The 143,794-nt window shown below is 43.2% G+C and overlaps 2 protein-coding genes and 1 pseudogene across 16 annotated transcripts, besides 8 other annotated features; 1 reads left to right on the top strand and 2 right to left on the bottom strand.

The window, feature by feature from the left end:
- Positions 8,935-9,054: a silencer, noted in NCBI's record as "silent region_16636". NCBI's record gives its function as "represses an Ori minimal core promoter by ATAC-STARR-seq in GM12878 lymphoblastoid cells {active_cell/tissue: GM12878}" and the evidence as "EXISTENCE:reporter gene assay evidence [ECO:0000049][PMID:35858748]".
- BNIP1 (BCL2 interacting protein 1) lies at positions 32,310-52,166 on the bottom strand. Of its 8 annotated transcripts, none has more exons than XM_011534638.2 (8): positions 52,068-52,166; positions 49,739-49,831; positions 45,003-45,131; positions 42,284-42,375; positions 37,852-37,953; positions 36,646-36,764; positions 34,552-34,624; positions 32,310-32,972 (listed from the first exon to the last, which is right to left on the bottom strand). In XM_011534638.2, exons 1-8 carry the CDS (start codon positions 52,149-52,151, stop codon positions 32,939-32,941), a joined length of 726 nt encoding a protein of 241 aa, XP_011532940.1. In that variant the 5' UTR covers positions 52,152-52,166; the 3' UTR covers positions 32,310-32,938. The 8 variants fall into 8 exon arrangements, with proteins under 8 accessions (XP_011532940.1, NP_053582.2, XP_047273579.1 ...); XM_011534639.2 differs by lacking the exon at positions 32,310-32,972 and adding an exon at positions 34,358-34,385; NM_013979.3 differs by lacking the exon at positions 34,552-34,624.
- Positions 51,434-51,503: an enhancer, noted in NCBI's record as "active region_23651". NCBI's record gives its function as "activates an Ori minimal core promoter by ATAC-STARR-seq in GM12878 lymphoblastoid cells {active_cell/tissue: GM12878}" and the evidence as "EXISTENCE:reporter gene assay evidence [ECO:0000049][PMID:35858748]".
- Positions 51,434-51,973: a biological region, named in NCBI's record as "H3K27ac hESC enhancer GRCh37_chr5:172571727-172572255".
- Positions 51,445-51,973: an enhancer, noted in NCBI's record as "H3K27ac hESC enhancer chr5:172571727-172572255 (GRCh37/hg19 assembly coordinates)". NCBI's record gives its function as "activates a minimal SCP1, AML or CMV promoter by ChIP-STARR-seq in naive H9 embryonic stem cells {active_cell/tissue: H9 hESC(naive)}" and the evidence as "EXISTENCE:reporter gene assay evidence [ECO:0000049][PMID:30033119]".
- Positions 52,167-57,412: 5,246 nt separating the features above from the next.
- CREBRF (CREB3 regulatory factor) lies at positions 57,413-140,345 on the bottom strand. Of its 8 annotated transcripts, none has more exons than XM_047416801.1 (10): positions 139,014-139,316; positions 136,189-136,284; positions 115,913-116,112; positions 110,071-110,196; positions 105,296-106,382; positions 87,879-88,073; positions 85,986-86,175; positions 84,318-84,391; positions 73,495-73,617; positions 57,413-63,067 (listed from the first exon to the last, which is right to left on the bottom strand). In XM_047416801.1, the coding sequence occupies exons 3-10, from the start codon at positions 115,919-115,921 to the stop codon at positions 62,952-62,954; spliced, it is 1,920 nt and encodes a 639-aa protein (XP_047272757.1). In that variant the 5' UTR covers positions 115,922-116,112; positions 136,189-136,284; positions 139,014-139,316; the 3' UTR covers positions 57,413-62,951. The 8 variants fall into 8 exon arrangements, with proteins under 8 accessions (XP_047272757.1, XP_047272758.1, XP_005265878.1 ...); XM_047416802.1 differs by lacking the exon at positions 136,189-136,284 and adding an exon at positions 118,005-118,117; XM_005265821.4 differs by lacking the exons at positions 136,189-136,284; positions 139,014-139,316 and adding an exon at positions 140,218-140,345 and having other exon boundaries at positions 115,899-116,112.
- Positions 67,416-67,916: an enhancer, noted in NCBI's record as "H3K4me1 hESC enhancer chr5:172555784-172556284 (GRCh37/hg19 assembly coordinates)". NCBI's record gives its function as "activates a minimal SCP1, AML or CMV promoter by ChIP-STARR-seq in naive H9 embryonic stem cells {active_cell/tissue: H9 hESC(naive)}" and the evidence as "EXISTENCE:reporter gene assay evidence [ECO:0000049][PMID:30033119]".
- Positions 110,409-110,981, top strand: CDC42P5 (CDC42 pseudogene 5; annotated as a pseudogene).
- Positions 115,082-115,321: a silencer, noted in NCBI's record as "fragment chr5:172508379-172508618 (GRCh37/hg19 assembly coordinates)". NCBI's record gives its function as "represses an EF-1alpha promoter that drives an FKBP-Casp9 reporter gene in an ReSE screen in HepG2 liver carcinoma cells {active_cell/tissue: HepG2}" and the evidence as "EXISTENCE:reporter gene assay evidence [ECO:0000049][PMID:32094911]".
- Positions 139,365-139,934: a silencer, noted in NCBI's record as "silent region_16635". NCBI's record gives its function as "represses an Ori minimal core promoter by ATAC-STARR-seq in GM12878 lymphoblastoid cells {active_cell/tissue: GM12878}" and the evidence as "EXISTENCE:reporter gene assay evidence [ECO:0000049][PMID:35858748]".
- Positions 140,085-140,594: a silencer, noted in NCBI's record as "silent region_16634". NCBI's record gives its function as "represses an Ori minimal core promoter by ATAC-STARR-seq in GM12878 lymphoblastoid cells {active_cell/tissue: GM12878}" and the evidence as "EXISTENCE:reporter gene assay evidence [ECO:0000049][PMID:35858748]".

Genomic DNA, 143,794 nt, shown 5'->3' with positions numbered 1-143,794 from the left:
GAGTGGAGCTGCTGTGAGCGGTGGCCGCTGGGACACAGAAGCACCCACTGAATGGGAGTTGGTAAAGGATTTGGAAGTCATTGAATGGGTTTGCATAACGTGGTTTCAACAGAAAGATATGACATGTCTGCTGTGTGCGCCCCTCCTTGCAAGGGGGCTTGCCAAGGGCATACGACACTCTGCTATCACCGTCCCTGGGTGCCGGGAAGGAAAGGTGCAGTGGCGAGGTGGCCCTGGACAGGGGCGGGTCAACAAACCTTGCTCTGTTGGATTCACCCACCACACAGCTGGAAAGGAGGGGCTGGGCCAGCGCTGCCTGCTTTCATGTTGTTCTATATTTACCACCCGTCGGTCTGTCTGTCGGGCGGGTGTGCGTTGATCCCTGCCCAGCGCCTCCCTGGCTCCGAGGGGCGCTGTTATCACTGGACATGAACGCTTTATCTCCCTGCAAGGCCCAGGCGGCATTTTGCTTTCAGGTTGAAACCTCCACCAGTCAAATTTCAAAAGCTTTCTACGTGACAGCCGGTGGCTGCAGCCACCTTCCTGGTCTCATTGACTTTGGTCTCTGCCTCTCTACAGTGGCTCAAAGGGAGCTTTCTGAAACCTTTCTCCCTCTGACAACTCACTCTTCATTCACTCATGTACTCAGTGTTTATTGGGACATTGTGCTGGGTGCTGGGGATATAGGACCTAATGAGATACATAAGGTTCCCACCCTTCCTAGAGATGACAGTGAAAAAAATAGTGACCTGTGGTCGTGAGTGCCACCATGTGAAAAGAGATGCAAAGGAACAATTAAAGGGGGGTGGCACTTTTAAATGAGGCAATAAACTTACGGTATAGCTGGCACACTGGGGACTCCCACAAGCCCCCCATGTGGGGCAGGGTAGGAGCTCCACTGGTAACCTGGGGAACTCCCCCAGGCTCAGTTCTCACCCTTGTCCCATTGACTGGGAAGTCTTTTGATCAGCAACCTGGGGGCAGATGCTTGTCTTAGGGGGACTTGTGTTATCCAAGCTCAGTTATGAGTTGAATTGTGTTCCCCGTAAAGATATGTTAAGGTCCTAACCCCTAGATGAGGTCATTAGGGTGGGTCCTAAACAATATGACTGGTCTCCTTTTAAAAAGTGTAAATTGGGCCAGGAGCAGTGGCTCACGCCTGTAATCCCAGCACTTTGGGAAGCGAGGCAGGTGGATCACCTGAGGTCAGGAGTTCGAGACCAGCCTGGCCAACATGGTAAAACCCCGTCTCTACTAAAAATACAAAATTTAGCTGGGCGTGGTGGCAGGTGCCTGTAATTTCAGCTACTTGGGAGGCTGAGGCACGAGAATCGCTTGAACCCAGGAGGCAGAGGTTGCAGTGAGCGAGATCGTACCACTGCACTCCAGCCTGGGTGACAGAGCGAGACTTGGTCTCAAAAAAATAAAAATAAAAAAGTGTACGTTTGGACACAATGACAGACTCACACAGAGGCAAGACGACGTGAAGACAGAGAGGGAGAAGACAGCCACGTGACGACGGGGGCAGAGATTAGAGTGATGCAGCTTCAAGCCAAGGAACACCAAAGATTGCTACAGCACCAGGAGCCGGGAAAGGCCGGGAGGGAATTCTCCCCGGAACCTTCGGAGGAAGCGTGGCCTCTTCCAACACCTTCATTTCAGACTTCCAGGCTCCAGAAACAATAACCTCCCTTGTTTTAAGCCACTTAGTTTTCGGTACTTTGTTACGTGTAGCTCTAGGAAACTAACACAAAAGCTCACAGGCTGATGTGGAAAACCTGATGTGACTTATTGCTTGGTTGTGGAAAACGCATCACCCCATGAACCAGATCTCTCAGCATCAGATCAGTAAATTCTCTCCCTGAACAGGAGCCCCATGGGAAGCCAATTCATAGCCACTCATTCATGCACCATGGACTCACTGAGCAACTACCACTCCCAAGGTATGTGCTAGGTGCTGGGAACACATCTGGAGGCTAGGAGGCCAGAAGGTAGGCTGGTGCAGGCCTGGGACAGAGGTAGCAGGACCAGGGCACTGTGTGCTGTGTGCTCCTGGAGAGGTGTTTGTGGAGGAAACGGGGCCAGGGGCAGAGATGGAGAGGACCCACTCCTTCCTGGTGGACAGAGCTGGGGGACTCAGTGGAGCCTCTGGGCAGCCCTTTCTAATCCTCCCAGGTGGACTGATCCACAGCTTGCTTCTCTAGATGGGCCCAACACGATGGCTGAGGTTTCTGCTTCACAAACTCCAGGCCTATTGCAATAGCTGGGCCTCACCGAGATTGTCCCAGGTGAAGTTGGTTGAAGTTGGAGGTGTCCCCAGAACTCTTCATTCACATTTAGCAAGGTGTTACTGCTGTAATCCAGGTGTCACAAAGGGCTCACCCTAGGGCCATCAGGTGGGTCTCCTGTGTGCATGGTGCAGTGCTTTTGCCCCAGATCCCTCCACTCCCTCACATTTTTACTGCCTGCCTTACCCAGATGAAAGCATCAGTGATCTCTGGCTTCCTCGAGTAATTGATGATTTTCCATTTATCTATTGCTGTGTGACCAACCACCCCAAATATAGTGGCATGCATCAACCACCATTTTCATCTTTTGTAGGTCAAATAGTCAGATGAAGCACAATGTGGATGGCTTGGGTTTCTATTCCATGAGTCTGCAGCCTCATCTGGGAAGACTGGAACGACTGGGGGCTGGAAGTGTCTGGAGCCTGGGCCGAAATGACTCAGAGACTGGACTCAGTTGGAACTGTCAACAGGAACAACTTCATGCGGCCTCTCCACCTGGCTTGGGCTTCCTCACAGCATGGTGGCCTCAAGGATAGTTGGACTTCTTACATGACAGCACAATTCTCAAAGGCAAGAGTTACAGCAAACCAGGCTGAAGCTGGATAGCCTTTTATGAGCTAATCTTGGAAGTCATATAGCATCACCTCCATTGCACCCTGTTGGTCAGAGCAGCCCAAGCCCTTCTAGATTCAGGGGGAAGGACTTAGAGTCATGGACACAGACGTAGACCTGCACTCCATAGGAGGAATGTCAAAGGATTTGCAGCCACGTTTTAAAACCACCACAGTGAGTTACATCCACTAATAGGAAACCAGATTTCCCTTAGATCTAGTTTTGGGAATACACTTCACTTGACTGTCAACACTCGGCGCTTCCATCAAGTACAGGATGAGGTCCAAATCCCTTGGCATGAAAACCAAAGTCCTTCCTAGCCTGGTTCCAGCCTGCATTCCAGCATCCATCCTTGGTTGTCTGCATTCCCGCAAGTTGGCTAAATGCGCTCACACAAGCATGCCACTGTGGTTCTGAGGACTGTGGCCCTCAGGGGGACACACTTTTGTTTCCTTTCTTTTCTTTTTTTGTTCTTTTTTTTTTGAGACAGGGTCTCGCCCTGTCGTCCAAGCTAGAGTGCAGTGGCACAACCAGGGCTCACTGCAGCCTCGACTTCCTGGGCTCAAGTGAGCCTCCCATCTCAGCCTCCCAAGTAGCTGGGACTATAGGCACATGCCACCATATCCAGCTAAGTTTTAAATATTTTGTGGAGATGGGGTCTTACTATGTTGCCCAGGCTGGTTTGAAACTCCTGGACTCAAGTGATCCTACCACTTCGGCCTCCCAAAGTGCTGAGATTACAGGTGTTAGCCACTGCACTGGACCCAGACAGCCTCTTCTTACTCACCAAAGTTGCCACTGAGGCTGGTGGCATCCCATATTCTTCTAGAAGCTCAGAGCTCCTGAAGGGGACACCACGAACCCATCTGGAGCTCTGGATTTCCAGCTGAAGGATGCTTTCCCCTTGTCCTCCGCTAATGACTCAGCCATCTGTCTTCCTTTCCTGAACTCTGCTCCACTGGAAGCTGCACAGAGGCCCCATCTGCGGCTTCAAAGCCAGTGGATTGAGTGGCCCTAAGCATAGGAATCGGAGCTGCCTGTGATTCTCTGAAGTTCCCACCCAAATTCATAACTACTCACAGAGCACAGACAGCTGAGCATTGTCTGCCCCCTTGAAAGGGCCGCCTTTGAAGCCGGCAGTGGGGCACTGAACAGGCGTTCTCTGGAAGGGCTGGAGAGACAGCCAGAGGGCCATGCTACTGCTGGCAGGGACCTGTGATCCCCACCAAAACAGATGAGCAGAGGGATGGGAGGTCCAGGAACAAAGCCCCTTCCCACTTCAGTCAGTTCTTCCCTTCCCCCTCCCTTCATTCATGCACTCATTCATTCAACTAGTATTCACAGAGAGCCCAACTTAGACAGGCTCTGCTGGGCCTGGCTCTGAAGGTTACCAGATGACCAGGACACATCCCCCTCTACCTCATCCTCATCTGAGGATCATCTGGGCCCTGCTACTCCCTAGTCTGAGTTCATCTGGGCCCTGCTACTCTCTAGCTGAATCTCCCTGGTATAGTGGGCCGAGTGGTGGCCGCCTAAAAGATAGGTCCTCATCAAATCCCTGGAACTTGTGAATATGCCCTTATTTGACAAAAAAAAAGGGGGGGCGGGTGGGGGGTCTTTGTAGATACAATTAAGTTAAGGATCCTGAGATGAGATCATCATGGATTAACCAGGAGAGCCCTGACTCCAATGACAAGCATCCCTTACAAGGGACACAGAGGGAGACTTGAGACGTACGAAGAAGACCATGTGAAGGCGAAGGCACAGAGTGGGTGATGTTGCCATGAGCCAAGGGACTCCTGGAGCCACCAGAAGCTGGAAGAGGCTTGAAGGACTCTTCCCTAGAGCCTTTGGAGGGAGCCCGGCCCTGCCCACACCTTGATGTCCTCCAGGTCTGTAGGAGAACACACTTGTGTCGTTTTAAGCCACCCAGTTTGTGGACAGTTGTTTCGGCAGCCACAGGAAATAAATACACTGGACCAGCCTCCTCACCTTTCCAAGGCGTGGCATGGGGGCCGCAGCGTGGCAGGGAGGAGGAAGCAGGCGAGCGTGCAAGGAGGCTCTTGGGGCCCAGCCTGGCAGGTGGCAGGAGCTTGGGAAAAGCTTGCTGTGGTTTGGCTCTGAAGACAGTCTCACCTCTAGTAAATTTCTAAGTGGGGCCCTGAAATGTGAAAACACAAAACTGGATTCTAATCCTGTTTAGAGGTTTTTAAAGAGGCTGCTTGTGCTAGCTGCCACCTTGTAACCACCCACATTCCATGGGATGTGGTTTTCAGATCTTTAGTCTCCCGGACAAGAATGAATTCTATGGGGATCGGCACATATAAAGTCAATAGCATGAGCCTGTGCTTAAGCTTATGCACCTAAAAGGTATTCAGTGCATCAAGCCTGGGTAAACTGATCCCAGGGTCCAGTTGTGAAGACTTCTTTTTTTAGTTATATTCATCTGCAGGAGCCCCTAATGTGTAGGGTTTTTTAAAGACTTTTTATTTTGAAATAATTATAGATTCATAGGAAGTTGGAAAAATAGTACATAGGAGTCCGTGTACCCTTCACCCAGCTTCCCCCAGTGGTGATGTCTTACATAGTCCAACGTCAAAAGGAAATTGAGGCTAAGCGTGGTGGCTCAAGCCTGTAATCCCAACACTTTGGGAGGCCGAGGCAGTCAGATCATTTGAGATCAGGAGTTTGAGACCAGCCTGGCCAACATGGTGAAACCCTGTCTCTACTAAAAATACAAAAAATTAGCCTGGCTTGTTGGCACACACCCCAGCTACTCAGGAGGCTGAGGCAGGAGAATTGCTTGAATCTGGGAGGCAGAGATTGCAGTGAGCTGAGATTTCACCACTGCACTCCAGCCCGGGCAACAGAGTGAGATTCAGTCTCAAAGGAAAAAAAAAAAGAAAGAAATTGACATGGTTTTGATAATGTGAGCTGGACCACCCACCTGAATCCATTCCCTCCAGGTTTTTTACATGCATTCATATGTGTGAAATAGTGTGTCGGAGGGTCGTTCTATGTAATATTATTCTGTGGACTACGTTTGTGTAGCCACTACCACAATTAAGATCCAGACCAGGCTTGGGACGGTGGCTCTAAGCCTGTAATCTCAGCACTTTGGGAGGCCGAGGCAGGTGGATTGCCTGAGGTCAGGAGTTCGAGACCAGCCTGGCCAACATGGTGAAACCCTGTCTCTACTAAAAACACAAAAATATAGCTGGGCATGGTGGCCCATGCCTGTAATCCCAGCTACTCGGGAGGCTGAGGTAGGAGAATCACTTGCACTCAGCAGGTAGAGGTTGCGGTGAGCCGAAATCGTGCCGCTGCACTCCAGCCTGAGTGACAGAGCAAGACTCTGTCTCAAAAAAAAAAAAAAAAATCCAAACCAGTCCCATTCTTACACAGGAACTCTGTCAAGCTGCCTCTTTACACTCAGCCCTCTGCACCTCTGGTCCCCTGGCAGCCACTACTCCGTTCTTCATCTCAGTAGTTTTATCATTTCAAGAATGTTATAGATGGGTACACGTGACACAGAGATGGGAACAGTAAACACTGGGGATTCCAAAAGTGGGAGGGAAGAAGGGGGTAAGGGTTGGAAACCCACCTATCAGGTCCTATGTTCACCAGTTGGGCAGCGGGATCATTAGAAGCCCAAACCTCAGCATCACACAATATACCCATGTAACAAACCTGCACATGATGTACCTCCTGAATTTAGAGTTTTTGAAAAACGAAATATGATTCCAAGTGAAAGAAGCCAATCACGCAATATTGCATACTGTATAATTCCACTTATATGAAATGTCCAGAATAAGCAAAGCTACAGAGACGCAAAGTAGATTGTGATTGCCGAGGGATGGGGTGGTTGAGGGGGGAATTGAGGGATTAAAGGGTTTCATCTGGAGGCGATGAAAATGTTCTAAAATTGACTGTGGTGATCGTTATCCAACTCTGTGAAAATACTAAAAGCCACAGCATTGTACATGATAAATGGGTAAATCATATGTGAGTATATACATCAATAAAGCTGTTTCTCAAACAAGAATGTTATAGAGATGGTCTCTGATGGTATGTAACCACTTGAGATTGGCTTTTCTCACTCAGCATCATTCCGTCATAGTCCCTCTCAGCAGTTGCCCAGAGCAGTAGGTGGACCCTCCGCATTGCTCAGTAGTATTCCAGTGTACAGACATCCCAGAGTGTGTTTAACCATTCACCTGCTGGATATTTGAGTTGTGTCCCTTTTTTTTTGGCTATTAAAGCTGCTGTGAACATTTGTGTACAGATGTTTGTATGGACATACATTTTCATTTTGCCAAGATGAATACCGAAGTGAATGTTTCACTTTAAGTGTCTCTGTTATCCAGCACACCTCTGCTAAGAAATGACTATCTGCATCTGGGAGCAGTGGTTCATGCCTGTAATCCTAGCACCTTGGGAAGCTGAGGTGGGAAGATCGCTTGAGGCCAGGAGTTTGAGACCAGCCTGGGTAACATAGTTAGATCCTATCTCTACAAAAAATAAAAATGAAAAAATTAGCCAGTCATGGAAGTGTATGCCTGTGGTCCCAGCTACTCAGGAGGCTGAGGTAGGAGGATCGGTCGAGCCCAGGAGGTAAAGGCTGCATTGAGCTATAAGTGCACCACTGCACTCCAGCCTGGGATGGCAGAGAGATTCTGTCTCTATAAAATAAAAATAAAAGAAGTTACTCTCTGCAAACGCTTTAAATTTTGTGTTTTAAGGAACCATGTAGTTAGTCAATTTTCTAAATGGAAATCAGGCCAGGTATGGTGGCTCACGTCTGTAATCCCAGCACTTTGGGAAGCCGAGGCAGGTGGATCACCTGAGGTCAGGAGTTCGAGAACAGCCTGGCCAACATGGCAAAACCCCATCTCTACTACAAATTCAAAAATTAGCTGGACATGGTGACACATGTCTGTAGTCCCAGCTACTCAGGAGGCCAAGGTTGGAGGATCGCTTGAGCCCAGGAAAGTGAAGGCTGCAGGGACCGTGATCATGCCACTGCATTCCAGCGTGAGCAACAGAGCAAGACTCTGTCTCTAAAAAAAAGAAAAAAAATTACCACATTTTTAGATTATATAATTCTGATTCAAAGGTAAAATACAAAGAGGGGAAAATATATTTAACATAAAATTTGAATAAAATATTTTCCAAAATCTTAAGGAAGACTTACTTCCATAAAAATAATTTTTATGTCAGGCTTCAGGCTCAGTGGGCACCCGTGAGTCCTGATTTAATGAGACAAGCTTCAAATTCTAGGTTTTTTTTAAATGATTCTTCATCATTGATTGATTGATTGATTGATTGATTGATTGATTGATTTTTAAGAGACATGGTCTCATTCTGTTGCCCAGGCTGGAGTGCAATGGTGCAACCATGGCTCCCTGCAGCTTTGACCTCTGGCCCCAAACAATCCTCCCGCTTTGGCCTCCCAAAGTGCTGGAATTACAGGCATCAGCCACTGTGACCAGTTTCCTCTTCTTTCTGTTAAATGACATATCATCCCTTGAATGCAAGAGTTTCAGATTCTTAGTAATCATCATTGCCAAGAAATTTTGCTTTTACAAGTAAGTGACTTTTAAAAAGGTTTAAAAATTGTGTTTTTCTACCTTAAAATTTTTACAATGGTCAAAACTACACATAAAGGATCACCCTTTCTTTCCTTGGCAATTATGATATAGGAACTTCTTAGGATTTCTAATCCAGTCCAACTTTCTTTTTTTTCCTTTTTGAGACAGAGTCTCACTCTGTCGCCCAGGCTGGAGTGCGGTGGTGCAATCTCGGCTCACTGCAACCCCTGCCTCCCAGATTCAAGAGATTCTTGTGCCTCAGCCTCCCGAGTAGCTGGAGTTATAGGCATGCACCATCACTCCCGGGTAATTTTTTTTTTTTTTTTTGTATTTTTAGTAGAGACAGGATTTCATTATGTTGACCAGGCTGGTCTTGAACTCCTGACCTCAAGTCATCTGCCTGCCTTGGTCTCCCAAAGTGCTGGAATTATAGGCGTGAGCCAGTCCGATTTTTTCATACTGAGTATGTCACAATAATGCTGACACTCTAACTTGTAGAGCACACATGATTGACTGCAATGGTTGCCTGCAGGTGGCACAGTTACCCCTGTACCCCTACAGTCACCCAAACAGAAGCATCTGTGTGAAGACAGAGCAGGCAGCCCGGAGCTGGGCCTGCCCAGGCACCTGCCCTCATCCTTCCCTCCAACCCCTAGGGGGCCTCCCTTCAGTCTGTACCCGCTACTCCTGGGCACCTGCAATGCAAGCTCACCAGCCCCTGTGGCTCTTGCCCAAACCAGACAGCATAATGCCTGGCGGCTGGCTACTGTCCTCCACATCCAGGCAGCAAGCAGCTCTTTCTTGATGGCACTCAGGACCCCGCCTAGATCAGGGCATACCACCAAGGCTCACGGTGCTCCTGAGGCCGCTGGGGCACCACAGGGTGCTTCTCAGGTCCTGTCACTCAACTGGGCCTCCCCAAAGTGGGCTCACAGCCCAGGGGCTCCAGTTGCCCCAGGCTCTGCTAGGCTGCCCAGAGGACTCAAGGTGTGGATATCTCAGGCACACCTGAGTGTTGAGCTCAGCACACGTGTATGCTGGGCACGGCATGAGTGTAAGGAAGCGCTGGCATACAGAATAAAATCCCCTGGCTAGGAAGCAAGCTACTGCTGACTCCACCGAAGCCCCTGCACGCCCCTCCCAGTACCATCTCCCCTCGCCCCTGCAGAGGCAGACACCATCCTGACTTTGGTGTCTATTCTTTTCATTCGTTTCTTTCTATTTTACCACATGCGTATATATCCATTAAAATATGTAATTGTTTTTCATGTTTAAAACTTTATGCAAGGAATATTATTCAGTGTTAAAAAGGAAGGAAATTCTGACCTATGCTATAACATGAGTGAAGCTTGAGGACATCAGGCTAGGTGAAATAAGCCAGTCACAAAAAGATAAATACAGTATGATTCCACTTATCGGAGCCGAGTAGTCAAAATCATAGAGACAGGAAGTGAAATGCTGGTTGTCAGGGCCTGGGGGAAGGGGAGAGTGGGGAGTTGTATAATGGGGACAGAGCTTCACTTTCACAAGATAAACAGTTCTGAGGCCGGGTGCAGTGGCTCACGCCTGTAATCACAGCACTTTGGGAGGCCGAGGCAGGCAGATCACCTGAGGTCAGGAGTTTGAGACCAGCCTGGCCAACATGGCAAAACCCTGTCTCTACTACAAATATAAAAATAAAAAATAAAACTAACTGGGCATGGTGGTAGGCACCTGTAGTCCCAGCTACTTGGGAGGCTGAGGCAGGAGAATCGCTTAGAACCTGCGAGGCAGAGGTTGCAGTGAGCCAAGATCGTGCCACCACACGCCAGCCTGGGCAACAAGAGCGAAACTCTGTCTCAAAAGAAAAAAAGAGTTCTGGAGCTGGATGGTGCTGATGGTTGCGTAACATCATGAGTGTATTTAATACCACTGAAATAAATACACTTACAAATGGTTAAGATAGTCAATTGTATGTTATATGTATTTTACCACAACCAAAAAATGTAACTTTACACAAATAGTAGTCAACTATGAGAATCGTTCTGCGGCTGCTTTTTTTGATTGACATCGTGAGATTGATCCATGTTGATACACACAGATGCCAAACATTCCTTTTCCTGCTGCATTGTAGTCCACTGAAGAAATACACTCCAATTTCTTCATCCTTTAGATGTGCATTTCAGTTGTTTCAAATATTCGCTATTACAGACAATGCATTAATGTTCTTCCTGTGTAGACGTGCACTTACGAAGCTGCCCAAGAGAGGCTCTAAGCTATCAGTCCTCAAAGTGTGGTCGGAGGAACCCTAGGGAGTCCCTGAGACCCTTTCAGGGGCCTGTGAGAACCTCCCTTTTGTTTTTTTCTTTTATTTATTTTTTTTATTTCTGAGATTTTGGTGCACCTATCACCCGAGCAGTGTACGCTGCACCCAATTTGTAGTCTTTTATCCCTCACCCCACTTCACCCTTTCCCCCAACCCCCCAAAGTCCAATGTATCATTCTTATGCCTTTGCGTCCTCACAGCTTAGCTCCCACTTATGAGTGAGAACACACGATGTTTGATTTTCCATTCCTGAGTTACTTCACTTAGAATAATAGTCTCTGATTCCATCCAGGTTGCTGTGAATGCCATTATTTCATTCTTTTTTCGGCTGAGTTATAGTCCACGGTATATATACCATTTTCTTTATCCACTCGTTGATTGATGGGCATTTGGGTTGGTTCCACATTTTTGCAATTGCGAATTGTGCTGCTATAAACATCCGTGTGCAGGTATCTTTTTTGTATAATGACTTCTTTTCCTCTGGGTAGATACCTAGTAGTGGGATTGCTGGATCAAACAGTAGATCCACTTTTAATTCTTTAAGGAATCTCCACGGTTTTCCATAGTGGTTGTACGAGTTTACACTCCCACCAACAGTGTAAAAGTGTTCCCTTTTCACCACGTCCACACCAACATCTATTATTTTTTAATTTTTTTATTATGGCCATTCTTGCAGGAGTAAGTTGGTATCTCATTGTGGTTTTGGTTTGCGATGTTGAGCATTTTTCCATACGTTTGTTGGCCATTTGTATATCTTCTTTTGAGAACTGTCTATTCATGTCCTTAGCCCACTCTTTGATGGGATTGTTGGTTGTTTTCTTGCTGATTTGTTTGAGAGAATCTCCCTTTCTAACTACATATCTGTGTGAATAAAGCCAGATATGCTTTTGCGTATTTGCGTATTTTAACCAATACAGCTGCAGATGCATTAATGAGACTCCAGTGACTTCTACTGAATAAGATACTAAGGAGATTTCCAAAAATGCAAAACAGTGCCTTCTTCTCATTAATTTTTTCATTTTGAAAAAGCATGGTTATTTTTTACTAAAAAGATGTTATGTTACATTGTGATTGATTTAGCACTGTTGTTTAATTAGTAAATAAATACTTTTAATATTTCTCAGTTTTAATTTCTAATAGGGTAAATATTAATATCCAATAAACAAAAACTCTTTTGGAGTCCTCAGTAATTTTTAAGGGAATAAAGGATTACTGAGACCAAATTTTGAATACGCCTGCTCTCAGGTACCTACCTCGGTGTGGAAAGACCAAGGTATGGAGCAGACACAAATTCAGCCTTACTAGATATTGCCAAATTAGTCTCCCGAGTGATCATCCTGCACAAAGACAGCAGGTTTTGTGTGTTTGTTTTGGGGATTTTTTTTTTTGGCTTGTTTGTTTTCTGTTTTGTTTGTTTTTTTGTTTGCTTGTTTTTGTTTGTTTGGTTGGTTTTTTTTGGTTTTTGGTGTTTTTTTTTTGAGACAGAGTCTCGCTCTGTCACCCAGGCTGGAGTGCAGTGGCACGATCTCAGCTCACTGCAACCTCTGCCTCCCGGGTTCAGCTGATTCTCCTGCCTCAGCCTCCCGAGTAGCTGGGATTACAGGCGCCCGCACCACACCCGGCTTATTTTTTTTGTATTTGTAGTAGAGATGGGGTTTCACCATGTTGGTCAGGCTGGTCTAGAACTCCTGACCTCAGGTGATCCACCCGCCTCAGCCTCCCAAAGTGCTGGGATTACAAGCATAAGCCACTGTGCCTGGACTGTTTTTTGTTAATTAATGGCTAACACATAAAAATCAAGTGAATTACCCCCCAAAATTCAAGTATCTGGCTTTTCTAGAAAAATCTGAAAATGTGATGTCACTGGGCCCATGTCTCTGCTTGGCCTGAGGACATCTGTGTTGTGCCCTCGCCTCGGGCAGGGAGGCCACTGGAGAATTCTCAAGGAGGCCATGGCATGTGCCTCTGAAAGAGAGGGGCTGACGCAGGGCACCAACTTGAATGAGGAAAGTCCGGCTGCATTGGGCCCAGTCAGAAGCTGCCAGAATGACCCAAGCAAGGCACAGGGAGGCCCAAGGTAGGCAGAGGCCAAATGTACAAATGGGAGCCTTGGACATGACCCCCAGAAGAGAGAAAGATGAAGGAGACATGAAGAGGCTGAGTTTCTTTTGGGGAGCCCTAGGGGCCAGTAGCAAGAGTAGGAGAAGCTTCCACGTGGTCACTTGGTTGCAACCAAAATGGGGAATGCAGGTGGCAGAACTCACCTGGGGTTGGTAAAGGTTTTAACATCCAATTTCTTTTTTTTTTCTTTTTTTTTTTCTTTTTTTTTTTTTTTGAGACAGAGAGTCTCACTCTGTCACCCAGGCTGGAGTGCAGTGGCAGGATGTCGGCTCACTGCAACCTCCACCTCCCGGGCTCAAGCAATTCTCCTGCCTTAGCCTCCCAAGTAGCTGGGATTGCAGGCGCCGCAACCACGCCTGGCTAATTTTTGTAATTTTAGTAGAGATGGGGTTTCACCATATTGGTTGGGATGGTCTCAAACTCCTGACCTCAGGTGATCCAGCCGCCTTGGTCTCTCAAAGTGCTGGGATTACAGGCGTGACCCACCACGCCCGGCCAACATTCAGTTTCTTTATTCTTGATCACTGGCCTGACTCACGTAGGCATCCTTCACTTATCTACTATGCTCAGGCAGACCTGGTCTGGGTCAGTGCCTGCAGTTAAGCTGAGGAACAGGCTTGATGTCAAGGAGGGCCGAATCCAGCCAGGCACAGTGGCTCACACTTATAATCTCAACACTTTGGGAGGCCGAGGCTGGAGGATCCTTTGAGCCCAGGAGTTGGAGACCAGCCTAGGCAACATAGTGGGACTCTGTCTCTACAAAAAATTTAAAAATTAGCCAGGTATGGTGGTGGCATGCACCTGTAGTTCCAGCTACTCAGTAGACTGAGGTGGGAGGATCGCTTGAACCTAGAAGGTTGAGGCTGCAGTGAGCCATGATGGCACCACTGTGGGTGACAGAGCAAGATCCTGTCTCAAAAATAAATACATAAAAATTAAAAAGAAGGGCCAAATTCCAGATTTGGGGGCAATTTTTATTCCAGCTCTGGATTTTGAGCAATATTTATACCAGTTCACAGTCTATCAAAATGATGGTGGTAAAAGTAAGCCACAAAGGCCAATGCCTGGGCCCACTGCAGGAAGAGCTCCGGACAGACATGTTTATACTTTTGACCATACTGATGTGGAGGTCTCCTCTCTGGAAGCCTAACTGGGGGGATGGCTGGCCTGCCAGTTTCATCTCTCTTAATCTCTCCCTCTTCCAATAAGGCACACAGGGGTTATAGTACTAAGGACCCATTGGGTTGTAAGTGACAGAAACCCAAGTAAAAGAAATTAGTTTTTGGCTGACCTAAATAGGAAGACCAGAGATTTGATGGGTTTCAGGCATGGCTGGATCCAGAGGCTCAAATTATGTGAATAGGATGCTATCTCTCTGCCTCTCAGCTCGGCTCTCCTCTTAGACAGGCTCCCTTAAAGATGGTATCACCGTAGCTCCAGGATCCCTTCCTGGCAGCTTGGTGACCCTAGAGAAAGAGAATGCTGTTTTCCTCGGAATTCATGAGACAACCCAGGACTGATGCTCAGTTGCCTAGTTTGGTTATGTGAGCCAATCACTCTGACCCTGACCATCCAGGTCACCTCTTCAACCCTGGCATCAGGGGTTGTGTCAGCTCTGTCCCCATGTGGACTGAGTTGGGGAGTGATGGTTTCTCAAAAGAAAACTAGATGTTGATCCCAGATGAAAGGGAATGGGTGCTGGGCAGACAGATACAGTAGATGCCCACTGCAGGGCATTGGTCCCTCAACCCCTGGCTTCTGTACCCTGTGGGGAAAAGTAAGGGTCCTTCTCCCAGGCCATCCCTACCAGAACCAAATAATCTCATCTCTGCTTATCTAGGCCCACTTCCCTAAAGAAAGGAGGGAAGTACTTCTGATTAATCAGGGGGATCCACCTCAAACCCTGCCTCACACCTATTTTACCAGTTATGTCACTGCTACAAAATGGGGGAAGAAAGCAATTCCAAATGTACTAAAATATGCACAAGAAAAAATATTAACTTTGTGAGTGGCGTCTTTCAAGCCAGATGGAATTGGAAGTGTTTGTAGTTGCAGGGTTGATAAAATTCTGGATCATTAACATGATCTGCTCAACATTATCTCTGCTGTCCCCTTTCCAGGTTTTTGGTTTAGAAAATGGTAAATAATTTGGGTTCGGTTGTTGCATTTATCTGCCACATTCCTTATAGGTCCCGGGATCATACAACCACATTTGTTCCAGAGAGTAGCAGACGGCAGTGCCCGCACTTGCCGTCTAGGAGTGTTTGAAGTCAACATGATGCTGTGTAACGTGAGCGGCAAGGCTGAAAGATGGATGTAAACTTTATCACAGGAGCTTTCCTTCCTGTGTAAATCTATTCTCCAGAAGGAAAATGTTTGCAATCTCTTTCCTGACCCAGCGTGTCCTCTGGGGTGAATCAGTGCTCTAGGTAGGAAGAAGCTGGAGGCTCTGGAAAATGCTTCTCTGCCTGGGAAAGACTTAATGTTTGAGGTTCCGAACCTCAGGGTGGCTTGCCTGACTCTAATTCACTCTATTTCCCTTCTTCTCTCTTGCTTGACACAGTGAACTCCAGAAGTAAAGAATGGACCACTTCTTAACAATGTACACTACTCAGGTAAGGAGAGCACTAAAAGCCCAGATTTCACCATTACACAATATATCCATGTAACACAACTGCCCTTGTACCCCTAAATCCATAAAAATAAAAAATTACCTAAAAAAAAAGAATTGACCATTTTTATCTTCTAATGTGGCTACAAAAGAAAAAGGAAAGAATTTACCACTCTAAAACCTACAAACAACCTAAATGCCCAGCTGTGGGGAGGAGAGGGGGTCAACCCAAATACACTCCACCCATCAGGTTCCTTCACCTATTCTGTAAATATTGAGCACCTGTTGTGTGCCAGCGATTATCTCTGGGTATAGTGGTTTTCAGGCCATTTTTTTCCTTCTTCAGAATTTTTTCAGTTTTCCAAATTTTCTAAAATGAGCAAGTATCACTTTTATTATCAGAAAAAAAAACCTGATGTTCATTCAGTAAGGACAAAACCAACCAAAGAAACTGACTTTCTGAGAGTGGTATAGCAGCATGCTCCAGCTATCTAGTGCTGCCTAACAAATCACCCCAAACTTAGTGGCATCAAGGAACAACATCCATTCATCACAATTCTCTCTCCCACTTCTGGGGATTGGCTGGGCTCAGCAGGGTGCCTCTTCCTTGAGGTCTTTCCTGTGGTTGTAGTCAGATGGTAGCTGGTGCTGGAGTCAATGAGGAGCTTGCTCATGTGTCTGGCATTTGATGCTGGCTGCTGACTGGGAGCTCAGCCAAGCTACAACACCAGTAAGTGGTCTCCCCATGTGGCCCAGGCTTCCTTCCTCACAGCGTCGGTGGCTGGGTTCCAGGGGTGAGTGTCCCAAGAAAGAGAACCAGGGGGATTCTATATTGCCTTCTCTCCTGGTCCCAGATATCACACAGCATCACCTCCACCACAGCCTATTATTAGAAACAAGTCAACCATATTCAAGGTGAGAAAACTTAGACTCCACCTTTTGAGTGGACTGCTAATAAACTTGCAGACATCTTTTAAAAGGACTGCACAGTGCTTTCCTGAACCAAAGTTCCCAAGCACCCCAGTGGCACTCTAACACCAACCAGTCATCCTACCCATTGGCCCCTCAGTCCCCGTTTTCTGCATCTTCTCAGCACTGAACTCCACCTTAGACCCTCTGCTCTCAGCAGAAGACCTTGTCTCCTCATAAAAGGGAAGCCAAGACAGCAGATCTCCCCGACAGATGCCCTTGGTGCTGAACTTGAACCTCGTTTCCATGTTGAATCCTCCATTGAGTCGAGACACCTTGCCTCCTCCATGACCTCGCCCAACCTGTTCTCATCCTTCCTCTTCCCTTCCCTCACATTCTTGGAATGTGCTAGGTTTCTTCCTCTTAAGTAAACCCATCCCTTAAGCCTGGGGTAGGGAGATCACTCAGAAGGAGTCTGTAATAAGCCAGCCAAGGTCAGCAGGAAGCAAAAAGGAAGGGGAAGGCCAAAAGTAAACTCATTTTTGAAGTAGAAAGGTCATCCTCCAGAGGTGATGATATCGGAAATAAGGAGGTTTGAACACGACTTTGAGGTTCCAGCTTCTGTGTCCCATGAATCCTTGCCTGGGATCTTTCTTACTAGGTTTGGGAGACAGCTCCCTCTGTCCCCTTAATGGCCATGTATCCTGTTGGGAAGAGGCTGAGGAGAAGCTGCTTCTAGACATCCACAGAGATAGCAGGGCAGGAATGGAGGCCTGGGTCTGTGAGTCCCTGAGGCAGGACCTGGTCCCAGAGCTGCCCAGGATTCCGCCGCTCTCCCTTTAACCTGGAAGACCCTCCAGGATGTCCCCAAAATATCCCTTCCACTTAAAAAAAAAAATGCATTGCAGGCCCAGTGCGGTGTCTCGTTCCTGTAATCACAGCACTTTGGTAGGCCGAGGTGGGCGGATCACCTGAGGTCAGCCTGGCCAACATGGCGAAAACTTGTCTACTAAAAATATAAAAATTAGCCGGACATGGTGGTGCATGCCTGTAATCCCTGCTACTTCGGGGACTGAGGCAGGAGGATCACTTGAACCTGGGAGGCCTCCACCTCCACAGGGAGGCCCAGTGTAGTAAGCCGAGATTGCACCACTGCACTCCAGCCTGGGCAACAGAGCAAGACTCTGTCTCAAAAAAACAAGAAAAAAAAATGCATTGCAATAAAACATACACAACATAAAATAAAATTTACCTTTTTTTCTCAATAGAATTTAATATAGGGACTAGTTAAACAGAGCAGCAAATGGCCATGGCAAACAATCCAAAAGGCAAAACAAAAGTGAATATTGAGCTCACAGAAAGAGTTACTGCAGGGAGCAGCTGCCACTCCTGCAGGTGAATGGGCAGCGGGGAGAGGTCAGGGTCATCAGAACCCAGAAGCCTGGATCTGGGGAGGGGCTCTGCCTGGAGGCTGTTAGTGCCTCTGATCTGTTAGAGGCGGGTTCTGGGAGTGTGAGAAGTGAGAACAAATAAAATCAGAAGCAGCTGCAACTGTGAAATTGACGATGCTATTCATCTTCAAGTGTGCAGCTTAGCGGCATTCACGTCGCTGTGCAACCGTCACCACCACCCACCCAGAGCGCTTTTACCTTCCCGAACTGAAACTCTACCCATTAAACAATAACTCCCCACTCCCTTCTCCCCCGGCCTCCCGCTCACCTCTGTTCTACTTTCTGTTTCTATGACTTTGACTTTATAAGCGGAGTCATACAGTGTTTGTCCTTTGTGTCTGGCTTATTTCACTTTGTGTAACACCTTTAAGGTTCACCCATGTTGTAGGATGTATCAGAACTTCCTTCCTTTTGAAGGCTGAATGATATTCCACTGTGTGGATAGACCACACTTTGTTCATGCATTCCTTCCTCCGTTGATGGACATGTGGGTTTCTTCCAGCTTTTGGCGGCTGTGAATAATGCTGCTATGAACATGGGTGTGCAAACATGTGTTTGAGTCTCTGCTTGCAATGCTTTGGGGTATGTACCCAGGAGTGGAATTGCTGGACTGTGTGGTAATTCTATGTTTTTTGAGGAACCCCCATTCCGTCTTCCCTAGCAAATCCCCTTTTCTCGCTTTATTAAATGTGCTTCCTTTCTCAGCCTCCTCCTCACTCAGGCTCCCTTCTGCTCAACTCATGAGACTTTTTGACAGAACGGTCCACACTGACAGGCTTCACAGACACATGTCCCTTTTCGAGCTGTCCTCTGCCCTCCCCATGCACCGAAACTGCTCTGGGCACCCCAGAGGGCACCCCCAGAGATTGATAGCACAGCCTCTCCTCAGACCTCAGCCTCCTGGGCCTTCCCTCGCCCCTGACATCCAGACACTCCCCTCCTCCTCTCCGCTTGCCTGCAGGGCCACCTGGCTCCCCGCCCCCTCCAGGGTTCCTCTGCACCTTCCAGGGCCTTTTCTGCTAGTTCCTTTCGCCCACTGCCCTTCATCATCATGTACCCCGGAGTCAACCTCAGAGCCCTTTTCTCTTCCCACATGCACTCTGCAAGAACCTCATCCACCCCTTGGGCACTGAGCAGAGGTAGACGCCCCCCAGCTCTGTCCTTCCCGACCCCTGCCCACTTGATTCTGAGCTCTGCACCCTCAGCCACCAGTGGCCTTTCCACATGGACTTGCTGCAAATGACCAGTCTGGCTGAGGGCCCTGGGGGCCGGGACATGACACCCTTCTCTCAGCCCTCATCACAGTCTGTGAGGTAAGCACTTGCCTTCCATCTGTTTTGTTTTTGTTTTTGCTTACTTATTATTATTATTATTATTATTTTGAGACAGAGTCTTGCTCTGCCACCCAGGCTGGAGTGCAGTGGTGCTATCTCAGCTCACTGCAACCTCCACCTCCTGGATTCAAGCCATTCCCCTGCCTCAGCCTCCTGAGTAGCTGGGATTACAGGTGCCCATCACCACATCTGGCTAATTTTTGTATTTTTAGTAGAGATGGGGTTTCACCATGTTGGCTAGGCTAGTCTCGAACTCCTGACCTCAAGTGATCTGCCCGACTCAGCCTCCCAAAGTGCTGGGATTACAGGCGTGAGCTGCTGCACCTGGCCTGCTTACTTATTAATTGATTTATTTAAATGAAATAGCACATGAATCCATTATCATTGTAAAAAGTCATACGTTAGGCCTGTAGAGTTATAAAGAAAATCCTCCTTCTCCCACGCCCCCACCAGCTACTGTCTCCTTAGAGACAGCACCGCTAATGTCAAGTGGGTTATATTGTCCTATTGTCCATTTTACACATTTACACACGCATATACCCATATGAAAACATACTGCTTTGTTGTAAATGTGGATGATCTTACATGAATGGCTTCATTCTTAAAGTTGGGTTCTGGTGTCCTTTGTTCCCAGAGCGGTGTGTCCTGGAGGGCTCATCATGGCTGCACAGACGGTCTTCTCAGGCTTCCTCACTCTGCCTTGTACCCCACAGCATGGATGTCTCAGAAAGTACGGAGGGGGCCAGGCGCGGTGCCTCACGCCTGTAATCCCAGCACTTTGGGAGGCCGAGGCGGGTGGATCACGAGGTCAGGAGTTCAAGACCAGCCTGGCCAAGATGGTCAAACCCCGTCTCTACTAAAACTACAAAAAAAAATTAGCTGGGCATGATGGCAGGCATCTGTAATCCCAGCTACTCAGGAGGCTGAGGCAGGAGAATCGCTTGAACCCAGGAGACGGAGGTTGCGGTGAGCCGAGATCACGCTATTGCCCTCCAGCCTGGGACACAAGAGTGAAACTCCATCTCAAAAAAAAAAAAAGAAGAAGAAGTAGAACAGCTTCTGAAGAAAGTGTATCTCCTCAGGAACCTAGGAGAGAAGTTGAAAGTGACAAAGAGTAATAAATCAATACAAAACAAATATGGAAGAAAAATGTCATTTGTACTTATGACTATATGATATTAATTTTTGTTTGTTTGTTTTCATTTTTGTAGAGATGGGGTCTTGCAATGTTTCCCAGGCTGGTGTCAAACTCCTGGGCTCAAGCAATCCTCCCACCTCAGCCTCCCAAAGTGCTGAGATCATAGATAGGTGTGAGCCACCATGCCTGGGCAATATTGTATATTATTTTCACTGAACACAAACATACCATTTTATACATGAAACAGTTGTTCAAATGATTTATATTTTGTGGAGGTTTTTGATGAGTTGTGCATCTAGTTGTTTAAGACTGCATAGTGATATTTAGGGGAAATGGATTGGAATTTTTGGATGAAGAGGAAATTTATTTAAAACCCATTTAAATAAAGGATTGCATAGCCTCTGGCTCTCAGAAAATTCACTGTCCTGCAAGTTTCAGGATTTGGATAAGGAGGAATGCTTGTTCCCGTTTACCCACACCTTTGTCAACACTGAATAATTACCAGTCATTTTCATCGCTGCCACCCTGGTGGGCAAGAACTGCCCTCTCATTGTTTCAGTCTCCCGTTGGGGATTTTGAGTTGCCGTAGGGGATCCTTTCATCCTTCATTGACTGTTTCTATTTCCTGACTCCCAACAACTGGGTACCTTTGGGGCTTCCCAGTCAACAGATCATCCTGCCTTGAACAGAGTGAGACCCAGCCTCTGGTCTGTGCCCCAACTCCCAGTAATCCCTGCCCACCAGGGCTTCCCAGACCTCAACAGCCTCTCTGACAAGCACCTTGCAGAACTTGCCAAGGGCACAGGACCCATTAAGACGGGGGTCCCCAACCCCTGACCTCAAATCAGTACCAATTCATGGCCTGTTAGGAACTGGGTGGCCCTGCAGGAGGTCAGCCGCCAGCGAGCATTACCGCCTGAGCTCTACCCACTGTCGGATCAGCAGCGGCATGAGATTCTCATAGGAGCGAGAACCCTATTGTGAACTGCGCATGCGAGAGACCTAGGTTGTATGCTCTTTATGAGAATCTAACTAATGCCTGATGTTACATCCGGAAACTATCCCCACCCCCACTTCTGTCCATGGAAAAATTGTCTGCCAAAATGGTTGGGGACCACTGCATTAAGAGAAGCAGGCTGGTCTGCGCATCCTCTGGAAGAAGAGTCCAGCACAGAGGGTGATATTTAAAAGGCACAGTGGCGTTGAGGTGATGAAAATGTTGACTGTGGGGATGGTTGCCAATTCTGTGAATATACTAAAAACCATTGAATCGAACATCTTACATGGGTGAATTGTATGGTATGTGAATTTTATCTCCATAAAGCTGTTAATAAGAAAAAGAAAATTATGGCCAGGCGCGGTGGCTCATGCCTGTGATCCCAGCACTTTGGGAGGCCGAGGCAGGCAGATCACGAGGTCAGGAGATTGAGACCATCCTGGCTAACAGGGTGAAACCCTGTCAGTCTCTACTAAAAATACAAAAAATTAGCCGGGCGTGGTGGCGGGCACCTGTAGTCCCAGCTACTCGGGAGGCTGAGGCAGGAGAATGGCGTGAACCCAGGAGGCAGAGCTTGCAGTGAGCCAAGATCACGCAACTGCACTCCAGCCTGACCAATAGAGCGAGACTCTGTCTGAAGAAAAAGAAAGAAAGAAAGAAAGAGAAAAGAAAAGAAAAGAAAAGGAAAGGAAAAAAAAGAAAAGAAAAATAAAATGTCAACCCAAGACTTGCAATATGCTGCTGCTTTTTTTTTTTTTTTTTTTTTTTTTGGAGATGGAGTCTCGCTTTGTTGCCCAGGCTGGAGTGCTATGGCATGATCTTGGCTCACTACAACCTCCGCCTCCCAGATTCAAGCAATTCTCCTGCCTCAGTCTCCCAGGTAGCTGGGATTACTGGCACACGCTGCCAGGCCTGGCTAATTTTTTATGTATTTTAGTAGAGACGGGGTTTCACCGTGTTGCCCAGGCTGGTCTCGAACTCCTGAGCTCAGGCAATCTGCCCGCCTAGGCCTCCCAAAGTGCTGGGATTACAAGCGTGAGCCACCATGCCCAGCCGCAATATGCTTCTTTGATTACAACCCCACCTTCTCTTTCCACCATCCTGTGTAGCATCTCCAGAGTGTTTGCACAAATCATGAGATGCTGACCATGGACCACCAAGATGATGGACTGGATGTTGAATGTGCACTACAGTTAGCAAAGAGCCTGACTAAATAATCTAGGCTGGGAGAAAAAGTGTGTATATATAAAGATAGTAACCGAGCATTATTAAAGCAGTAGGAAAAAAAGTTAACTGAAATACCCTTTGAATTATGGCATTGGTTAAATTTATCATGGAGTATGACAGAATCATTAAAAAATGATGTTGTATTAGAAAAAAAATCTAAGTATCTGTGTGAGTCCGTTTTGCATTACTATAAAGGAATACGCGAGACTGGGTACTTTATAAAGAAACGAGTTTTATTTGGCTCACAGTTCGACCTGCTGTACAGGAAGCATGGAGCAGGCATTGCTTCTGATGAGGCCTCAGGAAGCTTCCACTCATAACAAAAGGTGAAGAGGAAACAGGTGTATCACATGGCAAGGAGGGGGCGGTGGAGCGGGTTCCAGATACTTTTTTTTTTTTTTTTTTTTGTGAGGCAGAGTCTTGCTCTGTCGCCCAGGCTGGAGTGCAGTGGTGTGATCTCAGCTCACTACAACCTCCGCCTCCCAGGTTCAAGCGATTCTTGTGCCTCAGCCTCCCAAGTAGCTGAGATTACAGGTGTGCACCACCATACCTGGCTAATTTTTGTATTTTTAGCAGAGACGGGGTTTCACCATGTTGGCCAGGCTGGTCTTGAACTCCTGCCCTGAGGGGATCTGCCTGCCTTGGCCTCCCAAAGTGGTGGGATTACAGGCATGAGCCACCGCGCCTGACCTCTCTTTTTAACCAGATCTCTCATGAACTCATCACCACAGGGAAGGCACCAAGTCATTCATGAGGGATCCACCCCCATGACCCAAACACCTCCCACTAGATCTCACCTCCAACACAGGAGATCACATTTCAACATGTGATTTGGAGGGGATGCACTGCCAAACCATATCAGTGTCCATCAACAGAGAACAGAGTAAATTATTATTAGTAGTAGTAGTAGTATTTTGAGATGGAGTTTTGCTATTGTTGCCCAGGCTGGAGTGCAATGGCATGATCCCAGCTCACTGCAACCTCTGCCTCCCAGGTTCAAGCAATTCTCCTGCCTCAGCTTCCCAAGTAGCTGAGATTACAGGCGCCTGCCTCCATGCCCTGCTAATTTCATATTTTTAATAGAGACGGGGTTTCACCATGTTAGTCAGGCTGGTCTCAAACTCCTGACCTCAGGTGATCCACCTGCCTTGGCCTCCCAAAGTGCTGGGATTACAGGCGTGCCCCCACGCCTGGCCAACAGAGTGAATTATTTACAGTGCGTCTCAGTGGGACACCATGTAGGCATTTGAAAGAATGTGGCAGCTCTGGCCGGGTGAGGTGGCTCACGCCTGTAATCCCAGCACTTTGGGAGGCAGAGGCGGGCGGATCACGAGGTCAGGAGATCGAGACCATCCTGGCTAACACAGTGAAACCCCGTCTTTTCAAAAAAAAAAAAAAAAAACTTAGCCGGGAGTGGTGGCAGGCACCTGTAATCCCAGCTACTCAGGAGGCTGAGGCAAGAGAATCACTTGAACCCGGGAGGCGGAGCTTGCAGTGAGTCGAGATCACACCACTGCACTCCAGCCTGGGTGACAGAGCAAGATTCCATCTCAAAAAAAAAAAAAAAAGAATGTGGCAGCTCTGTGGAAACTGAAATGGAGGATCACTAAGATACACTGATGACAGGGCAAGACTGTGTGCACAGGAATCTTCCATTTGGATAATTTTATGTTCACACATGTATACACATATATACATATAAACTCACAGATACTTGAATACGGGGGCAAAGTATTTAACAATTGGTAGAGAAGGGCGCCACCCGTTAGCACAGAGGCTGGCGGGTGTGCTGCATCCTACCCGAATGCTAAGCCGGAGCCTGCTTTTGTGGATATAAAAGAACATGTTTAGAAGGAGATATAAGAAGCTCGTGGCAGTGCTTGTGTATTAATTGAAAGCTTTTGATGGAAAAGGAGATTAGCTAACCCAACGAATACTCAACTCTTACAACTCAACAATAAGAAACCAAACAACCTGAGATACCATCTCACACCAGTTAGAATGGCGATCATTAACAAGTCAGATGCTGGAGAGGATGTGGAGAAATAGGAACACTTGTACACTGTTGGTGGGACTGTAAACTAGTTCAACCATTGTGGAAGACAGTGTGGCGATTCCTCAAGGATCTAGAACTAGCACCATTTGACCCAGCAATCCCATTACTGGGTATATGCCCAAAGGATTATAAATCACGTGCTATAAAGGCACATGCACACATATGTTTATTGTGGCATTGTTCACAATAGCAAAGACTTGGAACCAACCCAAATGTCCATCAATGATAGACTGGATTAAGAAAATGTGGCACATATACACCATGGAATACTATTCAGCCATAAAAAAGGATGAGTTCATGTCCTTTGTAGGGACATGGATGAAGCTGAAAACCATCATTCTCAGCAAACTATCGCAAGAACAAAAAACCAAACACTGCATGTTCTCACTCATAGGTGGGAATTGAACAATGAGAACACTTGGACACAGGAAGGGGAACATCACACACCGGGGCCTGTTGTGGGGTGGGGGAAGGGGGGAGGGAAAGCATTAGGAGCATGATGAGTTAATGGGTGCAGCACACCAACATGGCACATGTATACATATGTAACAAACCTGCATGTTGTGCACATGTACCCTAGAACTTAAAGTATAATAAAAATGAAAAAATAAAAAAAAATCAAACAACCTAATTAAAAAAATGGTCAAAATATTTGAAAAGGGCCGGGTGCATTGGCTCACACCTGTAATCCTAGCCCTTTGACAGGCCGAGGCAGGCGGATCACTTGAGGTCAGGAGTTCAAGATCAGCCTGGCCAACATGGCAAAACCCCGTCTCTACTGAAAATACAAAAATTAGCCTGGCGTGGTGGCACACACCTGTAATCCCAGCTACTCGGGAGGCTAAGGCAGGAGAGTGGCTTGAACCCAGGAGGTGGAGGTTGCAGTGAGCCGAAATAGCACCACTGCACTCCAGCCTAAGTGACAGAGCAAGACTCCATTTCAAAAAAAAAAAATTTGAAAAGACATATCTTAGTCCATTCAAGCTGAGATAACAAAATACCACAAACTGGGTGGCTTACAAACAACAGAAATATATTTCTCACAGTCCTGGAGGCTGGGATATCCAAGAGTGAGATACTGACAGATTCAGTGTCTGGCGAGGGCCAACTTCCTGGTTCCTAGATGACACCTTCTTGCTGTGTCCTTGCATGGTGGAAGGGGTCGGGGGTCTCCCTGGGGCCTCTTTGGGCCTCTTTTATAAGGGCACTAATCCCATTCATGAGGGCTCCACCCTCATGACCTAATCACCTCCCAAAGGCCCCACCTTCTACTACCCTCACCTTGGGGGTTAGGATCTCAACATATTAATTGGGGCAAGGAGAGGAAATCACAAACATTCAGACCATAGCAAGACACTTCCTCAAAGAAGATATGTGGCCAGTAAATAAGCACATAACATCATTATCATTAGGAAATGCAAACTAAAGCCACAATAAAGACTACAACACACCCACCAGAAGGACTAATTTTTTTTGAGACAGAGTCTCACTCAATTGCCTAGGATGGAGTGCAGTGGCATGATCTCGGCTCACTGCAACCTCTGTTTCCTGGGTTCAAACGATTCTCCTGCCTCAGCCTCCCGAGTAGCTGGGATCACAGGCATGTGCCACCACGCCCGGCTAACTTTTGTATTTTTAGTAGAGACGGTGTTTCACCATGTTAGCTAGGCTGGTCTCAAACTCCTGGCCTCAAATGATCTGCCTGCCTCGGCCTCCCAAATTGCTGGAATTACAGGCATGAGCCACCGTGCCCGGCCGCACTATGACTCCCTATTATCTTTTAGGGGAGGAATTTGTTTTGGTTAAACATATTTCTTAGTTTTTCCACAATGAACATATATTGCTTTTGTAAAACAAAAGGTATCTGAAACGGGTCTCAATCAATTTAAAGGTTTATTTTGCCAAAGTTAAGGACATATCTGGAAGATAAAAACACAGAATCACAGAAACAGTCCGTGGTCTGTGCCTTTCTCCGAGGATGATTTTAAGGGCTTCAATATTTAAAGAGGAAAAGCTGGCTGGAAGGGAAAGAGGGAGGGTGTATGGTCATCCACAGGTTGCAAGGGAGAAGGAGCAGGCAGGGGGATGGTCAACTATGAATTATCTGGTGCTCAGTAAATTAGCACTTTACATAAGGGTAAGGTGAACATAGAGTAGCCGCCTGTGGAGATATTTAACTTTTTATCTGTAGCTATCTGCTCAGGAACCAGAGGAAAGGCAATTTCTTGCACGACTCAAATTTCAGCTTAATTTTTTTTCTTTCGGCTTAGTGAATTGGAATTACAATTCACTATGGGGTCTCAATATACCCTCTCGTGTATCTGTCTGACTTCAGGTCAATCTCTGACAAGCTGTTGGCTCTGCAAGGCAGGCGGGATCTTACTCTTCTGTCCACAGGATGCAGCAGAGTGTAGCTTTAGCACACACTCAATAAGATATGGGAATGGATGGGAGGACGAGGTCCCTCAGGATGGCAGCAGGAGTCTGCAGAGTCTGACAGATCACACCCTCTTGGTCCTTTAATCCATTGCTTCTGAAGCCTGTTCAGGTGGCAATGGGGAATGCCACGGAAAAGCCATCTCTTGCAAACCAAGAATGACTTCCTTAAAAATTATGAAATTTCTGCCAGGAGCACTCTTGTTCTTCGTGCCATTCAGGGTATCAGATTAAAACAGATTCACCATTTGCTCCTTCTTCCATCACATTCATTTGGTATTCTATGGATTCATTTTATCTAGGGGTACTCTTTGCCAGCAAACAAGATTGCAGGGGAAGGAGGGGAAGAGCAAAGATTTAAGAATAAGAAAAAAGAACATTGCACATTAAGCTAATTCTACCCATTAACTTTTTTTTCCATGGATCGGGAAAGATGGCCACCTGCCCGGGCCTGTTCTGCCCCTCTCAGTCCTTTGCCATTTGGGAAACTGTGCTCCGTCCTTGGGTCCTGATTTCTCACCCACCCCAGCATCCTCTTCTTCTTAGCCTAAGCGCTGTTTTCCTAAAGTTAAGCCCCAGACAGAAAGGGGTAGTAGGCCGTTTTGCTTTTGTTTGGGAGAGAATGCGGCAGCCGCCAGGGTCACTGTGTGAGAGGTACTGAGTGAGCTCCTGGCGTGTGTCTTGTCGTTTGATCATCCCAGTACCGCTAAGAGGTCAGAACTGTTGTGGAGGAGGCGATCCATTGCTGAGGGCATATGGCCAAGAAGAGCACAACTAGAATTCAGGTCTCTGCCACCAAAGGCCACAGTTTTGACTGAGACACTGTGGCCCATTAAAGATGCAAGTTGACCAACACTACGAGCCCTGAGGTTTCTGGTGTGTAGCAGCCTGGGCCTGCTGTTGGGGACTGAAGGGACATTGGGGTGATAACACCCACCCCTCCCCTCACCCCCAGGCTGAGCCCTTCATTCCTGACAACAGGGCTGAGACTCCTGTCTGCTATCTCTTAGATTAGCCCACAGCTATTTTTATTCTGCTCTTGCTCAGGGAAGAAACACAGCTTGGGCAAACCCTCCAGCAGGGCCCCAGGGAAGACCACCATTAGCCAAGGAAGAACACAGAGCTTGCTTCACTATCTTTTCTCAGCCACCTACATACACTAACACAATGTATGGATGCCTTCTTTTCAGAACAAGGTTGACACGAATCTGTCAAAATAAAGCGAATGCTCATCTCCTGGTTTGGTGGGAAAGAGGTTTCAAAGAGATGGGCTGGATGAAGGGAAAAGAGACCCAAGAAGGAGAAAATAGGAAGCGTGCTAGGGAAGCCAGGAAGCCCGGGAAGGCCCAGGCTGTGGGGTGGGGAGCGATCAGGAACGTGGGGCGGATGAGGAGCACCAGCCACAGGGCGGTGGAGCTGATCAGGGTCTGGAGCTTGCCTGGGAGGCCTGCATTGCACATTTAACTTTTGAATTATGGCTGAGCATCCTGTAGATATGGTCAAAGTGTAGGAACATGGATGACCTTTCCTTTGATACAAAGGGAACAAGATCTGAAGCATTTAAGCCTGAATAGGAGAGGAGTTGCCAGAGAGGTAAGACGGAAGCCAAGAGAGCGTGGCACCACATAGCCGGGGAGCTTTCTGGAAGAACCAGTGCCCAACAGGGCCAAAGATTGTGAGAGGTAAGAAAAGGGTGGGTATGGGCGGGAGATGGGCTCCAGGTTGGCAGCCTGAGGTCACTGAGCCCCTACACTCACCTCTTGCCACGCAGCCTTGCTTGCCCTCCTCAGATGTGCCAGTGTGCCCCTGCCCGGCCTTTGCTCCAGCTGCTCCCTCTGTGCAGAACCCTCTCTCGACTGTCCCCAGGACGCACCTCCCCTGCCTCAAGTCTTTGCTCAAATCCTACCCCAGTGAGACCAACCTTGACCACTCTGCTTAACACTGCAAACCTGCTCCCACCTCTCCATCCAGATCGCCATCAATAAGCTCCACTCTTCCCAAACCACTCATTTCATGTATTAACTGTTTATCATCTGCCCAACATCCCCTACACACCAGAAGGTCCATGACAACAGAGAATCTTTGTTTTGTTCACTGTGTAGCTCTAACACAAGTACCTGGTACATAGTAGGTGCTCAGTAAATACTTCTTGAATGAAAGATCTCTTGATGACTGCTCTATACCTTTAACTCCTTGACTGTCAGCTAATCAAAATGTAACAGATGAGCCGGGCACAACGGCTCATTCCTGTAATCCCAGCACTTTGGGAGGCTGAGGTGGAAGGATTGCTTGAGCCCAGGAGTTTGAGACCAGCCTGGGCAACAAAGTGAGACTTCATCTCTACAAAAAATAAACAAAATTTAGCCAGGCGTGGTGGTGCACACCTGTAGTCCCAGCTACTCAGGAGGCTGAGGTGGGAGGATCGCTTGAGCCTAGGAGGCAGAGGTTGCAGTGAGCCATTGTCGCACCACTGCACTCCAGCCTGGGCAAAAGAGCAAGACCCTGTCTAAAAAAAAAAAAAAAAAAGGTAGCATCTGAGCTTGCATTACTATTTAACAGTGAAAATTATGGCCACTTAGGAAACATATCCAAAAACAAAATATAGGTAAGCTTCATACATTTATGTTTTAAAAAATCTGGCCAGGCGCGGTGGCTCACGCCTGTAATCCCAGCACTTTGGGAGGCCAAGGCAGGCGGGTCACGAGGTCAGGAGTTCAAGACCAGCCTGGCCAAGATGGTGAAACCCAGTCTCTACTAAAAATACAAAAAAAAAATTAGCCGGGCGTGGTGGCAGGTGCCTGTAATCCCAGCTACTCAGGAGGCTGAGGCAGAGAATTGCTTGAACCTGGGAGGCGGAGGTTGCAGCGAGCCAAGATTGCGCCACTGCACTCCAGCCTGAGTGACAGACCGAGACTCCGTCTCAAAAAAAAAAAAATCTGATACCTACATATAAATATATACTGCATATACACACGCAGTACATATATATATATATGCAGTGTGTGTGTGTGTGTGTGTATATATATATATATATATATATATATATATATATATATATATCCATAAGAGCATTTCAAATGGACCGATGAAGATTACCACACCCACTGCAAGAAGGCAGAGCAAATGTGGACACTGCCCTCTCATGGTTGAGCATGGAGAGGGCCGCATTCTGCTTTGGGGAAGGATTAACCCTGGTGGCTGGTGGAGGTTGCAAGATGTTGTTATCAATGACATTTCAAAATGGGTCACATTCAACTCTATTTTCAGGAGGAGGCAAGTAAAAGAGGAATAAAGTGTCAAAGGGAGCAATTTTAGGGCATACAGAGCCCACGCAATTCCATATTGTGAGGAGGATGTTGACAATTAGTGGGAAGCAGTAAAGAAAAATGTTAAGACAAGAAAATCTGAACTTGATAACATCCATCTGCTGCACTTACAGCTGGAATCTGAGTGGGAATTTCCCATCTGTGCTTTATTCTCAGCTTTAATTTGACTATAAATAAGACACATGTGTGCACAATCTGCACCGAGTGTCTTTTGGGGCCAGGAATTGTTTAAGGATGATATACAGCCTACAAAATTATGTGTGTGTGTGTGTGTGTGTGTGTGTGTGTGTACACAGTGTGGATCTATACTTAGATCCACACTTTAACTTGGAATCCACTCATTAAGCTGGTCTGAGATGTGCAGCTAGTTTTTTATAACTTGGTCCCATGATGATCTGCCACTTTATAACTGAGGCCTTAACTCTTGACATCCTCTGCTCAAACACCTCTAACAGAATGCTGGTGCCTGGCCCAGCTTTTCCTGAAGCACCGCTGCTGTCAGCTGCAGGAAACCTCAGTGCCCAGGGCCCAGGGGGTGGCAGCATTTGGAAAGGCCATGGCAGGCCTGGTCTGAAGACAGCTAGCTACACTTGCTGCTTTATATTCTCATTGGATTCTCAAGTTGACTCTATGAGGACCCATATGGATTATCACCTCCATTTTACAGATAGGAAAACTGAGGCTTAGCAACATAAAGTAACTTGCCAATGGTCCTGTGGTCCATTAGCAGTGGAGCCAAATCTCAAAACCAAGTGTTTGAGCCAAGGATCAAAGTCCATGTTCTTCCCACTTTCCCTTCAGCCTCCACACTGCCCTTCCCAGGTCCTCTGGGGCTATAAATAGTGGGGGAGGCTGGGATTTCAAGCTTGAGGTCAGCCAGGCCTGCAGCACAAAAGACACAGCACCTCTAGGACTGGCCTAGCCTGGGCCCTCTCCCTCTGGCCTGGACAGAACTCAGGCTCACACAGTCTCAGCTTCTCACTAGCTTCTCCCTCCTTGGTTATACTTAGCTCTGGACATCAGAGAGAAAGGCATGTGCCAGCCCGAATCACTGCACACCCCCAGGCCTGGCCAGGCTGCTGTGGTAGAGAATGGCATTGCAGCCTTTTCAGATGTTGGTGTGAGCCACTTCCAACAAGGGCTGTTTTCTGTTCTGTTTCTGTTTTTTTGTTTTTTTTTTTTAAATACAGACAGGGTCTTGCTATGTTGTCTAGCTGGTCTTGAACTCCTGGGCTCAAGTGATCATCCTGCCTCAGCCTCCCAAAATGCTGGGATTAGAGGTATCAGCCACCACACCTGGTTGAACAGGGGCTGTTGGACCCTCCTTCCTGATAGTCTGTGAGATTTTATTTCCGTGTCTCCTTCTGTTCCTCCTTGAGGGAGGAACCATGTCTGGTTCACCAATGTATTTGTCATGTTCAGCAGCGTCTATAACACCCTGTGTGTGGCAGCTGTTTAATAGTTCCTTGTTGTTGGGTGGGGACAGAAAGAAAATAACAATGCTAATTCGTTGTTGAATGAATGAATAAATAAATAATCTAGGTTCATGTCCTAAAAATCTGGACATCAAGAAAAGAGGGCTGGGCATGGTGGCTCACACCTGTAATCCCAGCACTTTGGGAGGCCAAGATGGGTGGATCACCTGAGGTCAGGTGTTCGACAGCAGCCTGGCCAACATGGAGAAACCCCATCTCTACTAAAAAAATACAAAAATTAGCTGGGTATGGTGGTGTGTGCCTGTAATCCTAGCTACTTGGGAGGCTGAGGCAAGAGAATCTTTTGAACCCAGGAGGCAGAGGCTGCAGTGAGCCAAGATTGCGCCATTGCACTCCTGCCTGGATGATAGAGCAAGTCTCCATCTCAAAAAAAAAGAAAAAAGAAAAGAGGAACACACATTCCCAGAGGGCTATCTTACAAAATCAAATACATTTTATTCTATTAAATAAAATCAAGTTTATTCAAGGAATGACCAGGAGTTTTCATCACCTTTCTTCCTACCTCTTCTCTCTTCCCTCCACCAGATCTGGCATTTAAGGGCACGATGGGAGCGGGAGACAGGAGGGGCATCCGGTCCTGGAGGCTGGACTTTAAGTGCTCCACGCAGCAGCGGCCTCCCATAGTGCACAATGGTGGAAGGAGGCGGTTCGTATGTCCCCAGGGCGGCATCCCAATGCCAGACCTTCCTCCCATGGCTCTGTTCACCCTTTACAAGCCAGCTACTTGCAGAAAAGTGGGGCACTGTGTTCCATCCAACCTGCAGGCAACTGGTGCAAACGGAGGGGTGTGTGGCTCAGCTTAGCAGCCTAGAGCTCAGGAACCAGGACAGATCCTGAAACAGGAGCTGAAAGGGCCAGAACTGGCACCTTTGGGATCTCACAAAAATGGAAAGAGCCGCTTTTTCACAATATAGAGGACCGTAGCAAGAAACAGGGCTAGCGCAAGGAAGATGAGAAGCTTGTCCGTCAGCTCCCGGCGATTGTATTTTGTGATAAGCTTCCGGCCCAGCTGGATGGTGCCCGACATGGACTTAAATTCTTCATTTGCATCCAGGATCGTTCGTGAAGAAGTGACTGAAACAAAAGAGGAAGGAGGCCCAACTCAGAGACTGCAGCTCAAGATCCAAAGACCTCACTCTGCTGGCTGGGGTGCTGATAAAAACCAGCATTCTCAAGTGAGTTCCTCTGAGCTGGAATCAAAGCATGTGGAGACCAGCCAAGGAGCTGACAAGGAAAGGCTCCTCCCCAGGTCCCATCAGCTCCAGAGAGTGAGGGGGGGTTTGTCTGGGAGTCCTTGAACATGAGCGTCACCAGGGAGAAGGGCAGAAGAGGCTTGCTCACCCAGCCACCTCCTCAGCTCTCTGAAGCAGATGGACGCTGCTCAGGGAAACCACCAGCCACAAAATCAACCCAGGGATCGTGGGCAGGCACTGTGAGGTCTGTGTTGGGGCAGCAGCCAAATGCACCAGAACCTTCCACCTATGAGGTGCGGCCTCCAGGACATCTGCTGGCCAGACCGGCACTTTGCAGGATCTCAAAAGGGCAAGGGTGTCCCGGGCTCTGCCGTAAGCCCTCACACATACCAGTCCCTCAGGCCAGGGATACTGGCTGTAGCTTTAAGGAGGTGACACCTAAGAAGAGGCCCACGTCCCTTAAGGAATCACTGTCCCCAGAGTCAGATGTATTTCTGAATATGGGTATCTGGGCCTGACGCTGAGGGTAGAAGGTGTACCTGGCGAGGTTCTCCCACAAAACATAGCAAGGCATCATCAGAACAGCCATTGAATAGAACACATTAAGTGAAAAGGGAAAGTATAAAGGAACGCCTGTGAAATGTTTCCATTTAGGTAAGAAACAGGGAGATAAATGGTATTTCATTTGCTTAAGTTACAAAAGCTTGGAGGATCACAAGATATTTTTTAAGACACTGGTTACAGAGGTTGCCTCTGGGAAGTGGACCAGAGGGCTGGCAGGTAGGGGTCAGCTGGAGGTCAGAACAGAGAGTGATCTTTTTTGTGTCCCTTTTGTACTCTCCAGAGCTGTGCTGACCAATATGGCAGCCCCTAGACATGCGAGGCTGCTGTGCATAGAAAAACGTGGCTAATGCAAATGGAGATGTCAGGAGATGTAAGTGTCAAACCCACACAATGTTTCTTTTCTTTTTTTTTTTGAGATGCAGTCTCACTCTGTCACCCAGGCTGGAGTGCAGTGGCGTGATCTTGGCTCATCACAACCTCCACCTCCCAGGTTCAAATGATTCTCCTGCCTCAGCCTCCCCAGTAGCTGGGACTACAGGCATGCACCACCACGCCCAGCTAATTTTCTTTTTGTATTTTTAGTAGAGACAGGGTTTCAACATGTTGGTCAGGCTGGTCTCGAACTCCTGACCTCAAGTGATCTGCCCGCCTTGGCCTCCCAAAGTGCTGGGATTACCGGCATGAGCCACCGCGCCTGGCCAAAATCCACACGATGTTTCAAAGACTTAATCTAAGAAAAAGGAATGTAAAATATCTCAATAGTTTTTAATATTAGTTTTACATTGAAATTATAATATTTTACATAATGGGTTAAATAAACATCTTACTAAAATTAATTTCTTATGTTTCTTTTTACTTTTTAACATGTGCCTACTGGAAAATTTAAAGTTACATACGTGGCTGCTGTTGCGTTTCTATGGCAGTCCTGGGCTAGAGTTTTCTTATCCTTCTCTATGCTGTATGTGTTACCTTTTTAAAAATTAAAAGCTAATAAGTAAATAGGATAAATTATCAGAGGAAACACAGCAGCGTTTTGAAAATGACAGATAAAAGGAGAAAAACAAACACTCACAGAACAGGAATCCCTCTCCGCCTGCTTTCTCCACGCCTGCCTGCTGCGATTTCAAAACCCTGAGATCTTGCTAAGTAAAAATCTAATAGGCCTTTCTTTTTAAACTTTATTATTACGGAGAATTTTGAACCATCACAGAGCAGACAGCATAATATCATGAAATGCCATGTGTCCACCACCCATAACCAAGAACCACCAACCTCTGAAATCCTGCTCCCCCTCCCCCCAACTGCAACTACTCCTGCAATTGTGGAGCAAATTCCAGACACCATATTCCTAATAAGCTTTTTGTTTTAAAATTATGGTCCTAGTAGGCTTTTAAATCAAGCTGAATTTGTGAGGCATAAGGAAAGGGTTAAGAACTGTATTCTTCTCTTTTCTTCAATAGTTATCGCTTGTACAAAATGGGCCCCAAGAACACCGGGACCCTCTCAACACCCCAGAAGCCACCAGCATTTGTGTTTCCTTCCCACTGTTAGCGGGGGGTATGCTGTCGCCACACCAGAGCATAAAAGCCCTGGGCTCAGAGGCCAAGTTGTCGCCTTGCTCCCTCTCTCTCCAAGGCCTCTCCCACAGCACACGCTGAGAGGAAGCCCCTGGCTGGTTCCGAGCCCAGATGTTCAGGTAAGCTGCAAACTCAAGGAGTGACCTTGGGGTCACCTGCTTGCTTTCCTTTTGCTTCTGCCTATTTGGTGCACTGAAAAAACAGTGGTCCAAAATTATAATTTCTAGGGGTGATCATGGTATTGTAGTTATGGGGTTGCTTCTGCTTTTTCCCCAAAGAGTCCCTTATCTTTTAGAGAGATGTACTGAGATATTTATGGATGATGTCTGGGATTTGCTTCAAAATAATCCAGATGGGGGATGGGCTGAGGGTAGAACTGAAACGAGACTGGCTGGGGTAATGGACTCAGGGCTCAGGGGATTCAGGATACCATGCTTTCTCCTTTTGTCCACGTGTGCAATTTTCCAAAAGCGTTTCAAGGAGTAAACGCCCTTTTTCTGTTGTCTTATACTGAAGGACCCTGGAGAGGGCTGATACTCTTCTCCATCACAGAGGAGACACTCTGGGAAAACTATTGGAGGAAACCAGATGGTCTCAAGCAGTCTCTCCTGTAGCCTCTGATTCACATCTTTTAAAAGGAACTCATAGGAAAAATAACGTTGGGGAGTATAATTGTAAACTGAGGTCCTAGCAGTCCTACCAGCAGCTGATTCGCCAAACATCTCTTGGAGCAACCATTCCCAAACTTGCCTGGCCATATGGGTCCCCAGAGCCCTCACTGAAAATCAGACTCCAGGCCCCTCACCCAGCCCTGCCGACACCCTCTCTAGGAGAGGGGCTGGGACCTCTGCCTTTCACATGAACACATGGGAATGCTCCCCCTGAGGAAACATCGATGGGGGTGTGGGGTCTTCTAGTAAACAGAAATACGGGCCGGGCGTGGCATCTCACGCCTATAATCCCAGCACTTTGGGAGGCTGAGGCAGGCGGATCACCTGAGGTTGGGAGTTCAAGACCAGCCTGACCAACATGGAGAAACCCCGTCTCTACTAAAAATACAAAATTAGCCGGGTGTGGTGGTGCAGGCCGGTAATCCCAGCTACTTGGGAGGCTAAGGCAGGAGAATCGCTTGAAACCAGGAGGCAGAGGTTGCGGTGAGCTGAGATCGCACCATTGCACTCCAACCTGGGCAACAAGAGCGAAACTCCATCTCAAAAAAAAAAAAGAGAAATAGGAGCAGCACATCCCACACTGGATAAGACCATGGTGTCAAGTCATCTCATGAGGGAGAAGCCACCCAAGTCAGTGAACATCGTGTGGGCTGTGGTGGAGGAGCCCAGAGTGGAGGTGCCAGGGCAAGGGCCCTAGAGCAGCGTCTCTGGGAGAAGCTTCCTACTCCAGGCCCAGCTTTACCTAGAGACTGCATGGCCTCCTCGCTCTGCTGGACCTGCTGGGCCATCATCCTGCTGATCCCCATGAGGCTCTCAGTGATGGTACTGGATGTCTGGGCCAGGCTCTCTTTGGTGGTTTTCCTAAAAGTTCAGAGGAAGAGAAAGGGGAGGAATGTCAACAAAAGCCTCCCTGCAAGAAGGCCCCACATCCAAATGAGATCTCATGTTTTACCTATCCAATTAGTATACATATTTTAAATGATCACATTCAATGCTGGAAAGGGTGTGCTGAGACCCACGCCCCTGTGGACTGCTAGTAGGAACATAAACCAGTGCTGCCTTCTGTAAAGCAATTTGCCAATTGAAGAGCCTTGGTAATGTTCATTCCTTTGACTCAATCATCTCATCCCTGGAAATCCCTCCAAAGGAAACATCCAAAATGTGGATAAAGCCTTATGTTCTAAGACATGCCCTGGTGTATTACTTACACTACTTAAACACTAGAAATGCAAACACACACAGGGAATTGTATTAACATACAATCTACATACTATGTACTGTTAGAATTAGGCTTAAAAAGCTTTTTTTTTTTTTTTAATGAACAACTTTTGTGCTGAAACAGCAGAATATGAAATTTTATGTATGGTACAATTTTGACTTTGTAAGAAATGTAGAAATAAAAATGAGGGAGAGAATATACCAAAATGTTCATGAGTAATAAGATTTGATATTTTCGGCCGGGCATGGTGGCTCACGCCTATAATCCTAGCACTTTGGGAGGCTGGGGTGGGTGGATCACCAGAAGTCAGGAGTTCAAGACCAGCCTGGCCAACGTGGTTAAACCCCGTCTCTACTAAAAATACAAAAAATTAGCTGGGTGCAGTGGCACGCAACTGTAATCCCAGATACTTTGGAGGCTGAGGCAGGAGAATCACTTGAACCCAGGAGGCGGAGGTTGCGGTGAGCCAAGAGGGCACCACTGCACTCCAGCCTGGGCTACAAGAGTGAGACTTCATCTCAGAAAAAAAAAAAAATTCAATATTTTAATTTTGTAATTCATACTTTATTTTACCAATTTACTACAAATAAGTATGCATTTTTTTCAAACTTAAAAAAATTACTTATGTAATTAAATTAAGCACCAAGCTGAAAACAAGAGGGGGTTTCCTACACCTTGCCAATTGTTATCTATTATTATCGGAGCCCAGAAAAATAAAAGAATAGGTACCTTTGCCTTAAGAGATCTCCTCCCTGAAGAAGTTCTGCTTTCTCTAGATTGTCGATTGCAATTTTGCAGGTGAGATTAGCTTTCCTCCATGAGGCCTGATTGCTGGAATTGGAAGGTTCACGTGTGAGTGTGTCCACTCCACCAAGCCATAAGTCAGTTCAATTCACAGCACTTCCCCCCAACAAAGGCACACGGGAGAAGGCCACCAGGCACGGCCTTCAGAGCCCATCCCACCTCCTGCCACTTCCGCCTCCTGGTTCCCCAGCAACTGTTCTTGCTCAGGTCCTGATACCCCTTGACCGGACCCTGGAGGTCGCCACGGGGAGGCTCTGTTGCTGTCACTCTGCCCCCGTCAGCCCAAGGGGCTGTGAACATGGCACTCCTCTGTGCACAGCTCCACAATGGCTGGACTTCAGGGAGGCATCCAAACTTCCCAGCTGGTCACACAAGGCCCCTCTTCAGTCCAGTTGCCTCTAAGGCTGTACTGCTATGGCCTGTGTATTAATTGGTACCATCCCCGGAGAACCATGACTTACTCATCTCCAGTATCTTGAACAACCATTTCTGGCCCTTCAGCTGCTGAGTTAATATACTTTGTAGGAAATAAAAAATCGTGGCCAGGCACAGTGGTTCACACCTGTAATCATAGCACTTTAGGAGGCCGAGGTGGGGGGATCACTTGAGCCCAGGAGTTCAAGACCAGCCTGGGCAACATGGAGAAACCCCGTCTCTACTAAAAATACAAAAAATTAGCCAGGCATGGTGGTGGCGCATGCCTGTGGTTCCAGCTACCCAGGAGGCGGAGGAGCGAAGATCACCTGAGCCTGGGAAGTGGAGGTTGCAGTGAGCCGTGATAGTACCACTATACTCCAGCCTGGGTGACAGAGTAAGACCTTCTCTCAAGAAAAAAAAAAAAAAACACACACACACACACAAAAAGCCAATCTTTCAAAATATTTCTTCAAGGTTTGTTGTTCTTTCCATACTACAGACCAATCATGAATGACACAAACATGATGGATTAGCAGAGCCCTGACTGACACGGCGGATCTACAGTCTTCACCTGCGCTAACTTGTGGGTGATAACGGAAAGTTGGTGAACAGCTTCCTGGAGTTAGAAATGTGACAGTTGACCGGGCGTGGTGGCTCACATCTGTAATCCCAACACTTTGAGAGGCCGAGGCGGGTGGGTCACTTGAGGTCAGGAGTTCGAGACCAGCCTGGCCAACATGTTAAAACCCTGTCTCTACTAAAAATACAAAAATTAGCTGGACATGATGGCGAGTGCCTGTAATCCCAGCTACTCGGGAGTCTGAGGCAGGAAAATCACTTGAATCTAGGAGGCAGAGGTTGCAGTGAGCCAAGATCACGCCACTGCACTCCAGCCTGGGCAATGAGAGTAAGACTCCGTCTCAAAAAAAAAAAGAAATGTTGACAGTTGTTGATAGACTATAAAAAAGCTAACTGCGTCTCTCTAAGAATCAAACTCATACTTCAGAACTCTTATGTAGCCAGCTCAAACCAATTGTGCTAATCTCTGGAAATACTCAAAAATCAAAACACAGAGTACATGAACTGACAGGGTGGTTTTCTAATAGCACCTTTATGCTGAAGGTCTTAATGAGCACCTGCTCCGCCATTTCACACCTGCCACTTTAAAGAATCCATTACATTTTGAAACAGTTTGCAAGGGGGTTCTGCAGGACCCTGGGATCCAGAGATGAATGAGGGGCAGTACTTCTCCTCAACCACCTCACATTCATTTGGGAAAAAGACAAGCAAACAGATACTCACTGTATGGTGTGACAAGCATGATGACCCAAGCAAGCACAACTACTGCTTCAACTGCCAAAGTTGGTTTTTTTTGTTTTTTTTGTTTTTTTTTTGAGACAGGGTCGGCTGGGCACGGTGCCTCACGCCTGTAATCCCAGCACTTTGGGAGGCTGAGACCGGCGGATCATGAGGGTCAGGTGATCGAGACCGTCCTGGCTAACACGGAGAAACCCCATCTCTACTAAAAATATAAAAAATGAGCCAGGCGTGGTGGCGGGTGCCTGTAGTCCCAGCTACTCGGAGAGGCTGAGGCAGGAGAATGGCGTGAACCCGGGAGGTGGAGCTTGCAGTGAGCCGAGATTGCGCCACTGCACTCCAGCCTGGGTGACAGAGTGAGACTCTGTCTCAAAAAAAAAAAAAAACAAAAGAAAAGAGGCAGGGTCTCGTTCTGTCTCCTAGGCCAGGTGCAGTCACATGATCACGGCTCACTGCAGCCTTGACCTCCCGAGCCCACTGCCCTCCTGCCTTGGCCTCCCAAGTAGTTGAGACTACAGGCACACATCAGCATGCCCCCAGCTAATTTTTTTTTTTTTTAATAGATGAGGTTTTGCTTTGTTGCCCAGGATGGTCTTAAACTCCTGGGCTCAAGCAGTCCTCCTGCCTCGGCCCCCGAAGTGCTGGGATTATAGGTGTGAGCTACTGCACATAGCCCCAAAGTATAAATTGACAGCTTTCTCTGCTCTGGCCTGTAATGCTACATTGTGGATGGCCATTCCCAGCTTTAAACCCATGCTAAGCTGAGTGTGTCTGGCATAACTTACCATACTTTATACAAGGGCTCCTCTGTACTCAGTGTTTATAATCTGAGTAGGCTTGGTGGCTCAGGAAAGCAAAAGCCATCATAACATAAAGTATTCGTGAAATAGCCAAGCCCTGGATCACTGCCCACCACTCATACAGCCCTCCCTGCTTACACTGGCCTCCCTGTGCCTGTGTTTTTGCCAGTCGGTGTCTTCCTGACAGCTGACTGTTACATACACAGCTGCTTGCAGGGAAGATGATGCTGGCAAATTGCTCAAATCAGAAGCAAAGCCACAAATACAGATCTGGCAGAGGCAGACCAGTGAACAAGAGACAAAGAGAAAACCCATGGGAATGACAACTTAGCAGGGGTTTCAAAAGAGAATGATTTAGCCAGGCACGGTGGAGTGTGCTGTAGTCCCAACTACTTGGGAAGCTGAGGTGAGAGGATCGCTTGAGCCCAGGAGTTCCTGAGGCTGCAGTAAGCTATGACTGTACTCCAGACTGGGCAACAGAGAAGGACCTCATTTCCAAAATTTTTTAATTTTTTAAAAATAAAAATATTTTTTTTTTGTTTTTAAGGTGGAGTCTCACTCTGTCACCCAGGCTGGAGTGCAGCAATCTCGGCTCACTGCAACCTCTGCCTCCCGGGCTCAAGCGATTCTCCTGCCTCAGCCTCCCGAGTAGCTGGGATTACAGGTGTGTGCCACCACACCCGGCTAATTTTTGTATTTTTAGTAGAGAGGGGTTTCACCATGTTGGTCAAGCTGGTCTCGAACTCCTGACCTCATGATCTGCCCACCTCGGCCTCCCAAAGCGCTGGGATTCCAGGCGTGAGCCGCCGCACTGGGCCAAAAATGTATTTTTAAAAAAGAGAGAGAATGATCTGAATACCTCAAATATGTTTGGAAAAACCCTCTTTATGATTGGTACAAAAGTCAAATGTGAAGGGAAAGATACTGTTTCATGTTGTCTGACAATTTCATTGGAAAAGTTAAACCTCTCCCAATTCAATAACAAGAAATGGCATATAACTGTAACTATATAATCAAGGATTAGCACACACCTGCAATTACAACCTCGATTTTGGTTTTAATTTTTGACCTCAATTTTGTTTAATTTACGGTTTTTCTTGCATTTTATTTTATTTTATTTTTAGACAGCATCCCACTCAAAACCTTCTAAATTTTGGTCCACCTTCAGCAGGTTTTCTTTCTGTAGATTTTTTCTGGTACCAATTATCCTTAGATAAAAAATGACCCTGTATTACAAAAGCAATCATATTTTTTGATTAAAAATATACAATACAGTATAATGTTAAATATGCTTTTGTAAACTATGTTCAGCTCCACCTGCTCAGATAGGCCCTATTTATCCCTTCCCCACTCGCCCCCACTTGACTATTGCTGACTGAGAGAGAACATTCCACCAGTGTGTAACTGATGCAATTGGCTGGGCGTGGTTGCTCACACCTGTAATCCCAGCACTTTGGGAAGCCAAGGTGGGTGAATCACATGAGGCCAGTGTTAGAGACCAGCCTGGCCAACACAGCGAAACTCTGTCTCTAGTAAAAATACAAAAATTAGCCAGGCGTGATGGTGGGCGCCTGTAATCCCAGCTACTCAGGAGGCTGAGGCAGAAGAATTGCTTGAACTCGGGAGGCAGAGGTCACAGTGAGCCAAGATCAGGCCACTGCACTCCAGCCTGGGCAATAGAGCGAGACACCGTCTCTCAAAAAAAAAAAAAAGACACCATTAAGTCAGCATTAAAGCAGATCCATCAGGCAAACACACGTGCAAGGCTCACAGGCAACAAGAAGAGCCAGCAGAAGCCGCTGGCGGGGGCAGGCCCTGCCTACCTGAGCATCTGCTTTTTGTGATTCTCCACTTCCTGGAGTAGAAGTTGTTTCTCTGATTCTTTGTCTTGCTCTTTAGCCAACTGCTCCAGGTCCTTTGAGGAAAAATAATTCCATGTTAAAATGATTTCAAAAGTCAACATGAAAGCAGAAGAGCATTTCTATTTCTGCCAAGGGCATACAATAGCACTTGAAGCACCCTTTTAAAACAGAACACCTAGGAATGCTAGGTAACATATAACACACATCCTTTTAAATCTATAGCTAAGTCCACAAGGAAGTAAGGAAAACCCCTATGGCCCAAAAGTGGGAAGGGAACAAGAGCTGGAATAGTCAGCCTGGGAGTGATGCACGGCTGTCCTGGCGTCAGAGCTGCTGCTCCTGTCACCTAGGGCAGGCCCGAAAGGAAAAGAAAAACAATGACGAAATACAAGCACACTGATCCCCCACTTAGATATCATTAAAATATCAAACTGCTGTTCATTTCCAGATACTCACAATTTCTGTGCCTATTTAATTAAAGACGAGTAATAGGCAGTTTGAGCGCTTGAAGGTTTGAGAGCTCGTGCAGGGACAGAAAAATGAAGCCCTGAGCCATCTGAGGCTGAGGTTGAGAAGCTGAACTGAGATCACCACAAATCTAAAACCCACGAAAGGTTACAGACACAGGAAAATGGTATAAAAAAATGTCCATCTACCAGCACAGAGGGAAAACATAGATGCTTGCCTTTTTTTGCTATGAGTTCCAAATAGAGGGGTTAAAAAAAAACTCCCCTGAGAATTTATAACCAACCAGGGAGCTGCTCCTTCCACTGATCTAGGGTTCAATTTATCTTCCCTGAGTGGTTCGTGAAACTCCATGAAGAGAAATGAACATAAACAGTGTTCTCGGCCGGGCGCAGTGGCTCACGCCTGTAATCCCAGCACTTTGGGAGGCCGAGGCGGGGAGATCACGAGGTCAGGAGATCGAGACCATCCTGGCTAACATGGTGAAACCCCATCTCAACTGAAAATACAAAAAATTAGCCGGGCGTGGTGGCGGGCACCTGTAGTCCCAGCTACTCAGGAGGCTGAGGCAGGAGAATGGCGTGAACCCGGGAGGCAGAGCTTGCAGCAAGCCAAGACTGCGCCACTGCACTCCAGCCTGGGCGACAGAGAGAGACTGTCTCAAAAAAAAAAAAAATGTTGTCAGACTTGTGATCATCTCAGGAGACCTGGCGGGAAGCTAATGCAAAAACCTCTGTAGAGACTTGGCCTCGACCCAGCTGCACAAAGTCCCTCAGATAAGGTCTGCTAAGATGAGCGCTCACAGTCCAAAATAACCTAACACCAAGGAAATAACCCACTATAAGTTAGGGTCAGCAGACATACCCAGAAGTATTAAACCCCAAGAACTTCAGATAAAAGAACCATCAAGAGGGACTATAATTAAAGATAGCATTATACCAATCACATTTTTTGGTTTACAAATTAAAACAGGTTCTAGCTTCAATCACGCTATTGATCTGAAACATCAATGTATTTGCTCATTTATATACTAATTTACTGATTTACGTATCAATTTGCACATACTGGTTTGGAACAAGTTTGTGTATCCACCATTTCAATAGCACAGAGATGACTTTCAATTTATGCCTCCAAATATTGCTGAGGTAGAGAATAAAAGAAATAATCAACTGTGAATTAGAAAAGTTTTGCAAATGTCATCAATTATTTTCATAATTATTTGTTTAAAATCTGTATTCCCTATTAGAATGTAAATTCTATGGGCTGGGCCTGGTGGTTCACGCCTATAATTCCAGCACCTTGGGAGGCCAGGGCAGGCAGATTACGAGGTCAGGAGATCAAGACCATCCTGGCTAACACGGTGAAACCCCGTCTCCACTAAAAATACAAAAAATTAGCCAGGCGTGGTGGCGGGCGCCTGTAATCCCAGGTACTCGGGAGGCTGAGGCAGGAGAATGGCGTGAACCCGGGAAGTGGAGATTGCAGTGAGCCGAGATCGTGCCACTGCACTCCAGCCTGGGCAACAGAGTGAGACTCCGTCTCAAAAAAAAAAAAAAGAATGTAAATTCTATGAATAAGCAGAGCTGTATCTCACATTATTCACTACATATATTCCTTGTGCCTGGCACATACTGGGCACTGAGTCACTGAATGGAAGAATGAACGCATGGGAAAAGCGGAGGGATTAAAAAGGGGGAGAAATGTACAATTTACTCATGAAAGATTGCCTGGAAGTTCTTTCAAAGAGAACCAGTGATAGTTCTGGAGAAAGGAATGGCGGGGGAGAGCAGTCCTCAAATTCCAGTTTGAGAGCTATATGTACAAAGACAAACACACAGATATTTATACACAGTCAGTGCCCAAGATTCACCATGTGCAGAACACCCAGTTTTGAGGATATGAGGCCAGTTCTCTAGTATCACATGATCTTGTTGGAAATACACAAAAAAGACATTCAAATAAAAGCTAAAAATGGCAAACAAACAGGAATCTTGTATTTATTTCCAGATACAAAAAGAGTATGTAAATACTTAAGAAACGCAGATTAAAACTGGGATGGGGTTATTCATTTACTGGCCATGTGCTTATTAGGTCCTTCCTAGGTGCCATAATAAATATGTAAATGTACACGTATTGGTGAGGTCATTTTAATGAGTGAAGGAAATAAACACTGGGTGGGCACCCAGATGTTTAAAAAGAACATACAAATACTCACACTGAAGGTAACAGGTGTAGTTGGAGAGTTGAAGTCATGCTGAGTTGAAGAAAAGTCTGTCAGGGAATAAGTTAGCTTAAAAAAAAATGTGGAAGCAGTCCAAATAAATGCCCTTTGATAGAGAACTGGCTAAAAAAAAAAAAAAAAATGACAGTTATTTAGAAAAGAATGAGAGACCAGGTGTGGTGGCTCCTGCCTGTAATCCCAACACTTTGGAAGGCTGAGGCAGGCAATCACTTGAGTCCAGGAGTTCAAGTCCAGCCTGAGCAACATGGCAAAACCCTGTCTCTATAAAAACTACAAAAATTTGCTGGGTGTGGTGGCGCACGCCTGTAGTCCCAACTATTTGGGGGACTGAGGCAGGAGGAAAATCGCTTGAGCCTGGGAAATCAAGGCTGTGGTGAGCTGAGATTGTGCCACTGCACTCTGGCCTGGGTGACAGCCCAAGACCCTGTCTCAAAAAAAGAAAAAAAAAGAAAAATGAGGACAGTCTCTGATTACTGAAATGGAAAAATTTCCAATATACGTATAATAAAATTATACTTAACAGTATAAGTTTTGACCGGGCGCGGTGGCTCACGCCTGTAATCCCAGCACTTTGGGAGGCTGAGGCAGGCTGATCACAAAGTCAGGAGATCGAGACCAGCCTGGCTAACACGGTGAAACTCCGTCTGTACTAAAAATACGAAAAATTAGCTGTGTGTGGTGGCACACACCTGTAATCCCAGCTACTTGGGAGGCTGAGGCAGGAGAATCGCTTGAACCCAGGAGGTGGAGGTTGCAGTGAGCAGAGATCACACCTGCACTCCAGCCTGGGAAACAGAGCCAGACTCCGTCTTAAAAAAAAACAAAAAAACAAAAGTATAAAGTTTTTAAAAGCTGTGTGTTAGTATGCTACTTTTTAGATGAGAAACAAGGAAGAAATTTTAAAAAAAAAGAAATTTGTCTTTTTAAATATTTGAGTAGAGAAACTCTGGAATGACATATCAGTAACAAAAGTGGTTACCTGTTTGGAAGAGTGGAACAAAAAACAAAACTGGGGCATAACTGAGACTTTTCACTGAATGTTGATACTTATAGACAGACACATACATAAAACATGTAAAAGGAACATCTTTTCAAAAATAAAAAATTAAGATGATTAAATCAGTACTGGAGATGAAGGCAGGAAGAGATCAGCTAGGTATGGTGACGCTGCTGAAAATCATATAGTTAACTCCAATAGCAAAAATTACACATTTTCAAAATTGCCCTTGAAAATCTCTGAGGTAGGCAAACACAGGACACAGACATACTGTTTCTCAGGGGTCCAACTGGCCAGCTTTTCTACCAGCTTTAGAACAGACTGTCTTCCTCTGTTAAGCAACAACAGAGTTGCTGGTGGGCTTTGGGGGCCATGTTATATGAAAAGCACAAGTCTTTTTTTTTTTTTTTTTTGAGACAGGGTCTTGCTCCGTCACCCAGGCTGGAGTGCAGTGGCACAATCTTGGCTCAATGCAACCTCCAACTCCCAGGTTCAAGCAATTCTCATGCCTCAGCCACCCAAACAGCTGGGATTACAGGCACGGGTCACCATACCCAGCTAATTTTTATACTTTTAGTAGAGATGGAGGTTGACCATGTTGACTAGGCTGGTCTTGAACTCCTGGCCTCAGGCGATCCACTCGCCTTGGCCTCCCAAAGTGCTGGGATTACAGGCGTGAGCCACTGTGCTGGCCAAAAAAGCTCAAGTCTTTAGACCTGATATAGTCTGAATATTTGTCCCTGCCCAAATCTCATGTTGAATGGTAATCCCCAGTGTTGGAGGTGGGGCCTGGTGGGAGGTGTTTGGATCATGGGGGTGGATCCCTAATGAATGGCATAAGTCATCCCCTTAGTGGTAAGTGAGCTCTCACTCAATCTCTCTCTTGCTCCTGCTTTTGTCATGTGACATGCCTGCTCCCTTTGCCTTCTGCCATGACTGGAAGCTTCCTGAAGCCTCCCCAGAAGCAGATACTGCTATGCTTCCCATACAGCCTGCAGAACCTTAAGCCAATTAAACCCATTTTTTTAAATAAATTACCCAGCCTCAGGTATTTCTTTACAGCAATGCAAGAAAGGCCTAATACAAAACCCCAATACCACAAGACCAGGTGCCACAAGACCCATCCAGGGATGGTGATATGGTTTGGCTGTGTCCCCACCCAAATCTCATCTTGAATTGTAACTCTCACAATATGTCATGGGAGGTACCTGGTGGGAGATGATTGAATTACAGAGGTGGGTCTTTCCTGCACTTTTCTCATGATAGTGAATGAGTCTCATGAGATCTGATGGTTTTAAAAACAGGAGTTTCCCTGCACAAGCTCTCTCTTTGCCTGCTGCCATCCATATAAGACGTGACTTGCTCCTCTTTGCCTTCTGCCATGATTGTGAGGCCTCCCCAGCCATGTCAGAAGTCCATTAAACTTCTTTTTCTTCCCAGTCTCACGTATGTCTTTATCAGCTGCATGAAAACAGACTAATACAGATGGGCAGATCCATGACACCCACCTCACCCTCACTGAAGGTACAGCAGGGGAAACATCTCCACTATTCAAACTGCTACTTCTAAGAGACCTCCAGAAGTCTAGAGGAGCAGGCATGTTTCCACACTCAGGTACCTCCTGACTCTCCTAGGTCCCACTAGGGCAGAGTAAGTGCTAGTTCTCTGCCAACCCAACATTAGGTCCTGTGGCTGCAGTGAGAAGAATTCCAGGAGAAAACTCAGGAATAAAAATGGAGAACGTAAGACATCAGACTGAAATTACTAGAAACCCTCAGGAAATAAAGAAGGAAGAAGAAACCAAGAAACCAGAAAAACCATCAGAACAGTAATCAACCCTTGGAGTGACCAGGAGATCCAGAGTTCCCTAAAAGAATGCAATTATCTCAAATTTGAATAACTGAAGAAGAATCATGAACAATATAAAGCAACTGCCTAGTGCTTCAAGTAGAGGGGCATGAAGAGGAGCCGGCAGGAATGTCTCCAGATAATGACAAGTTTGCAGGACTTTTACTGAACTACTCATGAGGCTAAACAGAGGCCAAGGAGCCAACCCTGTTCCTGTCCTCAGGGAGAGGGCCTACACAGGATTCCAGGATACAGATGGACAGCATCTTTTTAAGTGTGCAGATGCAGTCATCCTTCCAACTCCTGAGTTCCAGCCCTGGGCCTGTGCCATCCCTATTCACTTTGAGGGGCTGCTGTGGGCCCCTCTACCCATGAGCTGCATGCAGGATCCTTGGATGCCCAGATGGCAGCCTTGAAACATGACCCCTCCATAGTCAGCTCCATACGTGTTTCCTCTCAGCAGCCCCCAGACCCACAAGTGGTCTTCATCCTCTGATTCTGATCTAGATTCTGAACTTGGAAACAATTAGAAGCTGAATCCCAATTCTGTCTGAAAGCAACACAATAGTCTGGGCTCATGCCTGTAACCCCAGCACTTTCAGAGGCTGAGGCAGGAGGATTGCTTGAGCCCAGGAGTTTAAGACCAGCTCAAGCAACATAGAGCAAAAAATCCATCTCTATTAAAATATATATATATATATATATATATATATATATATATATATATATATATATATATTTTTTTTTTTTTTTTTTTTTTGACACAGAGTCTTGCTCTGTCACCAAGGCTAGAGTGCAGTGGCACGATCTCTGCTCACTGCAACCTGCACCTCCTGGGTTCAAGCGATTCTCCTGCCTCAGCCTCCTAAGTAGCTGAGATTACAGGTGTGTGCCACCATGCCCAGCTAATTTTTGCATTTATCAGAGACAGGGTTTTGCCATGTTGGCCAGGCTGTTCTCAAACTACTGGCCTCATTTTCATTTTTAAAAATGAAAGCAACAGAATAACATGATCTATACAGTGGTGCACAACTCTTTGCCCAGCCCAATGTAATAAGAATAAAATGTGAAATAAATAAAACAAACAAACATAACTGCTACTTGTCACCCTCTAGTGTTTTTTGAGACAGCACATATACCATACTTGAATTCAGGCATACTAAATGTGTATATGATGTGACTGGTGACTATTGAAATAAGGAAGATGCTGAGCAAAGTAACAGCATAAAAAAAAACCCAGGAGTGTGATGGATTGAGGTAGTGAATGAATGAATAGGGTAGAAAGAATGGCAGAGAAGAGAAAGTATTTGAAGTGGCCCCAGGATTTCAAAAATTCCAAGGATAATGGTGTTCCTGCCATTCACTCGTTCACACAGCTGGCAGTGTTCTGCATGCAAAAGTTTCTTGTTTTTTTTTTTGAGACAGAGTCTCGCTCTGTCGCCCAGGCTGGAGTGCAGTGGCTCGATCTCGGCTCACTGCAAGCTCCGCCTCCTGGGTTCACGCCATTCTCCTGCCTCAGCCTCCTGAGTAGCTGGGACTACAGGCACCTGCCACCATGCCCGACTAATTTTTTGTATTTTTAGTAGAGACGGGCTTCACCGTGTTAGCCAGGATGATCTCGATCTCCTGACCTCGTGATCTCCCCGCCTCGGCCTCCCAAAGTGCTGGGATTACAGGCGTGAGCCACCGTGCCCGGCCAAAAGTTTCTCGTTTTTACCTGGAGAGCAGGTTAGTACAGAGTCACCCTCCCTGTCTAAGTGTTTACTGCTCCCATCAGCTGGTGTTTGAAGAACCCAGACGGCTCTCAAGCAGAGGATATACCCAGGACAGAGCCCCCTTCATTGACTGAATTGAGAATACCCACCTGTATTCTGTGACGCAACTGTTGAAATTTCTCTTTTACTTTAGTATTCAGTTCAGTAAGAGCACTTAAGGGTCCTGAACAATCACGGATATCCTAGGAGACATTGAACAGATGAAAGGCCTTTCTCAAGGCAATGAAATGAAATGACACCATCCATACAGTGATAGAGTTGGTTTAGACCAACTAATATTAACATACTAACTATAATTCATCCTGATCTTTGCTGTTTACCTCTGCAACACAAGCAAAAACATTATCATTTACATTTTTCTCATTCCTTTTTAGATTAATGTTGAATTAATATAAAAGCCTAGAAAGAAACACAACTGCTTTGACCTAATTTTTAGTGCCTAAATTTTAACAAAACATTACCTGGCCAGTAGGAAACAGCTTAAAACAGCTTGTATGCCCAACAAGAATGGACATGCAAAAGTGATACTATCACTTTAGAACCTTAGATCCTTCCAACTTGGAAGATCAGGATGTTTAAATATCTGGCATCATATGATGAGATTAACTTCTCCAGTGTGATTTTACAAACCATTAGTGATAAGTTAGAGTGTTTATATAGACATGTTTAAGGGCAGATTTAGAATCTGTTGCTGGACATTCAGAATTACTGGTGCCAGCTTTCACGGCAGGCTCTGGAGACAGACCAGGTGGATTCGAATCCTGGCTGTAGCAACTTATGAGCTGTGTAAAGTTACCTGGAAAGTTATTTAAATTCTCTGTGTCTGAGTTTCCTTATCACAACACTACTTACCTCATAGAACATCATAGATTATGTATGTATGTAAAGCACTTAGCAGAGCTGCTGGAAAACGGTAAGAACGCAATACATCCAGCTATAATCAGTCTTTCTCATCAGCAATGACAAGAACCCAAATGTTAGAAAGAGTACAGAAGAATGCCTAAGCAATTTAGATTATGTGAAAATGTAATTTCATTTGTATGAAACCTGTTTATTTTTCTATAATTGGCCCAGAAGTTTTGTAATGTATACATCAGAGAAGTGAAGTTCAAGAAGTTTTAAATATCTGCATCAAATTTCACTTTTTCTCTGGCTTATTCATTTAATCACACTTCTTTGCACCGTATTTGTTTATTCTGCATCTAATTTGGTTTATTCTGCATCTGGTTTATCTGGGGAGCCCTATTTTCCTGCACTTTTTGCCACACCTTGTTACAAACTCTGAGTCTACATCTAATGTTTAGTGACTTTGTTGAAAATGATTATTTTTAAAAACCAAGGTTTAGGCCGGGCGCGGTGGCTCACGCCTGTAATCCCAGCAATTTGGGAGGCCGAGGCGGGCGGATCACGAGGTCAGGAGATCGAGACCATCCTGGCTAACACGGTGAAACCCCGTCTCTACTAAGCAAAACACAAAAATTAGCCGGGCGTGGTGGCGGGTGCCTGTAGTCCCAGCTACTCAGGAGGCTGAGGCAGGAGAATGGCGGGAACCCGGGAGGCGGAGCTTGCCGCGAGTCGAGATCGCGCCACTGCACTCCAGCCTGGGCGACAGAGCGAGACTCCGTCTCAAAAAAACAAAAACAAACAAGCAAAAACAAGGTTTAAAACTCGGTTTCTTTTTGCTGAACTCATGGAACCGTGTCTACACTCCCAATTCTTGCCTAAGTCCACTCGTTTATTTTACCTCTACCCTTAAATGGCTTAAGGCGAAACACTTCATTTCCTATCTGTTCAAACGGGGTAACACTCTAAGGTGTTATTCCTAGGTTGACTTTCACAGTCCAGGTCCCAGTTTTGCCACTGACCCAGGTATGCCTTCTAACCTAGGCCTTGGCGCCGTACTCGATTTCCTCAAGCATAAAATCACAACTACGGTCCAGGTTACATTCGTTTCACCCGGTGCCTCCCGTGCCAGGTGGCCTTGGATGCCAGGAGAGCTGGCCAGCAGGGGGCGGGGCTAGCTGCCTCCCGGACGCTACCAGAGGATGCTGAAGCAGCGTCAGAGGGCGGGGCCAAGCAGGGTGACAGGTAGGTTGTGAGGTAGTCAGGGGCGGGGCGACGACCAGGGCTGCAGGTGGAAGGGGCAAAGCCGAGCCCCGAAGCAGTAGCTGAGTCAGGGGCGGAGAACAGTGGGGTGCTCTGGGGATGGGAGATCCGGCGGCACCCGGAAAAAGGATCAAGGCCAGCAGTCACCGGGACACAACCAAATGGGGACCGGGGGGGTAGCCGACCATGGGGCGGAGCCTGTGGTCTGGGAAACCAAGTGGGGAAAGTTCGGGAGTGACACTGCCAAGCTCACAGACCAGCAGAGCTTGGGTTAGGGCTGCTGGAGCCCGGCAGGGGTCCCGGGATCAGTACCTGAATAAGCGCCTTCACCTCCAGGTCAAATTTGACAATCTCTTGGTTACAGATCCGGACGTGGACGTCTTGGGGAGCCGCCATGTTGGGGACGCCGGCTACGGGCAGCGGCAGGACCCAAGTTCAAACGCGTTTTCGCACCACCTTCTTTCCCTCCCCACCCAGTCTCGGGGCAGCGCCCCCTAGAGACCGGCGAAAATGGCAAGCGAGGGTCACTGCGCAGAGTTGGGACTTTCCCTGACACGTGTAGGGAAATCAGCCTCTCCTCTTGGTATGGCCCTAATAACATGGAGAGGAAGGGAAGAGGGAATATCAAGAACGCTTCACAGTGGTCTCTTTCCATCTTCCTTCTGTCAGGCATTCTAATAACTATATATTTTTTACATAGAAAAAAAAAGACTGGAAGAAAAGTATCAATTGAGATGTCTCTGGAAAGTACCAGTAATAATTTTTTGTTTCTTCAAACTTTCTTATATTTTTAATATTTTCTACAGTGAGTATAAATTGTGGAGTAAAAGAGGAAATGATAAACGTCATATATTTTTTAAAGTATGGAGTTCAAGGCAGGTCGGTAGAGTACCTCCTATCACTCCAACACATGATCTAAGGGATCTTTGTAAAACACGAAATTGATCAAGTCACCTACCTGTATGCAGCCCTTCTATGGCTTCTCGTGTTTCCCTTTTGTATACAACTGGATTTATTAAATCTACCTTGCTAAGGTAGTTTTGATGGAAATGTCAGAGCAAACCCTCAACAAATGGTGGCTCTTTTATTTTTGTTAGTAAATAATCCAAGTTTCTTAGCTGGTCCTCAAGGCCATCAGCCACCCCGGCCATCAGCCACCGCACCCTGCGCCCTTCCTGGATTGCTCAAGCTCCTTCTGGATGTGTAGCCTTAGAATGTGGTGTTCCCTCTCCCTAGAAAGCGTTTCCCCCACTCGACCCCACTCCATCTGCATTTGTTCGGGTCACTTCAGCAAGCATAGATTGTGAGGACCTAAAGGCTTAGGACTTGAATGTTCATCTCTCTCTCTTTTTTTTTTTTTTTTTTTGTGGCGGAGTCTCGCTCTGTTGCCCAGGCTGGAGTGCAATGGCACAATCTTGGCTCACTGCAAACTCTACCTCCCAGGTTCAAGCAATTCTCCTGCCTCAGCCTCCTGAGTAGCTGGGATTACAGGTGCGTGCCACCATGCCCAGCTAATTTTTGTATTTTTCATAGACACGGGGTTCACCATATTGGTCAGGTTGGTCTCGAACTGACCTCGTGATCCACCCGCCTCGGCCTCCCAAAGTGCTGGGATTACAGGCGTGAGCCACTGTGCCCGACCATGTTCATCTCTCTTAATCCTCACAACCACCCTTGAAATTGTACTACACTATTATCACAGATCAGGAGTAGGGCTTAGAGTAAATTAAAACAAAAAACAATCAACCCTGTTGCAAGATTACCTATCTTGAAAGTGGCAAAGCCTAGGCCGGGCACGGTGGCTCATGCCTGTAATCCCAGCACTTTGGGAGGCCGAGGCGGGTGGATCACGAGGTCAAGAGATCGAGATCATCCTGGCTAACACGGTGAAACCCCGTCTCTACTAAAAATATAAAAATTAGCCGGGCGTGGTGGCGGACGCCTGTAGTCCCCGCTACTTGGGAGGCTGAGGCAGGAGAATGATGTGAACCCAGGAGGTGGAGCTTGCAGTGAGCCGAGATCGCCCCACTGTACTACTCCAGCCTGGGCGACAGAGCAAGACTCCATCTCAAAAAAAAAAAAAAAAAAAGAAAAAAGAAAGAAAGAAAGTGGCACAGCCTCTACTGAAAGCCATCTTTTCCCCAAAAAATCAATATGGTCCCCACCTGTTGTAAGCGGGGCTATGTGCTTGTCTGTGTCCCTACAGCCCTCTACACACCCTCTCGTAAGGTATTCATCACCCCACTGCACCTAATAGAGAGGCAGTGTATCACAGGCTTGGCATCTGCCTGGGCTCAAATCCTGTCCACCACACACTTCGCATGCCTGTGCCTCTGTCTCCTCGGAAGCTAACTGGTGATAATCAATTGCGCCTACTTCACAGGTTGGAGAATTAAATGAGAAAATACATGAAAAGCACCAAGCACAGTGTGCTAATGTGGCATATAGTAAGATCTCAATGCCCGTTAGCTGCTGTTATTCTACTACTAGCCCACATTTTGGGAGCACTTCCTATGTGCCAGGAACTTTGTACTAAGCGCTTCATGTGTGTCTCGCTTAACTCTTACAACAACTCTGTGAGGTAAAAACGGGGCAGAGAGGAATAATGACTTGCCCAGAGCAAATGGAGTTGCTAGGTCAAAGGATATATGCATTTAAAAATTCTGACATATTACCAAATTGCTCTTCATAGGGATTATGTCAATCCATACTCCCTCCAGCAACATGGCATAAATGCCTGTTTCCCGTGGCCTTGTCAACAGGATAGGTTAACAAACATTGGAAGTTTTGCCAATCTGATTAGGTAGAAATGCCTTCTTTAGTTTATGCTTTTCTGATCATGAAGGAGGCTGAGAAACTCTACCTATGCTTCAGAGCTATTTGCATTTATTCTATTGTCTGCTCATTGTTCTATTGGGTTGTTGGTTTTTTTCATATCCGTTTCCAGGAACTCTATATATTAGGAGGATTAGTCCTTAGAGATGAGTTTCAAAGCTTTTCTATTTTCATTTTTTTTTAAAGACATCTACAGCCTTAAAAAGTCTATAGAACTTTGATTTAGCTTATGGTTTTTGTTAATCTTGTTTTACATTGAATTTATCAATCTTCGTTTATGATTCCTGGATTCGTGGTCCAAATTACAGGGATTTAAAGGGATTGCCCACATTTCCTTGTAGTGTTTTTATGGGTGGTTTTTTGTAGCTTTTTTTTTTTTTTACACTTAGATCATTATCTATTTTGAAATATATGTTGGCTTATGGTGTGAGATATAGACCCAATTTTACTTTTTCCGGAGGTTACTTAGTTATTCCAATACTATTTAATGAAGAGTCTACCTTTTGCTCACTGGTTCTGGATGCCACATTTGCCATACTAAATTGTCGTATATGTTTGAGTCTACTTTTAGACCTTCTATTCTGCTTGACTGGCCTATTCATGTATCAAAATTAGTTTTAACTATTATGGTTTTATAACGACTTTTAGTATCTGCTAGGATTAAATAACTCTTCCCCTTGTCCCCTGCATCACTGCCCCCTCAGCCCCACTGCCTACCAGCATCTTCCAGCTATTTTATCCCTGTGTAAACTTTTTTTTTAAACCCTCTTGGTATGTTTTCTTAGGATGACATTTTTTAGCAATATTATATTTTTAATTTAACTTACCACTGTTAGTTCTATGTCACTGCTCCTGTGTAAGAACTTGGTGTATCTTTCAATTTATTCCAGTTTCCTTCTGTGTCCTTCACAGTACTTTCAAAGTTTTCTTTATCCTAGGCCTTGTATACATTTTCTGTTAAGTTTATTCCTGGTAATATTTTCAGGTTAAAACCTTTTAAAGAAACTGAGGTTTACTTTCTTCAGGTCACTCCAGTGTTTTGGATACTCACATAGAAGCCCCCTGTTTAGGACAGCAGAGAAGCCCCAAAGCCAGCAGCTGGCAGACCTGCAGACGTGCCCTTGGGACCCCGTTCACATCATGCTTCTTGTTGAATATTCATATGCAATCAACAGTCCCCAGTTGCATCTCTTATGCTGCAGCTAAAGAAGAAAACATAAGCTCCCTTTTTCTCTACCCTCCAATATACTTCCTTCCAATAAGGGGACCCAATCCTAAACCTTAAGCTAGAGGCCATCTTCGAGGAACAGATGTGCAGTCTGGTGATCATTACACGCAATCACTGATTCCTCTCAACTCTGTTTTGCTTCCCCTATCACCTTTACCCACTGATCCTTAGACTAGCTTTTGTTTATCTGCTAGGTTTTGGCTTTCTTTTTGGTTTTTAGATTCTAAGGCCTTTATCCCCCGCTACAGAGACATCCTTCCAAATATTGCCTGTGACTTGACCTGATCCCAAAGAGATGAATACAAATTATTTCTGTAGTGCAGCAAGCCGACTGGAGTTGAATTGGAGCTCTATAATCATATAAGGTAGGTCTGGGGCTAGTCTCCTCATCTGAGTCTTGTCTCCTGTAAAATGAACATGACCACCAGCCTCATTGGGCGCTTGAGAGTAGCAGCTGAGTTTCCTGTAACAAAAAAGCACCTAGCAGAGTCTTAAGGAATGCCACTCCCTCCCCTAGGGCTTTCTAACACCTTCTTCCTGCTCTGAACCTTTTAGCTGGGATATTATAGCATTTCCCAGCCATTTTCTTTCTTTCAAATTCTCCACTGTACTGTGGCTAAACAGCTCACCAGCTGAATGACCCAGCTAACTGGATGCTATCCACAGGTTTAGTTTCCTAAGGACTATACTGGTCTGGCTCACCCAGCCCTTTAACAGTCTCAAGATCTTGACAGAGGATCCTGTGAGCAGTGGTCTTTAGAGATCAAGTCCTGATGCAGAACCAGTCCATGGGAGGCCATGCCCCTCCCCTTTGCTTCCTGATGGCCTTAATGTCACTCACATGAAACAAAGAGGGTTTCTTCAAGGGTCCAGGATACTAAGAACCCAAGTCTATCAATTCTCTAATACACCACTGGATGTGTCCATGAAAACACCTCAGCAACAATAATGTGCCTAGAGCCCTTTGCATATCTGTAACAGCTCCTGTGTTGTTCTGCAATCCTGTTCACATGCTGGCTCTGAGTTCCTGGAGTTCTCTTTCATCTCTCTATTGTCCAGTACCTAGCACAGGTCCTGGCAGAGTAAGTGCTCAACAAATATTTGCTGGCTGACTTTCAGCCACATACTCTGATGGAAGCCTTCACTTAGGTCTCTGGATTTAAGCCTCTATATATACGCCCAGCTTAGTTTGGAGACTTACTTAGAGTGATTAAACACACAAACACATACAAATGTTTAAATCAGGAGAGACCCAAAATATTTTATTTCCCATGCAGAACACTTGCCCAAAGATTAAAAGAGGAGAAATAAGAATATCCTCTAAGCTGTGAAGAATGCAAATGCTTACATCAACAAATAATTCTATATAATAGCTAAATGTCACTAAAATATTGAAAAATCAACCTATAGTGTCAAAAAAATGTTAGCTCTTTGATTATTACCACGAGAGGGGCAGCAGACCAGCAGTTCACCACTCTCTGTGATTTGGAATTTCTTTGGAATAGGTTATCTTGAGGAGCGGATGGTTACCTAGGTAAGCAAGATATAAGTACAGAAAGGAAGGGCGAAAACATGAGGCAAACAATTCAGAACGTTTTCTTTTCATCTTTTTTTATTTTAAATTACAAAGGATGTTGCATACACTGATGAATCTGTATCTGACTAGAAGTGCTCAGGGGTTGGAAGGTGACAGAAAACAAAGGCAAAATTTGCATTGCCTTTCCATCTGAAATGAAAAACTGCACAACTATTAACCAACATTTAATAGGATAATTTTTAAACAGCTCATGCGTCAACAAGATAAAGTTCTTTCTAGACAAGAGACAAGACTGAATCCAATAAAAAGTGTCATAGCTCCAGTTGGGAGAGAAAAAAAAAAAACTACAGAATATTTATGATAGCATTACAAACAGGATCCTACGCAACTATGCAAAAGAGGTTGCCACATTGTATGAACAAATGCTTTGAATTCTTGCCCTTCCACTCTTCTCTTGTGACTTCTGTGCTGTCAGCCCTAGTATCGCTGTCAACCACAATACTAAGCTGTAGGACAAATCCTAGGGAAAGAAGGTAAAAAAGCAGGCAGTGGAATACAGTGTCATAAAAATGTGGTGGAAAGGCAGATACAGTACACACATACACATTTCTGTTATTTGGTTCTGAAAAAAACAAAGGGCGAAGGGCAAGACATAGTAATCAGTCCTGCTCCTATCCACCCAGAATTTAATTAACTACACCATTGTGTTTACATTGTTATGAAAGAGGCAAACCGAACCTAGTTCACCCAAACTTGGCACATTGAAATACCCAACTTTGATGTTCTTCACTAGTTACCAAGTCTTCAATTCCAAAATACTGTTTGGAAGTAGTTTTAAGGCTCTGTCCCCTCACTACTACCTCCAAAACTCTCTAAACAAAAATGGCAATTTGGCCTAGCTCAGTTCCTAGGTGTAATTTCTACGATTTCAGTCAGTTTATTAAGCATGAGGACTATGCTTCAACACATAATCCCATTTGCCTATGGAAGTGTATAACTTTCAGTAGTACATTTTCATCATCTTTCCCCAACATGCTTATTCCTTAAAACGAAACCACCATTCCTACAGTTGACATTCATTGTTACATCCCAATGTGTTTGAAGTATTAAAAAAACATGGAGTCGTCTTCTCATAATGCCCTTATTAAGATTACAAAGATTACAAAAGAATCCACAAGTATTACGGCACTGTGTGAGACTTATTTGTCATGATCCAAGGGAAGAACAAGACTGCAGTTCTGTGCAAAGTTGTGGAAATGGCCTCAGTTCCATGGGAAATGGTATTCCACAACAGACTTCACTAGAAGGATAATTGAAACCTTTTACTTTAACACTGAAAGCATAATTCAATGCATTCTCAAAATTCAAGTTTCAAGATATGGAGAGATGCTAACATTCTGTTACATAATTAACTAGAAAATACTTGAACAGAATTTTAGGAAACTATATAAAGAAAGGGAACATAAGTTTTTGTTAATTCTTGCTGAAGGCAACTTGAATTCATTTCTTATAACATTAAATCTTAGCAGCTAAATTTTTTTAAATGTGTGGAATAAAGAAAAGCACATCCATTCTTGACATTTTGGTGAATAAACTAACAGCTTTATTAATGAAGGCAAACATCAGATCATTGTATGAATATTATATATATATATAAAAAGAAATCCAAACTAACAGCATTGTATTTCAAAAGTACTGTACTTCTGTTTCTTTTAAAGAGACTTGTCATCTGTTTTTATAAAACAAAATGGGTACTCTTCTCCTAAAAAATCCTGGAAAAATGAAATAGTCAATTTCAAGCTGATGAATTGAACACACCTTTCTTTAAATGCAGACTATTGCTAGGAAGCAAATAAAGTCAAGCATCAGAAAGAAGATGTATGAGAAATGCATGAAAGTCAGAGAAAAGGGATGTAGTGAAATTACTGCTAATCTTTCCCCCCTATATTCAAAGACCATCCAAAACTGGTCTTTCATACAAATATAAAATAACTATAAAGAGAGGGAATTTGAAACCATACCCATCTGAAATCCTTCATGATGCTTTTGTAATAGTTCTGATTCTCTTACCAAAAAGGTCAAAGTTAAAGATGTAGGAAGTGGAAGGGAATGAAGACGTTTAGTTTTAAATGTACAAGTAAGGCACAATATAAAGCCACATCATAATCTGTCATGAAGGATATAGGAAAGGACAAGAATCATACATGGTACAGTAGAACAAGCAATTATATTGACTGGAAAAGTGTGGCACCCAATTCAAAACTCAGACAAGATCTTAACAAGAGCGACTGGACAGCATGCTTTCATATGGAGACAAACTCTATAAAGAATCCAGTGTATCTGAAACTAGGAAAAAAGGTTTTTGTTGGTTTTTTTTTTTTTTAAATCATAGTAGTACTAGAGTCAAAGTTTATAATTGCTTTGGAACAATGGGTTTACTTGAGGTGAATTCACAATGCCTTCACTTAAAAGTAAGATTCTGGACTTCATTATGAGCTATCTGTATACCATGTATGAACACAGAAAACCTTTAGAGAACTCTTCTCTAATGATCTTCACCCAAAAATACATGCCACAATTTTCAAAAACAGAACATGTACAATTGTTGGGGTTTTTACATTACCCTTATAAGATTGGTTTGTGTGATACACTAAACGTATATATTTTAATGACAATAGAGGAAGCAGATTATTACTGGCATTAAAGTACAACCATTTCTAGACGGTTTTAAATGCCACAGAGTCCCCTGGTTAAAATGTAAAGCTGCACAGCTTGCCTATGTCATCTTTATGATAAAGTTAAAACAGCAAGAGGATTTAACTTTCACTCTACATTTTACTGCCAGGTTTTTATATAGATCAAGTATCGCTGCAGCATTCTGACCAGCCCAGATTTAGCAGCAAATGGCAGGAATCATATAAAATGCAATTTTTTTTTAACAAAGTGCTTTTCTAAGATATACATACATATATAAATAGGTACAAAATAAAGTGTCAACATTAAAAAGCTCAACTATTTAAAAGCTTTTAACTATTTAACTTAAGTAGTACATATAAAACACTGAAACTCAAAGATATGGAATCTACTAAACAGATTCAAAGTCTTTTTTTTTTTGAAATGCAAGACCAAAAAATCAAATTCTGGTTTGCAGACAGGAAAAAAGTATCAAAAACCAGAATTCCTAACAGAGCAGCTAGAAAGGGGCAATTTTATAAACCTTATCAGCTGAATATCATGAGGTGATTTTCACCTGATTGCAAAACTGCCATAGTTTGAAACACTTTTCAATTTACCAGACACACTCTGTCAAGACTTCATATACTTCCAACTTGCAAGCCTGTGTTTTGCCTTCTCCAACCTAAAAAGGAAAAGCTTTAAACGATGAACTTACATTCTATTAAACCATCAGACTTGAGCTTATCATCTGTTTAGCGTGAATGTACAAACCAGGTACATTTCCACCAAACACATAGAAAAATCTTGTGCATCACAGTTCAGCTAAGGTGGTAAGACAATCCTTACAATCCTCCTTGGATTTCTTTTTTAAGATGTCAAAGAAGCAGGTAAGCAACATTGTTCATTTGTTACTGGGTGTTCTAGATCAAACCTTCACAAGCTATATATATAGCTTCATATGCTATAGCTTACAAATGGGGTAACAAAGTAAAAGAAAAGAACAAATTATACTTTGACACTTTATAGTCAAAGTATAATTAAAAAAGAAATCCTACAGTGGGTAATGGAGAAATAGATAATTTTTCCAGCAGCTATGCCTGAAATTTTTGGTATTTTTTTCCTTGCTAAATATGCTTTTTTTCTTTTTTTAGTTTTTAAGCCACCAGTTTTCAGAGTTCAAAGCACAAGATTTGAGAATAAAACAGTAAGAGAGACAGGATGGAAAAATCTGTGGGGGAAGGTTTATAATGCTGCCTTGACATAAGAAATTTCTCATCAAGAGGTAAAGCTTGAACACAGTTAAAACACTGACTAATGAAGCTGTTTTATATGAGCAAAAAAGAGCACCTAAAAACTAAATGTGTTAATGTTTCTCAATTCTAGAAACTATAGAAGAATAAGTCACATGTTAAGTTTGAAGAAGCTAGTTTGAAAATACCTGTACAAAAATATAAAAATCTATAAATTGTTTTTGTTTTAGCCTGTGTTGATCTTTGAAAATATTACATGCACAATAATACATCAATCGGAAAAGTGGCAACTAAAGAATTAGATATTTTTAGCTTTTTTCTTTCTTTACATATATATATATACATAATACAATAAAAATAATCTATTTTGTTGTCTGGTGGAAGTATACTACAATAAGCTAAATAAACATTTTAATTTTCAAAGTCAAAAACTATTTTATCAATAGCTTACTAAAATGAAATATATTAAAATTTCCTACAATAAGTGCAGAAATAAAAGACATCTAAATGGCCACCAACTTATCTACTATGGAAGCGAACTAGAGGAACAGCAAAATAATATTTGTATGTATGGATGCTCCTTCTGTAGATAATTGGACCCAAACAGAAATAAAATTCACAGTTCAGTAAGATCCCTAACCCTGACCTTTTTTTTTCTTTTTTTTCTCCTTTTTTTTCATACATTCATACAGTATCATGTAAGCTGTGCAAAACTTTACTTAGACTGGCAGTTTGCCATATCAGTTGCATTTGTCTTTGGTACAAAAAATAAAACAATCGCAATAATGTGCAAGTATTTGTCTTCTTCCGGTCAAGTACCGAAATATGAGTTTTCTAGAGCCATCTTTTTTTTGTTGTTTTTTGTTTTGTTTTTTATACAATACACAGACTCTGTGGCATATATCTACATTTCAACATAGTCCTATATACATTCAAAAAATCTGAAAAAGAGTTGGAACAAAAAAACATTTAAACCCCATAATTTTTCCATCTATATATCTTGTTTTTTCTCATTAGGGTTTTCATCATACAAAATATTACCAGTTTTAGAGTTTCCCCAAAATACAAGGCACAAAGAATATGCTTTTTTTTTCTTACTTGCACAGACATTTGTGTGTGTGTGTGTATATATATATATATATATATATATTTATATATATCATCTTGAGCTCTGACAATGAACATCTAATATGGCCCACAGGCACAAGTGCTGGGTGTGCCATATACAAGTGAGATTAATGGTTGTGGAAAATTAGAACAAAAAGCAATAATTCTAAAAACAATTTAAACCGACTGTTTAAAAAAATGCTTCCTCAATTTTTTTGTGTGGTTCAGAGCATAAATCTGCCACAATACTTGGCATTTTACTATTTCACTCCTCCAAAATGTTTTGCTTTAACAGATTTTTGTAATCTGTACCTAACATTTACTTAAACATATGATTTTCAATTCTGATGCCAGTAGCAGTTTTAATCATGGTTTATGCTCTGAAAATGCAATAATCAAGTATTTTGGATCATGCTTCACTTATGCTACTTAGTTCTTAAAACAATGTAACCTAATTGTAAATGTTTACATAATGCTAACTGACATGCAAAACAGAATGAAAATTTACAATGGATAACGTGACAAAACGCAGACATTTCTGACCAGTGGTCCAATGAGGCTGATTACACCTTTGATGTTGGTATCCTTAATCCTACAAGGCCTCCAGTGGGATTCCCTTCTGCAGTCTTCTCTAACACTTGGTTAACAAATTCTGAGGTTTGCCCAGCAACTGGTAGACCTGAAGAGAAGAATAAAAGGCACATCTAGACACAAAAATGGAAGGCCATGAAGGGAAGGGAAGGAGCTGGTAAAAACTGAGGTTCAGGTGTGGCCCTCAGCTTGATACTGGTCCCAAATGAATTCCCTGGCACTTGTTATTGCAGCTCAGAAAACAATGCTACCCTTCATATTACTGTCTAAAATTTTAAGATTAGAAAAGTCAAACCAAGGATAGCCATGAAAAATCATAAACCAACATTTAAAGTGAGGTAGATGACAAGTGTAACAGTCCAAATAACAGTCCAAACCCAAACCCAAAGGCTGCCGACAGGCACTGCTTCCCACGCCCTGGTTTTTCCCTGTTCTCTCAGCCAGTCTCTTCCAATTACTCTAAACTCACCAAGTTCCATGGGTAGGTTTCACCCATGAAACTGAAAATATAGACCTGAAGGATGTTTTGGGTCATTTTTATAATTACTGGATACAGTTTAAGTTTCCTTTTCTTCATTTAAAAAAGTGAATGAACGAATAAGAAATGTTGGAAGAGAAGAGGGAGAAAGGTGGGAGCAGCATAAGTATGTAGATTTTCTCATCTTCCTCATCTTCCATAGTAAGACCAAAAGATAAAATCACTAAATCAAATAACAGAGGTATAAGTACATTTTTTTAAGTATTAAGAAAAATAAAAAGGATGGAAATAGAAATATATTTGTCAGCTAGGCACGGTGGCTCAGGCCTGTAATCCTAGCACTTTGGGAGGCTGAGGCAGGCGGATCACCTGAGGTTGGCGGATCACCTGAGGTCGGCAGATCACCTGAGGTCGGAAGTTCAAGACCAGCCTGACCAACATGGAGAAACCCTGTCTCTACTGAAAACACAAAATTACCCAGGTGTGGTGGCACATGTCTATAATCCCAGCTACTCGGGAGGCTGACGCAGGAGAACTGCTTGAACCCGGGGGGTGGAGGTTGGGGCCAGCCAAGATCATGCCACTGCACCCCAGCCTGGGCAACAAGAGTGAAACTCTGCCTCAAAAAAAAAAAAAGGAAAGGAACGGGAGGGGAGGGGGAGGGGGAGGGGGAGGGGGAGGGGGAGGGGGAGGAAAGAGGGAGGGGAGGGGGAGGAAAGAGGGAGGGGAGGGGGAGGAAAGAGGGAGGGGAGGGGGAGGGGAGGGGGAGGGGAGGGGAGGGGAGGGGGGGAGGGGAGGGGAGGGGAGGGGAGGGGAGGGGAGGGGAGGGGAGGGAAAGGAAAAAGAATTTGTCGGCTGGGCGCAGTGGCTCACGCCTGTAATACCAACGCTTTGGGAGGCCAAGGCAGGCAGATCACCTGAGGTCAGGAGTTTGAGACCAGCCTGGCCAACATGGTGAAATCCTGTCTCTACGAAAAATACAAAAAATTAGCTGGGCATGGTGGCGGGTACCTGTAATCCCAGCTACTCAGGAGGCTGAGGCAGGAAAATTGCTTGAACCCAGGAGGCAGAGACTGCAATGAGTCAAGATTGTGCCACCGCACTCCAGCCTGGGCAACAAGAGTGAAACTCCATCTCAAAAAAAAAAAAAAAAAGAAATATATTTGTCATTGCTCATAGGAAGAAGTCAAAAGATATCATAAAAAATACTGGCCGGGCATGGTGGCTCAGGCCTGTCATCTCAGCACTTTAGGAGGCCGAAGTGGGCAGAGCACAGGTCAGGAGTTTGAGACCAGCCTGGCCAACAAGTTGAAACCCTGCCTTTACTAAAAATACAAAAATTAGCTGGGCATGGTGGCAGGCACCTGTAATGCCAGCTACTTAGGAGGCTGAGATAGGAGAACCACTTGAACCTAGGAGGCAGAGGTTGCAGTGAGCTGAGATTGCACTACTGCACTCCAGCCAGGGTGACAGAGCAAGACTCCGTCTCCAAAAACAAACAAAAAAAAGTGTGTGTGTGTGTGTGTGTGTGTGTGTGTGTGTGTATACATATATACAAGCTTAACCATGTGATCAAACTTAGCATGACAAATAATGAGACAATCTGATATTATGTGCCTCTTGACTGATGGAATGAAAAGGTTGTATGATGTATTCTTACCAGAAAATCTAACTGCATTTAGTCATGAGGAAACAGATAAATCCAAATGTTGAGACATTTTACAAGACCTGGATTTTTCATAAAAATAAAATAAGATGGGGAGACTGATGTAGACTAAAGAAAACAAAAGAAGAGATATGACTAAATGCAATGCATGATCCTCGACTGGATCACACACACAAAAAAATGCTATAATGGACATTATTGAGACAACTGGGAAAATGGATTCCATATTAGATATTATATCAATGTTGAAGCACTAGGATGTGACACTGGCGTTGTGGCTAAGAGAATGTCCTTGTTTTCAAGCAATACAGGCTAAAATAGTTAGAGACAAAGAATCATGATTTTTACGAGTTATTTTCAAATATTCCCTGTCCAAAATACACATGTAGATAGAGGTAGAAATAAAGCAAATGTAGCAAAATATTAACAACTGGTGAGGGCTGGGTGGGGTGGCTCATGCCTATAATCCCAGTGCTTTGGGAAGCTGAGGCGGAAGGATCACTTGAGCTTAGCCTGGGCAACACAGCAAGAACCCGTCTCTACAAACATAAAAATAAGTTTGCTGCTGGCCACGTGAGCTGGCTCATGCCCGTAATCCCAGCACTTTGGGTGGCCAAGGTGGGCGGATCACTTGGGGTCAGGAGTTTGAGACCAGCCTGGCCAACATGGTGAAACCCTGTCTCTACTAAAAATGCAAAAACATTAGCCAGGCATGGTGGTGTACGACCAGTGACTTGGGAGTCAGCTGAGGCAGGAGAATCATTTAAATCTGCTAGGCAGAGGTTGCAGTGAGCCAAGATCACGCCACTGCACTCCAGCCTGGGAGACAGAGTGAGACTCCATTTCAAAAATAAAAATAAAAATAAAAATAAAAATAAATAAATTAGCTGGACATGGTGGCGCACATCTGTAGTCCTAGCTACTTGGGAGTTGGTGCTGAAAGATCACTTGAGTCCAGGAGTTGGAGGCTGCAGTGAGCTATGATAGCACCACTGCATTCCAGCCTGGGTGACAGAGCGAGACTGGTTTCTAAAAAAAAAAAAAGCAATGAATTTTAAAGAACAGTGAAAACAACTGGTAAATCCAGTTGAACGAAACATATATGTTCATCGTACAATTCTTTCTCCTTTTCTATAGGATTAAAATCTTAAATGAAAAGTTGACAGACAAAATAAGTATACATTTTATGTTACAGTTAAAAGCCAATCCACAAGGTAAAAACACAAAGCTTTGAAAATTATCAGAGGATACAAACAAAAGTGAAACCATAATGGATCATGTAAAGGCAAAAAAAAGGCCACATAAACAAACTCTAGCAGATCTTTTGATGACAGCACTAAAACCAAACATAGATCAATTTTTTTAAAAATGAGCTAAACTCACCTATTAAAGTACAACCTCCAGAATAAATAACAAAAAAAATCCAAATACATGCTACATAAAAAAATCTAGGCCGAGCGTGGTGGCTCACGCCTGTAATCCCAGCACTCTGGGAGGCCGAGGTGGGTGGATCACAAGGTCAGGAGTTTGAGGCCAGCCTGAACAACATGGTGAAACCCCGTCTCTACTAAAATACAAAAATTAGCCAGGCGTGGTGGCATGTGCCTGTAATCCCAGCTACTCAGGAGGCTGAGGCAGGAGAATCGCTTGAACCTGGGAGGCAGAGGTGCAGTGAACTGAGATCACTCCATTACACTCCAGTCTGGGCGACAGAGCGAGACTCTGTCTCAAAAACAAAAAACAAACAAACAAAAAAATCTAAGAAAAAATTTTCTGATATCTGAATTAAAATTAAGTTACATTTTAATTTAACTAAAATGTTTTGTGTGTGTGTATTTTTTTTTTTTTTTTTTTTGAGATGAGGTCTGTCACTCAGGCTGGAGTACAATGGCACGATCTTGGCTCACTGCAGCCTCCATCTCCTGGGCAAAAGCGATCCTCTCGCCTCAGTCTCCTGAGAAGCTGGGATTACAGGCTCGCATCACCATGCCTGGCTAACTTTTTGTATTTTTTTTCTAGAAATGGGGTCTCCTTATGTTGCCCAAGCTGGCTTCGAACTCTTGGGCTCAAGTGATCCTCCTGCCTTGGTCTCCCAAAATGTTGAGATTATAGCTGTAAGCCACTGCACCTGGCTAAAATGTTTTAAAAAGATGTAACTGGCCGGGCGCGGTGGCTCATGCCTGTAATCCCAGCACTTTGGGAGGCCGAGGCTGGTGGATCACGAGGTCAGGAGATCAAGACCATCCTGGCTGACACGGTGAAACCTCGTCTCTACTAAAAATACAAAAAATTAGCCGGGCGCAGTGGCAGGTGCCTGTAGTCCCAGCTACTCGGGAGGCTGAGGCAGGAGAATCGCTTGAACCCGGGAGGTGGAGTTTGCAGTGAGCCGAGATCGCGCCACTGCACTCCAGCCTGGGCAATAGAGCGAGACTCCGTCTCAAAAAAAAAAAAAAAAAAAAAAAAAAAAGATGTAACTAATATAAAATGATTCAGAGGCCGGGCACGGTGGCTCACGCCTGTAATCCCAGCACTATGGGAGGCCGAGGCGGGTGGATCACGAGGTCAGGAGATCGAGACCATCCTGGCTAACATGGTGAAACCCCATCTCCACTAAAAATACAAAAAATTCGCCGGGCATGGTGGCGGGCACCTGTAGTCCCAGCTACTCCGGCGGCTGAGGCAGGAGAATGGTGTGAGCCCGGGAGGCGGAGCATAAGGTGAGCCGAGATCGAGCCACTGCACTCCAGCCTGGGGTACAGAGCGAGACTCCGTCTCAAAAATAAATAAATAAAATAAAATAAAATAAAATGATTCAGAAGGATTGAAAATAAAAGAGTAGACAAAGGAATACCAAACAAATATAAATAATAAGATTAGAAACAATACCAAACAAATATAATAAGAAAGCTGCATTCGTGATAATACCAGACAAGAAGTGTACTTCGTGATGATAAAAACTGTAGTTCATAATGCAGATTTAGTACTAATAAATACTATTCAAACATCCTGACATTCAGAAGCAAAAACACAGAAAATATGAGATGAAACTGAAATACATTACTGGGAACTTTTCTCAGTTCTACACAGAGTAAATGGACTGCCACACCAAAAAAAAAAAGGAAAAAACTTTATTAAAAATACCTAGTCGATATGTGGGAATCTTATTATAAAACAGAAAATACATCTTCTTTTAAAACTCCCGCAGAACATTAAAAATTGTAATCTTATATTAGGTAGCCAAGAAAATCTCAATAAATCCACAAAAAACTGGAGGTCAGTAATAAAACTAGAAAACAATAATCCCTACCTGCTGGGGGAAATTTTAAATCTCTCTCAAAGAATTCTTGGGTTAAAGAGTAAATCAAACCTAAAATTTCAAAGTATTCAGAAAACAATAAAAATGACAAATCAGAACTTATGTCAGAATTTTAATCAGCTAAAGTAGCTCTAAGAAGAAAATTCAAAGGCTGTTATTTATATGAATGGTCAAGAAAGAATAAAAAGAAAAAAATTAAGCATCTAACAACTCAAGAAATTAGAATTGGTAAGTTAAGAGCTGGTTTTGGGGGGGAGAAAGTAGAATAACCTATAATGAATCAAGAAATAAGGGAGAACAGACACAAAATAATAAATGAAAATGGAACAGTAACAACAGATATAGAAGAAATCAAAAATCAAACAAAAATGCTTTGCTCACTTTTAATAAATTTGAGGCCCAGGAGGAAGTAATTTTTCAGGAATACGTAAATTATCAAAAATGACTCCAGAAGAATTTGTAACCTGACAGAGAAATTACCTTTAAGAAAAATAAACTCAGGCCAGGCGCAGTGGCTCACGCCTGTAATCCCAGCACTTTGGGAGGCTGAGGTGGGTGGATCACGAGGTTAGGAGTTTGAGACCAGCCTGGCCAAGATGGTGAAACCCCATCTCTACTAAAAATACAAAAATTAGCCGGGCGCGGTGGCATGCGCCTGTAGTCCCAGCTACTTGGGAGGCTGAGGCAGGAGAATCGCTTGAATCTGGGAGGCAGAGGTTGCAGTAAGCCGAGATCGTGCAACTGCACTCTATCCTGGGTGACACAGCGAGACCCCATCTCAAAAAAAAAAAAAAAAGAAAAGAAAAAGAAACTCAGCTAGGCTCAGTGGCTCATGACTATAGCACTTTGAGAGGCTGAGGCGGGAAGATCACTTGAGGTCAGGACTTTGAGACCATCCTGGCCAAGGTGGTGAAACCCCGTCTCCATTAAAAATACAAAAATTAGCTGCACATGGTGGAACATGCTACTCAGAAGGCTGAGGCATAAGAACCACTTGAACCCAGGAGGCGGAGGTTGCAGTGAGTCAAGATAGTGCCACTGCACTCTAGCCTGGGTGACAGAGGGAGACTGTCTCAAAAAAAAAAAAAAAAAAAAGAAAAAGAAACTCCAACCCATTTAAACTGGTCCAGAGGCAAATTCTGGGAAGACAGCTGTATAGTTGTTGTTATTGTTGTTTTTGAGAAAGGGTCTCACTCTGTTGCCCAGGCTGGAGTGCAGTGGTGCAATCACCCTGCTCATTGAAGCCTTGACCTTCCAGGTTCAGGCTGGTCTTGAGCTCCTGACCTCAATCGATCCTCCCACCTCAGCCTCCCAAAGTGTTGGGATTACAGGCATGAGCCACTGTGCTCAGCCACCACATAGATTTTTAATCTTCATTTCCCCATATAAAAACAGAGCAACTAAATGGCAAAACCATAAACCCATGGAAAACATTTACAAGTGATAAGGTATCCCTAGGAACATTCAAGAAGGTAGGAACAAACTACCAAAAGCTTTAAGACATGTATGGCAACAGCATTATCAATATTTATCAATATTTATGTGGATGGGCCAAAAGGAAGTAATGGACATGAGAACAAAAAAAAATTTCCATATAGCGAATAGGTTACCCACTGGCAAGTACAGCAGAGTCAACTTGAGAACTGCAGCTAACGCTGTGAGGGATTTTCTCCAACCCAATATTGAATACAAGGTGAGTACAAGGAGCCCACAGTCAGAAGTGAAGGGGCCCACAGTTGAGCCTCTGTGAACTCTGAAAATGGACCAGCCAGGACTCTTGCAGGACAGGAGCAAGCCGTGATAAAACAAAAAAAACTGGCCAGGTGCAGTGGCTCAGGCCTGTAATCCCAATACTTTGGGAGGCCAAGGCGGGCAGATCACTTGATGTCAGGAGTTTGATACTAGCCTGGCCAACATGGTGAAACCCCATCCCCAGTAAAAACACAAAAATCAGCCGGGCGTGGTGGTGTGCACCTGTAATCCCAGCTACTGGGGAGGCTGAGGCAGGAAAATCGCTTGAACCTGGGAGGCAGAGGCTGCAGGGAGCCAAGATCACGCCACTGCACTCCAGCCTGGGCGACAGAGTGAGACTCTGTCTCAAAACAAAACAAAAAACCCTGGGGTTGAAATTAACATTGAGCAAGAAAGGAACTAAAGATATGAAACAGAGATGGTCCAAATAAAATGAGGGAGGGAAGCAGAACAAGAAATCTCAGAAAGACAGGTGCCATTTTTTTGTTTTTGTTTCAGAGATGGGTTGCCATGTTGCCCAGGCTGGTCTAGAACTCTTGACCTCACATGATCCTCCTGCCTCAGCCTTCCAAGTGACTGGGATTACAGGAAAAAGCCACCAAACCTGGCGTGCCATGTTTTTTTGTTTTGTTTTGTTTTTTTGAAAAGGAGTCTCGCTCTGTCGCCCAGGCGGGAGCGCAGTGGCACAATCTTGGCTCACTGTAACCTCTGCCTCCTGGGTTCAAGCAATTCTCCTGCCTCAGCCTCCCAAGTAGCTGGGACTACCGGCGCGTGCCACCACACCCAGCTTTTTTTTTGTATTTTTAGTAGAGACGGGGTTTCACCATGTTAGCCAGGATGATCTCGATCTCCTGACCTCGTGATCTGCCTGCCTCGGCCTCCCAAAGTGCTGGGATTACAGGCGTGAGCCACCGTGCCCGGATGCCATGTTTTTAAATGTTAACTGAAAAGCGGAGACTCTGTGAAAAAAGAAAAGCTATTCTGAACCAAACCTTCTTTTAAAAGTTCAGAGGAACTAATTTCACACATATATGAACAACAGAGAAGTATCAAGGTCAGAATCCCACAACTTTTTCTAAGAAAAAAGAGAATAAAAGACATTAAAGAAAATGGCACGATACATGAAAGAACATAAATCAGAAATAGAATAACTAAGAAATAAGGTGACAGAATTCAGAAAATAATTAGAAATACAGGGGAAAATTCCTGAAAGTAAAAGGAACCTAAGATCAGCAAGTAATGACAGCAAATAATGCTTTAAGAGAAACAGAAGGTAAAAAGGAGAAATAATGTTAAAAATGAAGAGATAAAAATGATTCAAGAAAAAGTGACACAAGGCAGGAAGATCATTTGAAGTCAGGAGTTCGAGACCAGCCTGGCCAACATGGTGAAACCCCACCTCTACTAAAAAATACAAAAATTAGCCAGGTGTGGTGGTGGGTGCCTGTAATCCCAGCTACTCAGGAGGCTGAGGCAGGAGAATCACCTGAACCTGGGAGGTGGAGGCTGCAGTGAGCTAAGATTGTGCCACTGCACTACTGCCTGGGTGACAGAGCAAAACACTGTCTCAAAAAAAAAAAAAAAAAGAAGAAGAAGAAAGAAGAAGAAGGAAGAAAGAAGAAGAAAAGAGAAAAGAAAGACAGACGAATACTAAAGATGGGCCAAAAAGAGCCAATCTATAGATAATAAGAGTCCCTACAGAAGAAAAGCAAAGCAAGGGAACAGATCAAACACTAAAAACATTTGAAAGTACATATTGAAAGAACACAGTATAAACATAAAAATGTCAACTAAAAATGACCAACTCTAAGATATAACTTAGCAAAATCACTGGTATTTAAAGAAAAAATCCTTTTGGCACCTAAGCAAAAACAGCAAAGTACTTATAAGGAAAAAATAATTAGTCAATATTGGCTTTTCTTTTTTCTTTTTTTTTTTTTTTTTTTGAGACAGAGTTTTGCTCTGTCACCCAGGCTAGAGTGCAGTGGTCTAATCTTGGCTCACTGTAACCTCCACCCCTCCTGCATTCAAGCGATTCTCCTGCCTCAGCCTCCCAAGTACCTGGGATTACAGGCACCTGCCACCACGCCCAGCTAATTTTTGTATGTTTAGTAGAGACAGGGTTTTACCATGTTGGCCAGGCTGGTCTCGAACTCCTGACCTCAAGTGATCTGCCCGCCTTGGCCTCCCAAAGTGTTGGGATTACAGGCATGAGCCACCAAGCCCAGCCAGTATTAGCTTTTCTATAGCAACACTTTATGCCAAAAGAAAATGGAGACTCATATTCAAGATACTCAAGGAAAGAAAATACGAGTTGAGGATTTTATACCTGGTAAAACTGACTTTCAAGTGTAAAGGAGTACATAAGCTTACCAAACATATAGATGTTTATATTAAAAAATAAAAAGGTAAAAATAACTTTTTCTTGTAATGTTAAATTTCCCCCTGTAGCTAATAAAGGAAGAATAAAAATGCTTTTAAAAATAAAAGGAAAGAAAAGAAAGAAATGCTATGAAAGAATACATAAAAAATTAAAATAGCATCAACCCATTTGAAGAAAAAGTCAAGCACAGAATTAATCCATATGGAAGCAGGAGGTAAGTGATTGCTGAGGAAAATACTGGCGATTAGGGTCTACTCTTCACCTGATTGTTTTCAATATAAATATACTTTTGTTCAAGAAAAACATTTGACCTTTTATTGTGTATATTTAATTTTGGGGGTTTTCGTGGGTCATATAACGCTGGATGCCTTGGATGCTACTGTCTGTCAGTGACTTTCTCCTACAGCAGCTGAGCTGATTCTCATGTCTATGTCTATACTAGCTAGCTCTCTCTTCCCTGTCAGCTCTCAGTTGGCCTGACGTCTAGATCCCTGCCCTCTGATCCTCCCCACATTGTGCAATCTGTTCAGGGATGGGAAACCAGAGAGCCAAGTTTGTGGGAATCCTGTGAAATGCATTACTGAGTAAAACAAGTAAGAATCTCTACACTAAAGTGCAAACTGCAGGCTTGACAGCTCTGGGACCTTTTGTCCTCCATGAAAGGTTAAAGTTGCTAGAAGTTTGTTTTTCTTAAATGTTAAAATAGTTTCATGATTAAGTCTAAATTACAAGTTGTGGTCACCTGCAACACATGTTTATGAACACTAAATCTCAAAAGATAAAACTACTCATAAAGGAGAGTAATTACAATGAGAGCACTTGAGTTTTTCCTTAAACTAAAAGAACTTTTAATATCCCCTTAAATCATACATCTTACACATATTATTAATTGTTATGAATTTATCTCGCATTCTTCTTACCGAGAGTATCTTTAATGAGGATTTCAAGCTTCTGCCCCATGTTGGGTCCTCTCTCATCTCTTGGATTCTGTACCCGGTTTACAATCTCTTGCTTGATGGAGTTGATTACAAACAATAAATTATCTGTAAGACAGAACAAAACACTTGGAATATGTCACTACCATGAAAGACTTTCCTTTTAATTATGTAATAACAGATAATTAAGAAATGGACTGGATTAAGAAAATGTGGCACATATACACCATGGAATACTATGCAGCCATAAAAAATGATGAGTTCATGTCCTTTGTAGGGACATGGATGAAATTGGAAATCATCATTCTCAGTAAACTATCGCAAGGACAAAAAACCAAACACCGCATGTTCTCACTCATAGATGGGAATTGAACAATGAGAACACATGGACACAGGAAGGGGAACATCACACTCTGGGGACTGTTGTGGGGTGGGGGGAGGGGGGAGGGATAGCATTAGGAGATATACCTAATGCTAAATGACGAGTTAATGGGTGCAGCACACCAGCATGGCACATGTATACATATGTAACTAACTGGCACATTGTGCACATGTACCCTAAAACTTAAAGTATAATAATAATAATAATAATAATAATAATAATAATAATAATAATAAAAGAAATAATAGATGACACCAACAAATAAAAAAAATTCTATGCTCAAAAAAAAAAAGAAATGGAGAATGTGTAAGAAAGCATTAAGCAGTAATGATTATAAGCAGCTCCTATACAAAGAAACTGATTTCAAATGATGTGGCACTTGTTTTTTAAAAATATCTCAAGATTAGCCAGGTGCAGTGGCTCACGCCTATAATCCCAACACTTTGGGAGACCAAGGCAGGTGGACTGCATGAGGTCAGGAGTTCGAGACCAGCCTGGCCAAACGGTGAAACCCTGTGTCTAATAAAACCACGAAAATTAGCCAGGTGTGGTGGCATGTGCCTATAGTCACAGCTATTCCAGAGGCTGAGGCAGGAGAATTACCTGAACCCAGGAGGTGGAGGTTGCAGTGAACCAAGATCTTGCCACTGCACTCCAGCCTGGGCTAACAGAGCAAGACTCCCTCTCAAAAAACAACAACAACAACAGCAGCAAACAACAACAACAACAACAAAACCCTCAAGATTACTGGGTATGCACTTTTGATAACACACTGTAGCCAGGTGTGGTGGTGTGCACCTGCAGTCCCAGCTACTTGGGAGGCTGAGGCAGGGGAATGGCTTTAGCCCAGGAGTTGCAGGCAGTTGCACTAGGATGGTGACTGTGAATAGCCGCTGTGCTCCAGCCTAGGTACCACAGTGAGACCCCATCTCCAACTAAAAAAAATGGCAAGGAAAAAAGACAACACACTGTAGACATGCATCGATGTCCACTAACCTGTAAGCAACTTGCCCTACTTGTCTTCATTGCTTTAAGACCTGATAGTGCCTGCTATATCGAATCACAGGACCTTAGTAAATGTTTATTAAATAAATCAAACCAAGTCCCTCAAAAACAAAAGCTTTAAAAACAGATTTCCCCACCTTGAAAAGCTTTAAAACAAAACAGAACAAAAAGCAAGTTAAGGCCAGGCGTGGTGGCTCACACCTGTAATCCCAGCACTTTGGGAGGCCAAGGCGGGCGGATCACGGGGTCAGGAGATAGAGACCAACCTGGCTAACACGGTGAAACCCTGTCTCTACTAAAAATACAAAAAATTAGTTGGGCGTGGTGGCAGGTGCCTGTAGTCCCAGCTACTCAGGAGGCTGAGGCAGGAGAATAGCATGAACTCAGGAGGCGGAGCTTGCAGTGAGCCGAGACTGCGCCACTGCACTCCAGCCTGGACAACAGAGCAAGACTCCAACTCAAAAAAAAAAAAGCAAGTTAACTCAAAGTAAGTAAAGGAGGGAAATAATAAAGAGCAGAAATGTATGTAACAGAAAATATACAATAAGGAAAATTAACAAAGCCAAAAGCTGGTTCCTTGAAATGATCAATAACACTGACAACCCCCTACCCAGGTAGATCCATCATGAAAAATAAGAGACAACACCAATCACTCATATCAGTAACGAAAAAGGTGTTGTTATCACTTTAGAATCTACAGATATTAAAAGGATAATAAGAAAATATGGTGCTAACAAATTTAACAACTTGGGTGAAATGAACAAATTTCTTGAAAACACAATTTAAAATCCACATAAGAAGCCAGGAAGGCCGGACGCGGTGGCTCGTGCCTGTAATCCCAGTACTTTGGGAGGCTGAGGCGGGTGAATCACCCCAGATCAGAAGTTCAAGACCAGCCTAGCCAACATGACGAAACCCCATGTCTAATAAAATATAAAAATTAGCTGGGCTTGGTGGCAGGTGCCTGTAATCCCAGCTACTCAGGAGGCTGAGGCAAGAAAATCGCTTGAAGCTGGGAGGCGGAGGTTACAGTGAGCTGTGATTGCACCACTGCACTCCAGCCTGGGCAACAAGCAAGACTCCATCTCAAAAAAAAAAAAAAAAAAAAAAAAAAAAAGAGGCTCAGGCACGGTGGCTCACATCTGTAATCCCAGCACTTTGGGAGGCCGAGATGGGTGGATCACTTGAGGCCAGGTGTTCCAGACCAGCCTGGCCAACACAGTGAAACCCCATCTATACTAAAAATAAAAATAATTAGCCAGGCATGGTGGTGTATGCCTGTAATCCCAGCTACTCAGGAGACTGAGGCATGAGAATTGCTTGAACCCGGGAGGCAGAGGTTGCAGTGAGCTGAGATCGTGCCACTGCACTCCAGCCTGAGCAACAGAGTGAGATACTGTCTCAAAAAAAAAAAAGAAAGAAAGAAAGAAAAAGAAAATCCATACAAGAAGAAATAAAGCATCTGAATAGCTTTTTCTAGTAAAAGAATTGAAATTACCAAGTATCTTCCCCAAAAAAAGAACCCAGAAGGTTTTAATAGCAAATTCTATCATAGATACAATGAAGAAATAAAATTGATCTTATAAAACTTTGTCAAACAAAAAAGAAAGAGAGATCATGGTCCAATTAATTCTATAAGGCCAGTATAGCCCTGGTACTAAAACCTTTTAAAAAAAAGAAAATAAAAATCATAGACCAATATTCCTCTTGAATGTAGACACAAAATCCTTAACAAAGCATTAACAATGGAATCCAACATATAATATTAGAATAGAATAATATGAAATATTAGCAATAGATTCCAATATAAAAAGGAAGATATATCATAACCAAGTAGCGTTTATTCCAAGAATGCAAGGTTGGCTTAACATCCAAATATTAACAAATGTAATTTGCCACTTTAACAGATGAATATGTGATGTATTAACAGAATAAAAGAGAACAATACATGATTGTTCCAATAGATGCAAAAAAATCATCAACACCCATTCATAATAAACAAAACTAGAAATAGCAGGAAATTTTCTCAAAATGATAAAGGGCATCTCATCTACAAAAAAGTACAACACAAACATCATACCTAAAGATAAAAGGTTTCCCCTGAGATTGTAAACAAGGCAATCACCACTCTATTTAATATTGTGGCTGTTCTAGACATTTTGATAAGGCAGAAAAACAAAAGCCATAAAGATCAGAAAGGAATAAATAAAACCATTCCTATTTGCAGATGATGACTGTGTCAGCAGAAAATCCCAGGGAATCTACATACCTACTACTGGAACTAAGAGTAATACACAAAAATATGTTTTATATATTAATACCAAAGAACTCAAATATAAAATTTCAAAAGCAATTCCATTTACAGAAGCACTAAAAAACATAAAATACTCAGGACTACATCTAATAAAAGATGTTCAAGCACTCTACACTGAACACTGTAAAAGATGACAGAGAGAAACTAAAGAAGACTTAGCTAGGTAGAGAGAGATACCAGGTCCATGGATCGGAAAACTCCATTTTAAGATAGTAATTCTCTCTAAATAGATCTAAAGATTCAAAGCAATCCCAATTAAAATTCCAGTAAGCTTTTCTGTAAAAGATGATAAAGTAATTTGAAAATCTATATAGACATGCAAAAGACCTGTAATAGCCAAAACAGATTTAAACAAAAAGAGCAAAATTGGAGGTCTAACAAGAACTAGCCCTACCTGACTTAAAGATTTACAGTAATCAAGACAGTTCTGTACAGTGATCAAGACAATTTTCTATCTACATGACTGGGTGCAATGGCTCATGCCTGTAATCCCAGCTCTTTGGGAGGCCAAGATGGGATGATCGCTTGAGCCCAGGAGTTCGAGGCAAGACAGCGAGACCCCATCTATGTTTTTTTTTAATCTTTTTTTCTTTTTTAAAAATAATTTTAAATAGAGACAAGGGTCTCACTATGTTGGCCAGGTTGGTCTTGAACTCTTGGCCTCAAGCAATACTCCCAATTGACCTCCCAAAGTGCTAGGATTACAGGCATGAGCCACCATGCCCAGCCCTGTCTCTATTTAAAAAAAAAAAAAAAAGTTTTGTATCCACATAAAGGAAGATAAATGTATCAATGAAACAGAATACAATATCTAGAAGTAAACCCATAAATATGTGGTCTATTGACTGAACAAAGGTGCAAAAACAATTCAATGGGGAAGGGAAAGTCTTTTCAATGTATGGTGCCTGATCAACCAGATATTTATATGGGAAAATATGAACATCATCTTTTACCTTATACCATATGCAAAAATTGACCTAAAAAAGATCATAAGCCTAAATGCAAAACCTAAAACTACGTAAATGCTAAGAAAAAAAAAATACAAGAAAAGATTTGTAAATGCTGGAGTTGGCAAAGGTTTCTTACAACACAAAACATCATGAAATATTAAAAAAACTGACAAATTGATTCATCAAAATTAAAAATGTTTGATCTTTGAAAGATGCCAGTGAGGGCCAGGCATGGTGGCTCATGCCTGTAATCCCATCCAGCACTTTGGGAGGCCGAGGCGGGTGGATCACTTGAGGCCAGGAGTTCGAAACCAGCCTGGCCAACATGGCATAACCCTGTCTCTACTAAAATTACAAAAATCAGGCCAGGCACCGTGGCTCACGCCTGTAATCCCAGCACTTTGGGAGGCCGAGGCAGGCGGATCATAAGGTCAGGAGATCGAGACCATCCTGGCTAACATGGTGAAACCCTGTCTCTACTAAAAATACAAAAAAATTAGCTGGGCGTGGTGGCAGACTCCTGTAGTCCCAGCTACTTGGGAGGCTGAGGCAGGATAATGGCGTGAACCCAGGAGATGGAGCTTGCAGTGAGCCAAGATTGCGCCACTGCACTCCAGCCTGGGCAACAGAGTGAGACTTCGTCTCAAAAAAAAAAAAAATCAGTCAGGTGTGGTGGTGCACACCTGTAATCCCAGCTACTTGGGAGGCTGAGGCACGAGAATCGCTTGAACCTGGGAGGCAGAGGTTGCAGTGAGCTGAGATCGCACCACTGGACTCCAGCCTGGACAACAGAGCGAGGAAAGACAAGAAAGATAGAAAGATGGAAGGAGAGGGAGGGAAGAGGAGGAGAGAGAGAGAGAGAGAAAAAGAAAGAGAGAGAGAGAGAGAGAGGAGAGAAGGAGGGAGGGAGGGAGTGAGGGAGGGAGGGAGGGATGGAAGGAAGGAAGGAAGGAAGGAGGGAGGGAGGGAGGGAGGGAGGAAGAGGGGAGGGGAAGGGAAGAGGAGAGGGGAGGGGAGGGAAGGGAAGGCAAAAAGGAAAGGAAAAAGGAAAAGGAAAGGAAAAGATGCCAATGAGGAAAGCAAAAAGCCAAGCCAAAGAACTTATATCCAGAATAAAGAACGTTTATTTATTTACTTACTTATTTTTTTTTTTTTTTGAGACAGAGTTTCACTCTTGTTGCCCAGGCTGGAGTGCAATGGCACAATCTCAGCTCACTGCACCCATACCTCCCGGGTTTAAGTGATTCTCCTCCCTCAGCCTCACGAGTAGCTAGGATTACAGGTGCTCACCACCAAGCCTGGCTAATTTTTTGTATTTTTAGTAGAAATGGGATTTCACTATGTTGGCCAGGCTGGTCTCGAACTCCTGACCTCGGGTGATTGACCCATATCAGCCTCCCAAAGTGCTAAGATTACAGGTATGAGCCACTGCGACCGGCCCAGAATAAAGAACCTTTAGAAGAGAAACCAATTTTTTTAAATGGCAAAATATTTGAACAGACACTTCACAAAAGAAAACATATGAACAGCCAATAAGCACAGGAAAGAGGCTCAATGTTATTAATCAGAGAAATGAAAAGTTAAGACCACAATGAGATACCATCACACACCCATTAGATTTGTAAAAATAAGAATATAGGCCTTGCCATATGTTGGCAAGGCTGTGGACCAACTAGAACCCTCCTACACTGTTTTTAAGAATGCAAAATGGCACAGTCAGTTGGGAAAACAGTTTAGCAGTTTCTTATAGAAGTAAATATACACTTATCTTATGAATCAATCATTCTACATCTAGGTATTTAACCAAGAGAAATTAAAACATATGTCTACCCAAATACTTGTACACAAATACTCATAGCCCCGTGGTTATAGCCAAAAACTTGAAACAACCTAAGTATCCATCAAAAGGTGAAGAGATAAACAAATTGTAGTACATCCATACAATGGAATACTAGTTAGCAATAAAAAGGATCTAACTATTGATACAGGTAACAACATGGAGGAATTTTTAAATAATTATGCTGAGTGAAAGTAGCCAGGCAAAAATGTAAACATATTGTGATTCCATCAATGTAAGATCTTAGAAAAATGTAAATTACTCTATAGTGACAGAAAGCAGATTGAGGCTATCCAGGGATAGGAGTGGAGAGCAGAATGACTTACAAAGGGGCACTAGGAATCTTTTGGAGGTAATGGAAATATTCATTATCTTGATTGTTTCACATATGTATGCGTATATGTAAACCAATCGAATTATACTCTTTCAATGTGTAGGTACTGTACTTCAATTATACCTCGGTAAAGCTGTAAGGAAAACACATTTTTTATTTCAGCACACAGGATTCCTACAGTCTGAAATTAATCTCTACCTCTTCAGAGACTGCCTTGGTGATTTGAGGTTTTTGTTCTGTTTTTAAAGAGATGGGGTATTTCTCTATCATCCAGGCTAGTCTCAAACAATCCTCCCACCTCAGCCTCCTGAGTAACTGGGATTACAGAAGCATGCCACAATGCCTGGTGTAAAAACCAGTGATTTGTTATTCTTCATCTAGCAATACTGAGAAGGGGCCAATCTAAACTGCAGTTGAAGAGGAAAGTGAGAGGGACAATTTAAAACTACATTCAGGGGCCGGGCGCGGTGGCTCATGCCTGTAATCCCAGCACTTTGGGAGGCCGAGGCGGGCGGATCACGAGGTCAGGAGATCAAGACCATCCTGGCTAATACGGTGAAACACCATCTCTACTAAAAATACAAAAAAATAAAATTAGCCGGGCGTGGTGGCGGGTGCCTGTAGTCCCAGCTACTGGGAGGCGGAGCTTGCAGTGAGCTGAGATTGCACCACTGCACTCCAGCTTGGGCGACAGAGCGAGACTCCGTCTCAAAAAAAAAACAAAGCAAAACTACATTCAGGGCCAATATATGTAAAATGTGTCACTGAACAAGGAAGTAGAGCTAACCTCCTATATCACTTGAAACAAAAAATCTATGTTTCTTCTCCATGAATAATTGAAAGAGAAGACTACTTACTCAAGGATATTTGCATAAAGGCTAGACTTAGGGAAAACAATGGGGTTCTCCCATATTCAACAGGTTAAAAGTAAATAAAGTTACTTTTAAAAGAGAAAACACAGTCAGACACAGTGGCTCATGCCTGTAATCCCAGCACTTTGGGAGGCCGAGGCAGGCAGATTACCTGAGGTCGGGAGTTCGACACCAGCCTGACCAACATGAAGAAACCCTGTCTCTACTAAAAATACAAAATTAGCCAGGAGTAGTGGTGCATGCCTGTAATCCTAGCTACTCGGGAGGCTTAAGGCAACAGAATCGCTTGAACCCAGGAGGCAGAGGTTGCGGTGAGCCGAGATCGCGCCATTGCACTCCAGCCCGGGCAACAAGAGTGAAACTCTGTCTCAAAAAAAAAAAAAAAGAAAAAGAAAAGAAAAAGAAAAAACACTATAAAATCTAAAGTAAAACTGAGCAGAATAGTTCTTCTCAAGCCTTGACAGTGTCCAAACACATTACGGGGCAGGGAGAGAAAAGGGAAAGGGCTCTCATGCTACCGCAAACCTCTGGTTTAGAAAATAGAAGCACCTGGCTCTCAGAAATTGAGTCCAAACATTCAACTCATAAACAGATCCTCCTCCTCTGATGCCATATTCATCAAGGGATTTTCTGGTTTTAATGTTTCCATATAGCTTTCCTTAGGGACAAAATACGTCAGTCAGAGTGAAGAGCTAACAGTTCTATTTCTCATTCTGAGTCAACAAGTTTCCACAGGATTCACACAGCAGTCTCCAGTGAGCTTTGTCAGGAGGAATCAATAGAAGGAAGTTTGGTGGGATAGGATGAGATGAGTAGTATAGTGGGCCCCTGAAGCTAGTCCCTGGAACAATGCCAGTTCATGACATATTAAAAATGATAAAGACAACAGAGTACATTTTTCATAAAGCTAAATTTATTTTCTATTATGAGATTATGCCCTTCTCAAATTTTTAATACTAAAATATCCTTCCTTATATGAAATTATAGTAATAGTAGATGATGTTCTTTTTATTGTTCTCACTTGGCAAAATATAAAGTTGGTAAGCCTATGTTCTCAAGTCTCAAAATATTTTTCAAATTGTAAATCACAAATTCTAGAAACTATTGGGCTGATAGGTAATGGATAATAAGTGTTCCACAAAGAAGTAACAGAGTGACTTCCAGATATCTAGGAGGCGGCCAGGGCACCACTAACAGAGCTCAAGGCCAAAATGTTTCAATAGTAAGAAAGAACAATAGGAAAATGGATAGCTTTGCATTTCAACACACCAACAATTATTTTATCTAATTCATTTACTGAGTGGCTATTAAATAAAACATTAAGTTCATTTCATAAGTTGAAAACTTTACAGTTGGAAATTCTTTTTCTGCCCTCACCAAAGGAAACAAAATAATCAAGATAAAAGATTAAGAAAATCTGCACAGTTTATTGAACACCTATGTGCCAGACATGCTAAACTTAAGAAAACCTCTAGAAACAAATAATTGGTCATTGTTCACACTGTTTCACTTTCAGATTCAACTTGCCCAAAAGAACTACACATCGAAGAGGACAATTTTTGAGGCAAAGGAATACACTCTTATAACACCAGGCTTAAACAAAATAAGGGAGAAAGGAGGTGTTCTTATCACAGAAGATCAAAACCAGAGCTTCCCATACCCCTGAAGTGCTGTAAAAGGGTTCTAGATGTGTAAGATAATTATCCCCTCAGCTCATGGGGACCTCCTCCCATGAGCAGCCTACTCTTGTTATATTCCGTGATGCCTCAGAGATGATAATTTTCTACATGTGCTACAATGTGAAATGCTGAGAAGCACTTTGGTTTAGATCAAAGCCAGTAGTTCCTGAATAAGTGCTAGAATGGTTCCATTAAGAATAATCTTGGGCCCGGGTGCAGTGACTCATGCCTGTAATCTCAGCACTTTGGGAGGCCTAGGCAGGTGGATCACCTGAGGTCAGGAGTTCGAAACCAGCCTTGCCAACGTGGTGAAACACTGTCTCTACTAAAAATACAAAAATTAGCAAGGTGTGGTGCGTGGGCCTGTAGTCCCAGCTATTCAGGAGGCTGAGGCAAGAGAACTGCTTGAACCTGGGAAGCAGAGGTTGCAGTGAGCCGAGATCGTGCCACTGCACTCCATCCTGGGCAACAGGGCGAGACTCCGTCTCAAAAAGAAGAAAAAAAAAAAAAGAATAATCTTGGCTGGGTGCAGCGGCTCATGCCTGTAATCCCAGCACTTTGGGAGGTTGAGGTGGGCAGATTGCTTGAGCCCACAAAATTGGGACCAGCCTGGGCAACACAGTAGAAACTCCACCTCTATGAAAAATGCAAAAAATCAGCCAGGCGTGGTAGTGCACTCCTGTATTCCCAGATACCCAGGAGGCTGCAGTGGGAGGATCACCTGAGCCCAGAAGGTGGAGGCTGCAGTGAGCTGTGATCAAACTACTGCACTCTAGCCTGGGCAACAGAGTAAGATCCTGTCTCACACACACAAAAAGAGAATGATCTGAGAAGTGTTAAAAATATGGATTCTTGAGTTCTACTTGTACACAATCTAATTCAGAAGATCTGCAGAGAAGCCTAGAAATGTGTATTTTAACCAAGTACACAGACAATTCCAATGAGCAATCAAATCTGAAAAACACAGGTCTGAATTATTCATACGAAGCCTAAAATATCATTATTCAATTTAGGGAAAATATTAAAATCAGTCAACAAAACTGGCTAATCCAGTAACACAATTATAAAATAGAAGAAATTATTGTGATCTTTCGAGAAGTGCAGGTTGTTTTTGCTGCCTATTCTTAATTTACTTGTAAAACTTTTCACATCTTTTATAGAAAAAAATAAACAAATTATCATGGTCACAATGTGGATCAGCTTGTTAGTGTAAAGATGAGATGTGGATTGGGAAGTCAGCAGTACAGAAACTTATATTAAAAGGTGGACAAGACTGAAGGAAAGTGAGCATGTGGCTTACTGAACAGATAAACAAATAGGAGGCTAGCCAAAAACTAGGCAGAATACAGCGAAAGCAAATCACAAACCAAAGAAAAGAGAGAGTGGTCAGCAAATCAATAGGTGGTTAATCAACTTCTTAAAACTTTAGGTTTACCATATTCTGTGTTGAGGCCCCATAATTTCACTTTATTAGCTTCATACTGGGCTTTCTTCTTTAACCGACAAGCTCTGTGAAAGGAAGGAGCAGTTAGTTCACTTTCTTTTTCTTAATTTTAATTTTATTATTTTTAATTACGGAGAAGGGGTCTCGCTATGTTGCCCAGGCTACTCTCCAACTCCTAGCTGCAAGTGATCCTCCCTTTTTGGCCTCCTAAAGTGCTGGGATTATAGGCATGAGGCACCATGCCCAGCCTGCTTTCTTTTTTAAGTGAATTTTCATCTTTCATTTTCTAATAGCAATCCAAAACTGCTGCCTACTGACATTTAACAAATAACTGAGTTACCAGAAAACACAACATAATCATTTATGCAAATTGATTTTTAAAAATTTAGCACACATTTAAAAATAAAGCTATATCAGCACACACCTATTAAAGTGGCTAAAAAACAAAAATAAAAACAAACAAAAACTGATAATACCAAAAGTTGTACAGGATGTGAAGCAAGTGGAACCCTCATGTGTTGCTAGCAGGAAAGTAAAACAGCACATATAGCTACTTTGGAGAATAGTTTGGCAGTTTCTTATAAGCATATATGCTTGGATATTTATCTAAGAGAAATGGAAATATATTCACACAAACATTTGTAAGTGAACATTGATGGTGGTTTTATTCAAAATTGCCAAAAACTGGAGGCAACCCAAATGCCCTTCAACTGGTGAATGGATAAACTGTAGTATATCCCCACCCAAAGGAATACAACTCAGCAACCAAAAGGAACAAATTATTACTCCAGGCAACAATATGGATGAATCTCAAATGTGTCATGTTGAGTGAAAGAATACAGATTCAGCTGGGCGCACTGGCTCACGCCTGTAATCCCAGCACTTTGGGAGGCCTGGGCAACATGGTGAAACCCCATCTCTACAAAAAATACAAAAATTAGCTGGGCATGGTGGGTCACATCTATAATCCCAGCTACTTAGGGGGCTGAGGCGGGAAGATCCCTTGAGCCCTGGAGGCAGAGGTTGCAGTGAGCTGAGATCAGGCCACTGCCTGTGTGACAGAGTGAGACTCTGTCTCAAAAAAAAAAAGGAAGACAGGTTCAATCAAAGGCTACATACATACAGTATATTCCATGTACATGACATTCTGGAAAAGGCAAAACTACGGAGACAGAAAACAGATCAGTAGTTTTGAGGGGCGATGGGTGCAGGAAGGGGTTTGCTTTTACAAAGAGACATAAGGAAACTTTTTAAGATGATGAAAATGTTCAATATCTTGATTGTGGTGGTGGTTGTATGATTGGATATGTTTGTCAAAACTCATAAAAGTATACATTAAAAGGTATACATTTTACTATAAGTTATAGCTCAATAACTCTGACTTACTAAAAAAGCAAACAAAAAATAAAGCTATGAAAAAATTTTTTATTGTTATACAACATAATGCACCAGAGTCCATTCATCTCTCCCCTCTTAAAAACTTTTTCCATAAAACAAAAATACCGTCTTCTACTTTCAAAAGAAAAATTATAATATTCTCATTGTAGTATTTATACAAGAAAAATACAATTTCTTTGTTGTCCTTCTATAAAAACTCACTTAGGGACTAACCTCACCTCCTAAACTTTCTTCACATGAGTGAACATTATTAGCATTTACCTGGAAGCCAGCTTATTTTTTTCCTTCCTTGACCTTGGTCGGGCTGTTAAGGGAAGCTCACTGACTGGAGTCAGGTCACTAATCACCTTATTCAGTTTCCGAAGTTCATTGCCTATCTGGAGGAGTTTTTTAGGATTTGGAGTCAGGTCTTCTACATCAGTTCTCCGTGACTTCTTTACTGCATATTTTCCTATAAACAGTTTAAAAGAAGTTTAAGTCAGATCACTTTAATTAACAAGAGACACGTTTTTCACGGCCACATTTTTAACCACTTCCCACCACTACCTTTTCTTTTCAGAAGTCTTGGCATGTTTCAGAAGTCTTAGCATGTTTAACAATCTATCCTAGAAGGGCTGGCCTCCTCTCCTTCCCATCTTGTGGCTGCAGGAAATGGGGGTGATATGGCAGAGTTCTAACTTTTTCCAAGTTCTTCCCTACCCTAGGCTTCTAGTTCCAGCATGACAGATTCTTCATTATTTGCATGGCATACTAAGCATCTCAAATCTCAGGATGAGTATGAGTTCAACTAAACACCAAAATCAGGACTAGGGTATAATACATAGTCGGAAGAGAGCTTGGAGATTTTACACAAACCAAGATGTTTCTGATGCTACGTCTGAAAACTGTCAGACATACACATTTTTGTATTGAACTTGAAAATCCAACAAGTAAGCATAACCTTGTTTAAAAGCTCTTCTTTTGTTGCTTTGATAAATAACATTATAGAAGACTCAAGGGGTCTTGGTCTATCACTCCAGGCAAAAGGGATGGCTCTGTCCTCTGAACTCCTACAACTTTCCTAGTATTCATATGCTACTTGGGATTATTGACTGGACTTAATGTTTCATTTCTAGTAGAAAACTTATCTGAAGGCAAAAGCTTGGTAATTATTTACTGAGAGACAATATAGTACACCTGGTTGCTAGTGGAAAAGGAAAATGAGACACAAACATACATCAGATGGAATTCTTGTCCTCAAAAATCCTTTGCAACTCACATTCGTACGATGAGTGAATAACCTGTTTACTGACCATCACACTTACTAGTAGTTCCCCTCCCCACTTTTTTCAGTAAAGACTTTGTATTAATTTTTTTTATTCAGAGCAGAAGAACTAGAAACTATGGATTAATTTAAAAATAACATTTGTGCAGAATAAATTCTACTTAATCACAGCTTCCTGAGTTCACAATAAAAAATTTGACCTACCTAAGACTGTCATTTTTAAAATTTTTTTAGAGACAGGATCTCACTCTATCGCCCAGGATGGAGTGCAGTAGCATAATCACAATTCACTGCAGACTCTAACTCCTGGACTCAAGTGATCCTCCCAAAGTGCTAGGATTACAACCATGAGCTGCAGCACACGGCCTGACCTACCTAAGATTATAAACTTCTGATTCCTGCTACAGGTATTCAACTCTTCTCTACAACTCCTTTTCTCCATAACCATCCTCCCTTTCTTTTCTTTCCTTGCCCTTTTATCCCCATTACCGTTTGAATTCCAGTCCCCCCATTTACATCTGGGGATTACACAAGAATGCAAGAGAGCCCGTTCACTTTCTCCTCAACCCTTCTGGTTATACCAACTGTGACAGGTCAGAAACCAGCAGCCTCCTAGTCATTTCCTGAATGGGGTAGGTAGATTAAGAAGGGACTAGAAATGAAATAATGTTTACACAGTCCTTCCTCTCCACTTAGGTGAGGACTCTTAACACTGGTAAAAGCTATTTGTGAGTGACGAAGAGTAGTCACACAAATGTAGCAGCTCTACAGTCCCCATCTCCAGTTTGCTAGGAAGGGCTGAATGCCTAGGTACACGGAGTAAACATTATGGATTAGTAGCTCAACTTGATTAAAGTGACACTAAATATCTGACTGCAATCCCCTCTTACCATGATGTAAGCCATTTTTCTGATACATATTACTTGGCAAAGTATCTCGGTTCCACTCAGATGGTCTCAGCATCCTCTCTTGCTGTGATGGTGTAAGTTGTTCACTATACTCCCAGAAGTATCTTCTTTTACCTCTCTTCCGTGAAGATATTGAAGTCACCTCCTTCAGGTCTTCTACAGAATCATTTTCATAGCCTTAAAAAAAGGTCCCGCAATTTTTAAGCTCCATAAATTTCAATAAATCAATCAGAACAAATGAAAAGACCCCTTCTATTTGTAACTTGGTATATTTCCTTGCATCTGAAAACATCATTGGCATGTCAAAGATAATAAACCAGGTCTATAAGAGAACTTTTAATATGTAAATCTCTAACTCATAAAACATTCCGAGATTAATAAACATAGATAACTACACTGTTCATCTTCCTTGGGTTTCTTTTTAGTTTTTATAAGTTAGTATACGATACTATTTTTATTATCTTCAAACAGGATTAAGAGAACAATTACAGGACAGCTATAGGAATATCAAAAGTACCATCAGATAATGGTACTTAGATACATAAACTATGATTTTTAAATGTCTTCCTTCTAATATTTGTATCTGAAACATCTCAGACAGAAAGCTATGTATACTTCTTTTTTTTTAAATATTTTTCTTTTATTTTAATTTTTAAAAAATTTTTTGTAGGCCAGGCGTGGTGGCTCACACCTGTAATCCCAGCACTTTGGGAGGCTGAGATAGGTAGATCACTTGAGGTCAGGAGTTTGAGACCAACCTGGCCAACATGGCAAAATCGTCTCTACTAAAAAACACAAAAATTAGCCAGGGCGTGGTGGTGCACGCCTGCAATCCCAGCTACTCGGGAGGCACAGACATGAGAATCACTTGAACTCAGGAGGCGGATGTTGCAGTGAGCCGAGATTGTGCCGCAGCACTCCAGCCTGGGCAACAGAATGAGACGCTCACTCTGTCTCCAAAAAAAAAAAAAAAAAAAAAAAAATTTTGTAGAGACAGAGGTCTCACTATGTTGCCAGGCTGGTCTCAAACTCCTGGGTTCACAAGCAGTCCTCTGGCCTCAGCCTCTGAAAGTGCTGGGATTACAGGCATGAGCCACCATGCCTAGCCCAGCTGTATACACTTCTATGATGGTGTTCTACTAGGCAGAATTCTATGTGGCAGCATTAGTTTTCTTCCTACCTGTCACACCACTTCTTTTGGAAAAGTATAAAAGATGACGGTTCTCACACTGGCTATCAGATAAAAAACTTATATGCCTATTCCAGTTAATATTTTATTGAAAGCTATTTGTATTAACGTCACTGTTTAAGAAGGGGGTATTTTCCTAATAGGAAGTTTCAGAAAATACTTAATTCTGAGTTGCTAGAACTGTTGGTCAGACCCAGTATTGAATGACCTATAAATCTAAAATACCCTCAGAGAATGGCCACCTCTGATGTACTCCAGATCATTAACGCTAGGTACATGAACAAGACGGAATGGGCTGTGCGAAGAATGTACACAATCCAAACCTAAGGTAACCAGGAAAACTTGGGCAGCATTGGCCATAAGTAAAAAGGTAATTTTTCCTTCCTGAAAACATAAGAAGGTGATGATATGTTTGCTTTGAGGAACTAAGTTTTCTCCAGACAAAGAATGAATCAGGAGCATGCTTCCATTTATATACTATTCTGGAAAAAGCAACCTATATGGACAGTGGTTGCCAGGGATTGGCAGTGGAGAAAAGGGATGACTATAAAAGAATATAAGGGGCCGGGTGCGGTGGCTCATGCCTGTAATCCCAGGACTTTGGGAGGCCAAGGTGGGCGGATCACCTGAGATCAGGAGTTCGAGACCAGCCTGGCCCACATGGCGAAACCTCATCTCTACTAAAAATACAAAAATTAGCCGGGCATGGTGGTGGGTGCCTGTAATCCCCGCTACTCAGGAAGCTGAGGCAGGAGAATCGCTTGAACCCAGGAGGCAGAGGTTGCAGTGAGCCAAGAGCGTGCCATTGCACCACAGCCTGGACAACAAGAGCAAGACTCCATCTCAATAAAATAAAATAAAATAAAATAAAATAAAATAGAAGAGGGAATTTTCGGGGGTGATCAAACTATTTGGTATTAGTGGTGATTACATGATTTGTCAAAACTCATAGAAGTGTACACTGTAAGAGGGGTGAATTTTACTGTGTGAAAATTATACCACAATAAACATGACTTTAAAAAAAAGAATCAATTTGGAAAGCAGAATGATTTCTGAGCAACAGTTAAGGCAAGCTTTTGTAGCACTGCTGGTATTAACAGCATTTTATTAGTGTACACGTGGTAGTTTAAAACAAAACAGCAAGCAGTGTGATGGTGACCCTTAGGCTCTTCTTTTTTTTTTGAGATGGAGTCTTGCTCCGTCGCCCAGGCTGGAGTGCAGTGGCACGATCTTGGCTCACTGCAAGCTCCGCCTCCCAGGTTCACACCATTCTCCTGCCTCAACTTCCTGAGTAGCTGGGACTACAGGCGCCCACCACCACGCCTGGCTAATTTTTTCTATTTTTTAGTAGAGACAGGGTTTCACCATGTTAGCCAGGATGGTTTCGATCTCCTGACCTCATGATCCACCCGCCACGGCCTCCCAAAGCGCTGGGATTACAGGTGTGAGCCACCGCACCTGGCCCCTTAGGCTCTTCTTAAAAAATGATGCACAAGTTGAGTGACACAATCATTTCTAGAAGTCTAATTTTTAAAAACTATATTAGAATAAAGCAATGGCTTTGGCCTATTTATTTGTGCTTATGTTTCTTTTCAAATGATAGGATTTATTTTGTTCTAGTTATCAACCTAGTTTTGGAAAAGATGCAAGGGCCATATGTTGCCAACAGAAATGGCCTTTAAAAAGGCCCTTGTGGCCAGGCACGGTGGCTCATGCCTGTAATCCCAGCACTTTGGGAGGCCGAGGCGGGCGGATCAGGAGGTCAGGAGATTGAGACTATCCTGGCTCACACGATGAAACCCCATCTCTACTAAAAATACAAAAATAAATAAATAAAAAGGCCCTCATGGCCAGGCACGGTGGCTCATGCCTGTAATCCCAGCACTTTGGGAGGCTGAGGTGGGTAGATCACGAGGTCAGGAATTCAAGACCAGCCTGTCCAACATGGCGAAACCATCTCTACTAAAAATACAAAAATCAGCTGGGTGTGGTGGCGCCCACCTGTAATCCCAGCTACTCAGGAGGCTGAGGCAGGAGAAGACTTGAACCTGGGAGGTGGAGTGCAGTGAGACGAGATCATACCACTGCACTCCAACCTGGGCAACAACAGCAAGATTCTGTCTCAATAAATAAATAAATAAATAAAAGGCCCTTGTTACACTAGGTAAGCAAAAATTACTGGCTCACAAGATTACCCTAGTTTGACTGTGAACACCTCAACACAGGCAGATGCACCAACCAAAACACTCCCACCTTCCTATCAATGTCAGTAATTGGGTGTTCCACACTTAAGCCTATCCCAGCCCAAAGCATAAGGGAAAAAATTTTATACACAGCTTCCTCAGCTGTGTGTGTACACACACACACACACACACACACACACACATATATACACACATACCATCCTCCTGGATACTTTATTTGATATACTCCCTTAGATAGTAACTACCTTTGCCTCTCTGCAAGGGGCCTGGATCTCTGGCAAATCACTGTCCCTAGTTAGGAAGGAGGTTGTTAGCTCCATTTATACGAACTAAAATGCTCATGGAGACTTGACATGATTTGGCACAGCTGGGACTAAGTCAGGCCCCACAACTCAAGGTGTCTCAGGGGCTTCCCACTTTTCTTGTGCCTAATTAAATGATCTGAATAGATTTTTTCCTGCATATATTTCATGTTAAGTTTAAAGAATCATGAAGATTTTTTTATTTCTTCTGTCCCACCCAAATTACAGTTTTATTACCTATAGGCATCCAGCCTTTTTCCCAGAAGTATTTAAAAGCCATCAGTTTTCTTTGACTTAATACAATAACATTTTCTAATAGCATACACCATAAATTCACCATCACAAAAATACACACACACACACACTCTCTCTCTCTCTCTCTCTCTCTCTCTCTGAATTTGTTGCCTAAAGCCATCCACCTTTCTTGGGACTGTGACTTGCTCTGTCACCCAGGCTGGAATGCAGCAGCATGATCACAACTCACTGCAGCCTCGACCTCCCCGGCTCAAGCAATCCTCCCACCTCAGCCTCCTGAGTAGCTAGGGCTACAGGCACATACCACTACACTGGGCTAATTTTTGTATTTTTTGTAGAGACAGGAGTCTCCCTATGTTGCCCAGGGTGGTCTCGAACTTGGGCTCAAGCAATCTTCCCATTTCAGCCTCCCAAAGTGCTGAGATTACGGGCATGAATTACCATGCTCAGCCACCATCCACCTTTCAATACAGAGACTATCAATGATCAAACAGAATGAAAAAAATTATGCCCCAAGATCACTGGTCTTGAATCTAGGGTCATTAAATATTTCTCAAACTAGATTCTGAAGAACACTGTTACCGTGAGATATGGTTTTACCCGAAGTGAATTCTGTAGTCAGGTAAGTTTTAAAATCTCTCATCCTGCATATCTCTCTTGCCAAATCACAGTACACAGACATGTTAAAAGATTAAGAAATCATAACAGTAAATAAACCCACTTAACACTAAATTCCATGAAGATAAAGATGTCTACTTTTTTCATCTCTGTATAGCCAGTACCTAATATACACAGTGCCTGCCACAAAAGTAGGCACTCAAAATTTTTTAAAACAAATTCATGATGTTGTTTAATGCAACATTTCCTATTAAGGCCTTTCCCTTTTCTTTTCATGTGATAGATCATCATACTAATCTAACTCATTGCTATCTGACATGATTACCAAAAAAAGTAACAAATACCACATTTACTGCCTAAAATTTCAATCACACATCTCTGGTTAGTACAGACTACTGTCAATAAGCTGGTAAAGTCAACTGTGAAGATGTTTAGTGAAAATTACAAAATAAATTCTCATTCTGTGAGCCCATTCTTAGCCTTACAATCATGTAATTTCATGACCCCAAACAGTTGTAGCCTGTCCACAGAAAAGGCTCTATTAAAATTTGGGAGCCAATCCAGAAAAGAGACTAAAACTCCATTTTGCACCTTTCCTGAAACTTTGTAGGCTCGTGAACTGTTGTAGCCAAGTGCCAAGAAACAGCATCAAGGGAGCTAGTCATCACAAAAGGACCTTTGTAAACTGTCAGCTATAAATTAAACCAATCAATCCACCCTAAACTAGCACTGAAGAAACTATAGCTATCCTTACTCTTTTGCTACAAAGAATTTCTTCCTGTTTCTCACCAGTAACTCACTTTTGCATCTTTAAAGTCACTTGTTTAGCTCTTCTAGGAAAAGGAGAAAATTTTACTAGCAAATGTGAATAAAGTCCAAATAATACCACAAAATTAACACAATTTTGTGGTGAAAGCATGCTGCTCATTAACATTTGTGAGAACTGTCCAAATAATATTAACCAAAAGGGTTTTACTTCAAGTCAACTGAAAGTGAATGAATTAAATGCCATCCACAAATTTGGGATAATTGTCAAATAGGTCCAAGAAGAGAACTTGACCCTGCCAAATGCCTGCTAATGTATAAAGCCACTGTCCTGTTATGTAAGAGCAACATGCTAATAAATAAGGCTTCTCCTACAAGGGTCAAGGGAAGAAAATGTGACATGTGACTAGTTCTGCCTCCCTGTGAGAGTCAAAGGGATGAGAAAATAAAAATGGCGATCAATTAACCATGTGATCTCCCTTCACAGACCTCCTTATCTCTCAACACATCCAGAAGGAATGAAGTCAAGAGATCAAGGATGAATTTAGAGTGGAGTTAAAGGTCAAAGAAAAGTATGGCCCCAAGCTCCAAAATGGTTCCCATGGACCCAAGCTAGCCCCAGCAGAACCTGGTTACAGGTCTACCCCAGCACCAAGCCAGCAGCTGCAGACCTAGGCTCAGGGCCCACCCATCCCTGGAGTCCTGGACTCCAGGCTCACACCCACAGTCCTAGTTGACAGGCCTGCCCCAAGAGACCCCCATGCCACGCTGGTGCCTGTGGAGTCAGGACCAAGTCCACTCCCACAGATACAGGTGCCAGGTAAGTTCTCGTGGATTCAGACTCAAAGCCCACCCCACTGCCGGTTCAGCTCCTATGGACCCAGGTTTCAGACTGACCCCAAATGATCCAGGCTCCAGGCCTGCTTCCACAGTACCAGGCACCAGGATGACCTCTACAGACCCAAGCCTCAGACCCACCTGGCTGCTGACTCCAGCAATAGGCCAGCCTACCCAAGGACTCCAGGAGCAAACTTGCCTGCAGAGCCCTTCAGCAAGCCCACCCAGAACCTCTAGATGACCTGACAAGTGAAGGGCTTTCCTTGGCAAAGCCAGTCTATAAAGACTGGAAGAGGAGTCCACATGTTTAAATGTATAGACACCAATTAAAGGCCACAAGGATCACAAATAATCAGGGACAAATGACACTAGCAAAGGAAGAAAATTAAGCACCAGCAACTGATCCAAAATAATGCAGATCTATGAACTTCCTAACAAAGAATTCAAAATAATTGTCTTAAAGAAGCTCAGTGAGCAACAAGAGAACATAGACAACCAAATGCAATCTAGAGCTGAAGAACACAAGGACTAAACTGAAATATTCCATAGGGCAATTCAACAGAAGACTTGATCAAACAGAAGAAAGAAGCAGTGAGCTCCAAGACAGGTCATTTGAAATTATCCAGTTAGAGGAACAAAAAGAAAAAGGAATGAAAAAGAATAAAGAAAGCCTACAGGATTTATAGGACACCATCAAGCAAAATGAAATGCACATTATAGGAATAGTGAAAAGAGTAAAGAAAGAGAAAGGGGCAGAAAGCTTATTTAAAGTAATAATGACAGGCCGGGCGCGGTGGCTCACACCTGTAATCCCAGCACTTTGGGAGGCCGATGGGGCAGATCACCTGAGGTCAGGAGTTCAAGACCAGCCTGACCAACATGGTGAAACCCCGTCTCTACTAAAAATACAAAAATTAGCTAGGTATGGTGGGTGTCGGTAATCCCAGCTACTCAGGAGGCTGAGGCAGGAGAATCACTTGAACCCAGGAGGCAGAGGTTGCAGTGAGTCAAGATGGTGCCACTGCACTCCAGCCTGGGCGACAGAGTGGCAAGACTTCGTCTTAAAAAAAAAAAAAAAACTTCACTAAGACACATTATAATCAAATTCTGGAAAGTCAAAGACAAACAGACTTTTGAAAGCAGCAAGAGAAAAGCAACTTGTCATATACAATGAAACTCTCATAAGACTGTCAGTGGTTTTCTCAGCAGAAACCTTGAAGGCTAGAAGAGAGTGAGATAACATATTCAAAGTGCTGAAAGAAAAAAAACCACTGGGCTGGGCATGGTGGCTCATGCAAGTAATTCCAGCACTCTGGGAGGCCAAGGCAGGTAAAATGCTTCAGCCCAGGAGTATAAGACCAGCCTGGGTAACATGGTAAAACCCCATCTCTACAAAAAAAATACAAAAATTAGCTGGGTGTGGTGGCATACACCTCAGCTACTTGGGAGGCTGAGGTGGAAGGATTGCTTGAGCCCAGGAGATTGAGGGTGCAGTAAGCTAGGATCACGCCATTGCACTCTAGCCTGAGCAAGAGTTAAGACCCTGTCTCAGAGAAAAAAACAAAAACAATACCCTACAAAGAACACCATATCCAGCAAGCCAGCTGTCCTTCACAAATGAAAAAAATAAATAAAAGCTTTCCTAAGTTGGGCATGATGATGCACATCAGTAGTTCCAGCTACTCAAGAGGACTGAACTGGGAAGATTGCTTAAGCTCAGGAGTTCAAGACCAGCCTGAGTAACACAGTGAGACCCTCTCTCTTAAGGGAAAACAAAAAAGACTCCCAGAAAACAAAAGCTGAGGGAGTTCATCACCAGTAGGACTGCTTCACAAGAAATGTTAATGGGAGTTCTTCAAGTTGAAATGAAAGGATGCTAACTAACAGCATGAAAACATATGGGTTGGGGGGGAGCGGTGTGGCTCACGCCTGTAATCCCAGCACTTTTCGAGGCTGAGGTAGGTGGATCACCTGAGGTCAGGAGTTTGAGACTAGCCGGGCCAACATGGTGAAACACTGTCTTTACTAAAAATACAAAAATTAGCAGGGCGTGGTGGTGGTCACCTGTAATCTCAGCTACTCAGGAGGCTGAGGCAGGAGAATCGCTTGAACCCGGGAGGTGGAGTTGCAGTGAGCTGAGATCACGCCACTGCACTCCAGCCTGGGCGAGAGAGTGAGACTCCATCTCCAAAAAAAAAAGAAAAGAAAAACATGAAAGTATAAAATTCACTGTGTAAAAATAAGAACAGTCATATTCAGAATGCTCTAATACTGTAACAGTGGTATGCAAAACACTTTTAATGCTAGTATAAAAGTTAAAAAGGCATTAAAAATAACTATATATAAAATAATTTTGGCTGTGCATGGTGACTCACACTACTAATCCCAGCACTTTGGAGGGCCGAGGTGGGCGGATCACTTGAGGTCAAGAGTTTGAGACCAGCCTGGCCAACATGATGAAACCCTGTCTCTACTAAAAAAAAAAAAAAAAAAAAAAAATTATATATATATACACACACACACACACACACACACACACACACACACACACAAAAGATTAGCCAGGTGTGGTGGCAGGTGCCTGTAATCCCAGCTACTTGGGAGGCTAAGGCAGGAGAATCATTCAAACCTGGGAGGAGGAGGTTGCAGTGAGCCAAGGTTGCAGTGAGCCAAGACTGTGCCACTGCACTCCAGCCTGGATGACAGAGCAAGACTCTGTCTCAAAAAAAAAAAAAAAAGCTATATATAAAATAATTTCTTAAGGGATACACAATATGAAAAGATGTTAACTGTAGTATCAATAAAAAGTGTAAAGTGTAGAGATTTTACATATAGCCGAAGTTAAAACTATTACCAGCTTAAAAAAGACTTGTGTTTTATGTAAGCCCCATGATAATCACAAAGAAAAATCTGTAGTATAGATAACACAAAAGATAAAGAAAAAGGAATCAAAGCATACCACTACAAAAAACCAGCAAATCACAGAGGAAGAGAGCAAGAGAGGAAGTAACAAAAGGACTATAAAACAGTCAGAAAACATTAACAAAATGGTTAACAGTAAATCCTTACCTATCAATACCCAGTAAAATGATATAGAGTGGCTGAATGAATAGAAAACCAAGAACCAACTCTATGTTGCCCACAAGAAAATCACTTTAGCTTTAAGGATGCATATAGCCAGGCATAGTGGCTCACACCTGTAATCCCAGCACTTTGAGAGGCCAAGGCAGGCAGGTCACTTGAGCCCAGAAGTTCAAGACCAGCCTAGGCAACATAGGGAGACCTCATCTCTACAAACAATACCAAAATTAGCTGGGTATGGGGGTGCATGCCTGTAGTCCTAACTACTCAGGAGACTGAGGTGGGAAGATTGCTTGAGTCTGGCAGGTCAAGGCTGTAGTGAGCAGTGATTGCACCACTGCACTCCAGCCTGGGCAACAGAATAAGAACCTGTCTCAAAAAAATAAAAAGGATGCATGTAAGCCATAAGTGAAGAAATGAAAAGAGATATTCCATGGAAATGGCAACCAAAAAGGACAGAGCTGGCTATACTTACATCAGACAAAATAGATGTTAAATCAAAAACTGTCACAAGAGGTGGCACACACCTATAGTCCCAGCTACTCAGGAGGCTGAAGCAGTGGTACTGCTGGAGCCCAAGTAGTTGACACTGCAGTGAGCTGTGATAGTACTGGTGCACACCAGCAGCCTGGGTAACAGAGTAAGATTCTGTCTCAAAAAAAAAAAAAAAAGTAAAAAAATAACAACTATCACAAGACAAAGAAGGTCTTTATATAATAATAAAGGGTTTGTTGATTTATCAAGAGGTTGTATACATAGTAAATGTATGTACTCCCAATATCAAAGCACCTAAGTAAATGAACCAAATATTAATAGAACTAAAGGAAAAAACAGACGGTAATATAGGGGACTTCAACACTCCATTTTCAACAATGGATAGATCATCAGAATATCAATTAAAAAAACAATGGATTTGAATAACACTTCAGACCAAATGGACCTAACAGACATATATAGAACATTCTGACAGCAGCAGAATATATACTCTTTTCAAGCACAGACAGAACATTCTCTAGTTTAGATCATATGTTAGGCCACAAAACAAGTCTTACTTAACAAATTTAAGAAGACTGAAATAATACCAAGTATGATATTTTGGCAACTGTATAACTAGAAATCAGAAGGAAATCAGAAGGAAATTGAGACCATCCTGGCTAACACAATGAAACCCCATCTCTACTAAAAAATACAAAAAATTAGCCAGGCGTAGTGGCGGGCGCCTGTAGTACCAGCTACTCAGGAGGCTGAGGCAGGAGAATGGCTGAACCCGGGAGGCGGAGCTTGCAGTGAGCAGAGATTGCGCCACTGCGCTCCAGCCTGGGTGACAGAGCGAGACTCCATGTCAAAAAAAAAAAAAAAAGAAGGAAAATTGGAAAATTGACAAATAGGTAGAAATTAAACAACAAACTCCTGAACAACCAATGGGTCAAAGAAATCAAAAGAGGAATAGAAAAATATGTTGAGACAAACAAAAATGGAAACACAACATATCAAAACTTACGGGATAAAGCAAAAGCAAATCCAAGAGGGAATCTTATGGTAATAAACAACTACGACAAAGAAAAAAAAAAGATCTCAAATAAACAACCAAACTTTACACCTCAAGGAAGTAGAAAAAGAAGAACTAACCCAAAGTTAGCAGAAGGAAGAAAATAACAAAGATCAGAGCAGAAATAAATGAATTAGACACTAAAAAACAATAGAAAAGATCAATGAAGAGTTTTTTGTTGAAATGAAAACAAAATTCACAATCTTTTAGCTAAATTAAGAAAAAAGACTCAAATCAATAAAATTATAAATGAAAGAGGAGAAATCAGATTTAATACCACAGAAATGCAAAGAATCATTAAGGACTACTATAAACAATTATACACTAACAAATTGAATAACCTAGAAGAAATGGATAACTTCCTAGAAACATACCAAGACTGAATCATGAAAAAAATAGAAAAGTTCAACAAACCAATAACAAGAAAGAACACTGAATCAGTAATCAGAAACTGTCGGCCAGGCACGAGGGCTCACATCTGTAATCCCAGCACTTTGGGAGGCCGAGGCGGGCAGATCAACTGAGGTCAGGAGTTCCAGACTAGCCTGGCCAACATGACGAAACTTCATCTCTACTAAAAATACAAAAATTAGCCAGGCATGGTGGTGAGTGCCTGTAGTCCCAACTGCTCAGGAGGCTGAGGCAGGAGAATCACTTAACCCTGGAGGCGAAAATTGCAGTGAGCCGAGTTCATGCCACTGCACTCCAGCCTGGGTGACAGAGCAAGACTGTCTCAAACAAACAAAAACTCTCAATGAACTAAAGCCAAGGGCCTGCTGACTTCACTAGTAAATTCTACCAAATATTGAAGGAAGAATTAATACCAATCCTTCTCTAATACTTCTAAAGAAATGTAGAGGAGAGAACATTTCCAAACTCATTTTATGAGGCCAGTATTACCATGATACCAAAACCAAACAAGAACACACGAGGTAAGAAAATCACAGGCCAGTACCCCTGATGGACATGGATGCAAAAATCCTCAACAAAATACTAGCAAGCCATGTTCAACAGCACACTAAAAGGATCATACATCATGATGAAGTGGGATTTATCTTTGAGATGCAAGGATGATTCAATATATGCAAATCAATCAATGATATGCCACATTAACAGACTGAAGGATAAAAACAATATAATCGTCTCAATAGATATGGAAAGAACATGTGACAACATTCAACATGCTTCAAGATCTGAAAGAATTTGCTTTAAAAAATCAACATGCTTTCATGATAAAATAAAATTTAACAAATTACATATAAAAGGAACGTACCTCAACATAATAAAGGCCATACACGACAAACCCATAGCTAACACCATACTCAGTGATGAAAACCTGAAAGCTTTTCCTCTAAGACCAGGAACAAGATAAGGATGCCCATTCTCTCAACTACTATTCCATGTATTGATAATACTGGAAGTCCTATCTAGAGAAATTATGCAAAAGGAAAGGAAAGGGAAGGGGAGGGGAGGGGGAAGGGGCAAGAGGGGAGAGGAGGGCAGGGGAGGGACTGGACACAGAAAGGGGAGGGGAGGGAGGAGAGGGGAGGAGAGGGGAGGGGAGGGAAGGGAAGGGAAGGGAAGGGAAAAGGAAAGAGAAAAGGAAGGGAGGGAAGGGAGGCAGGGGAAGAAAGAAAACAAAGAAGGAAAGGCATCCAAATAGGAAAAGAAATTGTCTCTGTTAGTAGATGACATGATCTTGTATCTAGAAAACCCTAAAGACTTCACCATAGGCTGGGCGCAGTGGCTCACGCCTGTAATCCCAGCACTTTGAGAGGCCAAGGCGGGCGGATCACAAGGTTAGGAGATCGAGACCATCCTGGCTAACACAGTGAAACCCCGCCTCTACTAAAAATACAAAAAAATTAGCCGGGTTTGGTGGCAGGCACCTGTAGTCCCAGCTACTCAGGAGGCTGAGGCAGGAGAATGGCATAACCCGGGAGGCGGAGTTTGCAGTGAGCCCAGATGGCGCCACTGCACTCCAGCCTGGGCAACAGAGCAAGACTCTGTCTCAAAAAAAGAAAAGACTTCACCATAGAACTGTTAGAACTAATAAACTAATTCAGTAAAGCTGCAGGATACAAAATCATTATTCAAAAATCACTTGTGTTTCTATATGCTAACAACTATCCAAAAAAGAAATTAGAAAAAAATCCCATTTACAACAGTATCACACTAAAAAAAAAAAACTTAGAAAAAAATTTAACCAAGAAAGTGAAAGATCTATACATTGAAAACTATACAACATTGGTGAAAGAAACTGAAGACACAAATAAATAGAAAGATATCCTATGTTTATGGATTGGAAGAATTAATACGGCCAAAATATCCATATCACCCAAAATGAACTACAAATTCAATGCAATCCTTAAACAAAGGGAAAAAGACCCTAAAACTCATATGAAATCACAAAAGATTCTGAATAGCCAAAGCTATCTTGGGTAAGAAAAACAAAACTGGAGGCATCATATTATCTGATTTCAAAATATATTACAAAGCTTTAGTAATTATAGGCCAGGCACGGTGGCTCATGCCTGTAATCCCAGCACTTTGGGAGGCCGAGGCTGGCAGATCACGAGGTCAGGAGATCGAGACCATCCTGGCTAAGACAGTGAAACCCCGTCTCTACTAAAAATACAAAAAAATTAGCTGGGCGTGGTGGCGGGCGCCTGTAGTCCCAGCTACTTGGGAGGCTGAGGGAGGAGAATGGCGTGAACCTGGGAGGCGGAGCTTGCAGTGAGCCAAGATCGGGCCACTGCACTCCAGCCTGAGCAACAGAACGAGACTCCATCTCAAAAAAAAAAAAAAAAAAAAAAAGCTATAGTAATTATAACAATATGGTACTGGCATAAAAACAGACATATATACCAATGAAACAGAGAGCCCAGAAATAAATTCCCACATTATGTCCAATTAATTAATTCTTGGCAAAGGTGCCAGAAACAACAATAAGTAAAGGATAGTCTCTTCAATAAATGGTTATGGGAAAACTGGATATTCAAAGGCAAAATAATGACACTGGAGACCCTTATCTCATACCATATTGAAAAATCAACTCGAAATGGATTAAAGACTTAAACATAAGAACTAAATAATAAAAATACTAGGAGAAAACATGAAAAAGGATTCTTGACATTGGTCTGGGCAATGATTTTTTAAATGTATAATTCTAAAAGCACTAGCAACAAAAGCAAAAATAAAACAAATGAGATTGCATCAAACCAAAAAGCTCCCACAGAGCAAAATAAACAATTAACAGAGTGAAGGGACTACCTATGAAATGAAAGAAAAATATCTGCAAACCATACATCTGATAAGGAGTTAATATCCAAAATATACAAGGAACCCAAACAATGTAATAGCAAGAAAACAATCCAATTAAAAAATGGGCAAAGGACCTGAATAAACATTTTTAAAAAGACATCCAAATGGCCAACAAGTATATGAAAACATGCTCAATACCACTAATCATCAGAGAAATACAAACGAAAGCCACAATGAGATATCACCTCATACCTGTCGGCATGGCTATTACCAAAAAGATAAATGAAAGCAAGTGTTATTGAGGATGTGGAAAAAAGAGAACTCTTGTAAACTATTAGTGGGAATGTAAATTGGTACAGTCATTATGGAAAACAGCATGGAAGTTCCTCAAAAAATTAAAAATAGAACGATCATATGATCCAGCAATCCCACTTCTGGGGATACAGCCAAAATAAATAAAGCCAGTATCTTGAAGAGATATCTGCATTCCTATGTTCATTGCAACAGTATTCACATAATCCAAGATAAGGAATCAACAAAGGGGCCAACAATGAACATATACATAAAGAAAATGTGAGAGTTATACGCACATGCCCACACACACAGGAATATTATTCAGCCTTAAAAAGAAAGGAAATCCTGTCTTTGTAATAACATGGATGAACCTGGAAGACATCATGCTAAGTTAAATAAGCCAGGCACAGAAAGACAAATACAGCATGATCTCATTTACATGCGAAATCTTAGAAAAAAAGTCAAACTCAGGATCAGAGAGTAAAAAGTAGAATGGAGGTTGCCAGGGGCTGGTGGGTGGGGGAAATGGGAAGATGTTGGCCAAAAGGTACAAAGTTTCAGTTATGCAGGATGAATAAGCTCTGGAGATCTAACATACAGCATTGTGACTACAGATAACAATACTGGGCTGGGTGTGGTGGCTCACGCCTGTAATTCCAGCACTTTGGAAGGCTGAGGCGGGCAGGTGGCTTGAGTTCACAAGTTCAAGACATGCCTGGGCAACATGGCAAAACCCCATCTCAACAAAAGATACAAAAATTAGCTGGGCATGATGGTGCACGCCTGTGGTCCTAGCTACTTGGAAGGCTGTGGTGGGAGGGTGGCTTGAGCCAGGGAAGCAGAGGTTGCAGTGAGCCAAGATTGTGCCACCGCACTCCAGCCTAGGCAATTGAGCCATATCTTGTTTCAAAACAACAACAACAACTGTATTGTGTAGGCCAAATTTGTTAAGAGAGTAGATCTTAAATGTTCTTACCACCCTACTATGTGAAGTGATGGGTATGTTAATTAGCCTGATTTTAGTAATCATTTCACAATGTATACATATGTAAAAACATGTTGTACACTTTAAACGTATACAATTTTTATTTGCCAAACATACCTCAATAAAGCTGGGGGGAAAAAGTCAAAGAAAAGCAAAACTACAATCAAAAGTCAGGTAGATAATATAGTCCTTGCTGCCTTGGTGATGGTAGGATTTACTGACTCCTTCTGATCTATATATTCCTTTAAGCACCAGCTGCTAAAGGCATTTCCTTCCCCACATTTGCCATTTCCCTTAATTACCCATCCTCTCTTTGTTTCACCCTTCCCCTCCCTGCTCCTAAATACGAGACTCAAAGCAACAGGACCAATCTGTCAAGACTTTAAGGACCACTTATGAAGAGCACTATGATCTTCCAAGTGCAGGGAGTTATATAAATTACCCCTACCTACAAAGTCAAGTCTCCTTGAAATATCTCAAAGCAGATTTTATTCACTTGCCAAGAGAAAAATTTTCCTGTATTGTAAAAAGACATTATTCTACCTAGACTATATAGAGTTGTACAGTAAACCAATGAAGAAGGCACAATCCCTTTTCTTCCATATTCAAGTACCTTTTACTTACCTGAAACTCCACCCAAATCAAAAAATGTTTGTGTCAAATGCATAAATCAAAGCATTTGTGTAATAGAAAGATTTCACCAAAGGAAAAATTCTTTTAGTAAGAATAATGTTTCACTAGTTACAATATAGGTATTATGCTTTAAACGCCTTTCAGAAAATTAAATATCTATGTTTATACTGCCTGAAATTCCAGCAATCATCATTATAACAAAAGGGCTCTCTTTGATAGTTTTTTTTTAAATAATAACTTAGTTTTCATGCAGAGTTAGTACCAACAATATTTTTGAAGAAGATAACTTTAGTTTAAATTTAAAGATCTTTACTTCTTTGTGCATTTTCAACCATGTGCCACTTGGCAATACTATTTTTATAAATAAACTGCACAAGCCAACAGCGCCAAAAGCCCAAGCATGTAAATGCTAAAGTGAACCAGTTCCCCCAGAGATTTCATTTTCTTTGTCCCTTTTATTTATATGCGCTGTATATAAATAAAGCAGAGTCTCCTTCATGCTCACCAAATTACAGCATGTATTTTTCTTAAATAGGAAAATACGATGTAAATTAAAATGTTAGCAGACACAAAGAAAATGCTTTTACATTATTCATAAATAGACTTTGTTGGGTATTGGAATGAGTAATATAAACCATCATCACTTGGTTCAACATTCTATATACTCCTAACTTATCTCAACTATAATAGAGAGACACATGCATAAACAGTAATATTTTTATTTATTATTTTTTGTTGTTATTGAGACAGACTTTCACTCCTGTTGCCCAGGCTGGAGTGCAATGGTGCGATGTCAGCTAACCGCAACCTCAGCCTCCTGGGTTCAAGTGATTCTCCCGCCTCAACCTCTGGAGTAGCTGGGATTACAGATGCGTGCCACCACATCTGATTTTTGTATTTTTAGTAGAGACAGGGTTTCGCTGTGTTGGCCGGGCTGGTCTTTAACTCCTGACCTCAGGTGATCCGCCCACCTCGGCCTCCCAAAGTGCTGGGATTACTAACGTGAGCCACTGCGCCTGGCCCTAAACAGGAATATTTTTTAAACCAATAAATTATTGGTGTCTTTGCATAAATGCTCAAGAGAGTGACAAAACAGGTCACTTAACATAAGATACATTAAGAATAAGTCCTCAGCTGGGCACAGTGGCAAGCTCTCATCTCTATTTTAATTTTAAAAATAAGAAATAAAATAATAAAAAATAAGCCCTCAAGGAATCAGCTTATGAATCCCTATGTGAGCAAAAGTGATCATTTTAGAGCTATTTGAATAGAAAAACCAATTACATATCCAATCCAAGGTTTAAGTCATTTAATTCCCAAACTAAAATAAAGAAATTATCCAAACAAAACAGAAACAAAAACCTTTCTATTTCAAAATAGTAATACAAAGGTCAGTCTGGTAAGCTTGCAAGCATTATAATACCTGGTTCAGAGAAAGTATCACTAATATCATCATCCTTGTCATCTTCATAATCCTCTTCCTCTTCTTCCTCCTCCTCATTTTCAGACAGTTCATGCTCACTGCCGAATCCTTCATCATGGTCCTCATCATCAACATCCTCCTCGTCCTCCTCATCTTCTTCAGGACTGCATTTAGTTGGCTGTTCACCCAAGTTGTCGGAGACAAAAAGAGAATAATTGTGCTCTTCTTTTTTCTGGGATGAATCTGAGACTGATGTACTGGCAGAAAGACTGCTGCTCTCTCCTGCTGCAAGTGACCCAGGACCTTCCTGGGGCAGGGGACTTAGTAATAGTTCCTGGGTTTCTTTAAAAGGCAAAGCGGGAGTGGCATGACCTTGAAGAGGCTCCATCCCTTTTTTCTCTTGTCTCTTTGCCACTGCACCACAGTAGCAGGTGTTCTCCTTTGCTGCATCTGTGTGAATCTGGCTCAACAAGGGCCGGCTCTGTTGCACTGGGTTGATCTTTACCTTTGCCTTTTTTACATAGTCTTTACATTCAACATGAAAGTTCACCTTTTCATTATGATACATGTTGGTCTTCACCATGATTTGTGTGCTTGAAGTGGGTTTACTTGCTTTTTGGACACAGTCTGACAAAGGGACCTCAGCCTGCAGAGTCTTAGAAGAACACACAGGAGCAGCTGCTCTGCTTGTGATCTTTTTACCAGGGAATGAAGAGGGTAAGGGATTTTGTTTGACACTGAAAAGTGAATCGGGGTAATAAAGGGAATCAGAAACAGACTGTGAGTCCTCACTATTAAGTTGAGCTAAAGTTGGAGTTTTACTTATAACCTCTTCATCTTGGTAAGGACTAGAAAAGTCATCAAGACCCAAGTAATCCACTTCTTTTGTTCCCCAGATGTCACAGCTGGTTAGTTTGGTATATTTCGTTAGGTCTTCACAGTATGTATCCCACTGTTCCCAGTTTGAGGTTAAAGCACCCTCATTATCCAGGACATCTGTGAAAGACTCCAGATTTTCAATGTCTTTGCAGTCCTCCAAAGAAAGAAAGTTGTCTCTAGGATTCTGTTGGTAGTTCATCTCTCTATCCTGAGAAAGGTTTTAAAAAAGAAATTGCACATCATATTTCAGAAGGAAATATTCACCTCCATATGTCAAACTGATAAATCAATACTTGACTTTTGGTCTGTTTTAACATAAAGGCTACTGACAGGACGCTTTATCATTTCATATAATGTCATCATTTCCTTAGGCAAGAAAAAGTAGAATGAAAATAAAACAAACAAAAATCAATTAAAAATTAAATTTAAAAAAGACGGAAAGTGTGTCCCTTGAGAGGCTCAGGTATGATCCAAATATCAAGGGCTCTTGAGTTTACCATAAACATTCTGCCTGAAAAAAGTTTACATTTCCTTATCTTAGAAGGATTTTGGGATCTCCTTAGTGGTGGTAGGGTGGGGGCAGGGGGAGACACTTCAACTAAAAAGCAAACAATGTGATAAGTGAGAGAGAAGAATTTAAAATATTAACAATGAAAATAATAAAGACACCCTCATTACAGAAGAGGATATCTTTTTAGTGGGAACTTAAATATAGAGGCAAAGAGCAATCCAAAGAGAGTTGGAATTCAACCACAGAATGGTAAGATCTTTTGCAAGACCTTATAACAACACTTGGGCAGGCAGAGTAAAATACTCCTCACGAATTTTAGAGATGATTTTTTTTTCTTTTTTTTTTTTTTTAAAGTAGAGACAGGGCTTTACCATGTTGACCAGGCTGGTCTCAAACTCCTGACCTCAAGTGATCTGCCCACCTTGCCCTCCCAAATTGCTGGGATTACAGGCATGTGCCACTGGAGATGTCAATTTCAAATATCAGTTAAGACTCTGCAGCCATTGAAATGAATGCAGCATAGCTCTAATGTACAAATATGAAAGACTGCCCACCATATATTTTTATTTTTAAAAGAGCAAGTTACAGAAAACTGTTATCTATATTATCCAATTAAAAAGTATATACAAAAAAACTATATACATATGTTTACATATGCATGGAAAAGAACCTGTTAGTTACGTTTTGGTAAAAGGTTTGGAAGGTGGAGGCACAGAAAGAAAATGAGGACGTTTTGAGTCTTCCAGAGTTATTTTTTTTCTTTAATTTTTGGGGTGTGTGTGTGTGTGTGTGTGTTGTCTGTGTATGGGTTTTTTTTTTTGTTTTTTTTTTTTTTGAGATGGAGTCTCACTCTGTCACCCAGACTGGAGTGCAGTGGCGCGATCTTGGCTCACTGCAACCTCCTCCTCCAGATTTAAGAAATTCTCTGCCTCAGCCTCCTGAATTGCTGAGATTACAGGCACGTGCCACCATGCCCAGCTAATTTTTTTGTATTTTTAGTAGAGATGAGGTTTCACCATCTTGGTCAGGCTGGTCTTGAACTCCTGACCTTGTGATCCACCTGCCTCAGCCTCCCAAAGTGCTGGGATTACAGGCATGACCACTGCGCCCGGCCTGTCTGTGTATGTTTTAACAGCTTTACTGAAGTATAATTTCACATACCATAAAACCAACCTATATTAAGTAGACAATTCAATAATTTTTAGTAGATTTATGCATTTGAGCACTCAGTTTTCCAGTTTTTATATATTTTTGTGTTATTTCAATTTTATGTAATTAAAACTGTTTTTAAAATGTTTTTCTTCTGAATTTTAAGTGTCTATTTACCTCAAGAATAAATGATTAAGTATATGCAGATCCTGTTTGGAATTGTTATTTTTGTGCCACATTCTTTATGTCATTCACATGCCTTGCTCAATGTTTTCCAGCTGAAAAGCCCATTATCTTTATCAAAAACTAGATTTGAAGATATTTAGATAATCTTTTACCATTTTTGATGCATTCATTTTTTTTTTTTTTTTTTGAGACGGGGTCTTGCTCTTGTTGCCCAGGCTGGAGTGCAGTGGTGCAATCTCCGCTCACTGCAACCTCCGTCTCCCAGGTTCAAGCAATTCTCCTGCCTCAGCCTCCTGAGTAGCTGGGATTACAGGCACCCACCACCACACCCAGCTAATTTTAGATTGCGCCATTGCACTCCAGCCTGGGCAACAGGAGCGAAACTCTGTCTCAAAAAAAAAAAAAAAAAAAAAAAAAAAAAGAATGTATTTGATGAAGCAATATTGGCTGCCCTGGAGCCTCCAGAATGGAAGAAGAGCTGCAGGTGTGTGTGGCTATGACCATCTCTCCAGAGCCCTTTCTGCACAGCTGCTGTCGGCATCATACTAAAAGCAATGTTTAAGGCCGGGCACGGTGGCTCACACCTGTAATCCCAGCACTCCGAGGTGGGTGGATCACGAGGTCAGGAGTTCGAGACCAGCCTGACCAATATGGTGAAACCCCATCTCTACTAAAAATACAAAAAATTAGCCGGGTGTGGTGGTGCATGCCTGTAATCCCAGCTACTCGGGAGGCTGAGGCAGGAGAATCGCTTGAGCCTGGGAGGCGGAGGTTGCAGTGAGCCGAGACTGTGCCACTGCACTCCAGCCTGGGCTACAGAGCGAGACTCCGTCCCAAATAAATAGATAAATAAATAAATAAAAGCAATGTTTAAATCAAACTAAAGATTAAAAATTAAAATTCAGGCAGGTGATCCACCCGCCTCGGCCTCTCAAAGTGCTGGGATTACAGGCATGAGCCACCATACCCAGAAGCATCCTTTTTCTTTTTGAGACTCCAGTCTGCCAGACTGGAATGCTATGGGGCGATCTTGGCTCACCACAACCTCTGACTCCCTGGTTCAAGCAATTCTCCTGCCTCAGCCTCCCGAGTAGCTAGGACTACAGGTGCGCACTACCATGCCCAGCTAATTTTTGTATTTTTAGCAGAGACGGAATTTCACCATGTTGGCCAGGATGGTCTCAATCTCCTGACCTCATGATCCGCCCGCCTTGGCCTCCCAAAGTGCTGGGATTACAGGCGTGAGCCACCATGCCCAGCCAACAGCTGCATACTTTTAAAATTACTAGATGTAGGCCAGGTGCGATGGCTCATGCCTGTAATCCCAGCATTTTGGGAAGCCGAGGCGGGCAGATCACCTGAGGTCGGGAGCTCAAGACCTGTCTGGCTGACATGGTGAAACCCCGTCTGCACTAAAAATACAAAAATTAGGCTGGGCGCAGTGACTCATGCCTGTAATCCCAGGACTTTGGGAGGCCGAGGCAGGTGGATAGCCTGAGGTCAGGAGTTCGAGACCAGCCTGGCCAACGTGGTGACACCCTGTCCCTACTAAAAATGCAAAAATTAGCTGGGCATGGTGCCAGGTGGCTGTAATCCCAGCTACTTGGGAGGCTGAGGTAGAAGAATAGCTTAAACCCAGGAGATGGAGGTTGCAGTGAGCCGAGATCGCACCACTGCACTCCAGCCTGGGCAACAGAGCCAGACTCTGTCTCAAAAAAAAAAAAAAAACAAAATTAGTTGGATGTGGTGACACACACCTGTAATCCTAGCTACTTGGGAGGCTGAGGCAGAAGAATCATTTGAACCTGGGAGGTGGAGATTGCAGTGAGCCAAGATCACACCACTGCACTATAGCCTGAGAAACAGAGTGAGACTCCGTCTCAAAAAAATAAAAATAAAAATAAATAAATAAAATTATCCTAGGTATAATCATAAGAATCAAACTTGGCCCAAGCACATCTTTTTTTTTCAGGCATTTATAAACAAAAAACTCTCCCACAAACTTTTACCCCAAATCAATCAAGACCAAAACCAAGAAAATGTTGCTTACCAGTTCATACATGAAATCTGGATCCGAACTGTTTGCTAAGAGATCTGTGCTCATCAGAGTTTGTTCCGAAAAGGTGTGGCTTCGAAAGGCATCCCCGAAAGGCGGATCCATTCCGCTTACACTAGGCTACAACAGAGTGATTTTTATTTTAGAAAGTTAAAGACTACTTTGAGACCAATTTATCACATATGAGCCCCAACCCCACCCCCACTAAGTAACTTATTCTTTTCAGAAAACATTTCTATACTTTTTTTCTACTGTATAGTATATTTAAGAGCTTTGGCTAACACTGAACTGTAGACTTATATTAGGAAAATACCTAAAAATAGAAAAAATAGAGTGCTGCCAATGCCCCAGTGGAGAAGCTGAGGTCAACATCAGATTTGAAATATTTAAAGTGGATACAAAACTATTTCAGCAATGCAGACAATTAAATATGTTGTGGGTGATGGTGCTGTTGGCAAAACATGTCTCCTGATATCCTACACGACAAACAAATTTCCATCGGAATAACGTACTGTTTTTGACAACTATGCAGTCACAGTTATGATTGGTAGAGAACCATACACTCTTGGATTTTTGATACTGCAGGGCAAAGGATTATGACAGATTATGACCGCTGAGTTATCCACAAACAGATGTATTTCTAGTCTGTTTTTCAGTGGTCTCTCCATCTTCATTTGAAAATGTGAAAAAAAGTGGGTGCCTAACTGTCCCAAAGACTCCTTTCTTGCTTGTTGGGACCCAAACTGATCTCAGAGATGACCCCTCTACTATTGAGAAACTTGCCAAGAACAAACAGAAGCCTATCACTCCAGAGACTGCTAAAAAGCTGACCCATGACCTGAAGGCCATCAGGTATGTGGAGTGTTCTACACTCACACAGAAAGGCCTAAAGAATGTATCTGATGGCCGGGTGCGGTGGCTCACGCCTGTAATCCCAGCACTTTGGGAGGCTCAGGTGGGCAGGTCACCTGAGGTCAGGAGTTCAAGACCAGCCTGGCCAAGATGGTGAAGCCCTGTCTCTACTAAAAACACAAAAATTAGCCGGGCGTGCTGGCAGGCACCTGTAATCCCAGCTACTCAGGAGGCTGAGGTAGGAGAATCGCTTGAACCTGGGAGGCGAAGGTTGCAGTAAGCTGAGATCTCGCCATTGCACTCCAGCCTGGGCAACAAGAGCGAAACTCCGTCTCCAAAAAGAAAAAAAAAAAAAGAATGTATTTGACGATACAATATTGGCTGCCCTGGAGCCTCCAGGATCGAAGAAGAGCCGCAGGTGTGTGCTGCTATGAACATCTCTCCAGAGCCCTTTCTGCATAGCTGGTGTTGACATCATACTAAAAGCAGTGTTTAAATCAAACTAAAGATTAAAAATTAAAATTCAGGCTGGGGGCAGTGACTCAAGCCTGTAATCCCAGCATTTTGGGAAGCCAAGGCAGGCGGATCACCTGAGGTCAGGAGTTCGAGACCAGGCTGGCCAATATGGCAAAACCCTGTCTCTACTAAAAATACGAAAATTAGTCAGGTGTGGTGGTACGTACCTGTAATCCCATATATTCAGGAGGCTGAGGCAGGAGAATCGCTTGAACCCAGGAGGTGGAGGCTGCAGTAAGCCGAAATTGTGCCATTGCACTCCAGTCTGGGCAACAAGAGCGAAACTCCATCTCAAAAAATAAAAAATAGGCCAGGCGCAGTGGCTCACACATGTAATCCCAGCACTTTGGGAAGCCAAGGCAGGTGGATCACGAGGTCAGGAGATCGAGACCATCCTGGCTAACACAGTGAAACCCCGTCTCTACTAAAAATACAAAGACAAAATTAGCCGGGTGTGGTGGCGGGCACCTGCAGTCCTAGCTACTCCGGAGACTGAGGCAAGAGAACGGCATGAACCCGGGAGGTGGAGCTTGCAGTGAGCCGAGATCGTGCCACTGCACTCCAGCCTGGGCAACTGAGTGAGACTCTGTCTCAAAAATACATAAATAAAAATAAAAAAGAAAAAAAATCATTTTTGCAATAATGACAAATGCCGCGTACCTACCCACATGCACTTGTGTGGGACAAGGCCCACAGGTATGGTCCCCCCTTCCCCCTCCCAGTACTAGTTAATTTTGAGTAATTGTGTATCGTCAGAAAAGTGATTAGTACCAGTTTTTGTTTTGTTGTTTTAAAACTTTATTATTATTTGTTTAAAAGCAAGGCATGCTTATGGATGACTCTGTAACAAACTAATTGGAATTGTTGAAGCTGTTCCCTGGTTCCACCCTGGAGAGTAATCTGGGACATCTTGGTGTGTTGTTGTTGTTGTTGTTTTTCCTCCTCTTTTTTTGAGGGGAGTGTGCAGTTTGTTTTTCAGTCTTGTTTTTTTAATTCATTAACCAGTAGATAGCCCTTAAGGGGAGGAGGAAGGATCCACTTCCTAGATCTAGTTTAGAAAACATGTTCCCCATCTGGTGCTCTCAGGAAGGAGTATAGTAAATGCCTCATTTAATAACATACTCCTTTTTGAAAGTTGCCTTTTCTTTCCACCCTTGAGTAGATCCAGTATTTGATGAAACTCATGAAAGTGGGTGAAGCCTGTCTTGCCCCTCTGTTTTCTAGGCCACACTGTATGTGACTGTGACTTTCACAGACATCTGTCTGCCATTTGCTGATTTTTTGGGAAGTTAATTTCTAACTTCTTTCACTGATACATGAAGAAAAGTATTGCACCTTTGAAATACACCAAATAAATTGAGTTTGTAATTTAAAAAAATGTTTTCCCTGTCAAAAAAAATTGAAAAAATATAGAGCAGCAATTAATATCTTCTAGAAAGTAAAGCTTATTTAGCCACCAGTCACCATACAGCACCTATCGAGTACTTTCACTTAGCTGTATAACATTTCTTCAAATCCTTGTCTAACAACACTATTTTAACTATCAGTAGAGAATTCCCTGTCTTTTCCTAGGGTCTGCAGATACAGCAAATCACTCTCACTCTGTGCTGCTGAGTCCCATGTCTTATTTTCCAAAGCAAGCTGGAAGACAATTTGGGCATCACTGTCTAGTACAACCAATGCCTGCAGGAAGGTAATGGAAACAGAATCAACTAAATACCCAAAAATCTCCTTGGTAAGACCAGTAACTTGGGCATGAACTCTGTAGCCTTAATCCTGATTCCTGAAAAGGGCACAGTCCATTCCATAATAAGTAAAGGGGAAAAAAAAGACTTGGGACCCAGCATTAATTCTCCTTCTTGTTTTTTCTCTATCTTCTTTTTACATTTTAACATCTATACAAATCCCGCCAGAGTCAAGTCTGGGCTCACCCTCCTAAAGTGGGTCAAATAATAGAAAGGCCTCAATTTGAAATCTAACTGAGATGAAGAAAGAGAATGAGAAAGAATAAAAAATTTCTTTTATTTATTTATTTTTTTTTGGAGAGACAGAGTCTCGCTCTGTTGGCATGATCTCAGCTCACTGCAACCTCCACCTCCAGTGTTCAAGCGATTCTCCTGCCTCAGCTTCCCAAGTAGCTGGGACTACAGGCAGGCACCACCACGTCCAGCTAATTTTTATATTTTTTAGTAGAGATGGGGTTTCACTATATGTTGGCCAGGCTGGTCTAACTCCTGACCTCAAGTGATCAGCCTGTCTCAGCCTCCCAAAGTGCTGGGATTACAGGTGCAAGCCACTGCACCCGGTTTTTTTTTTTTTTTTTTTTTTTTTTTTTTTTTTTTTTGAGACAGAGTCTCGCTCCGTCGCTCAGGCTGGAGTGCAGTGGCGTGATCTTGGCTCACTGCAACCTCCCCCCGCAGGGTTCATGCGATTCTCCCGCCTCAGCCTTCTGAGTAGCTGGGACTACAGGTACGCACCACCACGCCTGGCCTAATTTTTGTATTTTTAGTAGAGACAGGGTTTCACCATGTTGGTCAGGCTGGTTTCAAACTCCTGACCTCAAGTGATCCGCCCACCTTGGCCTCCCAAAGTTCTGGGATTACAGATATGAGCCACTGCCAACTGGCCAAAAATTTCTCTTTTTTAGTATTTTCTTTTTTTTTTTTGCAAGTTTCTGCAGAAATGTTTTTAAATGGTATTAATCTATTTGCTTATTCTTTTCATATACTTTCTATCTTTCACAAACCGGACTTTTCATAGACCCTCTCATCGTATTTTTCTTCATTGGTACATCCCATCTTATTTTTTTTTCTTTCTCTTATCTTCCCCCTACTTTTCCAGCCTGCAGAACCTTTCTTCCTAGAAAAAGTTAGCTTGAGAAAATAAGTTTAAAATTTAAGCCCCAAATTCAAGTACTCAATAAATATAAAACTAAACCTCGGCCAGGCACGGTGGCTCACGCCTGTAATCCCAGCACTTTGGGAGGCCAAGGCGGGTGGATCACGAGGTCAGGAGATCGGGACCATCCTGGCTGACACGGTGAAACCCCGTCTCCACTAAAAATACAAAAAATTAGCCAGGCGTGGTGGCAGGCGCCTGTAGTCCCAGCTACTTGGGAGGCTGAGGCAGGAGAATGGCGTGAACCCGGGAGGTGGAGCTTGCAGTGAGCCAAGATTGCACCACTGCACTCCAGCCTGGGCAACAGAGTGAGACTCCAGCTCAAAAAAAAAAAAAAAAAAAAAAAAAAAACTAAACCTTGAATGGGCAACCACTCTAAAAGGGTATATGCAGTCCATCTGTCACAGAGGTTGGGGTGGCGGTAGGCAGCTGTTCTTTTTTGTTTGTTTTTTGAGACAGAGCTTGCTCTGTCCCCAGGCTGGAGTGCAATGGCATGATCTTTGCACTCCCAGGTTCAAGCAATTCTCCTGTCTCAGCCTCCCAAGTGGCTGGGATTACAGGTGTGTGCCACCACACTCAGCTAGTTTTTGTATTTTTAGTAAAGACAGGGTTTCACAATGTTCGCCAGGCTGGTCTTGATCTCCTGACCTGTGATCCGCCTGTCTCGGCCTCCCAAAGTGCTGGGATTACAGGCGTGAGCCACTGTGCCTAGCCGGCCGCTGGTCTTTTCAATATCTATTACCAAGTCCCCTTTCTTTACCTCTTCTGCCTGTCTCCGAGTCACCAGACAATCCCAGCAAATTGTTGATTCCCTGTGCTCAAGGGATAGCTCAGTATGGCAACACAAAAAGCCACCCAAGAGTCCCTGCCCACTCATTACTTCTAGGTTTCTCCCCAGCACTGAAACAAACAGGGGAGGGGCAAGAGCTAAACACTGGAGAAGAAAAGGAGGAGTTTAGATAAGCAGAATGGGGACTAACAGGGCTTCACTGATTGTCTCACTGATTGCCTAAAACCAAAACTGATCAATTCAGAGTAGCTGCCATAATATAAACAGATACAATCATTCTTAGATATATTTTGTGGGGAGATATTTACATGTGCACACATAGGTATGTGTGTGTGTCTATGAGAAAGAGAGAGATGAGAGGGGTTGGGGGAGGCAGCCTGAAGTCTCTCACTATTTCCTCTTAATTACTTCTAAATTCAGCTAGCATAAATGAAAGGTAAGAATTGGGAAATAGGAATAGTGAGGAGATAGAAACGGGATTGCTGTGGCAGACTAATTTTCAAGGGAGTTGGTTTTGCCCCATAAAGCCAGCAGATCTGTCCACCTTCTACCTATTTATCATACTACCTATGTAGAACTCATTAAACTTCAAGTGATAGCAAAGTAAGAAATAGAAGCCAATGGAAGGAAGAACATGTACTCAAAACTAGCTGAGATCAGAAATGAGATATCACAAAAAGGTAGTATGCAAAGTTGTGTTAAGATTCATTTAAGAGTCAAAGGTATTGACTTTCTGTAGTGGGAAAATAAAAAACTTTGCACCTACTCTGTATGATTTACCTGAGGCATTTCCAAGCCCAGATCCTGTGAATCCGATTCCAAACTTCTTTTTTTTCTTGTTTGTAAATTCCTTTCCAGCTTTACTTTCAATTCCAAGATCGAAGATGATTTCCACAATAAACAGCAGGTTTCCCCAGAGTGCTTCCAATTCAATTGCTTGGATCACTGCTTTTTTTTAAAATAATTCTGTGCGATGCTGTCTGTCAAACAACACAAAGTAACTTCACTGAATTCCAGGAAAAACAAGTTGATGTTTCAAAAAAAAAGTTGACTTTTGAAAAATAATATTAGCAGAGAATACTGTACTTTAAATGAGTAAGTCTTATGGTTGAGTTATCAAGGATTTGGTCATATCTTAATACTTACTATTCTGAAATTTACCATTCCTCCTCTTATATTTTTCTAAAATAGAGCTGGTCAATAACCAATTGGCAACATTAAAAAAAAAAAACACAAAATTAACATAGGCTTATTTTTTCTGTGATCTGAAAGATGTAATATATTGATTTTTAAAGTCAAGCTCTCATTCATTTTATGTTCTTTATGAGAAAACATATCTCAAAATTTAATTCCATCTATTGTATAATCATTACTGCTAAATTAATCTACATTTTATCTCTCTCATAAGTCAACAGAAGAGTAATGAATACATAATAGTCAGCAATGGAACTTAACATATCCTCTACATTAAATAAAATCACATTTGTAATGGTATATGCCAACATTATTCTTTCAGTTATAAGTATAAGCTCTCATTGAAGAAAGAATCATTCCAGCAAGTTTTTAACAGGTGTATGTTTGAGGGAAAACGGGCCTGAGGACTGCTTTGCAGAGTGGTTTCAAGGGTTAAGTAAAACAATGACTACAAATCATCTGGCACAGGATTTTGACAGGGTACAGACTTAAATGTTAGTGTTTTTTCCCTTCTCCATGAAGACTTTAACCAGGAGGAACTAAACAGTTATACTCGCTTCATTTTCCTGTCCAAGATCAGTGGGTCTCAAAGTATGATCCAAGGATCAGCAGTACTACATCAGCAACAACCTAAAAATTTGTTTAAAATGAAGAATCAAAACAGAACCTCTAGGAGTGGGTACCAGCAATGTTTTTTAATACGCCCTCCAGGTGATTGTGGTCCTCTCTAAAGTTTGAGAACCACTGTCCTATCCTTGATCTAATTCAGTCCAGAAGCAGTGTCACTTCTTATATTGGTAAACAGTCAATTTACACTGAATTTGCCTTCTGAAGTCAGCACATTGTCTGGGCTAGAGGGTTACAGTGGTACATTGTATTAATTTCCTTTTTTTTTTTTTTTTTTAAAAAAGACAGAGTCTCACTCTGTCACCCAGGCTGGAATGCAGTGGCCCAATCTTGGCTCACTGCAACCTCAACCTCCTGGGTTCCAGTGATTCTCCTGCCTCAGCCTCCCAAGTAGCTGAGATTACAGGCAAGCAACACCACACCCAGGGACTCAATCATTGTTCTACTTAATTAGATTAATAAACTGACTATAATTCACATTTTCTGGATCTTTGCTGCACTCTCCCCTCCAGTGGGCTGTCGTTCCCAGCTCACTGGTCTAACCTAGGAAACAATGTCAAGTGCCCACCTAGAAACAGTTAACTATGCTTTTCAATTCAGTGCTACAGTATAACTAGATTGCTCCCTGTTCCTGCCAAAGGCCTGTTCTTGTGCAGTCTCTCCTTATGTGACCTCATGCCGTCGTCCTACAACTGGTATGTAGTCATAATCATTGCCCTAATTCTCTCCCCTGATTCCTATGAGAAAGAAGGTCAGTCACTTTTTCTAGACCTATGACTTAGGCCTCCCTAAAGGCATCTAATTCAAGTCATGTGTTCAATAAAGTGGATCAGTATAATCTTGGCATAAAACCTGGATTTGGGAGAAAAGTTTGATACCCTTTAAAATCTGAAAAATTAACCTTACTAGCAATAGGGTCGGCTGGGCGCAGTGGCTCACACCTGTAACCCCAGCACTTTGGGAGGCTAAGGCAGGTGGATCACTTGAGGTCAGGAGTTCAAGACCAGCCTGGCCAACATGGCAAAACTCCATCTCTACTAAAAATACTCACCAGCACTTTGGGAGGCTGAGGCAGGAGAATGGTGTGAACCCGGGAGGCAGAGTTTGCAGTGAGCCGAGATCGCACCACTGCTCTCCAGCCTGGGCCACAGAGCAAGACCCCGTCTCAAAAAAAAAAAAAGAAAAAGAAAAACTTCACATCAAGAAATATATAAACCTCTTTGTAAATGAGAGTATTTTACGAATAATAAATATATATTTATTATACATTAATAATAATAAATACATAAACCTTTTTGTAAATGAGAGTATTTTATGAATAAGGAGATGTTGTATATGATGGCCAGAATCCCTGCAGCTCTTGTTTTATATGGAACTGGCTTAAGCCCCCTTTTAGTAACTTAAGGAAACTGGTTCCTCACAACAGTAAGTAGCTCTTCCGAATCATCTAACATTCATCACAGTAAATGTTAAAACATTTTTGACACACCAATTAAGATGAGTATTATCCAAAAAGTGGAAAATAACAAATATTGGCAAGGATATAGAGAAATCAGAGCCCTTGTGCATTTGCTGGTAGGATTGCAGCTGGTGTGGGAAACGGTTTGGTATTTCTTCAAAAAGCGAAATCCAATTACCATATGATCTAGCAATTCCACTCCTAGGTATATACCTAAAAGAGTTAAAAGCAGGGCCTCAAACAGATATGTCTACACTTATGTTCATGGCAGCATTATGCACAAAAGCCAAAAGGTAAACACAACTCAAGTGTCCACAAACAGATGAATGGATCAACAAAATATGGCAAATACAACAGAATATTATTCAGCCATGAAAATGAATGAAATCCTGATACACACTACAACAAGAATGAACCTTAAAAACATTATGGTAAGTAAAATAGACACAAAAGGACAAATATTATATGATTAGGCTTTATGAGGTGCTTAGAACAGAGAAAGAGAGTAAAATGGAGGTTACTAAGGGCTGGGATAGTTTTTATTTAATAAGTGTACATAGTTTCTGTTTGGGATGATAAAAGTGTTCTGGAGGCTGGGGGTGGTAGCTCACACCTGTAATCCCAGCACTTTTGAGAGGCTGAGGCAGGTGGGTCACTTGAGGTCAGGAATTCAAGACCAGCCTGGCCAACATGGTGAAACCCTGTCTCTACTAAAAATACAAAAATTAGCCAGGCATGGTGGCTCACGGCTGTAGTCCCAGCTACTTGGGAGGCTGAGGCAGGAGAATCGCTTGAACCTGGGAGGCAGAGGCTGCAGTAAGCTGAGATCATGCCACTGCAGTAAGCCTGGGCAACAGAGTGAAACTCGGTCTCAAAAAAAAGTGTTCAGGAATAGACAGTGGTGATGGTTACACAACACTTCTCAATGTACTTAATGCCATAAAATTGTACAGCTAAAGATGATTAAAATAGTAAATTTTATGTATATTTTACCACAAAAAATTTTTTTTACGTTTTTTAGGTAAGAAATGCCTGAATACAGGCCAGGCACAGTGGCCCATCCTGTAATTCTAGCACTTTGGGAAGCCAAGGCAGGCGAATTAGTCGAGTTCAGGAGTTCGAGACTAGCCTGGCCAATATGGTGAAACCCCGTCTCTACTAAAAATACAAAAAATTAGCTGGACATGGTGGCGGGCGCCTGTAATCCCAGTTACTTAGGAGGCTGAGGCAGGAGAATCGCTTGAACCTGGGAGGCAGAGGTTATAGTGAGCCGAGATTGTGCCACTGCACTGTAGCCTGGGCTACAGAGTGAGACACTGTCTCAAAAAAAAAAAAAAGCCAATAAATTTATACTGCTATGTAGTTAATATACTATGGTCTACTTTGATCCTTCCTAATCTTTGCTGGTTCATGCTCATTTCTTTCATGTGACCAGAGGTCTTGTTCCTCTCTCTGTTGTCTTTAAACTGTTCCAGATCCACAATTCTAAGAGGCAGAAACTGTTCTAAACACTCTCTTTTTTTTTTTTTTTTTTTGAGACTGACTGTGTCCCCCAGGCTGGAATGCAGTGGTGCAATCTCAGCTCACTGCAACCTCCACCTCCTGGATTCAAGCGATTGCTGTGCCTCAGCCTCCTGAGTAGCTGGGATTACAGGCATGCAGCACCACCACGCCTGGCTAATTTTTTTGTATTTTTAGTAAAGACCGGTTTTCACCATGTTGGCCAGGCTGGTCTCAAACTCCTGACCTCAGGTGATCCACCCATCTTGTCCTCCTAAAGTGTTGGGATTACAGGTGCGAGACACTGATGCCTGGCCATGACCTCTAATTTAAATAAATCATTTCTCCTAAGACTTAATCCTCAGTAAAGTTGAAAGAGGAAGAAAGGAAAGAAAGGAAGACAGGCAAGGAAGATGCTACGGTTTGAATGTCCCCTCCAAAACATGTTTGAAATTTAAATGCCATCCTAACAGTATTGGAAGGTGGACCCTTTAAGAGGTAGGTATCAATGACATTATCACTGGACACAGGAGTGGGCTCTTGATAGAAAAAATGAATTCAGCTCAACTTCCTCTGTCTCACGTGCTCTCATCCTCTCACCTTTTACTATGGGATGACCCTCAACAGATGCCAGTGTCATGTTCTTGGACTTTCCAGTCTTCAGAATCATGAGCCAAATAAATCTCTTTTCTTTTACTTAATTACTTTTTTTTTTTTTTTTTTTTTTGTAGAGATGGGGTCTTATTATGTTGCCCAGGTTGGTCTCGAATTCATGGGCTCAAGCGATCCTCCTGCCTCGGCCTCCCAAAATGCTGGGATTTGAAGCATAAGCCACCACGCCCAGCGATAAATCTCTTTTCTTTAAAATTATCCATTATCCAATCTGTGGTTACAGCAACAGAAAATAGACTAAGACAAGAGGTAAAGGAAAGGAGGCAGGGAAGTAGGCAGGAGGGCAGGAAAGAATGAAGGAAAGGGAAACGAAGAGAGGCAGGGGAAGGAAGGGGTGTGGACAGGGAGGTGGGAAAGGAAGGGAAGTGAGGAAGGGAGGCAAGGAGGCAACGAAACAGGGAGGCAGGAAGGACAGGCAACCTCGGTGACTGAAAAGCTTATACAATGTGTATACCCCACGTGACTCCCTTGTTTGGCAAGAAAGACAACTTATCAGATGGCCCAAGCTCTTTAGCAAACTAGGACCCATCTGCCTCATATTCTATCCATCCTGCTATACTTCATAGGTCCCACTCAACAATTCCTTTCCTTTCCTTTTGAAAACTACTCTACTCTGCAAGAGTAGAACAAAACAGTCCTTCAGATGCTTACTAAGTCAAGCCACTACCTGTTTCACGGTACAGTTGAAATCAGACATCCCAAAGTCTCCAAAACATTTAAGCAGCAGAGGTTGCCTATGCAAGGAATACACTGGGGGAAAGGTGGGGCTCAAGTTCTCCCTTTATTATGTAATATGAAACCTGTAACCAAAACTGCAGGTGAATCACTATATTTTACCCTTTGATAGCAGTTCTCTAGACTCCAAAATTTAGAAACAGGCAAGTAAAATTCAAAACAGATTATTATAGTTTGTCATGATTATTAGCAAAACATGCCCATTATTTATTTTCCAAATTCTGCTGCTGCTAGTCTTTAAGGAAGGACAATGGGAAAAGAGGAAAGTAAGGAAGAAAGTGTATCTTTTCCCTCAGATTGGGTGAAAAAAGATCATTTTCCTAGCCAAAGCAGTACTTATAATGACCTTGTAAGAATCTGTGATCCTTTTGCCATACCACCTTGCAAACTCTGTATACCTGATCAATGTAATAGTCTTTTATCCTCACATTCGGAGAGTTTTTAAAATATGGGAGGTGGCCAGGCACGGTGGCTCATGCCTGTAATCCCAACACTTTGGGAGGATGAGGCAGGCAGATCACGTGAGGTCAGGAGTTCGAGACCAGCCTGGCCAACATGGCGAAACCCCCTCTACTAAAAATACAAAAATTAGCCAGGCGTGGTGGTGCACACTTGCCGTCCCAGCTACTTGGGCAGCTGAGACAGGAGAATCACTTGAACCCCAGAGGTGGAGGTTGCAGTGAGCTGAGATCATGCCACTGCATTCCAGCCTGGGCAACAGAGTGAGACTCTGTCTCAAAAAATAAAAAAATAAAAATAAATAAAAATTTTAAAAAATAAAAAATAAAATATGGGAGGTGAATTAGGTCTGCCACAAAAAATGTAATTAAACAAAATAAAACCACCTTTTACTGAAAATCTTAAAAAGCAAAGAGGATATACTAAATCTCAAAAGTGATCTCTTCTTAGAATGCCATGTTAGAGGAAGACAGAAGAACTCTCAGTTACAATTTTGTTCAATTCCTTTCCAAAGGCTCCTATCCAACTTTAATCTTTGGGTTACAGGGACAACATATGGGAGCTTAGTCAAAGCTCTTTGGGAACCAATAAGGAAGAAGCCTTTTTTTTTTTTTTTTGAGACAGACTTTCACTCTTGTTGCCTAGGCTGGAGTGCAATGGTGTGATCTCAGCTCACTGCAACCTCCACCTCCAGGGTTCAAGCCATTCTCCTGCCTCAGCCTCCCAAGTAGTGGGATTACAGGCATGTGCCACAACACCCGGCTAATTTTGTATTTTTAGTAGAGGTGGGTTTTCACCATGTTGGTCACGTTGGTCTCAAACTCCTGAACTCCGGTGATCTACCCGCCTCAGCCTCCCAAAGGGATGGGATTGCAGGCATGAGCCACCGCAACCGGCCAAAAAGAAAACTATTTATTTATTTATTTATTTATTTATTTTTATTTTTTATTTTTTAGACGGAGTCTCGCTCTGTCACCAGGCTGGAGCGCAGTGGCGCAATCTCGGCTCACTACAACCTCCGCCTCCCAGGTTCAAGCAATTCTCCTGCCTCAGCTTCCCGAGTAGCTGGGACTACAGGCGCCCACCACCACGCCCAGCTAATTTTTTGTATCTTTAGTAGAGACGGTGTTTCACCATATTAGCCAGGATGGTCTCGATCTCCTGACCTCGTGATCCGCCCGCCTCGGCCTCCCAAAGTGCTGGGATTACAGGCGTAAGCCACTGCGCCCGGCCCTAAAAAGACTATTAAAGCAAGTTTCTGGATTAATCTGAGTTGAATGGGAAGGACTACTTTTTATTTCTGAAAACTATCAATTGCAAGGTATTGGAGGCTTTCTGCAGCCTTGGTATCTGTCAATTAAGTTGTTCAGAGCACAAGAATAAGAGCATGGAACAATTTTAGACAGAACCAGAGAATGCATTTCTAATCCCAGCCAACTTTGATTACCACTGGGGACAAAATATTCAGTTTGTATGTATCTGTGTAGCTGTTTACAGATTAAAGTACATTTCTAAACCCTGTCATTTAATAAAACAACTTGGTGAAGTAACAAGGACCAGTATTTTGATAAAACATCTAGGTAATATAGTCTTGGTATCAGGATAACCACTATCCCCCAGTCCCTGTCCAACCCTTTTTACATCAATAAATAAAAAGTACAGCAAGGGTAAGAGATTTGTCCAAGGTCATTCAGTAAATGGATGCCTCCAAGCAAACCTATTGTTACAAAGACTATCTCTACTCTTTGGGCCTCAGAGATCATTTCTAAAAGACTCGCAAATCTACATTTTGAACCTAAACATGTGCATGCGTGAGCTCTATCATCTGAGATGTGGATATCTCCATGTTCACATTCCATCACTGCAGATACAACATGCCATCTCCCCATCCAAACATTCCTATTCTGTCAATACTATCACTCTCTGACTTTCAGGGATAGAAGGCTGATTTCAGCCTTCACTCTTTAAATTCTCCTCCCCTACTCATTTTGTTGAATCATACCAATTCTTTTTAACAAAGATGTACAGATCACTTACCTTGTACTGAGCACAAATGCATCTGTTTGACTTTGCCCTTCCCTCTTTTTCAACCCTTACTTGGTCCTCATCATCTTATATTTACCATTCTAATATTTACCCTACAGTCTTCCTGTCTCTATCCTCCTCTCCCTCTCTTGAGTTCTTATGCCCCATTTTAAAATTATTCTTATGCCAATAATCCTAGCACTTTGGGAAGCCGAGGCAGGAGGATTAATTGAGGCCAGGAGTTTGAGACTGGTCTTGGAAACATTGTGAGACCCTGTCTCTACAAAAAAAAAAAAAAAAAGTAAAAATCAGCCAGGCAGCTAGGTACAGTGACTCACGCCTGTAATCCCAGCACTTTAGGAGGCCAAGGCAGGCAGATCACGAGGTCAGGAGATGGAGACCATCCTGGCTAACACGGTGAAACCTCGTCTCTACTAATAAACAAAAAAAATTAGCCGGGCGTGGTGGCCAGTGCCTGTAGTCACAGCTACTCAGGAGGCTGAGGCAGGAGAATGGCATGAACCCGGGAGGCAGAGCTTGCAGTGAGCCCAGATTGCGCCACTGCACTCCAGCCTGGGCGACAGAGCAAGACACTGTCTTAAAAAAAAAAAGGGATAAAAAAATTAGGCATGGTGGCACATGCCTATAGTCCTAGCTACTCAGGAGGCTGAGTCAAGAGGATGGCTTGAGCTCAGGAGTTCAAGACTGTAGTGAGCTATGATTGTGCCACTGCACTTCAGCCTGGGCAACAGTGTGAGACTCTGTCTCTTAAAAAAAAAGGAAAAATTTTAAATTTAATAATTATTAAAAATTAATGAAAATTATTAAAATAATTTTTTGAGACAGGGTCTTGCTCTGTCACCTACACTGGAGTGATGTGGAGTGATCTCAGCTCACTGCAACTTCCACCTTCCAGGCTCAAGCAGCCCTCCCACTTCTGCCTCCCAAGTAGCTGGGAATACAGGCACATGCCACCATGCCTGGCTAATTATTGCATTTTTTTTTTAGAGAGGGTTTCAACATGTTACCCAGGCTGGTCTCGAACTCCTGGGCTCAAGCAATCGCCTGCCTTGGCCTCCCAAAGTGCTGGAATTACAGGCATGAGCCACCATGCCCAGCCTAAAATAATTATTAATATAAGATAAAATTATTCTTTCTAACCTACCACACGTCATATTAACACTGTGCTCCAAAGTCATCAGCAACTCCCATACATTTCTTGGATAATGTCCAAACTACTCAGACCTTAGGCCAGACACAAGTGGCTCATACCTGTAATCCCAGCACTTTGGGAGGCTGAGGCAGGAGGATCACTTGAGCCTAGGAGTTTGAGAGAAGCCTGGCCCACAAAGTGAGACCTAGTCTCTTAAAAAAACAAAAACAAGGCCGGGCACGGTGGCTCATGCCTGTAATCCCTGCACTTTGGGAGGCCAAGATGGGTGGATCACCTGAGGTCAGGAGTGTGAGACCAGCCTGGCCAACATGATGAAACCCCATCTCTACTAAAAAGAAAAATTAGCTGGGCGTGGTGGCTCACACCTGTAATCCCAGCTATTCAGAAGGCTGACGAAGGAGAATCGTTTGAACCCAGGAGGCGGAGGTTGCAGTGATGCGAGATCATGGCGCTGCACTCCAGCTTGGGCAACAAAAGCAAAACTCCATCTCAAACAAACAAACAAAAATACTCATACACAATGACACTATCTTTCCAACTCTGTCTTCCACTACTCTTAAGTCTAATATTAGACTGATTTTACCATTTCCCCTAATCCTCAAGATAGTTACAATCCCACTTTACTCCACTAAGAACTTCCAGTAGTGAGACTGACCTTCATGTCTTAGCTCATATTTTTCATCTTCTCTCCTATTCCCTTGCTTCCACTACCAGACTGTGACATCTTTGAGAATGACCATCATATCTCACATCTATTTCACTACAGTGCCAAATGCAATGCCCTTCCGAGCAGTCATCCACACAAGAGATGGCTGAAAATGAATGGGAAAATCCCCTAAGACCACATGTCCTTCTGGATAAGGAATCAAAGGTGTGGTGCTCTTCACAATGAGGACATTACAAAAAAGTCAATTATTCAATATATATTTATTGAGCATCGTTTATGTGCTCCAAAGCATCTTAGTTTGTTAAATTGAGTCTTGAACCACTGTAGTATCATATAGTAAAAATATGAAAAATTGTACTCCTGAATTTTTTTTAATTTCCAAGAAGAGTGATATTTAAATTTTAGTCCATTTTAAAGACCTGATGTAATTATTATCTAGGGAAGAGAGGACAGAGGAAGAAGTAGAATTAAATTTAATTTAAATCAACTGAATTCAGGCACTGGACCGATGCATGTTATATTGTTCTCTCCCTCGTCATTATTTTATTTTAATATTTTAAACTACAAAGCAGGAAGATAAACTCACCATAGTAAAACAAAATATTTTATGCAGGATGTTAAAGATTTTAGTTTTAAAGAATCACTTTGTTTTCTAAGCTGTTCTGCAGAAATCTATAAAATGTTAAAAAGAGAACAGTACAATTAATGGCAGCGGCATAAAAACAGGCAGTGGTGCAAGTGAGAATGCACTGGAGCACACAGCAGGATTCCAGTGACACCACACATTCTTCACACACTGTAACAACTTTGATGCTGTTGTTAGCAAGGATTTGAACTCTTCTTCAAAATTTACTGTAGGGGCAAGGTACAGTGGTTCACTGCCTATAATCCCAGCACTTTGGGAGGCCAAGGTAGACAGACCACTTGAGATCAGGAGTTCAAGACCAGCCTGGCCAACATGGCGAAACCATCTCTACTGAAAAGACAAAAATTAGTTAGGCGTGGTGGCACACACCTGTAGTCCCAGCTGCTCAGGAGGCTGAGGCATGAGAATCGCTTGAACTCGGGATTACAGTAAGCCGAGATCACGCCACTGCATTCCAGCCTAGACTACAAGAGAGATTCCGTCTCAAAAAAAAAAAAAATTGTTTCCTTCCTCCTTTCTCAGATTTGGCACCTTTTCAAAAGCAGCATGAAATATACTAGAGATATATTCAAATTCCTTCCTACTGTGAAGCAGGCTATACCACCAGCATAAACTACATAATAGCCAGTACAGAGGTTATTTGAACATGGTTTTGCAGTCATCTCTTTTAACACTGAGAAAAGCTCGGTGCCACTTTGGCTCTAACATTCCTAAAAAGCTTGCTTTATGAGGAACAAACTCTAGGTAAAAGGTTATGCATTGTGAGTGAATATTTTGAATTTCATGGCCAGGCATGGTGGCTCACGCCTGTAATCCCTGCACTTTGGGAGGCCAAGCTGGGTGGATCACTTGAGGCCAGGAGTTCGAGACCAGCCTGGCCAACATGGTGAAACCCCATCTCTACTAACAATACAAAAATTAGCTGGGTGTGGTGGCGCACATGTAATCCCAGGTATTCAGGAGGCTGAGATGGGGGAATTGCTTGAACCCGGGAGGTAGAGATTGCGGCACTGCACTCCAGCCTGGGTAACTGAGTGAGACTCTGTCTCAAAAAAAAAAGAAATATATTTAAAAAAAAGAATTTCATTCCAGACTCTCATCTGCCTTACTTTATGTATAAATGCAAGAATTCCCCATTATTTTGTGGGGATATTGTGATTCACAATAAAATAACATATAAAGTATCTAGCCCTAGCACAAAACAGACACTCAATAAATGGTGGCTATTTTTATTCTCAGATCTATTCCTTGGTATGTGATACTCCTGGGATGTTGCTGCTATTAAGGTATAAAACCAAACTCAACTCAGAATCCTTTTCTTTTTTTTTGTTTTTTGAGACGGAGTCTCCCTCTGTCGCCCAGGCTGGAGTGCAGTGGCGTGATCTCAGCTCACTGCAACCTCCACCTCCCAGGTTCAAGCAATTCTCCTGCCTCAGCCTCCTGAGTAGCTGGGACTACAGGTGCACGCCACCACGCTCAGCTAATTTTTTTTTTTTTTTCAGTACTGATGGGGTTTCACCATGTTGCCCAGGCTGGTCTCGAACTCCTGAGCTCAGGCAATTCGCCTGCCTCGGCCTCCCAAAGTGCTGGGATTACAGGCGTGAGCCACCGCGCCTGGCCCACTCAAAATCCTAAATTGTCTAAATTCCACATTCCACCAAGCTAGAACCAGGGTGAATATGGGATACTCAGGCAACACACGACACTTAACACCCTTGCCCCCAGGTTTATGAGGGTGTATGTCAATTATGCTGGTTTAATCAGCAAAAGAATCTCTGGACTCACAAAGTCATTCATAAAGCTGCAAACTAGTCATCTCTATACACAATAAAGAAATGGCAGATAAAGGGGAAAAGGCCTCTTTAGAAAGATTATTGCTCTTTATTGTTCAAACAATTACATATAATTTATCACTTTTTCATAGTTCATTATACTGGCTTCACCAAATGGCTCTGGACAATCTGAGCCATATGAAACAGAGTCATATAAAATTTGTATGTATATCTGTAACACCTTGCATAGTTTCTAATAAAGAGACACACAGAGTTTATACCATACTTGTCTCAAAAGTGTTGAGATAAATCAAACAAGTGAGGCAGATTATTCCAACTGCTGAGAAAACATAGCACTGAATATAATCAGCAGCTATCAGAGAAGGAGAAGTACATAGAGTAACCTGAACCTAGTTCCACTCCTCCATCAGGCAGTCAGTATTCTTAATATCCTTCCAATCAGACAAAAGAATAAAATTTACAGTAACTCGTTAGTTTTTAACTTGGGAATTTTGACAACCAGCAAGTTATTATGCTAATAAAACTAAGGTAAAAAGGACCTAACAAGTGCACTCTACTGGGAGGATATACATTTTAAAACAGAAGACAAAATTAACTGAAGATTTTTTTTTTTTGAGGTGGAGTCTCGCTCTGTCGCCCAGGCTGGAGTGCAGTGGAGCGATCTTGGCTCACTGCAAGCTCCACCTTCTGGGTTCACACCATTCTCCTGCCTCAGCCTCCCGAGTAGCTGGGACTACAGGTGCCCGCCACCACACCCGGCTTATTTTTTGTATTTTTAGTAGAGATGGGGTTTCACTGCGTTAGCCAAGATGGTCTCGATCTCCTGACCTCTTCTTGATCCACCCGCCTCAGCCTCCCAAAGTGCTGGGATTACAGGTGTGAGCCACGGCACCCGGCCAATTAACTGAAGATTTAAAGCCAAGGTCTCAAACTGTACTGCAGTGAGAAATCAACGCCCACAAATCAGTTGTGTTCAGTTGCAAATCAGTTGCATTAGTGTTTTTTAAATTGTAACTACCAGTATTTAAATTTCACATGAAATTTCATATAAAATTTGATGTCTGATCTCAAATACCACTCTTTTGGGGGAAAAAATTAGATCTGACATTGGGTATACATTCCCAGAAAGATGATCACTTGAACTAAAAAGAGGTATCCTCTTTAAATTGGCCTGTGCTCTCTAGCTTGCTTGAATCTCCACCCAGTCCCATTTTACAGATTATGAATCTAAGCTGAAAGATGCTCAAAACCACAGAACTAGCAAAATGCCTATTTATGAATGTTGGGTGTTCAGTCTTGACAGCTCTGCAACTCAACTTCCAAATAAAATGTAATGAATGTTAAAAGAGATATCTAAAAGACTTGTACATGAATATTTAAAGCCATTTTATTTATAATAGCCTAAAATCTGGAAGCAATGCAAATGTCTACCCACTGATAAACAGATAAATTGTGGTATGTCCATACAATGACAAAGGCTCAGGCCGAGCACGGTGGCTCAGGCTGAGAAAGGTGGCTCACACCTGTAATCCCAGTACTTTGGGAGGCTAAGGCAGGAGGACTGCTTGCAACCAAAAGTTCCAGACGAGCCTGGGAAACATGACAAAACCCCATCTCTGCAAAAAATCAAAAATTAATCAGGCATGATGATGGCACCTGTAGTCCCAGACACTCGTGAGGCTGAGGAAGGAGGATCACTCTAGCCCAGGAGGTCAAGGATACAATGAGCCATTATCACGCCACTGCACTCAGCCTGGGCAACAGAATGAGACCCTGTCTCAAAAAAAAAAAAAAAAAAAAAAAAAGATTCAATGAATATACGACACAATATGAGTATCTCAAAATCAATGTTAACTAAAAGAAGTCAGACTCAAAAGACAACACATTCTACCAAAAGATTTATATGAAATTTCAGAGAAGACAAAACAATAGTGATACAAAGCAAATCAGTGACTGGAGCCAAGGGCGAGTGCAGGAGAACTGAACAAAAGGGGCATGAGGAACTTTCTGTGGTGATAAAAATGTTAGAGATATAACAGTGGTTAGACGACAGCATGTGTTTGTCAAAACTCAAAATTGGTTGAATTTTCTTTTACATAAATTATAATTCAATAAAGCTGAATTTTAAAAAGAGGTGTTTACAAAATAATAGACAACTACCGAGAATACTACTACCTGGGAAAGTTTGGAAAAGCTTTAGGAAAAAGGTGAATTGGACTTTGTTATCAAACAATTTGTAGGTGCATAAGAAATAGAAAACAGGGCACATAGGCAGTCACATTCTACACTGTGGCCTTTGAAGAAGTAGCATCTTTGAATACAAAGGAAAATGTTTCATAAAAAGAAATTCACAGAAATGGATAATTAGTCTTTGAACAGGTATCAAAAGCTAGTTGATCTTACAAGATTTCCCAAGAGGGAATCAGCTTATTTTGCTATTTACATGTAAAATAAGCAGATAGTGCGCAAGAATTTATTTTGTTTTGCTTTTAAATAAAAGATAATGAGAGGTGGCACACGCCTGCAGCCTGAGCTACTCAGGAGGCTGAGATGGGATTGTTTGACACCGGGAGTTTGAGGCCAGCTTGGGCAACACAGCAAAACCCCATCTCAAAAAAAATAAAAAATAAAATAAAGCAAATAAAAAGGAAAGGTAGGGGCAAAGAGAAACCCAAAGGGGCCAGGTGCGGTTGGTCACGCCTGTAATCGCACATTTTGGGACGCCAAGGTGGGTGGGTGGCTTGAGCCCTGGAGTTTAAGACCAGCCTGGGCAATGTGGGGAAACCCTGTCTCTACAAAAAAAATTAGCTGGGCATGGTGGCACACACCTGTAGTCTCAGCTACTCGTGAGGCTGAGGTGGGAGGATCACTTGAGCCCCAGGTCAAGGCTGCAGTGAACCATGACTGTGCCACTGCACCATCCTGTCTTTAAAAAAAAAAAAAAAGAAGAAGAAGAAAAAGGAAAAGAAAAGGAAAGAAATATAACCCAAAGGGAATAAAGAGAGAGAGGGAGGGAGGGTGGGAGGTGAAATAAACGCAAGAGACAAATAGAGTCAGAATGAAAGGTACTTTAGTACCAACACATTAGAAAAGGTGGGACTAAAAGAAAAATGGAACACTAGGGGAAAAAACCAATCAACCAAAGTCAGAGGTACAGGGAGCTACAGGGAAAAGAGACTGGAGACCTGACAGCATAGAACAGACTGAAGAGAATTAGAGGACAAAGTGAAAGCAAAAAAAGCTATTTCCTCCTAAATCTTACACATCAGTTTCCTCCTCTTCCATTCTCCCTCCCACCTCTGCCTTAGCTCAAACCATCTCATACCCAACCCCACACTACACATCTTTTATACTTCAGCTGTACTAGAATGCCTCCTTCACTAATCTTCAAAACTAAGTTCAAACACCACTTTTTCAATGAATATTCAACTTTCCCCAGGCAGAGTTAGCAGTCCTTCTTCCATATTTCAGAACATTTTGTTCTGAAAAACCATCGTAACATTGGGCTGCAATGTGTGTCTCCTCTCCTAGTCTATGGGCAACTCTAGTAGAGGATTCAAAGGTAAAGATGAAAACCTTACTAAAAAGCAGTTCAAAAACTGTACAGCTAGGTACAGTGGCTCACACCTGTAACCCCAACACTTTGGGAGGCTGAGGCAGGAGGGTCACTTGAGTTCAGGAGTTCAAGACCAGCCTGGGAAACATAGTAAAACTCTCTCTCTACAAATAATTTTTTAAATTAGCCAGGTGGGCCAGGCGCAGTGGCTCACACCTGTAATCCCAGCACTTTGGGAGGCCAAGGCAGGCAGATCACCTGGGGTGGGGAGTTCAAGACCAGCCTGACCAACATGGAGAAACCTCGACTCTACTAAAAATACAAAATTAGCTGGGCATGGTGGCACATCCCTGTAATCCCAGCTACTTGGAAGGCTGAGGCAGGAGAATCGCTTGAACCCGGGAGGTGGAGGTTGCAGTAAGCCGAGATTGTGCCATTGCACTCCGCCTGGGCGACAGAGCGAGACTCTGTCTCAAAAAAAAAAAAAAAAAAAAAAAATTAACCAGGTGTGGTGGTGCGCACCTGTAGTCCCAGATAGTCAGGAGGCTCAGGAGGCTGAGGCAGGAGGACTGCTTGAGCCTGGAAAGTCAAGGCTGCAGTGAGCCGTGATCGTGCCCCTGCACTTCAGCCTGGGTGACAGAGCAAGACCTGTCTCAAACAACAACAACAAAAACTGCATGAGTCCACCTCATTTATACCATACCACTAGGATGCTAGAAGCCTTGCTGTTTTAAGGAATTCTACAATGAATCTTTTCAAAAGTACACCCACCCTACCCCTAATTCCTCCCCATATCAACGTTTTATTTTTGTAATGCTTTAAATTTCTCAGTAAATGACTAACCTATAATAGAAAAGGCAGCAATTCCATCAGCAGCCAAAAAAGAAACTGCTTTTATAAAAGGAGCACCTCAAACCCTCAGGACAAAATATTATACTGAAGAAAACATATGTACAACAAGAATCTAAAAAAAAACTGGAGGACAAAAAAAACAGCAAGCTTTACTATCACACTAGTCTTTAAGAAAAAAAACTTTAGGCCAGTGCATTGGCTCACGCCTGTAATCCCAGCACTTTGGGAGGCCAAGGCAGGCAGATCGCTTGAGGTCAGGAGTTCAAGACCAGCCTGGCCAACATGGTGAAACTCTGTCTCTACTAAAAATATAAAAATTAGCCGGGCATGGTGGCAGGTGCCTGTAGTCCCAGCTACTTGGGAGGCTGAGGCAGGAGAATTGCTTGAACCCAGGATGCGAAGGTCGCAGGGGCAGAGATTACACCACTGCACTCCAGCCTGGGTGACAGAGCAAGACTCGCCTCAAAAAAAAAAAGTCAAAAAGAACAAAAATTCTTTTTAATCAAGAAATTAAAAATTAAGAAAAAGAAATCAGCAGGCCAGGTGTGGTGGCTCACGCCTGTAATCCCAGCACTTTGAGAGGCCAAGGCAGGTGGATCACCTGAGGTCAGGAGTTCAAGACCAGCCTGGCCAACATGGCGAAACCCCACCTCTACTAAAAATACAAAAAATTAGCTGAGTGTGGTGACGTGCTCCTGTAATACCAGCTACTCAGGAGGCTGAGACAGGAAAATCGCTTGAACCCAGGAGGCAGAGGTTGCAGTGAGCCGAGATGGCGCCACTGCACTCCAGCGTGGGCAACAGCGTGAGACTCTGTCTCAAAAAAAATAGAGAAGAAGAAATCAGGAAATTTGTGAGGCTTTCATAGGAAATTCTCAAAATCAGTAATACCCAAAAGATATAAAAGTGGTTTTGGTGTTGAAAGGACAGAGTGTAGGATGATTTATGTTGCCAAGAGTTAAGTACGGAAAGCAGTAGTTTAGAAAGCTGTTTAGGAAGGAGAGTTACAATATAGATTTTGGAGGAAAGGTCATAAATTGGTGAAATGCATATAAGGCTTGGCTGGTGATACTACTGCCGCACCCTGCGTCAAACTCGATCCAAATCCTAGCCTACCCCACAGAGGTGAGTCAGACTTATTAGCAAGAATGATTTTACAGGCTGGGCGCGGTGGCTCACACCTGTAATCCCAGCACTTTGGGAGGCCGAGGCGGGCGGATCACGAGGTCAGGAGATCGAGACCATCCCGGCTAAAACGGTGAAACCCCGTCTCTACTAAAAATACAAAAAATTAGCCGGGCGTAGTGGCGGGCGCCTGTAGTCCCAGCTACTTGGGAGGCTGAGGCAGGAGAATGGCGTGAACCCGGGAGGCAGAGCTTGCAGTGAGGCGAGATCCCACCACTGCACTCCAGCCTGGGCGACAGAGCAAGACTCCGTCTCAAAAAAAAAAAAAAAAAAGAATGATTTTACAGTGCCCTCCTTAAAAAAAGACCCTACTATGTAGATGAAAAATTATCCCAAACCTGTATGAAATAAGAGATTCCATCCACATTTGCCAAATAGGACAAATCCAAAGAACAAAGCACAACTTTTTTTTTTTAATACCTGCAAGGAATATTCAACAAGTCTAACTAATGGAGTTCATCTGAAAACAAATTAACAAAGGAACTAAAGAGATTTTTAAACATCATCAAAATAGCTTCTCTAAAAACTTTCTTAAAAGAACGGATCAATTTTAGAATGAAGGCTTTTTGTTTGAACAGACGGTGATTAATTCCTCCTTTCTAACTAAGAAAAGCCCAACATCTCTAATAGTAGACTTTATTACTTTCCAGATAAGCAGTTCTCAGCAATGCATGCATTCATTTAAACAGTTCAAGAGCACTAAAAGGTATCAGGCACAGTGTGAGGCAGTGAATATATAGAAATAAAACACAGACTCTGACCTCAAGGAGCTCATAGTTTAATGGGAAGACAAATAAGCCAGGAGAAAATCGAATCCAGATTTGAGAAGTGGTTTCAAGCAGACCGAAATATTAGCATATTCAAAGTACAAGACTTTAAGAATACAGTAACTAAAAATTTCCCAGTATCCCCTTGTGAGATGGAAAACATCATTAATCCCTACCACTACAAATTAATAAACTGAGATTATCTGTAGTCATCCAGGCAGACCCTAGGTTAGCTAGATCTAGAAACAAGATTGCAGGCCACATGTTTCTCAGTTCATAAAGGTCAATATATTCTCTTTTCTAAACTTTTACGCTTCCACTTGAAATCCAGTTCAAGTCAACAAAAATGGTGAAATATTACATTAAAAATAAAGCAAAAGTTATCAAAAAAATTTAGTATTTCCCAGTTATATTTTTAGATTACGGCATCTCTGCTTCACTAGGCACTTAGCACGACTTGACATTTTCCCTGGAAAAAGAGAGGAGGTAACCTGTATCTTTTTGGGCCTGGAAAAAGCATCCTACTCTCTTTAATTCTTCAAGCATCTCAGGCAATGAGCACTCAATGTCTTAACTTCTAAATTAACTGCATATTTGAATATAAGAACTACATGTGTTGACTATTCACGTGACTATCATCTCTTGAAACAGCTATACAGCTTTGTTAAGGATTATATGCTAAATGTGCTTTGAAACTTCAAGAGGACCATATCCTGAATATATCTTAGGGCCAAAGTTTTTTCAATCAGACTGCATCTCTAAAATCAACAGGATTTATACCAATATTTGCTTTAAACAGCTTTTCAAGAAAACATTTATATGTAAACGAAGGAAAAATACAAAATACAATGTTGCCATATGCTCTTGTACTAAAAATTCTCTTCAAGGCAGGAGACTGTACAATCTGCAAATGCTCAAATGTACCTAAAGTGTCTATTTGTATATTCTGAAATACCTTAACATCTAAGTACTTAAAACTCAGTGACTGGGCCAGATGTGGTGGTTCACGCCTGTAATCCCAGCACGTTGGGAGGCTGAGGCGGGCAGATCAGGAGGTCAGGAGATTGAGACCAGCCTGGCCAACACAGTGAAACCCCGTCTCTACTAAAAATACAAAACTTGGCTGGGCACGGTGGCAGGCGCCTGTAATCCCAGCTACTCAGAAGGCTGAGGCAGGAGAATCGCTTAAACCCGGGAGGCGGAGGTTGCAGTGAGCCGAGATCGTGCCACTGCACTCCAGCAGGGGGGACAGAACTAGACTCTGTCTCAAAAAACGAACAAACAAAAAACCTCAATGACTGATGTCTTACAACAGGGGCTGACAAACTATAGCCGTGGAAGCACAAATAGAGGCACAGCCTGACCTTGTAAATAAAGTTTTATTGGAATAGAGCCCAAAAATATGTAGAACATATTTTCTACAGCTGTTTCCATGCTACAGATTCAAAGTTGAGTAGTTGTGGCAGAGACTGGAAGGCTGAAAAAGCCTAAATATTAACTATTTGATCCTGTTCCAAAAAAAAAAAAAAAGTCTGTCAACCCTTGTCTTAAAATAATCAGAACCAATTATCTGACAAATTTATGTCTCGTCTAAGAGTTTACCTATCCCGAAATGAGCTACTGAATATGGTGAAAGTGTCAGTGAATTGTTCCTCAAAAAAATCCAAGTTCAACCCTACTTGGAAACAAGCGACTGCTAATTCATTTCAAAATCACATAACTAGAGGGGGCACGGTGGCTCATACCTGTAATCCCAGCTCTTTGGGAGGCCAATGCGGGCGGATCATTTAAGATTAGGAGTTCAAGACCAGCCTGGCCAACTTGGTGAAACCTTGTCTCTACTGAAAATACAAAAATTAGCTGAGCATAGCGGTGCACGCCTGTAATCCTAGCTACTCGGGAGGCTGGGGCAGGATAATCGCTTGAACCCAGGAAACGGAGGTTGCAGTGCGCCAGGATCACGCCACCGGACTCCAACCTGGGCAACGCAGTTAGACTCCGTCTCAAAAAAAAAAAAAAACATATATATATATATGTATTTTTTAAATAAATATATAGATGCCGATCTTGACTGAAAATTAAGCTTTAAAAGCAAACAGTGATTTCAGTTCTCTTTATCTTTTAAAAACTGAGTTATATTAACAGAATCAACACACAAACTTACTGTACTTCACTGTCACTTGTATTTAACCACCACCAGGAACCATGCTAGTTATTCCTTTACTTCTTACACTAGTATCCCAGAACCCACACACATCCACCCTGTAAACTAAGTAGACACCCTGTAAACTAAGTAGAACATTGTCTATATAAAAGCTTGCTTTCACCTGCCATGACAGAGAATGATGGTAAATGGAGCATCCAGACTCTCTTCGGGAGCTATTTAGCCTCTTCTATGCTTATGAATATAAAAAACCCAAAGCTGATATACCAGTCATATGAAGGAATTATACCCAAATAAGTTCTATTGCATCTATTTGCCATTCTTAGAATAAGAGAGCATTATATAAGCAATGCTGATTGACTTTATCAACCGATGCAACAGTGAAAACTGCCTGGAATATTCTAAGTATCAATGAAAAGTGTTTATTTTTATTTTCACTATACTTCTCTGTTAAACTAATTAGGGCATTGTAAGGGCTAGGGTTCCAAAAGCAACACAATGCCACCTGATAAAATAAGAATTGATAGGCCAGGCGCGGTGGCTCACGCCTGTAATCCCAGCACTTTGGGAGGCCAAGGCAGGCAGATCACCTTAGGTCAGGAGTTCAAGACCAGTCTGGCCAACATGGTGAAACCCCGTCTCTACTAAAAATACAAAATTAGCCGGGCGTGGTGGTGGGCGCCTGTAATCCCAGCTACTCAGGAGGCTCAGGCAGGAGAATTGCTTGAACCCGGGAGGCGGAGATTGCAGTGAGCCGAGATCTTCCCACTGCACTCCAGCCTGGGCGACAAGGGCGAAACTCCGTCTCAAAAAAAAAAAAAAAAGAAAAAAAAGAAAAAGAAGAACTGATAAATAAGCTAATACCCTTATTTACTGCAAAAGTTATACGTAAGAATTCAAGTTTATCAAATAATCAGGGATTACGTTTTTATGTATCATTATTAACAGAACTGAGTCAGTCATGCCAAAGTACTACAAAAATTGATGAATCAGGCCGGGCGCAGTAGCTCACACCTGTAATCCCAGAACTTTGGAAGCTGAGGTGGGTGGATCACCTAAAGCCAGAAGTTCGAGACCAGCCTGACCAGCACGTGGTGAAACCCCGTCTCTATTAAAAACACAAAAAATTAGCCAGGCATGGTGGCACGCGCCTGTAGTCGCAGCTACTCGGGAGGCTGAGGCAGGAGAATTGCTAGAACCCGGCAGGCGGAGGTTGCAGTGAGCCGAGATCGTGCCATTGCACTCCAGCCTGGGCGACAGACGGAGACTCCGTCTTAAAAAAAAAAAAAAAAAAAAAAAAAAAGAGGCTGGGCGCGGTGGCTCACGCCTGTAATCCCAGCACTTTGGGAGGCCGAGGGGGGCGGATCACGAAGTCAGGAGATCGAGACCGTCCTGGCTAACATGGTGAAACCCCGTCTCTACTAAAAATACAAAAAAAATTAGCCGGGCGTGATGGCGGGCGCCTGTAGTCCCAGCTACTCCGGAGGCTGAGGCAGGAGAATGGCGTGAACCCGGGAGGCGGAGCTTGCAGTGAGTCGAGATCTGGCCACTGCTCTCCAGCCTGGGCGACAGAGCGAGACTCCGTCTCAAATTAAAAAAAAAAAAAAAATTGATGAATCAGTTACCAATTATTCTTTTTCTCCAACTAATAAAATAGAAGATAATGCAAATTCTTAATACAGCTAACTCTGATTAGCCCCTGCATGATCTATCTAAGGCATGTTCTTACGCCTAAGTACTTAACCAAAGATGCCATCAAGAGCTTGGTACCCTTGACAATACCAACGTAGCCACAGGTTGTAATCCGATGTAAACACAAACCTAAATTAAGCATTTAACAAGGCCAAAAGGATGCCAAAATAACCATAATACAATTAGATTAAAATAAGTTATTTTCGAATTATTCATACCATTTTTCCCTGCCTCTGGTGTATATCCTATTTTGGATTAAAAGATTAAAGATATTTAAAAGTACAATCAAGTGACAACTAGTTTACGACAGATCACAAGATTTACACCCAAGTCTTGTTTTCTGCTTTAAAAAAAAAAAAAGAAATTCCAGGCCTTGATCCTATTTTTCACCTGCAGGGTATTCGCAAGAAAAGTCCCAAAGAACCTTCGAAACTAAATAACTTCCTGTGGGCTCAGTTTTCTCAAGAAGCTGATTAATGTGGACTACCAACTTATGTTAGCAAGAGGGGCAAATTACTACTAAGACTAGGACAAGCACGGGGCCTAATCTTTAAAAGGCATCCTGATGAGAAAAAAAAAAAAAAAGAAACCCCGCCCAGCCCTCAACTTGCTCGGCTTTTCTAGTCCCGTTTTCTTTTACAAAACTTCCCCTTCACTGCCTGTCTCTTATCTGAGGCCTGGTACAGAAATTCAGACCGCTATTTATCCAAGTACCTCCTTAAGGTAGTCTTAAGGCTCAAGCCAGCTCAGAAACGGCAGAAAGACTTGCTTTCTTGGGTTAAAGGAGGGCGATTACAGGGTTTGGCGGCCAGGTCTGTCAGGAAGCATAGGGCCGAGAAAGAGGGAGAATCCAGAGACTGAGCTCCATCTAGTCCCAGGAACCACCCCCAGGGGAGGCTTGACTGCCCTCGGTACTTCCCTGCCTCCTCAGCTCGTGTGAGGAGAAAGGCGGGTCGAGGTCAGGCTCCCCTGAGCTACTTCCTGGTCCGATCGGACTCGCCTTCGGACACCCGAAACACCCCCGGCCCGGCTCCCTCGCCCTTTGCCCTGTCTCCTCCCCTCTCAGTGACCCACCACCACTGGTCCCCTCCCATCTAACATGGCTGCCCCGCCCGGCCCACCTCCGGCACAGCCTAACCAATTAGTGGCCCCCCCGCGGCACCGCCTCCCCCACGCCCATTGGTGCAGAAGTCTCCATCCGCCCGCTCCATTGGACGCCAGAGCCTGCCACTCAGCTCTGAGGGCTCCGCCCCTCAGCCGCTTCAAGCTGCTTTGAGAAGACATATAAACAAATCCCGGGAGGGAGGCCCCTCGCCCGTCGCCTCTGAGGCGGGGACAGAAGGGGGAGCGGCTACCCCCGAGACGCCCTGCTCGGACCCCCCTAGCCCCAGCCCGCGCCTCTTCGTCTCCTGCCAGCCTGGCTCCAACCTCCGCGGCCCCGGCCCTTCCTCACACGCCCCTCTCTCCCCTCCTCCCCCGCCAGTCTCGCCTCCCCTCCCCTCCCGGGCCCCTCCCACCCGCTCTCTTCTCTGACAGGCCGACTGCCGGCAGCAGCGGCCCCGGGCTCGGAGGCAGCGGGGAAGGGCCGGGCGGCCCGGCAGGACGGACGCCCGGCGCTGCCCATCCCCGGCCTAGCCTACTGCCCGCCCGCGAGTCCCATCTACCGCCGCCCCGCGCTTTTATGTAACCGTCCCGGGCCGGGGGTGGGGGAGGGGAGCGGAGCCCCCGTGACCTGCAGGCGGTGGCCCAAGGCCCGCGCGCCCTAGCACTCGGCCGTGGTCCCGGCCCCCGCCCCGCGCCGGCCCGGCCCAGAGCCCCAGCGCTGCTGCCTCCTAGGCAAGCGGCCCTCCGCCCCCCGTTCCGCTCTTCCCCCAGCCCAGGCCCCTGGGGGTTCCGAGCAGCGGGTGGCGGCGCTCACCTGTGGGTGTAGGGGCGGCTCAGGGACTGGGTCCGGTTCCGCTGCAGGGGCCACGGCCCCTCTCCATGCTGCCTCGGGTTTGTTTTGTTTATGTCCTTCCTGACGGGTTCCCGGAAATCGCGTGACTCGCCCCCCTCACGTGGGCCGCGGCGAGGAGGAGGAGGGAGGCGGGGGCCCGCCGGCCTCGGGCCAATCGCGAGGCGTTCCACAGCCCGGCCAATCAGGGGCTGAGTCCGGCCGGGCACCCCTGTCACGTGTCGCCGGAGGGGCGGGTTGCCGGGAAAAACCAGGAAGAGAGGGCGGAGCGGGGGCTCGGTGCCGGCCTCTGCAGTGTGGGCGTGGGCCGTCTGCGATACCCGGCAGCACGCCCAGGATGGGAGAGGATGTTCCTTTTTACAAAGGCTTCAAATCTAGCGTTTTATCAGATCTCAGAACTGCGCTGTGAGGCATGAGGTGTCCTTTTGCCCATTTTGTAGTTTAAGTTCACTGAAACTTGAAGTGGCTAACTTGATTAGTAGGGGGATTGTATCGATGTCATGGGTGATGGACCTTCTCCCCATCTGAACGTCTTAATTAAGTGAGAGACAAACCTTGCCTTTTGTCGTTCGTTCATTCATTCACCGACTCAATATTTATTTAGCACGGATTCCGAGGCACAGGGATCAATCAGACTGCGTGCACCTTTGAAGAGAGAGACCCGTATACGACTGTACAACCAGAATGCCACTACTACAGAAGCGCCTAGACAAACAAACCTCCGTGACACATGGTCGTTTTCTTGCACTTACTGATCCTCTTAATAACAACAGCGTCCCTTTATTGAACGAGTGCTATATGGTGGGCTTATCATCTCAATTAGTTTTCCCTGCAAGCACATGCAGTAGTAATATATCCATTTTTCAGACAGGAAAATTAAGACTGAGAGGAGTTAAGTTACTTGCCCGAGGTCAGGCAGCTAGTAAGTGAGCTAGCTAGGGCTGGAGCCCTTGTCTTTTATCACAGCCTATTCTTCCAGATGCTTTTTATACATCTTAAAGGCACGGAATTGATCTGAACACACAACAGAAATTTGATTTTAGTAAGCACAGGGAAAGGAAGACGGGAATAAAGACACCTGCCCAGGTTTCTGTTAGGAGGAATCGCCTTTGAAAATGTGACTCCCTTTTGCACAGATTTAGAGAAGTAGTATAGTGTCATTGTCAAAACCATGGACTTTGGAATCAAAAAGACCCACAGATCATAATCATCAGGAGAGCAGGGACTGGGCAGTGTTTATCCTGTAACTTCCATGCCCGGCACATAGACAGTCATTACATACTGGTTGAATGAATAGTCTGGATTTGAATCCTTGTTTCACCACGTGTAAAGCAACACAAATTAACCTCTGTGAAGCTCAATTTCCTCCTCTGTTAGTACCTTCTGGGGTTGATGTGAGAACTAAGTGAAATAATTCATATAAAGCACTTATCATAGTGCCTGGCATATAGTAAGCACTCAATCAATAGTTGAATTATTAAATTGTTTAAGGGCATCATTTGGAAGATGTACTGTAGACTAAATAGCAAGTACAGATAACTTTAGACTTTAGCAGGTTAACAGCCACTAAAATAATACTTCTGTACACAAAATGAATAGATAACTATATGTAGATACCTAACAGGAAACTAAAAGCATAAATCTCTCCTCTGTAGCCGCCACAATACCAACCACATAGTAGGGCCTCCATGCCCAATGAAGGAATGAGTATTTCCCCTACTGCAAAGTGAGTACCAGGATTATAATTTTTTTAAATCTAACACATACCACATTCTAATTTTCCACATCAGCTGGAATTTAAAATTGAAAAAGAGGAAAACTAGCTGGGAAGTTTGAGGCAGGTTACCCCGACTCGTTCACATGAGATTCATGCATCAAATCTCCCCGGCATACATGACAGACCATCCTCTCTTGTAACACTATATTTGAAAAAGCTCCAGCAGATGGTTAGACCTTCCATTGTTACACTGCTATCTGGACACGGGCACGTTCATCTCCTCTACTGGGCAGTTCCTTGGGGTCAGGGGGCAGCCAGGTTTATCTCCTAGCGTGAGGCTCCGCCCACTGAAGGTGTTTACTAGTGAGTTACATTGGATTCCCACATTTCCCTCTTCCGTCGTCTTGGAAAGGATGAGGTTTTGGCTAAAGGAGACCTTTCCATCAAGGTTTGTTAATGACTATATCCTGCTCCAAAATGAATGAAATCACTGGCTCTGAATTGATTTGTGTTTCTCTGGGTTTTATCCTGCCAGATTCTGTCACAGTCAAAGTTGGCAGGAAGTTGGAACTCTGTAACATCATTGGCTTCTTGTTCTAGCCACAAAGTAGTAACCAACTGGCATCGCCACTTCCAAAGTGTTTAACCTGGTTCCTGCGGAATAATTTACATTCTGGAATAGCATGAGTCAGCAAAACACGCTTTACACAAATATGATACAATGGGGGAAACAAACCAAGAACTCCTTTTAATTCTTTTTTTTTTTTTTTTTTTTTTTTTTTGAGACAGAGTCTCGCTCTTTCGCCCAGGCTGGACTGCAGTGGCGCTATCTCGGCTCACTGCACGCTCTGCCTCTCGGGTTCACTCTATTCTCCTGCCTCAGCCTCCTGAGTAGCTGGGACCACAGGTGCCCGCCAACACGCCCAGCTAATTTTTTGTGTTTTTAATAGAGACGGGGTTTCACCGTGTTAGCCAGGATGGTCTCCATCTCCTAACCTCGTGATCCGCCTGCCTCGGCCTCCCAAAGTGCTGGGATTACGGGCGTGAGCCACTGCGCCCGGCCAAATTCTTAAAATAATTTTTTTATTTTCGATTACCTAACATATATAGATGGTACAAAATTCAAAAGGCACAAGAAAGTATTCAGTGAATATCAAGTCTCTGTCCTGTTGCTGTTTCTTGGCTACTCATTTTCCCTTCCAGAGGCAACCACAGTTACCCACATTCTGTGTCTTCTTCCAGAGATATCCTTTGTATGTGCAGGCATTTTACCTACTTTAAACCTTCATGTGTTTGGAACACTGTTCTTGGAGCCAAGACCCCTATTTGAGCTTTACCACTAACTATAAGATCCAAGGTGACCTCTCTGAGTTCCAGTTTCTTCACCACAAGGGATCAAAAGTAAAACTGGGTATTCTCTATGATCTTTTTAACTTCAACACTGAGCGCACATCCTGAAAGAATTAAAATGGTTGGCACAGGTCCTAACTTTCCATATGACCTGTAGGTCATAACTTTGCGCTGTGTGTAAATCTTCATTACAGTAGATTGAGCTCTGCCTGCTGCTCACATAGACATCTTTTAAGAGAGTGTTATCATTTCAAGTCTAAATGTTTTCTTTCCGGACCCCTCTAGGCCTGTGTGATTTGTTAAATAAGACTTCACAGCTTTAGAAGTGAGATTAATTAACTCAAAGCTGGAAGATCTCCAGGAAAAGCTGTGTCCTTCTGACACTAAAAACTGATTTTCTTTCTGAGAAGACTGGAGTGAATTGAAAAGAGATACTGATTGATGGTTAGCAATTGGCCTCTATCCTTCATTCAT

Source organism: Homo sapiens, chromosome 5 (genome assembly GCF_000001405.40).
Source record: "Homo sapiens chromosome 5, GRCh38.p14 Primary Assembly".
Taxonomy (NCBI): domain Eukaryota; kingdom Metazoa; phylum Chordata; class Mammalia; order Primates; family Hominidae; genus Homo; species Homo sapiens.
The sequence above is the reverse complement of the archived record's forward strand: the minus strand, read 5'-3'. Positions and strand labels throughout refer to the sequence as shown.

Coding starts and splice junctions, on each gene's coding strand:
- BNIP1 (NM_013979.3), bottom strand. CDS start 52,151: ATGGCGGCTCCCCAAGACGTCCACGTCCGGATCTGTAACCAAGAGATT. Junction 42,376..45,002: donor CTACACCTGTTACCTTCAGT/GTGAGTATTTGT, acceptor TTTTCCTCAAAG/GACCTGGAGCAGTTGGCTAA. Junction 37,954..42,283: donor CACAAAAAGCAGATGCTCAG/GTAGGCAGGGCC, acceptor TTCCAATTCCAG/CAATCAGGCCTCATGGAGGA.
- CREBRF (NM_153607.3), bottom strand. Junction 86,176..87,878: donor GAAAAATGGCTTACATCATG/GTAAGAGGGGAT, acceptor AACTGTTTATAG/GAAAATATGCAGTAAAGAAG. Junction 84,392..85,985: donor AAAAATAAGCTGGCTTCCAG/GTAAATGCTAAT, acceptor TTCCTTTCACAG/AGCTTGTCGGTTAAAGAAGA.